The following is a 144,179-nucleotide window of genomic DNA, read 5'->3' on the forward strand; positions in this document are numbered from 1 at the left end:
CTCTACTTAAAGGCAGCCTGCACCTCTCAAAGAGGAGGTGCGCTGTGGCTGCGGGAATTCCTTTGGGAAGTGCTGGAAGATACTGAAGAATGGCTGTGCCTGGGAGAGAGCGTGCACCAAGGTTTTCGGACGATGCACTAGAGGCCTTGGTGGAAGAGGTGGACAGATGGAGGGCCATCCAATATCCACAAGGGGGCAGGAGGTCCTCCAGACAAATGCTGAAGCGACAGTGGGAGGCTGTGGTGGACGAGGAAATGCCAGGAGCATCGCACCACGCACATGGATGCAGTGCAGGAAGAAGTTCAATGATTTGGCACAAGTGGTCAAGGTGAGTGAGTTCAACTGTCACATGGCATATCCTACCAACTGCACCACGAGCCACATCCACTGCTCCACGCAGTACACCCCCCATCACCTACCCACCAACAAACTCTTTCAATCAGTACGCAACCCCTGCGAATCAGATGCTGCATCTCATCCTCACACATTACCACTCTTGCAAGCTATACGTCCACAACTCACAGGTCACACACACTGGCAGCTATTCAACCATGACAGCCACATTACCCAAACACCTTGCAGGACATTCATTGACACACTTCCCTCTTTCTTGCAGGGGAAGGTGGCGTACAACAGCAGGCAGCAGGAAAGAACGGATGGAGGATAAGCCTACACGTCCTCACCCCCATGGAGGAGACAGTGCTGTCCATCATTGGAAGGGTTGTCGCTGAGGCAGTGGCCACTGGCGGTGCTGGAGTTAACAACCATGAGGGTCTCTGCATTCCTAATCCTCCTTCTCACTTCCTGCTTCTCCCTCAGCCCACAATCTTTTCTGACTCATGTGCTGCAGATGGTGTAAGCACCCACGTCTTACTTTCTCCTCTCTCCGCACCACAACCCAACCCTTATCCCTTCGTTATTTCAGATACCCAAGAACTGGAACCGGCACAGTCAGAGGAGGCAGAAGAAGATAACAGTGATGATGCAGACACACTGTCACTCGGTCTTATACTCGCAGCTGCCAGCTCAGATACTTACACTGTGCATAGTTTAGAGGCTAGGAGAGAGGAGGGATCTGCATGTCGTGAAACACCAGTCACAAGTGCGCAGGAGTCGCGGTGGGGGGATTGGATACCACAGGTGTCAGCTCGCCGGAGGGCGAGGTCGGACACTAGTTCTGCTGCACAGGAGTCAGATGATGACTTCGATGGGCCAGGCTACAGAAGAAGGCTGATGGACGTACACAACCAAATGCTTGGTGCACTGGAAAGCCTGCCAAAAAGCCTGCACACAATGTCAAGGGACATGGAGGAGTCCAGATTCAACTTGGCACAGGGCTTTGCACAGAGCTTGGAGCCCATCCTTTCCCACATGGAACGGGTGGTCACCTCCATCAGCATACCTGTGAAACTCACCATGATACAGCATCTGATATGTCACAGCTTCCATTGCAGCACAAACGTCTGCCACACAAGGTCTGACTGCTGCATTTGGAGCTCAGATTGCTGCTATCATGGCTCTGGGTTCCACTGTGGAAAGGGGCTTCCAGGGCATCACAACAGTCCAGCAATCTGTTCTCCAGCAGATCACCAGGATTGCTGAGGCGCCACCCTGGGAGAGTGGCAGTGGTGCCATGGAAGATGAACCTGCTGTCCTCTCTCAGGAGGACAGCATTCCTGCTCCCACCCCTGCCACTCCGCCAGTGTTGCCTGTCAGCCAGCCAGGCCAGACTGCTGCAGCTCAGGCCGAAATGGTACAGTCTGAATTCGGGCCCTCCTGTCCCAAAGCTGCTGGAGGTCGTTCTCCAAGGCCTTCTGCACTCTGCTCAATTGAAGATCAGCAGACTTTCACCACCCATGCTCCAGCCACTGGTGAAGCACCTTGTAGGAACACTAGGAAAGGTAAACGAACGACAGGCACTAAGGGAATGCACAAGGGTGAATAGTATCAGTTTGTTTGAATCATTTCAAGTGTAAATCTATAAATGTGATTATGAATTTGTATTTGGCGTTGGTTTTTATTTCAGCGATGAGCTGATGGAGGAAGCAATGTGTAATCATAAGGAGGACGATTTGATGGTCATGTGAGAGAGAAAAGGTAAGCAGTGTGGGACTGCTGGTGAATGGGGAGGTGTTGAGGTTACTGGTATCGCTCATTAATCATCTGATCATGTAGAGCCCTGGCAGACAGCCTGTCTACCTTGTTGCCTCCCTACCTCTTCCTCCACTTCCTCCTCCTCCTCCTCGTCCCTCTTCTAGCAGCTTGTCCTGCTCTGCGTGGCCTCTCTGCTTGCTCCCAGTCATGTTCAATTCCAAGAGGAAGCCTTAGCAGACCACCCATGTCTGGAAGCAGTTTTGGTCAACACACTATTTTAAATGCCACTAATAATACTGCTAGACCAGCCAGACCACTCTATAGAATATTGCAACTTTCTCAAAGTATAGGAAACTTCCAAAAACACATACAATTGCACCAGCAGCCAAAATAACTAATCCAGCAACCAACCTGTAACTCCTGCGTACTCCCTTTAAATAGCATTGGTGGGGTATCCTTCATGCCATTTAAGTACTGTTCAGCTATGCATGGTTAAGACAGTGCATTGGCTGGAGCGGGTATTTCAAAAATGCCGGTGGCTGCTTCAAATCAGCGTTGCACACTGATTTACGTCATAATCTCCCTACTCTACATACTGCTGGCATTTGTTAGGTGCGCGTGCGCAGATCACCTTTACCAAGATGGCATCCCGCACACTTTACGCCGGAAGTGTGCGAACGCATCTTGGACGCCATTTTTGGGGCTTAGGAGTCCGCGTAGCGCCTACACAACGGGCGCTACATGGCCCAATTTCACCTCCATTCAGTTCAATCCTAGCCTAAATGGCCAGAAAATAATGCTAGGCTTCATTTAAAGGCATAATAATATTTAAATGAAGTTATGGTTCCTTTTTAGTGAGACCACTACAGGCTGCTTTAAAATGCTTGCTGGAAAATTCCGCTAAGTGCTACAGTGTTGCAGATCCAGCTATATGGATGTCAGCTGAATTTTCCAGTGCCAAGTTGCCTGTTCCACTCCTCACCACTGACCTCAGTCACCAAAAAAGTGTACCCTATTATCCTCCAGCCAATTTGCTTTTCAATACTCTGGAACGTGCAGATTACATGCAGAAAAATTCCAAACCATTTCATTAATTCCTTCAAAAAGAATTTAATAAATATCTTCCAAAAGCAAACAAAAAACCTGTAAATGCTGGAAATCTGAAACAAAAACAACACTCAGCAGGTCAGGCAGCATCTGTGGAAAGAACACACCAGTTAACAATTCTGGTGCAAACCCTTCATCAGAACTTTTGAGATACATATCGACTGAGATGATCAAATACCCCATGGAACGTGATGGTTTTTTTGCTGACGAGTCCGCCCGCACAAAACAACCAGGCAGGGATGGAGATGTGGAATAAATATTCTGGAGTTTCACTTCTTTATCCTTGGGGATCATTTGTATAGATAGGTAAAACTTTCCTTCAGATAATGGGATAGAATCAATGATAAGGTAGGAAAATAGGAACAGGATAGGCCATTTAGCCACTTGAGCCTGTTCCGCCATTCAGTGAGATCATGGCTGATCTGTGACCTAACTCCATATACCTGCCTTAGCCCCATATCCCTTAATACCTTTGGTTAACAAAATTCTATCAATCTCAGATTTAAAATTAACAATTGAGCTTGCATCAACTGCTGTTTGCAGAAGAGAGTTTCAAACTTCTACCACCCTTTGCGTGTAGAAGTGTTTCCTAACTTAATTCCTGAAAGTCTTGCCTCTAATTTTTAGGTTATGTCCGCTAGTCCTAGATTCCCAAACCAGTGGAAATAGTTTCTCTCTATTTACCCTACCAGTTCTGCTTAATATCTTGAAAACTTCGATCAAATCACCCCTTAATCTTCTAAATTTCAGAGAGAAATAACCTCTCAAAATGAACAGTTAAGAAGAAACTTAATATGATTTTTTTTGTACTGACCATTTCCAACAGAGCAGGATTATTACATAAACTATCAATTTACAATTACATTTACTGACTCCTTCAGTAAGTGTGAACTCACACCTGCTTTAAAACAAGTTTCCACCTAAAATTTCCCTCCTTCTTAAATTACTCCTCTTTAACAGATAATACTGCCCCTAATTTAGAAACATATGACGAGCCCGGAACACATTCACACCTGACTGCTGCTTGCAAGGTCTCCGTATTCTCTTTATTTCCTTGCTGTAATTTTATGGCAACTTACAGTTGATAACGTGTCCTTTGTTTTAGATGGTGACATTTAAAAGACAGAATTAATTATCTTTCTTTAGCAATAGGACCATAGTTCAAAAAAAATCCAACGAGGGAAATGTGGGGTTGATGGTGGATTTCAATAATTTTATCAACTGTAAAATTACTTAATCATTGTGTCTTGCATGATGGATTAAATATGGAGAGCTTTTATGTATTATCTTATCACTTTGCTGCAGAAGAGTATTGTGTGTCATCGTAATGACATCCTCAAGCCGCCAAGCAGAATAAAATATGAGATGTCGGTTGCTTTTTGTTTTTTTTTAGATTGAGGAAGCTGTGAGCTATCTTTGCTTTGAGGAAAATGAGGCAAAAGCAATGTTTTACATAATTGTTTTGAGATAAAACTTTTTTTCCATGATTGTTACATGTTATTTTATTTTTAAAAGGATGGACTTGAATCAATGTGGGTTTTGTGCTGTAACTGTGATTTCAACTGCTGGCAGAACTTAAGTAGGAGCTGCTATAACGGACTGTTGAGAATTATTAATCTGAGTTGAGAGGGTAGATCACACACAATTTTGTTAATTCAGGGAACATTGTTTTTAAATGGACTTGTGGAGAAAGCAGCTGCGACTTATTCTGTGTATTTATTTACTTTGCTTCAGTTGTAGTGTCCTTAATACCTCTTTCCAATTGATAAATCAAATTTCTGCATTATAAATTGACTCCTGCCAAGATCTAACTTGGTTCCCACTTATTTTATGAAGGTTATTCCAGCTTCTTCCCCTCCCTCCCCCCAAATAATTCTTGGATACTTCCCTGAAGATGTCCAGAGTCAGGTCCAGAGTACAGTAGGAGCTGGGAGGTGAAGTGGATCCTCTGGAAGACCGATGCAGAGTTTTAGCTCAAATTCGGAATGATCAGAATGGGCCTTTTCCCAATCTGTAATGTTCCGCAGTAAATTTGGGATTTGTAACCCTTCTTTGCCCCATAGGAACACGCTGAAAGCTGAAGCAAACAGCGGATAAGATCATCGGTGCAAATGCGTGTACTATCACTCTGTAGCGTGACCTATTGGCACATCAGCATATTATACCACCGCGTTGCCTAATCCAGTTTCTTTTAGTTTTGAAAAATGAAAGAAAGATGCTTTAAAATGCACTGTTGGTGACTATTAGACTAATTTTATTAACAGACTGACAGATCTCACAGTAAGTCAGATAATATGCCATTTTATAATATTTATATCATCTAATGCAGGAGGTATAACTTTATAATATAATTGAACTTCTGGGGCATTGTGCATGGACAAAAATTAGAAAAAATTATTGTACGTCTCTCTCTTCCTATGTTGATCTCTCCACCTTTCTCATTTTTGCTGTTTTTCAGTTGGCCTCTCATTCTTTCCCCCTGCCTCCCTCTCTCTCTCTCTCCCCTTCACTGCCTTTTCTACACTCCACCTCCATCTATTTCTTACTCTTGTTCTCTTTGTGTAAGTCTTTCTTTGTCTTTGTCTCCTCTTTTCTGTATGTCTTCTATGTTTTCTGTCTACCTCATTGTCTGTTTCCTTCCTTTCCTATGTGAGGTGGAGATTCATCGGTACCCGGTTTTGAGTGTGAAGGCGGTGATGCGGCCGCAATGCAGGCCCAAGCCGGGAGTCCTCGGGCCTTCTCGAAACAATGTGGGCGACCTTTACTTTGAGTATGGCGAACAGCTCTGGTCTCCACAATATGAAAAGAATATAGAGGCATTGGAGAAGGTGCAAAAAAGATTTACTAGGATGATACCAGAAATGAGAGATTATACCTATCAGGAAAGATTGAACAGGCTCTTTTCTCCAGAAAAAGAGAAGACTGAAGGGTGACCTGATAGAGGTCTTTAAGATTATGAAAGGGTTTGATAGGGTCGACTCAGAGAAGATGTTTCCACTTCTAGGGGAGACCTGAACTAGGGGCCATGAATATAAGATAGACACTAATAAATCCAATAAGGAATTCAGGAGAAACTTCTTTACCCAGAGAGTGGTTGGAATGTGGAACTCACCACTACAAGGAGTAATTGAGGTGACTAGCATACATGCATTTAAGGGGAAGCTAGATAAGAACATGAGGGAGAAGGGAATAGAAGGATATGTTGACAGGGTTAGATGAAGAAGGGTGGGAGGAGGCTCACGTGGAGCACAGACACCAGTACGGAACCTTTTGTGCCGAATGGCCTGTTTTTGTGCGATACATTCTTTGTAATTCTTTGATCTATCGGCACATGTCAGCTCCCCCTTTTGTAGCAAATAATTTCAGGCCACCTGCCTCGCCGGCAGCAACCTATGTTAAGTGCTGAGAAGGGGGAGGCAGGACAGTGGGAGAGGGGGGCCCATCACGGCCAGCAGTGGCTGTCAGGAATGCCGTTGAGCCTAGAACCGCATTCCAGCCCCTCCCGGCTTCACAGGAAAAATTTTTTAAAAACATTTTTTAAAAAGACATGCCTTTAGTTAGCGGCCACTGCCTAGGCCAGAGGAGGCCCAACAGAAAAGTTTAACAAATTTAATTCCAAGCGTCCTTGTGGGTCAAGAGGAGCACGCCTTCTCCTCTCGGCCTCACAAGGAAGCCTTGAGCCTCCCCTGCCCCGAGCTCCTCCCTCCCCCCGATCGTGCCTGGAACCCCCTCCCCTCCAAATTGCCTCCAGAGCCCCCTCCTCAACTGATGGCCGGGATCCGTCCCTGAGGGCTTGTGCTCACCGTACCCACACCACCTTTAAAATCAGGGCCAAAGATTTTAATAACATAGATGTTTAATTGAATACATGTTTACTATGTGCATTTAGGGGGACATCTCAACATGGTCTGCCCTGAAGTTATTTTATTCTCTCTTCAAAGTACAGAACATGCTTCAGATCTAAACATCTGAAAATTAAGAAACCCATGTGAATATTTGTAAGAAAAAAATCAGTATATGACTGCAGTATTTAGAAAGAGGAAGCTCTTGTGTCTCAGGGCCAAGTCAGTTCAATATGCAAAAAAGCCTCTGTTCTGTCCTTAATCCTTGTATTTTTTCCCCTTTTTGAATATATCACAGCTGCTGTCTAACAAATGTGTACAGTTAGCTCAGCCACACTAATGCACTCACTTTAATAGGTTAAAAATCAAGGAAAACAAAATCTAAATCACAGCAGTTGTGTTGGTATTTAGAAAGGTCACCTCAGGCTGGCTTGTCTGTTCTATACATTTAAAACAGCTTGAGCAGAACCACTTTGATTACATCTCCCATTCATCTTAATTCTTCATGGTCTTGACATGTTTTAAAATGGTTGATTTCTCAGCAGTAAACCAATTCACTGCTGTCTTGGAAAGTGCAGCCGTTTGAAAGTTATTGTAAAAGGGTGAACAAAAATCTTTCACACCAGAGGACAGCAAGCTATCTCAAAACTCGGCTAATTCTGAGCCGTAATTGATCAATTGGGCTCAGCTGTTCACAGCTCACCTCTGGATCAAAAGGTTGTAATTTTGAGCCATGCCAGGGTCTGAGCTTGTAATCTGATGATGAAAGTCTCATCCGTGCCTTTGTTACCTCCTGGGCTGGCCTCCCATCCTCTGCACTCTGTAAACTTCAGCTATCCAAAACTCTGCTCCCCATATACTATCCTGCACCAAGTTCTGCTCACCCATCGCTTCTATCTTTGCTGACCTACATCGGCTCCCAGTCCCCCAAAGTCTCCAATTTAAAATTCTCATCCACGTGTTTAAATCCCTTCATGGTCTTGCTTCTTCCTATCTCTCCTCCAGCTCTACAACTCCTCCTTCCCAGAACTCCCCATTCCTCCAACTCTGGCCTCTTGTGCATGCTCCCCTCCCTTTGCCCCACCATTGGCAATTGTGCCTTCAGCAGTCTAGGCGCAATGCTCTAGATATCCCACCCTAAACCCTGCTGCCTCTCCAGCTCCTTCCCCATCTTTAGGACCCTCTTTAAAACCCACATCTTTGATCAAAGTTTTAGTCACCCCTCCTAACTTCTCCTTCTTTGGCTCAGTGTCTGATTTCACCTCTGTGAAGTCTTTAGGATGTTTTCCTACATTAAAGACACTATATAAATGCCAGTTATCATTTTTGGCTGCTCCTGGCATAGACTGGCTGCCACGTTTTCCAACATAACAATAGTCACTGCATTTAAAAAGTAATTCATTGCATGAATTGCTTTGAGATGTTTTGATTTGATAAGGTACCATATATATATGCAAATATATATTTAAATTTGATTGAGCAAACCTTGCATCGGATTAGTAATTTCTGGAAACGCAAGAGGGATTTTTATTTGAGTTGTCTCCACCTAAAATAATTCTGACATAACATTTTACTGAAAAGCTTTGGTAAATTAAAATGCATGGCAGTTGATTGAAATGGCTGGTTGGTTCTGTGAATGAGTGAATTCCCTGTACAGTTATTGAGAAAGTATTCAATAAATTTAAATTATAAGAGAAGGAAAATCTAGGGGGAGTCCTCTTTTCTTCAAACGACTTCTGCCATTGTTTATTTGAAAAAGAGATTGAGATAAAATATGCTTTGCCTTTTGTTTTTCTATCTAATTTTTTGCCTCAGTAGAGACCCACTATGTCAGATCTTCTTGCTTCCAGGTGATTTGGGAGATGGGGTGAGGGGGAGCTCCACTGATTGTGAAGGGGCCGACACTGTCTCCCAACCAGGACCTACTTGTCCCAGGAAGTACATTTCCAACCTGTTTAAGTACAATTAGATTTCCATGTTTTGGGTTTTTATTGCAGAAAAAAATTCTGAAGAATTTTTCAAAGTTTCCGATGGGTTTTTTCAAAAGAGGGTAAAAATAAGAAAGAAAAATATAAAAAGTTCAATGGGAACCACAGAAAAAAAAATATTGAAACCAGTTGAACAAATATAGTGTGCTTGTCATCAGTATTCTCAGTGTTTGCTCTGTGATAGTGTGAAGCATACCGAAGGGATCAGGAGCAGGTCCTGCAATGGTAATCTATGTAGGGGTCAGCAAAATAGGGATAAATAATCTAGGGGTTTTAAAATGCGCATTAGATGAGGATTACCTCAAACTCAAAGATAGGGGATGTAAATTAATGCTATCTGGTAGACTTCCAGTGTTTGGGAAAGGAGATTCACCAATAAAATTAATGGTGTATATGAATGGTTGACAATCTGGGGTTCGATTTTAAAAGGGCGGCAGGATGGCAGCGAGGTGGTCAATGGGCACGCGGCAAACCCGAATAATAAAAACTTACCATTCCTCACGCGATCACGACTTAATTGGTGGTCATTAATCTTGTTTCTGGGTTTGCCGTCCAAAAGCTGCACAGTGGGCGGACTGCGCACCCGCATGACAGGTTGTCAGCTGCAGCATCTAGATTTAAAGGGCCATTGCTCCAATGGATTTTGCTGGAGCAAAGAGCAAGAAGACCCAATGGAGCAGCACAGGGGCAGTGACTGCCACTACCACCAAGAAGGCCTGGCTCGAGGTGGCAAAGGAGGTCACAAGCAGGAGCAACATCACCCGCACTTGGGTCCGGTGCAGGAACCATTTCAATGACCTAACTAGGTCAGCAAAAGTGAGTACACTTACTGCACTTACTGATTCTCCTGCATTCCACAGTGCATATCACCCCCACCCCCCCACCCCCCGAAAACAATTCTGCACTGCCAAGACTACTCCATCACATCACTCCTCACACCCAATTAAGGCTCACCCTCAATTTACCTACACTTCCTGAGCACTTCCTCACCTCCCCATTTGTGACCCCACCACTACCACTCACCCCAATCCTCATCCAGTGCGATGTCTCTGTCTGATCCTCACCCACTGATGAACCTCTTTCATGGTCAGCCTCACCCAAAGCAGTGCATTCATCGGTTGGCCACTTCACCACCACTCACTCACAAGTCTGTACTTTCTCCCCTTCTAGTAGAAGAGAGCGCAAAATGCATGTGAGAGGGCGAGGATGGGAGGGGGGCCTCCACAAATAGTGGTCCTCACAGATGTGGAGGAAGACCCCCTGCAGGTCAGCCTCGAGTGCCTGTTCATCAGGGATGCCGAGACTGGCATCCCACAAAAGTCTGGTGACACAATTTTAACATTCATTACACACAACATGAATTGATATTAACAATGCTTGGCATATTGAACACCTCAGTATGCTCATCGCAACATGACACATCTGTGATGATGCTTAATATTGCCTTCTGTTCTCTTACAGGCCCTTCAACAACCTCAGTGATGGGAAAGGGCGATTCCTCAGAGGAGCTCCCGGCCTCTGAGGGCGCACCGTCACATCTTAGCGAGCCATCCACCTGCGCAGATACTCACACCTCGGTGGGTCCTAGTAGTCAGTTAGTTGGATTGGCACCTGGTGAGTCACCACACACAAGTGAGCACGAGCAGACACTGGTGGCAGGGGCAGCTGTGAAGAGTCCCTGTTCAGCTGGACGCAGATGCTGAACCCTGGCGGCCATTCTTTAAAAGGAGAATATAGGAACATATGAACAGGAGTAGGCCATTCAGCCCCTCGTGCCTGCTCCGCCATTTGATAAGATCATGGCTGATCTGTGATCTAACTCCATATACCTGCCTTTGGCCCATATCCCTTAATACCTTTTTTAATTGCCAAAAAGCTATCTATCTCAGATTTAAATTTAGCAATTGAGCTAGTATCAATTGCCGTTTGCGGAAGAGAGTTCCAAACTTCTACCACCCTTTGTGTGTAGAAATGTTTTCTAATCTCGCTCCTGAAAGGTCTGGCTCCAATTTTCAGACTGTGCCCCCTACTCCTAAAATCCCCAACCAGCGGAAATAGTTTCTCTCTATCCACCCTATCGTTCCCCTTAATATCTTATAAAATTCGATCAGATCACCCCTTAACCTTCGAAACTCCAGAGAATACAACCCCAATTTGTGTAATCTCTCCTCGTAACTTAATCCTTGAAGTCCGGGTATCATTCTAGTAAACCTACGCTGCACTCCCTCCAAAGCCAATATGTCCTTCTGAAGGTGCGGTGCCCAAAACTGCTCACAGTACTCCAGGTGCGGTCTAACCAGGGTTTTGTATAGCTGCAGCATAACTTCTGCCCCCTTGTACTCTAGTCCTCTAGATATAAAGGCCAGCATTCCATTTGCCTTCTTGATTATTTTCTGCACCTGTTCATGACACTTCAATGATCTATGTACCTGAACCCCTAGGTCCCCTTGGACATCCACTGTTTTTAACTTTTACCATTTAGAAAGTACCCTGTTCTATCCTTTTTTGATCCAAAGTGGATGACCTCACATTTGTCTACATTGAATTCCATTTGCCACAGTTTTGCCCATTCACCTAATCTATCAATATCGCTTTGTAATATTATGTTTTCATCTACACTGCTTACAATGCCACCAATCTTTGTGTCATCGGCAAACTTAGATATGAGACTTTCTATGCCTACATCTAAGTCGTTAATAAATATTGTGAATAATTGAGGCCCCAAGACAGATCCCTGCGGGACTCCACTAGTCACATCCTGCCAAGGTGAGTACCTACCCATTATCCCCACTCTCTGTTGCCTTTCGCTCAGCCAACTTCCTAACCAAGTCCGTACTTTTCCCTCGATTCCATGGGCTTCTGTCTTAGCTAAAAGTCTCTTATGTGGGACCTTATCAAATGCCTTCTGGAAGTCCATATAAATAACATCCATTGACATTCCCCTGTCCACTGCTTTAGTCACCTCTTCTAAAAATTCAATCAGGTTTGTCAGGCACGACCTACCTTTCACAAATCCACACTGGCTCTCTCTGATTAACTGAAAATTCTCAAGGTGTTCAGTCACCCTATCCTTAATTATAGACTCCAGCATTTTCCCCACAACAGAAGCTAGGCTAACTGGTCTATAATTCCTTGGTTTCCCTCTCTCTCCTTTCTTAAAAAGCAGAGTGACATGTGCAATTTTCCAATCCAGAGGGACAGTTCCTGAATCTAGAGAACTTTGAAAGATTATAGTTAGGGCATCTGCAATGTGCTCACCTACTTCCTTTAAAACCCGAGGATGGAAACCATCTGGTCCTGGGGATTTGTCACTCTTTAGTGCTATTATTTTCTTCATTACTGTTGCTTTGCTTATATTAATTTTATCGAGTCCCTGTCCCCGATTCAATATTAGTTTTCTTGGGATTTCCAGCATGCTATCCTCTTTTTCTACTGTAAATACTGATGCAAAGTAATTGTTCAACATGTCTGCCATTTCCCCATTGTCAATGACAATATCCCCACTTTCAATTTTTAAGGGGCCAACACTGCTCCTGACCACCCTCTTTTTCCGAATGTAACTATAAAAGTTCTTCGTATTGGTTTTGATATCCCTTGCAAGTTTCTTTTCATACTCTCTTTTTGTAGCTCTTACTATCTGTTTTGTGAGCCTTTGTTGATCTTTGTATCTTTCCCATTCGTCAGGATCTGTGCCATTCTTTGTCTTTTTGTATGCCCTTTCCTTATGTCTTATACTGTCCCTTACCTCTTTAGTTGTCCATGGCTGTTTTTTTTTTGGCAAGTAGAGCTCTTGCTCCTCGGGGGTATAAACCGATTCTGTATCTCGTTAAATGTTTCTTTAAACATTTCCCACTGATCATCAGTCGTTTTACCCATTAACAGATTTGCCCAGTTTACTGTGGACAGTCTCTGTCTCATCCCATTGAAGTCGGCCTTACCCAAGTCTAGAATCTTAGCAGCTGATTCACTTTTTTCGCTTTCAAACACTACATTGAACTCGATCATGTTATGATCGCTATTGGATAGATGTTCGCGTACAGTGAAGCCGTTAACTAAATCTAGTTCATTACTCATTACTAAATCTAGTATGGCTTGCCCCTTTGTTGCCTCCAGGACATACTGCTGTAGAAAACTATCCCGAACACACTCAAGAAATTCACTACCTTTCTGACAGTTGCTAGTCTGCTTTTCCCAATCTCTGTGAAGGTTAAAGTCCCCCATTAAGACCACTATGCCTTTCTTACACGCTTGTCTAATCTCTGCATTTATACAATCTAGCACTTCAGAGCTGCTGCCAGGAGTCCTATACACAATTCCCACTATAGTCTTAGATCCTTTCCTATTTCTCAATTCAACCCATAAGGTCTCTGTTGGCTGCTTACCTCTTGTTATATCCTCCTTTATCATTGAAGTGATTTCATCTCTAATCATTAAGGCTACTCCTCCCCCTCTTCCATTTTCCCTGTCTCTCCCGTAGACCTTATAACCCGGTATATTTAGTTCCCGATCCTGACCATCTTGCAGCCATGTCTCAGTGATAGCTATCATGTCATACCCTCCAATTTGAATTTCAACCTGTAGTTCATTTAATTTATTCCTTATACTCCGTGCATTTGTATATCGAACTCTTAGTTGGGCCACACACCCTAGCCTGACCTTCAGCTTTGATGCTGGGTTAATCGCCTTACGCCTTCTAGTTTTCACTTTATCTGCAGTGTCTAAAGTACACTTTCTTTCCGCTGCTCTACGCTTTTTCCTTTCACTTGTTCTTGAACAACTGTTTGTACTATTTGTATTGTAAATTTCCCCTGGGTCTTCCCCTCTCTTGCTGCTCTCAACTTTACTCCCTTCTGACTCCCCGCTCAGGTTCCCATCCCCCTGCCACTCTAGTTTCAACCTTCCCCAACAGCACTAGCAAAAACCCCCGCGAGGACATTGGTCCCGGTCCTGCTCGGGTGTTACCCGTCCCGCTTGTACAGGTCCCACCTTCCCCAGATCCGGTCCCAATGTCCCGGGAATCTAAATCCCTCCCTCCTACAACATCCCTGCAGCCACGCATTCATCCGGTCTATTTTCCTGTTCCTATACTCACTAGCACGTGGCACTGGTCGTAATCCTGAGATCACTACCTTTGTAGTCCTGCTTTTTAATTTATCTCCTAACTCCTTAAATTCACCTTGCAGGAACTCATCCCTTTTTTTAACCTATGTCGTTGGTACCGATATGGGCCACGACTACTGGCTGTTCGCCCCCTCCCTCCAGAATGTCCTGCAGCCGCTCTGCAACATCCTTGACCCTAGCACTAGGGAGGCAACATACCATCTTGGAGTCATGTTTGTGGCCACAGAAACGCCTATCTGTTCCCCTTACAATTGAATCCCCTATCACTATAGCCCTGCCACTCTTCTTCCTCCCCTCCTGTGCAGCTGAGCCACCCGTGGTACCACAAACTTGGCTCTTGCTGATCGAGGGACAGCAGCACATTTGCAAAGGCACTGGAACAAATGCCACGCACACTCTCCACAATAGCGCGGAGGCTGGAGGAGTCCAACACCTGCATGAGTGGCATGGTGGCGCAGGTACGGGAGGGAATCTCTTAGATAGTGTCACAGGGACGTGAAGGAATCTCTGAGATCGTGTCACAGGGACGTGAGCAACTGTCTGAGATAATGTTACAGGTAAGTGCAGGAATGTCTGCGATGGAGGGAAGGCTAGCCTCTGTTGATCTTCAAGCACGACTCAAAAATGAGTCCATTCAGGCCCTGACAACGGCTGTTCAGACTTATGGTGAACAACATTCTGCTATCGTAAACAGGCATACAGGAACTTTACAACTGGGCTTTCAAAGCATCATACATGTCCTCCAAACTGTTCTTCATCAGGGTGGTCGGAGTGATGTGCGCCTGGTCCAGGAGAGGGATGATGGCGAAAAGGGACATGGAAGTGGCGACGCCACTCAAAGCGTTTCCACGTCTCACCCGTTAACCCCCTCTCAACCAGTACCTGCAATGCCGCCTCCTCTCCAGGTGGCCGAGTCTGCCCCTGCATGGGTGCAGGTGGAGCAGTCTTTGGAGGGGCCCTCACAGGCTCCAAAACCCAGAGGGCGTAGGCCGAAAACATCTTAGCAGTCGGCCATGGACATGAACAACCTGCCACTTCCTCTACTGCAGCCAGAGGGGATGCACCACGTAGAAGTAGTAGGAAGAGAAAGGCTAAGGTTTTGTGATCACGAAGGGGATGCACAAAGGTGTCTGCCAGACTGTCATGTTTTTCATTCATATTTGGCTTCTGTTGAAGTCACATTAAATGTTATCATTCACATTACTACTGCCATGTCTTGCCCATTCTTGACTGGCTTTAGTGATCGCGCCCTTTTATGTGCTTCTCCATGCACAGCGACACTTGATGCCACCTAGTGGGTCACTTTACAGTGGGTGTATGCGTAGTTGCAGGACTGTTTTGTATGGGGGGGTGAGGGGCTGGTGTTGGCGCTGGTCTTTCCAGGTGGCTTGAGGACTGGACTCTTCTCACTTTCTGGTCTTATGAGAACCGTTCACATATGAGTGACTCCCTGGCCTCACGAGCAGCCAGATGAGCCGCTTCTCTGCCCATGGGTTCCTCCTCCTCCTCCTCCTCCTCCTGCTCTTCCTCAATGTGGATGGCAGATGTGGATGGTGGATGAGGGCATGGGGCCTCCTCAACCGGCACCCCTCACTTTTGCACCATGTTGTACAGGACACAACTCACTATTATAATGTGACCCACTCTCTCTGGTGCGTATTGAAGTGCTGCCCCAGAACGATCGAGACCCCGAAATCGCATCTTCAGTAGCCCTATCACATGTTCAGTTATAGACCTGGTGGCGATGTGGCTGTCGTTGTATCAACATCGTTGCTCGGTGATGGGGTTCCTCAGAGGTGTCATGAGCCACATGTCCCCGAGGAGCCAGCCCTTAAGGGTGTTTGGTGCGTGGAAGAGGCCCAGGATGTTGGATCCCCTAAGAATGAAAGAATCGTGGCAGCTGCCAGGGAATTCGGTGCACGCTCGAAGGAATCTTTTGCTGTGGTCACAAATGAGCTGAGTGTTGATGGAGAGATACCCCTTTCTGTTGATGAACACTCCTGGCTCATGTGGAGGTGCTCGGATTGCTATATGGGTGCAAGCGATTGCACTCTGTACACGTGGGAAGCTAGCCACAGAGTGGAATCCCACTGCCCTCTCTGTCTGACTGAGGTCGTCCATGGGGAAGTTGACATACTGCGAGGCCCTGCGAAACAAACTGTCGGTGACCTGCCTTATGCACTTGTGTGCAGACAACTGAGAGATCCCGGCGATGTCACTGGTGGCACCCTGGAATGATCTGGAGACGAAGAAGTTGACGGCAGTGGTCACTTTAACAGCGACAGGTAATGAGATGCCGCCAGGCCCAGCTGGGAGCAGCTCAGCATGAAGGAGGCTGCAGATGTCTGCGACCACCTGATGACTCACTCTCAGCCTCGTATGCACTGCTTACACTGGGGGATATCAAAGAAAGCAAATCTACATTATCATGCTTATATATAGATGCAAGAAGCAGTAGAAAAAAGATGACAGAACTAGCGGCTGTTTTGGAAGTCGGGAACTATGGTGTGCTGGGAATATCAGAAACAAAGAGAATGGAAATAAAGTTAATATTCAGGGCTATAAAGTGTTCAGAAAGGACAGAAGAGATAGAAAAGGAGGTGGTATAGCCATATATGTCAGGGAGAACTGAGAGATAAATGAAGTTTTGCGGAGGTGGGGAGCAGTGGGTAAGCTACAGAGAGAGATACTCAGGATCGAAATTTCTAATGTGAAAAACATCCGAACTAACACCAGAGTTTTGCCATAGACTACCAAGTCATCGGCAGAAGGACAGTTTGTTTTACGGATCGGAAGGATGTGAGAAAAGGAAATTTATTTTAAAAGGAAACTTCAATCAACCCAATGTGAATTGAGAAAACCCAATTGGTTTTGGAATCCGATTTGGTGAATGTAATGCACGACCATTTCATGAATCAGCGTGAGTGGGAATCCACGAGAGGCAGTGCTCATCTTGGCCTGGTATTCGTAAATGACCAAGACAACGTACAGGAAATGGAAGTTCTAGCATCCCTGGGGCACATTGACCACAGAATGATCCTACAATGGCTGCTGACACTGGGCATTCCAGCCTCCAGCCCAAGGGACACTCCCCAGCATATCACGTGCTACAAATCAGGAGTGGCACTAAAATCCGTTTAAGAGATGACTTTGTAACATCATGCGAGATCACGGAATTTGAGGATATAGGCAGTGATCTGAATGGTTCTGCAGCCAAACTATACTATCTGCTCAGTATTTCTTACACTCTTTCCTCAGTTTATAATCATACCTAGTGCATTCTCTGGAAACAAAATGAGAGGAGATAAAAGACAGTTTAGCTTCATAATCCTGTCCCTTGAATTCACTATGAGAAGTGGAGAAAGGTTGAAAAGCAAATGGGCTCAACTTTTCTATTTTGTAAATGTGCTGCCTTTAATTTCTTTTTCCACCTCGTGGAGCAATCCAGCTGACGGTTGTCGTTAGAATATAGATTGAGCAGCTGTTGGAGAAGAAAGACTGCTGGCAGCCATTAAAGCTTTTACAGTTCCCATAGGTGCAAGAAATTACACTTCTGATTGGCAAGAGTGACCCAATCATTTAAAAGATTTTAATATATACTTATCCCAACTCATGTACAAATAATTTTTGAAGAACAAATGTCCTGAGCAGTGATTACACTTTAAATTTCCCTCAGTGGGACTGACCTTCATATTTATTCAGGCAGTAAAGTAGTTCTTCCCCTCCATCTTCCTTTGAAAGGGTCTGAGGGCTTCATGTGATCATAATTTAAGTGATATTGGTTGCAACAAGCAGTTGTGTTTTGGGCTCTGTCATTGAATCCCTCGATAATAGAAGTGATAATGGAACTACCACCTCTGCTTTGAGACATGACTTGATCTGGATTCAGGAGACCTTTGTATAAAATCAACTGCTTGTTCAAACATACAGTATTTTTATTCAATTTAAAATTGGACTGTAAATATTAATTAGAATGGACATTTACAATATATGACTTGTGTAATGTGCAACTGCTCCCTGCATTGGATGTTTGAGTATAAAAGTCTAGGAGAATCAGTTCACTGATTGCAGTCTGTTGGGAAATGCGAGACAGTCAAGCTTGTCTCTGTGCCAGGATTGGGAATTCCAGCTGCAGAGCCTTTTGCTTATCTGAACATATGAATAATGACGGACAGGAAAAGACCCTCTGGTCCATCCAGCCTGTCCCACACAATTGGGATACCTTGGGTATCACAATAAATACACTCCCCACCCCACCCTCCCCATACCACCCAAAACCATGTGATCTCCTGGGAGAGGCGAAAAACCAGATAAAAACCCAGGCCAATTTGGGCAAATAATTCTGGGAAATTCCTCTCTGACATCCCCCCCTCCCCCCCCCCCCCCCCCGGCAATCAAAACTAGTCCAGGAGACCACTCTGGCCTGATAGTTTCTTGCAATACCTACCTGTTGTAAGAGGTGATCTCTGCCCCAGCCAGAAACAGGTCCAGCTCTCGCTTGAAGGAATTCAGCGAATCGGCGTCCACCGCACGAGCTGGCAGCCAGAGGTCCACAATTCTCTGGGAAAAGAACCACCTCCTGACGTTAACCTAGATCTGACCTTATATAACTTTAAATTGTGACCCTTGGTCCTCCCTATCCTGTTTAATTGGAGCAAACTGTCAACTATTATGTTCATCATCCTATAAAGCTCGATCAGATCACCCCAAAGTCTACGCATCGCTAAAGTGTAGAGTCCCAGCTCTTTTAGCCTATCTTGATAACTAAGATGATAGATTTATTAGACGAAATGATATTCATAGATAACACACGCGATGATGCGATGGCTGTAGAAAATCTCACGTTATAGTTGCTGAGCTTAGTAGGAGGGTGACAAACCCTCAATCTTCCCTAACTTTGCATTACAATGGTTCAATTATTATGCCTTCAGCTCCAAGCCATTATGCCACACCTCTCCTTTCTTTACATTAACTTTCATTAGCTCAGAATCCCAGAGACTCGCTGTCTCGCTGGTACCAATGGGTGAAAGCTCCATGGCCATCTCTCATAAGCTGCCTGTTACATGCAGGGGAAAGGGGAAAAGCACTCCTTATATGGTTGAATGAGAGATAGATTTATCTTCCAAAAGGTCAGAACTACACAAAGAATAAACAACTATCTTTTATGATTCCAGCTTGCCACGAAAGGGTCTTGAAGGCCTTAGTTGATTTTGGATATGTTCCACATACTGTCTGTTTCAGCAGTTTTCTGCAGAAACTATCTTTTAACCACAAAATGGAGTCCTCAATACAAGATGGAACCAGAACATACTCTCATGTAACATAGCTTCTCTAACAGATATCCTTTCATCTTATTATATGCATTCCTTTCTTTACCTCTTTTTTTCCTTTCCCTCCAAAAGGCATTGACCCATGCTGGTGTATAGTTCTATGGGCACCTGGCTATCTTTGAGTAACTCTCCCAAGTGACCATTCTTCTTGTCTATATCTGAATAGTGGGTATTAGCAGGCGATCAAGAGCAATCAAGAGTGGAAATATTGACTGATTTTCTCTTTCCCTTTCTAGAAAGCTGCACTTCAAGGGTTAGTCACCTTTAGTGCAGAATTAAATTTGGGAAAGCAGCTCCCAGGAAACATTTACAAATGCAGCACCACGCTTCAGATTAAAATTTATTTTCGCTTTGATCCATCGAGGAAAGGTTTTCTGCACCACATTGATTCATTCATAATGGTAGCCAGTCTGGGATGCCTTATTCCCTTCAGTCGATCCAGAATAAAAATCCCAGCCTTTACGTTCTGAATCTTGATTGGACTCCATCTCGGCTGTGGTTTTCATTCAGGGAACTGCTTCATACCAAATAAGATAAACCAGATCCAATTTTAACCCTGAGCCACCAAAGTATAAAATTATAGATCACTGGGAGTGAGTTGCATAGTGTCATCAAGGTTTTAGATGATGTCATAAACTCTTAAGGACAAATCTCCAGTAGTTTGGATCTGGTCTGTATTTCTCAATCAGGTTACAGCTTGCAGCTCTCCCTCAGATACATTGTTACGTATGTAAACTGTCCGACATTATATCGTACCCTTTAACCTCTTGGTATCTCTTGTGTATTTATTTTTAATTGGAAGTACTGTGGCAAGGAGTTTATGTGATTAAAGGTTAGAATCTTGATTCTGTTTTTGGTTGGTGGCATGTTTGTTGCATGTGGAAATCTATCATCATGTTTAAGATTCTCCAAACCAAAATCCAAAGAAATCCATATGGGTAGAACTTCTATTTGTCCAGTACAGAGTGCAAACTTTTTCCATGTAGGGATATGCCTTAGTCCAGGGATTTTAGGTGCAGGTTGGTGTTGACCTCCTTCCTTCTATGGTTTACAATGACACGCTTCGAGTAAGCACGAGACACTTGATAGTGGAACACACGGAACAGGCTTTATTCGTATACAGTATAGGTGATCAATCTGTACCATACACAGGAGTAGCTTTGGCTTTCTCTCTTTTTCAAGCTCTTCAACCAGCTCTGGAAAAACCCACTCTTCTACACCTCAGTTTGTCTGCTTCAAAGGTACATTTCACAGATAAGACTTCATGATTTATTTGTTCTCGGAACTTTTCAGGAACAGTTTATTGACAGCTTATTTACCTAAACATCCACTCTATACCCTGGTTAATTGATCCGTCTGCCTATGTTTATTACACTAGTCACTAAAGTTATACATTAATCACTCATGGTCAATGTTGCTCCAGTCAGTATCTCTTTGCACAGGCACCCCTTGTAGATCATAATCAGACATTTGAAGTAGACCATAATCCATCTTTCCTACTCCTAGGAACACTGTTGGTTTCCTGTTTATCTTAGAAAGCCTGTTGCTAGTTATAGTTACAGTTATACAGGTCAGTTTGATTATTAACCCTTAACTCTCCAACATGCCCAACAGTTGGCAAAAACAAAGGCTTCGGAACCCCCAAGTTTTTTTTTATTCGTTCATGGGATGTGGGCGTCGCTGGTGAGGCCGGCATTTATTGCCCATCCCTAATTGCCCTTGAGAAGGTGGTGGTGAGCCGCCTTCTTGAACCGTTGCAGTCCGTGTGGTGACGGTTCTCCCACAGTGCTGTTAGGAAGGGAGTTCCAGGATTTTGACCCAGTGACGATGAAGGAACGGCGATATATTTCCAAGTCGGGATGGTGTGTGACTTGGAGGGGAACGTGCAGGTAGTGTTGTTCCCATGTGCCTGCTGCCCTTGTCCTTCTAGGTGGTAGAGGTCGCGGGTTTGGGAGGTGCTGTCGAAGAAGCCTTGGCGAGTTGCTGCAGTACATCCTGTGGATGGTACACACTGCAGCCACAGTGCGCCGGTGGTGAAGGGAGTGAATGTTTAGGGTGGTGGATAGGGTGCCAATCCAGCGGGCTGCTTTATCTTGGATGGTGTCGAGCTTCTTGAGTGTTGTTGGAGCTGCACTCACCCAAGCAAGAGAAGAGTATTCCATCATACTCCTGACTTGTGCCTTATAGATGGTGGAAAGGCTTTGGGGAGTGTTTGCAGGGGTCCTGCTGGAGTTTATCCTGCTGAAACTGCACTGCTTACCAGCAAGAGGCCATGATAAGTCACCACTGCTTGTTCAATCATGATCCGCTGACTTTGAGGGGTCCAGTATGCAGTAACCACTCCACATCTCCGGTATCCATTAGTGAGCCAGGCTAGCCGGTCAATTAATAACCGTGCTTTGGAGTACATAGAAACATAGACATAGCAACATAGAAAATAGGAGCAAGAGTAGGCCATTCGGCCCTTCGGGCTTGCTCTGCCATTCAAAATGATCATGGCTGATCGTCTAACTCAGTACCCTGTTCCCGCTTTTTCCCCATATCCCTTGATCCCTTTAGCATTAAGAAACATATCTATCTCCTTCTTGAATACATTTAATGACTTGGCCTCCACTGCCTTCTGTGGTAGAGAATTCCACAGGTCCACCACCCTCTGAGTGAATAAATTTCTCCTCATCTCGGTTCTAAATGGCATACCCCGTATCCTGACACCATGACCCCTGGTTCTGGACTCCCCGGCCATCGGGAACATCCTCCCTGCATCTAGTCTGTCTAGTCCTGTTAGAATTTTATATGTTTCGATGAGTACTGCGGACCAGCCAGGTTCAGGTACCGGCTTACCAAGTCTGCCACAGAGGATTGATTTGGTCCCGAACTTCCATCATCAGGCATGTAATTTTGAAGCCATCTTGACTCTAAAGAGATCCTGCTCAACTCTCATCCACCCCAAAAAAGAATAGTCCCTAGTTGGTCACTAAACAATTGAGAGTGCAGGTTTGTGCTCTCGCTGGATAGACTAGCTCCTTATGAGCAACATATTGAGCAGCAAAACTTACCCTAAATCTGCGAGTACATTGTCACCACCTTCCTGACTACAGCATGGACACACACTATACTCCATGGAACAGTGGTTCTATCTGTTGAGAGCTGTGGAGCTCCTTTGTCCTTGCAGTGTGGAACTTCTTAGCTTTTGATGCATGTTTATATTCATAATAGGGTGCTGATGCTTTGTGTTATTCATATTTGTGTATACATTATCTGCACTCCAGTTGATGTCCTGCGGCATTGCACATTTGGAGTCAACACTCAGTGTTGTCTTCAAATCAAATAGGTTTCGATGGTGGTGGATAATTGGACCAAGGCTATGGCAGACATATGATGATGGGGGTGAGAATAGACCAGTGGGGAAGGTAAAGCAGGGTGAGATGAGAAGGAGGAGTGGGATTGAGGGAGTAGAGGTTAGCAGGGTGGGCGAGGAGGAATGTAAGGCAGGGTTAGAACATGAGCGGAGGCAGAAAATAGAAGAAGCCAGAGGAGAAGTAGAAGTCAGCAAGGGGAGGAGGGAGGAGGAGAGATCAGAGGTCACAGGCAGATTTCAAAGTGGGGCATAGAGAGAGTGTGGGGCACCGTTGGAATCAGGGACACTCGTACATTAGAGAGGAGATGTACTACAGAGGAACTGGGGAGGGGAGAGAGGGGAAAGAGAATGGAGGAGGGGGAAGGAGGCAGAGTTACAAATAAAGATGGAACTCAGGAACAACAATTAAATAAAAATGCAGGATTCATGAACTTAAAGGAGCATTACACATAGTGGGGAGAAACTGCACTAAATTAATTAAAGAAAGTTGGTAATGGCGGAGAAAAATGAATTAAATAAATTGGGGAGCAATATGACAAAATTAATTCAATAAATTCATGGGGTATGAGCTTAACATGGCAGCCAGCATGCTACTCTATTGCATGGAGAGCAGAAGAATTTTTTTTAAGAGGCAAAGGTGTTTGCAAACAAAGAAAGAGTTTGCCATAAAAGGGGATGATGGGCATTGGGTTGAAATAACATGACTAGTGTGTGACACTGCAGCAAAAATGACGCACAATTCTAGCTTGTTTTTCTTTCCCCAACAAAATAAAAAGAGTTTGACAAACACATTTTAATAAAGGCACTGCTACTTTAAAAAGGCCACCAGATCACCTTTTTATTTTTTTTAAATATGGGAAGACCAAGATGTATAAACAAATAAAGAAATGCACTTCGGAAAAGTTAGCAGTAAACAGGGTGTGGGGACAAGCCCCCTAATGGCTGTGTCATCCGTGGGTTCTGCATCCCTGCACCATTTGATGGCTGGGTTTTTTTCCTTTAATCTCCCACTGCCTGTCACATATCCTCTTTTATAAATATCTACAGGCAGACTGTATGTGACCCATTGCCCCATCAACAGCGTAGCTCTACTCTCGATTTGAACTTGTGATCATTTTGATAAAGCGCTCAGTACATAGGTCACCATCTAGTTTAGAACGTCTAGACTCTAGAGAGCTCTGTTATTTTATATAAATACAGATTTATGGATGGATGTGAACGACTAAAAAGGCTGTAATTTAATCGGACTGAGATGATGTAGTAAACCATAAGAGTGAAAGTCGAGTGGTTTATGGACATCATCTGATCCCCTCGATTAAATTTATAGCCTTTTACTTACTCTCTTATCATTCATCATCTTTTATAATCAAAATATCATACTGGTAATAAAATAAAAGCCCTGCTAATTGCATCGGGTGAAGATTAGGAGGCTATTGTGATGTCGTCAGTGCTACATAATACACTTGTGTGAATCACAGAAGGGTAGAAAAAACGAATCTCAAGTGGCAACAGAAAATTATAGGATTTGTGGCGCTCTAGTATATATTTTGTATTGACTGTACATGGTATTGTACCCTTCTTAATTTCACCATTTGTAAAGAACTACTGGCTGTATTTTCCTCTATTCATTAATTCTTGTGAAAGGGTAGACATGAGTATATATAAATTAGTGAATGAAAGTAAATATATCGTCACGTCACCATCAGGCCACCTTTTAAAAATCCATTGCAAAAATGTATAAGAACATAAGAAATAGGAGCAGGAGTAGGCCATACAGCCCCTCGAGCCTGCTCCACCATTCAATAAGATCATGGCTGATCTTCAACCTCAATTCCACTTTCCCGTCCAATCCCCATATCCCTTGATTCCCCTGGAGTCCAAAAATCTATCTGTCTCAGCCTTGAACATACTCAACGACTCAGCATCCACAGCCTTCTGGGGTAGAGAATTCCAAAGATTCACAAACCTCTGAAATTCCTCCTCATCTCAGTCCTAAATGGCCGACCCCATATTCTGTGACTATGCCCCTTAGTTCTAGACTCTCCAGCCAGGGAAAACAACCTCTCAGCATCTATCTTGTCAATCCCCCTTAGAATGTTACATGTTTCAATGAGATCACCTCTCATTCTTCTAAACTCCAGAGATTATAAGCCCATTCTACTCAATCTCTCCTCATAGGACAACCCTTTCATTCCAGGAATCAATCTAGTGAACCTTCGTTGCACCGGCTCCAAGGCAAGTATATTCTTCCTTAGATAAATGTAAAGAATCTTACAACACCAGGTTATAGTCCAACAATTTTATTTGAAAATCACAAGCTTTCGGAGATTATCTCCTTCGTCAGGTGACGAAGGAGATAATCACTTGACGAAGGAGATAATCTCCGAAAGCTTGTGATTTTCAAATAAAATTGTTGGACTATAACCTGGTGTTGTAAGATTCTTTACATTTGTCAACCCCAGTCCATCACCGGCATCTCCACATCTTGGCTTCCTTAGATAAGTAAGATAAGGATTCCTTTTCATTAACTTCAACACCCTTGTGTTTTATTTTGTTATGATGTGGAGATGCACCGCGGTGATGGACTGGGGTTGACAATTGTAAACAATTTTACAACACCAAGTTATAGTCCAACAATTTTATTTGAAATTCACAAGCTTTTGGAGGCTTCCTCCTTCCTCAGGTGAATGTTGTGGAAATGAAATCTTCGAATCCTTCGCATTTATAAATCACAGAACAATGCCTTGTGATTACAGAAAGTCTTTCCAACTGCCTGTTGCCACGGCAATCACAGTGTGCAGACAGAGAGGTGTTACCTAAAAGACCACCGAATATACAAACAACCAAAAAAAAAGAGAGAGAGGCGGAAACAAACATAGAAAAGACAGCAAATGACCCGTTATATTAAAAACAGATAACATTTGTTCGCTGGTGAGGTTACGTGTAGCGTGACATGAACCCAAGATCCCGGTTGAAGCCGTCCTCATGGGTGCGGAACTTGGCGATCAATTTCTGCTCGACGATTTTGCGTTGTCGTGTGTCTCGAAGGCCGCCTTGGAGTATGCTTACCCGAAGGTCGGTGGCTGAATGTCCTTGACTGCTGAAGTGTTCCCCGACTGGGAGGGAACCCTCCTGTCTGGCGATTGTTGCGCGGTGTCCGTTCATCCGTTGTCGCAGCGTCTGCATGGTCTCGCCGATGTACCATGCTCTGGGGTATCCTTTCCTGCAACGTATGAGGTAGACAACGTTGGCCGAGTCACAGGAGTATGAACCATGCACCTGGTGGGTGGTGTCCTCTCGTGTGATGGTGGTATCTGTGTCGATGATCTGGCATGTCTTGCAGAGGTTACCGTGGCAGGGTTGTGTGGTGTCGTGGACGCTGTTCTCCTGAAAGCTGGGTAATTTGCTGTGAACGATGGTCTGTTTGAGGTTGGGTGGCTGTTTAAAGGCGAGTAGTGGAGGTGTGGGGATGGCCATAGCGAGGTGTTCGTCGTCATTGATGACATGTTGAAGGCTGCGGAGAACATGGCGTAGTTTCTCCGCTCCGGGGAAGTACTGGACGACGAAGGGTACTCTGTTGGTTGCGTCCCGTGTTAGTCTTCTGAGGAGGTCCGTCGGAACTGTCGATCGATGAGTCGAGCGTCATATCCCATTCTTACTAGGGCATCTTTCAGCGTCTGTAGGTGTCCATCGCGTTGATTTTGTTGATCTGGGTGAATGATTTTTGTTTAAAGCAGCACTGTCTCCATGACATGATGTTTGGCAAACCTTCTTACAGCTGTTTACAAATGTATATCTCATTGAAACAGATTGTCATGATGCAGACGATGCACAGTCCTCTTCCCCCCAACAAACAATAAAAGACCTGCCAAACACTTTTCAGACAATGCCCCTCTAGAGGAGAACATTTCAGTGAGGCAGTGGGTGAGGGGAAGCGAAGAGGATAATATTGATCACAAGACTGGTTTCTGGGCATGGCTATATACTTGGTTTCAAACTGACAGTTTTGGATCGACATTAAGGAAACAAATAAACCACTGAACCCTGCTTACTTAATGTAGCCATGCACTGACTCCAACTATGACCAGCTTCAGCTGAACAACCCTTCCATAATATCCTGACTTCAAATGTTGTATCTCTAACAAGGCCAGGAAAAACATTTAAAGTAACAATTTTGTTCAACAAGTTGGAATTTTCTGTAACTTTTTCAACAGGTATTATGCAATGAACATGCCCCTCTTCCCACTCCCACCGGTAATGTTTCCTTTTAAGTGAGTGCTAATGACATAATTGAGGAAACTGGCTGGGAAGTGCTTCTAAAGATCTGAACAGATTAAATTAATCCCGATGGTGATAACCAGAATGCTTCAGGTCCAACTATGTACGTTAAAGGATTACTCCAGGATAAGATCCTGCCAGGCTTTACTCCACATTTGCCTTGACAATTATGTAGTCCCAGATATGAAGATTACTTTGTTTTTTTAAATATTTTCTTTTTACGTTTGTTGAGGTGACAGATGAGACACATCAGTATCCAATAATGTTAGGATAGGTACAGTACCGATTAGATGCAGGGTAATCTCCAACTATTCTGCCTAGCAATGTATAGTATACACTACCAAATAGTTTAATTTTGTCTGATTCAAGTATCAGCATCCATGGGAATGTGCTTTTCCAACAAGTTGGCTTGTTCTCATCCAGTATTGTAAATTACTCTAGCCTCTCTGTACTTGCATTTCATAGATTCAATTATCCTGCTGGTATTAGACAAGTTATTTTCTCTGTAATTTTTTTAACTAATCAGGTTAACTCTGGTCTCTTTCAAAAATTCTCTTAATAAATACAAGTTTGCACTGATAATGAATCGTGGTCATGATTAGCTTCTGCCCTGTTTCAACCCCTGGTCCGCTGAAGTAAACCTTCTTCATTCAGCATTATGCTCAACATTCAGTCTTCTCCTCCTCCTTTGTATGCAACCCTTTGGTTAGATACCTGAATCATACTGAACTGTTCTCTCTTGCTTTGTGCCAGGTCCTATCAGCTGCGTCTTATGCTTCTCACTATATTTGATGACTCTTTTAACAACTGCATTTTAAAAAAACAGCTAGAGCATAGCTTTCCATGTCAGCCTGTAGGTATGCTGCTTTCAATTTTTGCCAGCAGTCCCTCCATGTCTTCCTTCTGCTGCATTGCCGGACACAGGGCCGATGGCTGAATAACAGGATTCCAAAAATGTTTTGCATCCATCTATACATTGATTGCGGGCAACAAGCAGAACAGGGGTTGGGAGGGGGAACTGTGATTAGGGCGTGTTTGGAATATTGAACAAGGTGCTGAAACATCACACTGGAGGGCATAAATAGAGAGAAATGCAAATGAGATGTTAGTCACATGGTAGGAAAATATTAAGATGCAGATTATAATGAGAAATTTCTTTTGAAGCAAACTAGTGATGTGTGTTGCATAAATATGTTAACGGTAAGATAAGGATATTTAAGAGCATATCCTAGAGTACTGCTTTAATATGTACGGTTGAAGTGGACAGAAGCATCCTAGGTTATTTCTACTGAGGTCAATTCTGCTTGCATACTGCTGAACATGAGCTGCTTCACCCAATGATTGTTTTTTGATTTTTATATAGCGAATGCTGCTAACAATCAGGAAGAGAAAGAAATAAAGTAAAAGATGAACTTTATTAATGAGCATTCTTAAACATCTCAGTGACAAGTCTTCAAAATGAATTCAAGATCAGTGCACCTGAGTTTTGTTTGTTCCTTGTGGGACACCATACAATTCAGTGGGAGGATGTTTTTTTAAATAGAGAAAATGTTGTTTGTTTGTGTGCTGCTGCCTGCTGAAGGATCTCAAAAAATGAAGCTGAGAGGGTCACTTTCTTTATTAAAGGGTGCTTGGCAAACCTTTTTCTGATGACCTAAATTGTGTGTCACAAAAAGGTCCTTAAATATCCTTGTATGGTTCATGCATGGTGCCACTCTGATGACGATGACACATGGCTATTCTGTCGTCGTCCTCCTTCAAGCATCAAGACTGATGTGAAGGATGCTATAAAATCACAGCTGAATCTCTGTGACTATGAATTTGGCAGAACTTATTACAAAATTGGTGGCAGTGTGGTCAACATCAGTTTAATCAAATCTGTTAATAAAGATATCATTTGAGGAAACCAAAGCATAACTTTAATGGGATCTGTGTCACTCAACGTGTGTATGCTAAATGTCTGCATAGCTAAATCCCCTTTTTATTAAGGCCCTTACGCAGTCATCACGATTACAGTGACCTTGTACTCCTGCATGTTTGTTCTATAATTGCACTAGATATCGCCTGTCATTTCACACCCACATGGATTAATTTATAGGAAATATTAAGTCAGCACCAGCAAGTCGCAAGTTGTTTTGAATTTTGCAAAAAGACTGGAGTTGGTAAGTAATCAAAGTAAAACTGGAAACGGTGAGTCTTAGATTTACAATGGTTATTTACACTCACAGTATGATGGCAACAACTGTACATCCCATAGTCAACATAATACATTGAGGCGATGGGCTTGGGCTGTACAGTAACTAAGTCAGGCCTTTCCTCATACAGATCAAAGACAGCGGGGTAAATCAGTCACAGCTTAGCCTATACAAATCGGAAATACATTGGTGTTGTAACTTCTATATAATTTTGTGCTATCCTGCTCCTGTTGCCTCACCACAGCTCCCATTTTTATGTATCAGATTGCACATAGGACATTGAAAAACATCCTCTGCATCTGCCACCCCAGACAATATGGAGTGAGGTGGGGCCAGTAGATTAAGAAACGAACAGAAGAAATTCCAACAATCAATTTTACAAGTTTAAAAAATAATCTTTGTATTTATCTAGAATGATGAGGGAGCAGAAGTTGTTTTTCTCAAAGGTGAAATTTGCTTTTTTTTTTACTTTTGTTTTGTTCCCATCCACTGCCTCTGGCTCTAAGGATGGGTGTGTGACCTGCTTCCATGTCTCCATCACTGCTGCATTGAACCACTCACAGTAGTTTACATGAGACTGGCCCGGGAATGAGTCTGATCCTATTTTTTTTCCCAGCCCCCTCCCTGTGGAGAAACTCTTGTTCTTCACTCAGCATCTCTTCAGAGTGATACAGCTGAGATTGGCAACTCAGCTTGTAGGGGATTGAGGACACTTGTCAATGACCCATCACTCTGTGATCTGACATCCTGTGCCCACGCCGTCAATGAATTTGAAATAAATGCGAAATGCCTGCCTGTGCAATTTGAAACTAGGGTTAAAGCAATTATGATACAACATGAATTTGATAGTCTCGTCTGTAGCACACTGTAGCTCTACAGTGGAGCTCAAAGTCTTTTAGGGGACAATCATATTAATAAATTCATCAACAGCTGTGAAAACATATGGTTTAGTGATTCTGTGCCCATGTTAATTATATGTAAATAGGAATTTAATAACAAGCAATTAGCATGTGAATTCTCCAGTTTGGGGATTTTATCTGTTATTTCTTGCTGTAAGGTTAAATTAGTTCCAGCAGGTTTTACTTAGTACATTAAAAGCAGATAGAGTAAAGCTGCTAATGTTCTGAGCAAAGAGTATAACCAGATCTTCTTTCCAAAAGGCCCACTGTGAAATTGCTATGATCTTAACTTTATTATTATAAATATTTTACCATATTGTTCAGCCCGATACTCTGTATTATGTGCGAGTGACTGTTGCTTTCCAAAGAGGATTAGCTTTGTTGCAGCTGTGCCAAGTGGCACCATCTTTCCCGCTTTCATTTCTCTTAGCCTACAAAAGTAAGAAAAGTTATTTTCTGAATTTCATGACAAACTTCCGATCTATTTCACATCTTGTTGTTTTGCTTTACTGGCGTGGACACAGTCGAGGAATAATGGCACAGCATGTTCTGTTGCGTCATTGGTCGACAGAATAAAGGTTTGTGCCCATGATTACTGGCACAGTGGATTACCCTGCCTTGGCTGAGCTATCATTGGGAGCCAGAGAGTAGGAGGCCAGGCGTTCCTGCCTCCACCGTAATGATACTGGTGTAATTAGCAGACTGGCACCTGGGGACCATTATGTACTGATGTAGCTGCTGAAGATAAGTAGCTGGAATGTCAGAATATCATCCTTATGCTGTGTTAATTATGGAACTGTTTTGATGCAGGCCTGAGTCGCAATGTTTTATGAAGTATTGTTCAGAAGTAGAGACATTGAGAAATAATGAACTTTTACTGAGTGTGCCGTGAATTAGAGACGTCACACGATGGTGTTAGAAGTGCTCAGAATTGCAGATAGAAATGGCTGTAAAGGAATGTCACCACAAGAATGACTACAACTTCTGACTGTAAACTAATGCAGAACTGAAAGAAATTTAAGCAATAGAGGGTAGATTCTAAACTAGCTATAGCGTTGCAGAGAAAGAAGAGAGAAATACCTTTTTAGCACCTTATCATATCCTTAGGATTTCCCAAAGCACTTCAAAATGAAAGACTTGGATTTATATAACGCCTTTCATGATCTCAGGACGTCCCAAAGCATTTTACAACCAATGAATTATTTTTGAAATGCAGTCATTGTTAAGTAGGTAGACATGGTAAGTAATTTGTGTACAGCAAGGTCCCACAAACAGCAAATGAATGAATGACCAGATAATCTGTTTTTGGTGGTTTTGGTTGATAGATGAATGTTGACCAGGACTCTGGGAGGGTCCCCTGCTCTTCTTCGAATAGTCCCTGACCCACTAAGTAGACAGATAAAGTCTTGGTTTAACATCTCACCCGAAAGTTGGCATGTCTATCAGTGTGGTACTCTCACACTGACGTGCCAGCTTACATTATTTACTTAAAGGTTAAGAAGGCTTGAGGGTTACAATCCTCCTTACCAGAATCACTGATGAAGCTGTTGATGTGATCTGATAAGAGCAGCAGAAGATACATGGCTCAAATCAAGCTGACCAGTCATTATGGAACTGTCCATACGGTGAGGCAAAAAGGCAGTGCGAAAACTGAACTACCAGTTAGGAAACAGAAGCCCACGCTGATTTATAGATGGAATTATTGAGTGCCAGCTTTGTGAGAAGAAATATCCTGAGGACAAGAATTGGTTTCCAGCATGCAATACACACGTAGCAAATGGTGGTTTAAAGATTCATTTTGCTGCCAAGTGAAGGCACAGAAACAAGAAAAGAAACAACTGCACCTCAGAGACAGATGAACTCAATTATAAGTGTTACATTTTTGGGTGTTTTACTCCAGATATTCTTCTCTGGTTCAGCATCCCAGGCAACGCTCAGAAAGAAGTCCTCACTCCCAATAAACAGGAATGTGCCTTTTTCTGTCTATTATCTAAGTCATTTGTAGCAAGCTCAGCAATTTTTTTTAAGAAAACCTTCATTGCTGTATTTCAGCTCCAAGATATCACATGCGCCGTATGATCTTCCTTGACTTTGGAAGGTTGTATAATAAGTAATCCGCTAGACCATGGCTCAGACTATAAACTGCCAAATATATTTATTGAATACATTGTCGACTGTACATGAGCCACTGAGATGCTGGAAGGCAACGTGATGACACTTTTTAAGACCCATGACCAAGGAATAACAAGTTAAAAACCCAAGTACATGGACTTATGAAGATAATTTTGTGATCCTACACTGCCAGTGGAGAAGATATGCTCAAAGTGAGTCCGGATTGGAGATAGGGCTACAACATTCTCTGACCTGCACTCCCTGCAAACACGGCATCTCACTGGGAGTATGCAATCGGAATTAACCCTCCAGCCTTTAGATATAATAACGTGAAGGAGGAGGTCATATTACAATACATTGGAGTCATGTCTTGGTGCAGCTTGGTGCAAAAATACATACCAGTGAAATATTTCTCAAGATCATTCATTGCAACAGATACACAAATCACTAAAAATAGCGACACAGCTTAATAAGGCCATTACAAAAGCAAACCATTCACTGGGGTTCATTTCTAGAGGGATAGAAATGAAAAGCAAAGAAGTTATGTTAAACTTGTATAGAACCTTGGTTAGACAACAATTGGAGTACTGTGAACAGTCCTGGTCTCCGTATTATAAAAAGGATATAGAAGCACTGAAGAAGGTGTAAAAAAGATTCACAAAGATGATACCAGAACTGAGAGGATATACTTATCAGGAAAGGCTGAACAGGCTGGGGCTCTTTTCTCTGGAAAAGAGAAGGCGGAAGGGTGCCTGATCAAGGTCTTCAAGATTATGAAAGGGTTTAATAGGGTAGACGTAGAGAAAATGTTTCCACTTGTGGAGAAGTCTAAAACTAGAGGTCATAAATATAAGATAGTCACTGATAGATCTAATAGGGAATTCAGGAGAAACTTCTTTACCCAAAAAGTTGTAAAAATGTAGAACATGGTGGAGCTGAGGCGAATAGCGTAGAATTTAAGGGGAAGTTAGATAAGCACATCTGGGAGAAAGAAATAGAAGGATATAATGATAGGATTAGATGAAGAGGGGTGGGAGGAGGCTCGTGTGGAGCCTAAACGTTGGGCAATCATTATGGACTGAAATATAAGATCCTGAGCCACATGCTTTTTTTAGATAAAGTGCAGAGTCACAGTGTTTTAGGTCAGATGTTTTGTGAAGCATTGATGGGAAATAAAATGATAGTTAGCAGTAAAGACATTGAGTATTGTAAGGAAATCAGATTTTCCAGTGATCCGTGGAACCGGATGGTAGACAGTCAAAGAAACTCACACTACTCTGTATCTCACTTTGAAGTCACGTTTAATGATTCAGTCGTTCACACAAGCATCAAGCAATTTGTACAACCTTAAACCAAGGCTTCAGCATCAAAGCGGTGGAGTGATCAGTCATCTTCTCTTCTCGGACGTCCTCCTTCCAGAGAAGTTTCTTCTGGCATCATCAACTGCAGTGTTTGTCCTTCTGCAATGTCTTTTTATGTTCTTGGGGATTGGGGTGTGAGTAAAAGTTAGGGGAAGTCCCTTTTGGCCACCTGCCCACTGTTGTTATGCCTCACTAGTTCTTTTGATTGTGGATTCAATCCTGAGCTCCTTCACATAGCGAGATCCTGATCTAAACCATGCTTTTATGGTAAAGCATTTCCCCTGTGGAATACACATTCTGACAACAGACAATGGTGCCTGGTGAAGGGAGACTGAAGATGAAGGGGATTTCTTTCAGCCAAGTCAGTAAAAAACATTGCTTTTTAGTCATTTATTTGTCCAAATAAATGCACCTTATGAAAATAATAATAAATTTATATATATATATATATATATATATATATATATAACTGGCACTGAATGGAGATTGTTGATATTTATTGATTTCAAACCCAGCACAGCCCATTGAGAGAACTAATTATAAACAACCATATTTCTCATAGTTTGATAGTTCTCAAATATCAAAAGTATTTTTCTTTTTTCCAGACACTTAACACAATCTACAATATCTACAATACTTATTTCTACAATATACAAGGTCTTGCATATAATGCACACTTCCTGTCATGTTATTATGCCACTCTTACTTCCCTCATGTCTGTCACCTTGAATGTTACAACCCTTTCTACCACTATAAATCACTTTTTTACAATCTTTTTCAAATTCTAACTTCTGCCTGTCAGACCGTCCTCCTACCATTGTTTCCCAACTCTGTTAAAACCTGATAAAATTTTCATCTGTCATCTTTTTCTCAGTAACTGAAAATTCTCATGTCCAAAATAAGGTTTTAAACAAAATAAAAACATCATGAAATAACATAGCTCACCATAACATGATTAAATTTACCAAATGAATTATCTTTTAATTCCTTCTTTAAAGTTTTTACTTCAGCTCATTGGCCACTCCCAAAAGCCTGGTCTTGGATTTAAATTTTTGCCCAGAGCTTTGACACTGTAAGCTGAAGCCAGATCACGCATTCTAAGCATGTGCAGTGTGCACAATTTTTCAGGATGCATTTAGTCAGATCAACTTGAATCAGCATCCACCAATATCTGCTTGGTGTGTTATTCAAATTATTTGAGGAAAAGATAGAGGACAAATTTGAAAAAATTTATTCAGTTAAAATTTAAATCAAATTTTTTTTTTTAAACAGTGAGGCTATGTGTGTTTGTGCATGTTGGAGACAGAAAACAGAGATCCATTTTCAAAAATGATTACATACCTGTTGCAGTTTTTGATTAAGCTCAAATTATAAACCATCGATTTTTCTCAATGGAAGAATCAAGTTGTGTCTCTGCCCATGATAGTATTTCAGTTCATGTGAAAATAATTTGAATACAGACTGGATGATTAACTTGAGTAGATTTTCAACTAAACGTTTAAATAAAAGCTATTCATTTTTTTTTACTTCAGAAGGCAAGTCAAGCTGAAAGAGGCAGAAACAAAGAGACAGAAACAGACTGACACAGATTCAAGAACTAATCACAAAATATGAATTCAATGTTTGAAAAGAAACCTGTAAAATGCACAAACTAGTGTGGCCAGAATCAGGACAAATGTATGACTGTACGACAGATTCGGTCTTGACACCAATATGGTTACCAGTGATTTTTATTGGTTACTAATCCAAACATTCAACACAGTTAATGTCTAAGCAAGAGCATACACAGAAATCTGAACCATATTTTTATTTTCATTCGTTCATGGGATGTGGGCGTAGCTGGCAAGGCCAGCATTTATTGCCCATCCCTAATTGCCTTTGAGAAGGTGGTGGTGAGCCGCCTTCTTGAACCGCTGCAGTCCGTGTGGTGAAGGTTCTCCCACAGTGCTGTTAGGAAGGGAGTTCCAGGATTTTGACCCAGCGACGATGAAGGAACGGCGACATATTTCCAAATCGGGATGGTGTGTGACTTGGAGGGGAACGTGCAGGTGGTGTTGTTGCCATGTGCCTGCTGCCCTTGTCCTTCTAGGTGGTAGAGGTCGCGGGTTTGGGAGGTGCTGTCGAAGAAGCCTTGGCGAGTTGCTGCATTGCATCCTGTGGATGGTACACACTGCAGCCACAGTGCACCAGTGGTGAAGGGAATGAATGTTTAGGGTGGTGGATGGGGTGCCAATCAAGCAGGTTGCTTTATCTTGGATGTTGTCGAGCTTCTTGAGGGTTGTTGGAGCTGCACTCTTCCAGGCAAGTGGAGAGTATTCCATGATACTCCTGACTTGTGCCTTGTAGATGGTGGAAAGGCTTTGGGGAGTCAGGAGGTGAGTCACTCGCTGCAGAATACCCAGCCTCTGACCTGCTGTTGTAGCCACAGTATTTATATGGCTGGTCCAGTTAAGTTTCTGGTCAATGGTGACCCCAGGATGTTGATGGTGGGGGATTTGGCGATGGTAATGCCATTGAATGTCAAGGGGAGGTGGTTAGACTCTCTCTTGTTGGAGATGGTCATTGCCTGGCATATGTCTGGCGCGAATTTTACTTGCCACTTATCAGCCCAAGCCTTGATGTTGTCCAGATCTTGCTGCATGCGGGCTCGGACTGCTTCATTATTTGAGGGGTTGTGAATGGAACTGAACACTGTGCAATCATCAGCAAACATCCCCATTTCTGATCTTATGATGGAGGGAAGGTCATTGATGAAGCAGCTGAAGATGGTTGGGCCCAGGACACTGCCCTGAGGAACTCCTGCAGCAATGTCCTGGGGCTGAGATGATTGGCCTCCAACAACCACTACCATCTTCCTTTGTGCTAGGTATGACTCCAGCCACTGGAGAGTTTTCCCCCTGATTCCCATTGACTTCAACTTTACTAGGGCTCCTTGGTGCCACATTCGGTCAAATGCTGCCTTGATGTCAAGGGCAGTCACCCTCACCTCACCTCTGGAATTCAGCTCTTTTGTCCATGTTTGGACCAAGGCTGTAATGAGATCTGGAGCCGAGTGGTCCTGGTGGAACCCAAACTGAGCATCGGTGAGCAGGTTATTGGTGAGTAAGTGCCGCTTGATAGCACTGTCGACGACACCTTCCATCACTTTGCTGATGATGGGACGGTAATTGGCCGGATTGGATTTGTCCTGCTTTTTGTGGACAGGCCATACCTGGGCAATTTTCCACATTGTCGGGTAGATGCCAGTGTTGTAGCTGTACTGGAACAGCTTGGCTAGAGGCGAGCTAGTTCTGGAGCACAAGTCTTCAGCACTACAGCTGGGATGTTGTCAGGGCCCATAGCCTTTGCTGTATCCAGTGCACTCAGCCGTTTCTTGATATCACGTGGAGTGAATGTAATTGGCTGAAGACTGGCTTCTTTGATGGTGGGGATCTTGGGAGGACGCCGAGAAGGATCATCCACTTGGCACTTCTGGCTGAAGATGGTTGCAAACGCTTCAGCCTTGTCTTTTGCACTCACGTGCTGGACTCTGCCATCATTGAGGATGGGGATGTTTACAGAGCCTCCTTCTCCCATTAGTTGTTTAATTGTCCACCACCATTCACGACTGGATGTGGCAGGACTGCAGAGCTTTGATCTGATCCGTTGGTTGTGGAATCTCTTAGCTCTGTCTATAGCATGTTGCTTCCGCTGTTTAGCATGCATGTAGTCCTGAGTTGTAGCTTCACCAGGTTGGCACCTAATATTTAGGTACGCCTGGTGCTGCTCCTGGCATGCTCTTCTACACTCCTCATTGAACCAGAGTTGATCCCCTGGCTTGTTGGTAATGGTAGAGTGAGGAATATGCCGGGCCATGAGGTTACAGATTGTGCTGGAATACAATTCTGCTGCTGCTGATGGCCCACAGGGCCCCGTGGATGCCCAGTTTTGAGCTGCTAGATCTGTTCTGAATCTATCCGATTTAGCACGGTGGTAGTGCCACATAACACGTTGGATGGTGTTCTCAGTGTGAAGACGGGACTTCGTCTCCACGAGGACTGTGCGGTGGTCACTCCTACCTATACTGTCATGGACAGATGCATCTGTGACAGGTAGATTGGTGAGGATGAGGTCAAGTAGGTTTTTCCCTCATGTTGGTTCGCACACCCAGTCTGGCAGCTATGTCCTTCAGGACTTGGCCAGCTCGGTCAGTAGTGGTGCTGCTGAGCCACTCTTGGTGATGGACATTGGAGTCCCCCACCCAGAGTACATTCTGTGCCCTTGCTACCCTCGGTGCTTCCTCCAAGTGGTGCTCAACATGGAGGAGGACTGATTCATCAGCTAATGGAGGGTGGTAGGTGGTAATCGACAGGAGGTTTCCTTGCCCATGTTTGACCTGATGCCATGAGATTTCATGGGGTCTGGAGTCAATGTTGACGACTCCCAGGGCCACTCCCTCCTGACTGTATATCACTGTACCGCCATCTCTGGTCGGTCTGTCCTGCCAGTGGGACAAGACATACCCAGGGATGGTGATGGAAGAGTCTAGGATGTTGGCTGAAAGGTATGATTCTTTAAATATGGCTATGTCAGGCTGTTGCTTGACTAGTCTGTGGGACAGCTCTCCCAATTTTGGCACAAGTCCCCAGATATTAATGAGGAGGACTTTGCAGGGCCGACTGGGCTTGGTTTGCCTTTGTCGTGTCCGGTGCCTAGTGGTCTGATGCCGGGTGGTCCGTCCAGTTTTATTCATATTACAACTTTTTTTTAGCGCAATTGTACAACTGAGTGGCTTGCTGGGCCATTTCAGAGGGCAATTAAGAATCAACCACATTGCTGTGGGTCTGGAGTCACATATAGGCCAGACCGTAAGGACGGCAGGTTTCCTTCCCTAAAATAGTCAGAGTATATATCTGACTATATATGCTGTGCCTTTATGGAACCCTGCACTCACCTGACGAAGGAGGAAAGCTCCGAAAGCTTGTGATTTCAAATAAAGCTGTTGGACTATAACCTGGTGTTGTAAGACTCCTTACATTCATCTTAGAAGAACATGTGAATGTCCCCAGGGGCCATCTTTTTACCAGTTCTGCTTTTCCCATTGTTTCAGGTAATTACAGATACTCGCACTTCCTTACCTGATGATGACCTCTGATATGATTAACTTCTGACTAGTATGCAAATTCCAGTAGCCTTTGTTCTCTCTTGATGCAGCAGCAGTTGTTTTTCGGTTTAATCTCGGTCTATTCGACTACGTAAGGCATGATGGTAAAATAAGCAGCAAAAGATGTCAATTTCTGAATCCTTACATTTCCCCCATCTCCCCTCCCCTGCTGACAGATCTCAGGGATCCACCATTTGCCCAAACTCCACATTCCCCCTCCACAGTTCTGTTGTCAGGCTCCCCCTCCAAAGTGCACCCAGTGTAACCAAATCCCAAGATTTCTCTCAGTGCAGTTGAACCCCACCCAACCTCTTCTTCGTACCTACCTCCAATTGATACATTTAACACAAATTTATGGTTTGCACAGAAAAATGTGCAGAGTTGCAGAATTCAATCTCCAAAGCAATGGTAGAAATCCAAACATGCAGTATGCAGAGCTGCAATGAGTTTACAGAGAACAATAGGACAGCAAAAGAGAAAAGCAATGAATCTTGGTGGAGGGAAGGAAAGGGGAGACCTTGGTCGATCTTGACTTTGTGTGATAGTGTAAAACAGGTAATAGCAAGTTGGCAGCCCATTTTACATCTCTTCTGAGTTTTATTTCCATTGACTTAATTAGAAATAAAAATCGGAAGAGATGTAAAACGGGCTGCTGATTTGCTATCACCCGTTTTATACTAATGCACAAAGTCAAGATCGACCCCATTGAGTTACTGCAAACTGGCACATGGCTTCAGTTTTCAGCCTTGCGAGGCTGGCCAGCTATTTGCCCCAGCTAGTTTGCAAATAGAGTTTTCCAATTCCTTCAAAGGTCTTCAGGCCTTAGCATTTGTCCTTTTTTTTAAAAAAAAAGAGCCCAGGTGCTAACCTCAATTGGCCATGTATCAACCATATTTTACATGTTTGAAACCATTTTGTTTTCATCCACTTAAACAAATTTTCTCTTGGGTATCAAAAACTATTGCTTTTAGAAGGTCCTGGAACTTCATAGAATTCTGAAATATAACTGTAAAAGTTTGATCAACAAGTAAAAACAGAAGAGCTCATAAAGTGATTGAATGTTGAGGTTTTGCAGCAGCGATGTTTCAATCAAGTCTCTTTGCAGTGAAACTCCCTCTACTTTCTCTGAATCGTGGCAGATTATTCCCTTGCACAAACAGTCTTTAAACAGAATGACTTAGTGTTTCTCCCATTATTTTTTCCTTCACGTATAGGGTTATCCTTACTTCTCTCAGCCTCTCTCTATATGTTTCTCTCTGTGCAACTTTTATTCCCTGTTTCTCTCCTCTTTGACCTTGGACTGCAGTATCTGCTCCTGCAGAGGAAATATTTTGTTGCACGCTCCACATTTTGAAGGTGTGTGCTGTAAAAAGACGGATAGTCAGGTGGTGAAGGATAGAATACTGGAGCCTGGTCTTCAGTTGCTTCCAAGCCTTTATTCACAGAGATCACCCTTACACATTGTGCACCCCCGAGATAAGCTCCCTCCTATAAATGGATACAAGAGAGTCCCCAATTGATACCCACCACCTCAACACTAATTGATATAAACCACATGGATACAATTAACAGGTGCTACTATGCAATAGCCCACCCTGTCTCTTCTTTGTTCTCAGTAAAAACACTGGTGGACAGATGGATGTGTTAACAATGGAGGATTTATTAATTCAGAGAAGATAACTCCAGCATGGGAACTGGCTGAATGCCAACTCATTGTTAACTGTATAAAAAGTAGAGCAGACTGCTGGCAAACTACTGACCCATTTACCTTTGCTGTATAGACAGCTGGTGCATACTTCCTCATTTTAAATCTTGAGGCTCATATCCAAAAATAGGAGCAGGTTTGACTCTGCCACTGCTCACTCTCTAGGCTCACACATGAATCATGATCACTTGAGCAAGGTACCGAAGGGTTACTGACAGCTGGAGGGTAATTTTAAACCCCAAGAACGGGTGGGTTGGGGACGGGTGGGTTGGGGACGGGTGGGTAGTTAAAATGTTTGAATTTTAGAGCGCGACTGCAAACGGCTCCAACGCGGCCACTTCCAGGTCACCCCCTGATGCCCGAGAACCCCCCCCAATGGGAGATCCCCCACTCCAATGTCTGATTCCCCTCTGATGGCCGTGCCCCCTCCATACCTCCGACTCCTCCTGACCTCCGATTTTCTGCTGACCCGCGATCTTCTCTACGGTACAGAAGATGAATCCGATGCTTAATTTTCTGATAATAAATTTCAGCAGTCTGCCTGGCACATAAAACAGGTTTGAACTCTGCATGATGTTATTAGCTGTGCAGCATTTCCTCGGTGATTCGATCTTCTGCCCTAATGTGCATGGAAGAGCTTGTAATCTTTGAAGCCGGAGAAATTCTGGTACCTTCCTGCTGTAGTTTATGATTGACAACCTGATTGTTGAGAAGGAACACAGATCCTTTTGGCATTACTCACTCATGTTACTGCACTGCTGATTTTCTAGGAAGTCCTCCAAACAAAAGATGTAGCTGACAACTTTGAAAAGTTTGTACTCTGGAGTCTGGATTAGAATGTAGACTACACGGTCTTTAAAGTAGTGAAATTCCTATGTTGTGTATAGGTCCTGCAAGTGCTAGTATTGCAGGACCTATGATAGGGTTAGATGAAGAGGGGTGGGAGGAGGTTCGTGTGGAGCATAAACGCCAGCATAGACCACTTGGGCTGAAAGGCCTGTTTCTGTGCTGAATACACTATTTAACCTCCACACCCCGCCCCCGCCCCCCCGGGATGTCCTCCACGGCCCCCCGCCCAATCTCCACCTCCGGCATCAGAACCCCCCCCCCATGTCCTTCACGGCCCACGGTCCCTCTCTCCCTCCTCTCCGATTCCCGGCTGTTTTCACTGCTGACAGGCAGTTAGCCTGTCAACCTGACTGGCTGTCGTATGGGAAACCCGGAAGCAGAAATAATTATCTTCAATTGAGTTGCAATCGCAGATTCCGATGCATTCAGCTCACTTCCGGATTTCCCGTGCGATTATTTACCCACCCTCTCTCTTCCCGGCTCCAGGTCAAAATCATGCCCCAGGAGTCAATGCCTTCAGGAGAGAAAGGGGTACAGTAAAAATAATGCTTTAATGTTCGACTACCTTAACCTGAGTGTCAAGTGTCTAAATGTTTTATTTCTTAAAACTTATAAAATTTAAAGACATTTTTAGCTGTAGGAGGAGAATGCACCATCCCAGCACTCCCCTGGAAGTTTGGCATGTGTGCTGGAAGTTCATTTAAAGTATAATATTAATTTCTATACCTTGATGCACTATGAAAGGTCAATACCCCTGTTAGAATAGAATTCAGCCCTTGATATTTCATTGGTAACCTTCCCTGTAGAAGCTTGTTTTTACAATACATGCTGACTGTTTTCTGATATTTGAGAATATCGAACCCTTATTGGCACCCCGAATCCTGGACAACAATGATAATACAATGGTGCGTGAGGTCAGACCCAAGAATTAGACACAACCAGTTAAAGGAACTGTTCAGCAATTTTATCATAGTATTATTAACCAGGTTGCATCACTCCCGGAAGTAGTTCTAAAAGGAGAAGAATATATACTATTGGCATGGGGAAGAAGTCCTAATATTCTTAGCAGTTAACATGAATGAGCTGATCTACTTTAAATATCTATGAACATGTGGGAAGGCAAGGCAATCGAAGTGAGGAAGATATTGCATTTTTTTCAACTTTAATCTTACATTGATGTTAACAAGATATGTAAATAAATTTAGCAATATGATTTTTGGTTGGTTTCCTAGATTGTTTCCAAATGGGACAACCTCAGGAAAATAGGCAACATTTTTTTAACTACCACTGGCACCACAGACAAGTTATTTCCTCTGGGATTGAGGTGACCTATTAAATGGTGACATGCTTCTATTTCATGCTAGAAAATTGCATTAAGGATTGGCTTAGTCATATCTGCTGACACAGTCATGTCAACTTTCAGAGATCTAGGCTTTCCACAGTTGAAAAATAGGGCTTTCGTGTTCGATTTCATTCAAATGGCGCCCACTTTCGAAATGGAAAATGGGACCTGGGAAACACAAATTAAAAGGTGGGTAAACTGCTTAAAACTGATTATTTTGCACAAAAAGTTATAGATCTGGGGGTAGAGTTTCCGCTTGTTTTGGGCCCAGATTCCAGCGCAATTGGCCGAACCAGCGTATAAGATTGTGGAATTTTAAACATAAGTGAATTACGCCCAAAACCACTTGCATTCATATTTTCCGCGATCTTTTACACTGCGCTCATTTTCTTCAATGCACAAATCACTAGTAGGGAAGTTTTTACATTACAAAAACTATTTAATTTACCAAGAAACTAACTAGTGTGCGCCAATGAAACTAGTAAATAAACTAATATAGTTTATTGTGAGGTGATACATTTCAGTAGGAAGAATGAGGAGAGGCAATATTATCGAAAGGGCACAATTCCAAAAGGGGTACGGGAACAGAGTATATCGTTAAAGGTGGCAGGGCAGGTTGAGAAAGTGGTTAAAAAAGCGTACAAAATCCGGACTTTATAAATAGAGACATAGAGAACAAAAGCAAGGAAATCATGATGAACCTTTATAAAACACTGGTTCGGCCACAACTGGAGTATTGTGTCCAGTTTGGGCACCGCACTTTAGGAAAGATATGACGGCCTTAGAGAGGGCGCAGAGGAGATTTATTAGAATGATTCCAGGGATGAGGGACTTCAGTTACATGGATAGACTGGAGAAGGGCAGCAGGCGCATGGGAACAACACCACCTGCACGTTCCCCTCCAAGTCACACACCATCCCGACTTGGAAATATATCGCCGTTCCTTCATTGTCGCTGGGTCAAAATCCTGGAACTCCCTTCCTAACAGCATTGTGGGAGAACCGTCACCACACGGACTGCAGCGGTTCAAGAAGGCGGCTCACCACCACCTTCTCGAGGGCAATTAGGGATGGGCAATAAATGCCGGCCTTGCCAGCGACGCCCACATCCCGTGAACGAATAAAAAAAAAGCTGGGGTTGTTCTCCTTGGAACAGAGACGGTTGCAAGGAGATTTGATAGGGGTATTCAAAATCATGAAGGGTCCAGATAGAGTAGATAGAGAGAAACTGTTCCCATTGGCTGAAGGGTCAAGAACCAAAGGACATAGATTTAAGATAATTGGCAAAAGAACCAAAGGTGACAGGAGGAAAATCTTTTTTACACAGCGAGTGGTTAGGATTTGGAATGCACTGCCCGAGGGGGTAATGGAGGTAAATTCAATCGTGGCCTTCAAAAAGGAACTGGATAAGTACTTGAAAGGAAAAGAATTGCAGGGCTGCGGGGATAGGGCGGGGGAGTGTGACTAGCTGGATTGCTCTTGCACAGAGCCGGCTGAATGGCCTCCTGCCATGCTGTAACCTTTCTATGATTCTATTCTATGATTTTCAGTGATTTTAAACTAGGTTACTCACAGTTGGAGGACTGGACACTCTTATTAAAAATGCTTGTTTTTTGTGATAAACCCATTTTCAGCTGTATTAATAAAACTGCACCAGGTCACCACTTAAATACATAAATGAATATTTTTTAATAGAAAGAAGAAAAAGAAACAATTACGTTGCATTACTCTGTTCGTTTGGGCTGGTTCATGGAAGATTTTACGTTTGTAATTATGCAAATGAATTTTTTCGGGAACTTGAACTTGAATTGTAAACTAACCAGCGCAATTTTGGGCACAATTTCCTGATTGCGTCCAAAGGGGAAACCCGACCTCAAGGAGTAGGTAGATTAGGTTATAATGGAAATAAAGTTAAAGTAATAAAAATACAATGTAAAGAGAATTGGGGGGAAAAAGGAAAACAGAGTAAGCAGAAGTTATGTTTTAATGTGTCATATTAATTTTTGCAGTTTAGAGTTAATATTACAATAATATATTCACATTAGAGCTACTCCTGACATCTGAGTAACTTTATTATAGAATCATAGAATCATAGAAGTTTATAACATGGAAACAGGCCCTTCGGCCCAACATGTCCATGTCGCCCAGTTTATACCACTAAGCTAGTCCCAATTGCCTGCACTTGGCCCATATCCCTCTACACCCATCTTACCCATGTAACTGTCCAAATGCTTTTTAAAAGACAAAATTGTACCCGCCTCTACTACTGCCTCTGGCAGCTCGTTCCAGACACTCACCACCCTTTGAGTGAAAAAATTGCCCCTCTGGACCCTTTTGTATCTCTCCCCTCTCACCTTAAATCTATGCCCCCTCGTTATAGACTCCCCTACCTTTGGGAAAAGATTTTGACGATCTACCTTATCTATGCCCCTCATTATTTTATAGACTTCTATAAGATCACCCCTTAACCTCCTACTCTCCAGGGAAAAAAGTCTCAGTCTATCCAACCTCTCCCTATAAGTCAAACCATCAAGTCCCGGTAGCATCCTAGTAAATCTTTTCTGCACTCTTTCTAGTTTAATAATATCCTTTCTATAATAGGGTGACCAGAACTGTACACAGTATTCCAAGTGTGGCCTTACTAATGTCTTGTACAACTTCAACAAGACATCCCAACTCCTGTATTCAATGTTCTGACCAATGAAACCAAGCATGCTGAATGCCTTCTTCACCACCCTATCCACCTGTGACTCCACTTTCAAGGAGCTATGAACCTGTACTCCTAGATCTCTTTGTTCTATAGCTCTCCCCAACGCCCTACCATTAACGGAGTAGGTCCTGGCCCGATTCGATCTACCAAAATGCATCACCTCACATTTATCTAAATTAAACTCCATCTGCCATTCATCGGCCCACTGGCCCAATTTATCAAGATCCCGTTGCAAACCTAGATAACCTTCTTCACTGTCCACAATGCACCAATCTTGGTGTCATCTGCAAACTTACTAACCATGCCTCCTAAATTCTCATCCAAATCATTAATATAAATAACAAATAATAGCGGACCCAGCACCGATCCCTGAGGCACACCGCTGGTCACCGGCCTCCAGTTTGAAAAACAACCCTCTGCAACCACCCTCTGTCTTCTGTCGTCAATCCAATTTTGTATCCAATTGGCTACCTCACCTTGGATCCTGTGAGATTTAACCTTATGTAACAACCTACCATGCGGTACCTTGTCAAAGGCTTTGCTAAAGTCCATGTAGACCACGTCTACTGCACAGCCCTCATCTATCTTCTTGGTTACCCCTTCAAAAAACTCAATCAAATTCGTGAGACATGATTTTCCTCTCACAAAACCATGCTGACTGTTCCTAATCAGTCCCTGCCTCTCCAAATGCCTGTAGATCCTGTCTCTCAGAATACCTTCTAACAACTTACCCACTACAGATGTCAGGCTCACCGGTCTGTAGTTCCCAGGCTTTTCCCTGCCGCACTTCTTAAACAAAGGCACAACATTTACTACCCTCCAATCTTCAGGTACCTCACCTTTGGCTGTCGATGATTCAAATATCTCTGATAGGGGACCCGCAATTTCCTCCCTAACCTCCCATAATGTCCTGGGATACATTTCATCAGGTCCCGGAGATTTATCTACCTTGATGCGCATTAAGACTTCCAGCACCTCCCTCTCTGTAATATGTACATTCCTCAAGACATCACTATTTATTTCCCCAAGTTCCCTAACATCCATGCCTTTCTCAACCATAAATACCGATGTGAAATACTCATTTAGGATCTCACCCATCTCTTGTGGTTCTGCACATAGATGACCTTGTTGATCCTTAAGAGGCCCTACTCTCTCCCTAGTTACTCTTTTGCCCTTTATGTATTTGTAGAAGCTCTTTGGATTCTCCTTTGCCTGATCTGCCAAAGCAATCTCATATCCCCTTTTTGCCCTCCTGATTTCTCTCTTAACTCTACTCCGGCAATCTCTATACTCTTCAAGGGATCCACTTGATCCCAGCTGCCTATGCATGTCATATGCCTCCTTCTTCTTTTTGACTAGGGCCACAATCTCCCGAGTCATCCAAGGTTCCCTACTTCTACCAGCCTTGCCCTTCACTTTATAAGGAATGTGCTTACCCTGAACCCTGGTTAACACACTTTTGAAAGCCTCCCACTTACCAGACGTCCCTTTGCCTGCCAACAGACTCTCCCAATCAACTTCTGAAAGTTCCTGTCTAATACCATCAAAATTGGCCTTTCCCCAATTTAGAATTTTAACTTTTGGGCCAGACCTATCATTCTCCATAGCTATCTTAAAACTAATGGAATTATGATCACTGGTCCCAAAGTGATCCCTCACTAACACTTCTGTCACCTGCCCTTCCTTATTTCCCAAGAGGAGGTCAAGTTTTGCCCCCTCTCTAGTCACAAAGCCCCTCTTCATAGAATGCTTGATAGTACAGTAGTATGGTATTGAACTAGTAAGCACACTAAGTTGCAAATTCATATCTTAGTTCAAGTTATGAAACTGAATCCAATAAATCTGGTAATTTGTGGGTTAACACCAGGAAAAAATGGCCATGTGAAGTGCTAGATTGCAGTAAAAACCCAACTAATTTGCTATTCAATCCCACACGCTTCGTGGCCTAGCAATAAATGCTTCCTGATGGACAATCAATACGTACTTGTTGGCATTGCGCATGTCCTGAAAAAAATGTTTTTTTAAAAAGCTTAACCAGCATAGCACCCACTTAAGAGTGTGCTACAGCATCTGTATCAGGCTTGAGTCTAAGACAAGGAGAAGACCACACTGCAGCAGGCAGAGTTAAAGGACAGAACCTTCAGATAATCATGTTGAGGCATATGGCATTCACCACGTGTAAGACTTGCATTGTCTCAAATATAACTCTTTATCTTGTCTCAAGCCAGTGAACTAGTGGCAAATCTTCCATCTTTAAACTTTCAGCCAATCGTCTGATGGAAGAGACATTCATAATCCATTTAGAATGAAATGACAGCACTTGTCACTTGTAAGAGAGAGATCAGATCATGTATCTCAACTTGTCAGACTGCAGTGATTTAACTTGACAAGCTGCCTGCCAACTAAGACAGCTTTCGAGGTCTAGCTGCTGCACCAGATATTGGATGTGTTGTCTTAAATTCTCAGTTCGAGTTTGACAATGAGGAATTGAAAATCTGATAATACAGTTTGGAATTGCCGGGCGAATGTTATCGGTAATCAGAGACTGTCAAATCACATCGCCAGAGCAGCTCCTTCTTCTGCAGCTGTTGTGACCTTCTTCAGGTGCACTCAAAGAGCGGGTTATGGTTTACATTCTCTACAGCCTGACTCAGTCTTCAAAAATCTCCTGTTTACTGATTGAGTTTGCTTTAGATTTACTGCTTAGCCTGACTGTAGCTTCTTTGTAGGGCTGAGATATGTAAAGGCATTCATACTTGTTTTTTCAAAAAATAATTTAAGACAATGGTTGCTTTGGTGCAATGTGCAAAAGGCATTTGGTTTTCTGAATTTGCTGTCTTTACATTTCAGGGTGGATACAGAGCATTGACAGCAACTGTGCATCCTCAAGATCGCACATATGGAGTTGCTTAGAGTTCGTGTTCAGCATTTTTAGGTTATGACTGTAGACCTCCCCCAATGTCAATTTACAGTCTGCACAGACCAGCATTTAACAAAAACACTTAGTTGTATCCTTCCCAGGGCCAGAACAAAATATCTAGCACTGAACCTTGGATGCATAAACATGTATGTCGCAATCCAGCCTCCACGTTACTCCTTCCAACAGCTGTCCTCCCAGAGTTCCATGCCAGCTGTATAAATGTCTGCTATGAGCATGGTGAAAGGACATACATAGAGCAGCTTGTAATGTGTCAGTCACCTTAATGTTGTAGACATACCACATACTGGACTTGTCACCTACCACTTAATCCAGATCCCCATGTCAGGGGCCTTGGCAAAGAGAATTTTCCCATAATGAGGCTGATATGCCCTCGAGCATGCAGAGTCACCGTTCAATGTAAGCTGAAGCTCCCCATTCCTGCAACACAGCGCTATGTGATAGATTGACAATTATTCACCATATCAGTGTGTCAACAGCAATGGAGAGTTTTTGTGTATTGTTTGAGCCCAATGCAACCGCATTTAAAAGCTGCAAAAACCGGAAAACAAGGCATTGGATTACTCAAGCAAAATACTGCGGATGCTGGAAATCTGAAATAAAAACAGAAAATGCTGGAAATACTCAGCATTGGATTACTCAATGGAAAACGCGATGGCCTAGAAATTCGATCGCACCACGCCCATTTTTCAGGCACTAAACAGGTGTATAAGCCTCCAATATGGCAGGCAGGAACTGTGCTAATTTTGAGTCCAAAGTGCACCGCCCGCCATATTGGATCGGGCTTGTCTGTAGGCACCCAGAGCACACGCCAGAACTATGGAAAACACTGAATAATTTATTCAAATAAGGATCCTGCGCTTGTTGGAGGACATTTTTCCAATTTTGGTATACCCCAGCGTCTGATGTGCTAAATTCGCCCAGCAACACATGGCGCTAACAGGCAGGAAGGACCCTTCACCAGTGTTATTTAAACGGATCAAGCAGTATTTACAGGTTAGTTGCTGGTTTGTCATTTCAAACCATTGGTTGTCTTCTGGGCGTCTTTTGGTCTCATTGAACTGTTTGCGGCATTGTAACCATGTCCGTAGAGCTAAACTGCTGGCATTGATCTCCTTAGCGCTTTTCTCACTTGCGGTGGATTTGTTGTCTGGAGGCCTTTCTGCCCCTATGGGGAAGAGGATCTCCCTCCTCCTGTCCACTGCTTGCTCCAGCGCTTCCAAGGCAGCATCAGAGAACCTTAGTGCCCTCTTAATGCTTACTGCTGCTATTTCTGTGCTTGCTTCATTCTGCAGCCAGAATACACTTCCCCCTTAAGAGATGCTGGCTGTCTTTAAATGACGTCAAAAGCCCTATATTTGACTCCCCAAACAGGTGTACAGATAATGGTGGAGCTGGATGCAGGACTGAGCCATGATAATGAGCAGGTGGCACGAATATTATGTGCTGCCTGGGACAACACCAATAGGTGCATGCAGTGCTCGCCCCCCATATACGGGCATGATCGAATTTCGAGGCCAATATCTGAGGTGGAAATAGAGTGCATGTTAACTGCAGAAATGAGCATGAAGTTGCTTTTGAAGGATTCAGCCAGCCAGCATTCAGGAGCAACATACAGACAGATCATGCAATCTGAATTCAAACAAAAATAATTCACGTCAATTTGTTTTTCTTTCAAAAATTATATGGTTAGAGCTTTGAAGTCAAGAGTTATAGAAAGAGTTGAGAGGGGACATCATTCATGTCTCTGAAATGACACACAACATGGATAAAGTAAAGGAAAGTAGATTATTTTATTCCAACTGCATTACAGAGTACAAAATGAATCCGGCTCAAACAGGCTAAAGATACATTTTCTTTCATATATTGCTGGATAGACTCCCACAAAAGCAGCGCTGGTATCTCCTTCAAAAAAAAATTGCATGCATATTTGCATAAGAACAGGATTTAAGGATTGGATAAACGATGAAAAACTCTGTGGAACACATTTTTGTGACCTCCTGCCTGGCAACAGGGGGGGAGGGGGGGAAACGGTAGTGACCTTAAAATGGCGTGGAAGAACTTATCGGCCCGTTCTCGTCGTCTCTGCGGTCATCTCCATCTTGCTGGAGCCCTCTAAATCGAAGGCCTGGGTGGTCACCTAAAGAAGGCTCACAGCTGATTTATATATGTCGTTGATAGGACCCAGATGCAATTTCAGGCCTGAACTGTGCAGAGCATGTGAGGTGCACACTCCGCCCAGTATCAGCTAGTTGCGCAGCTTGCCTCCCCCCACTCCCGAGATTAGAGCCCCTCCCGTCCCTACAGAACTACCTTCTTGCAGCCTGGAGTCTGGGCCATCGATATTGCAGCCGCCCAGAGCCCTCGGGCTGCCCCGGGGGACTCGATTTGCCCTTGCAGCCCATTGGCCCATCGCCAATGTGGCCTGGCCTTCAAAATGGACCAGGCCTCCTGCTCGGAATACCTGGTGGCCACCTGTCCTAAGTCCGCTCGGGGAGGGAATCTACCCCAATGATTCCAGTGTATCCGGAATAGGGATGTATCATCCTTGGAATGCAACTGGTGAGTGTTGAATCAGGTGAGTTCCAAGTTAGAATTGATATCATGGAGTCTCACTCGATTATCTCAGGAGCCAAGGAGAAATTTCACAAAGGCTTATCTTGGAGATAATATCTATAGCTGATTTATTTCCGTAGAAAATTAAATTAGAATCCAAGATAAGGCAAATCGTATGCAGCTACTATATAGTTTGTAGAAAGAACAGGCATCCTAGACTGCTCGCTCACACCTTGTAGTTTATGATTCTTGTTCAAGTGTAGTACGCACTGAGTAAAAGGAACAATTAACAGCACTATGACTTGTGTATGTCTTGATGTCAAACAATTAACTCGCACCTCCCACTTGTGTGCAGATCCCGCATGCCTGTAGTACACGTTGACTGAACTAAATAATTGCGATTACTGCTGAAGCAGAAAAATTCATATTTAAGCACAAGATGCTACTATCTGGGCATGAAAGAAAACCATGCATGGAAGGAGGAAGGAAATTCAAGCCCTGGATAGCATGAACAAAAATGTTTGAAAATAGAAAAGGATGGCAGGTCATACTTTATAATACTCTGCCGCATGGGCGCAGACACAAATTAATTTCATCCTATGTTGCACTCTGCCTATGCTTTTAATGATATGTGTGGCCGATTCTAAACTAGTTGATTACATTCTGCACATTATGGCAGTGGAACACTCAATTTGAGAAGAGGAAGAAAAACTGGCTGGTTTCTTCTGAATGCACCTGCTAACTGCAGAAGCACCGTATGATGTGTTTAATTTGCCTTGACATTGATTTTAACAGGACCATAATTTTTATCGCAATTAAAATCACGTATAAAATAACGAAATGCATCTGCAATAAGTGTAATTATTTTATTTATGGTTTTATCTTCCAACACCTATTCCAGACCCCTGGGCAGAATTTAAGCTTGATATCTATTAGACTATCAGACTATTTCTATTAGACGAGAATCTGTAGCTTCCAGTCTGGGTCTCTCTTTTTCTCTGTCTTTTTCTCTCTCCTCTTTCCTTCATTTTTTCTTATTATTATCTCGGATGCCTTTCTCTCCTAAAGATGTACAGTTCCAGAGGCACCGATTATCAAGAGGCCTTCGATAAGGTACCGCATTATAGACTTGTAGCTAAGGTCAGAACGTGTGGAGCCAGGGGAAAGGTAGCAGAATGGATAGCAAGTTGGCTACAAAGTAGGTGTTAAGGGTAGCTACTCAGACTGGCAAAAGGTGGGATATGGCGTTCCACACGGATTGGTGCTGGGACCACTGTTGTTCACAATTTACATTAACGATCTGTATTCGGGAATCAGAAGTACAATTTCAAAATTTGCAGACCACACCAAATTGGGGGGTGCAGTTAATACAAAGGAAGAATGCATCAAAATGCAAAAGGACATTGATAAACTTGCAGAAAGGGCATGTAATTGGCAAATAAATTTCAATATAGATAAGTGTGAGGTGGTGCATTTTGGTAGGAAGAATAAGAAGGCCACAAACTGCTGAGATAATAAAAGTCTAAATGGGTTAGAGGAGCAGAGGGATCTAGGGGTACAGACACACAGATCACTAAAAGTAGTGATGCACGTTAATAAGGCCATAAAAAAAGGCAAATCAAGAACTGGGGTTCATTTCTAGAGAGATAGAATTGAAAAGAAGAGAAGTTATGTTAAACTTGTATAAAACCTTGGTTAGACCACACTTGGAGTATTGTGCACAATTCTGGTCTCCATATTATAGAAAGGATATAAAGGCATTGGAGAGGATGCAAAAAGGATTCACAAGGATGATACCAGAACTGAGAGGATATCTTTATCAGGAAAGGCTGAACAGGCTGGGGCTGTTTTCTCTAGAAAAGAGAAGGCTGAGGGGTGACCTGAGAGAGGTCTTTACGTCTACCCTATCATTATCTTAGAGAAAATGTTTCCACTTGTGGATGAGTCCAAAACGAGAGGTCATAAATATAAAATAGTCACTAATAAATCCAATAAGGAATTCAGGAGAAACTTCTTTACCCAAAGAGTGGTAAAAATGTGGAATGCGTTACCACAAGGAGTAGTTGAGGCAAACAGCATTGATGCATTTAAGGGGAAGCTAGATAAACACATGAGGGAAGAAAGGAATAAAAGGGAATGCTGATAGGATTAGATGAAGTAGGAAGGGAGGAGGCTTGTGTGAAGCATAAGAACATAAGAAATAGGAGCAGGAGTAGGCCAATCGGCCCCTCGAGCCTGCTCCGCCATTCAATAAGATCATGGCTGATCTGATCCTAACCTCAAATCTAAATTCATGTCCAATTTCCTGCCCGCTCCCCGTAACCCCTAATTCCCTTTACTTCTAGGAAACTGTCTATTTCTGTTTTAAATTTATTTAATGATGTAGCTTCCACAGCTTCCTGGGGCAGCAAATTCCACAGACCCACCACCCTCTGAGTGAAGAAGTTTCTCCTCATCTCAGTTTTGAAAGAGCAGCCCCTTATTCTAAGATTATGCCCCCTAGTTCTAGTTTCACCCATCCTTGGGAACATCCTTACCGCATCCACCCGATCAAGCCCCTTCACAATCTTATATGTTTCAATAAGATCGCCTTTCATTCTTCTGAACTCCAATGAGTAGAGTCCCAATCTACTCAACCTCTCCTCATATGTCCACCCCCTCATCTCCGGGATTAACCAAGTGAACCTTCTTTGTACTGCCTCGAGAGCAAGTATGTCTTTTCTTAAGTATGGGCACCAAAACTTTATGCAGTATTCCAGGTGCGGTCTCACCAATACCTTATATAACTGCAGCAATACCTCCCTGTTTTTATATTCTATCCCCCTAGCAATAAAAGCCAACATTCCGTTGGCCTTCTTGATCACCTGCTGCACCTGCATACTAACTTTTTGATTTTCTTGCACTAGGACCCTCAGATCCCTTTGTACTGCAGTACTTTCCAGTTTCTCGCCATTAAGATAATAACTTGCTCTCTGATTTTTCCTGCCAAAGTGCATAACCTCACATTTTCCAATATTGTATTGCATCTGCCAAATCTCCGCCCACTCACCCAGCCTGTCTATATCCCCTTGTAAGTTTTTTATGTCCTCCTCACTCTCTACTTTCCATCCCATCTTTGTATCATCTGCAAACTTTGATATGTTACACTCGGTCCCCTCCTCCAAATCGTTAATATAGATTGTAAAGAGTTGGGGACCCAGCACCGACCCCTGGGGAACACCACTGGCTACTGGTTGCCAGTCCGAGAATGAACCATTTATCCCAACTCTCTGCTTCCTGTTAGATAACCAATCCTCCACCCATGCCAGAATATTACCCCCAATCCAGTGATTCTTTATCTTGAGCAATAATCTTTTATGTGGCACCTTGTCGAATGCCTTCTGGAAATCTAAATACACTACGTCCACTGGTTCCCCTTTATCCACCCTGTACCTTATGTCCTCAAAGAACTCAAGCAAATTTGTCAGACATGACTTCCCCTTCGTAAAGCTATGCTGACTTTGTCCTATTAAATTATGTTTATCCAAATGTTCCGCTACTGTCTCCTTAATAATAGACTCCAAAATTTTACCCACCACAGATGTTAGGCGAACTGGTCTATAATTTCCAGCCTTCTGCCTACTACCCTTTTTAAATAAGGGTGTTACATTAGCAGTTTTCCAATCTGCTGGAACCTTTGCCGAGTCCAGAGAATTTTGGAAAATTATTACCAAAGCATCCACAATCCCTACTGCCACTTCCCTCAAGACCCTAGGTTGTAAGCCATCAGGTCCAGGGGATTTATCCGCCTTGAGTCCCATTAATTTACTGAGTACCAATTCCTTAGTGATTTTAATCGTATTAAGCTCCTCCCTCCCTAGAGTCCCCTGTTTGTCCAGTGTTGGGATATTCTTAGTGTCCTCTACCGTAAAGACTGAAACAAAATATTTGTTCAGCATTTTTGCCATCTCCATGTTTCCCACCATTAATTTCCTGGTCTCATCCTCTAAGGGACCTACGTTTGCCTTAGCCACCCTTTTGCTAATTTATTTTCATAATCTATCTTCCCTTTCTTAATCAATCCTTTAGTTACTTTTTGCTGTCTTTTGAAGACTTCCCAATCTTCTATCCTCCCACTAAGTTTGGCTACCTTATATGTCCTTGTTTTTAGTCGGATACTATCCTTAATTTCTTTATTTAGCCACGGATGGCTGTCATTTCTTTTACACCCTTTTTTCCTCAGTGGAATATATATTTTTTGAAAGTTGTAAAATAACTCCTTAAATGAACACCACTGCTCATGTACCGTCTTACCCTTTAATCTATTTTTCCCAGTCCACTTTAATGCTGGCATAGACCATTTGGGCCGAATGGCCTGTTTCTGTGCTGTATATTCGATGTAATATCACCAATACCTTGCTCAAGTGGCCATTATTCATGAGTGAGTCTGGGCATTCAATACAAGCAGGCTATTTGAACTCAAGGAACTTCACTGCCAAGCCCCGTCTTGCCCCCGCCTGATGTCCATATATCCACTTCCAGCAGTTATTACATAAGGAGTGGGAATCCTGGCCAATTTTCCCCTTCCCTAAATTTAGGTTATTGAGGTTATATGAAACCCTCTCTCCCCTCTTTCTTTCCTTTCCCTGACAAGGATTTTTATGAACTAATACCCCAATGTCAGTGTCAGCCTTGGCTCAGCGATAGGATTCTCACCTCTGGTCGTTTATTTCTTTGTGATTTATGGGATCTTGCTGTGTGCAAATTGGCCACTACATTTCCCTAAATTACAACAGAGACTACACTTAGTCATTGGCTGTGAAGCACTTTGGAATGTCATGAAAGGTGGATTATAAATGAAAGTTCTTTCTTTTTTTCTTTCTATGTCAACAAGGTGCCCTTGGAGGGAATTCAGGGCCCAAATGCCTTCTTTCCCTGCCCCTCTAAAAAGGAAAAAAAAAGCAGACAAACCTGTTTTTAAAAATAATCCAATTAAGACTGTGCAGTTCTGACAACATATTTATGAAGGTCACAATTTGTGTTATGAATTATGTTGTGGCTGGAAAAAAGCAGAAAAATATCCCCAGACTCAAATTAAAATAAATGTTAAAGGATTTTCCACATGTCAGAACAATTGGTTTACTAATGGGCACTCGAAACTAAAGCAGAGATTCTGCAAATACCAACAGCTTTGACGGTCACCCACTGTTTTGTTCATTGACTCTCTAAATAGGGTCACAGCATGGAATCAAGGTGATCTTTTTAATATAAATTACAGTGATAAATCATTATTTATCTGTATGCGTGTGTTTGCATGTGCAGTATCTTCTATAATTCTCTGATAAGCAGATTCATGGAAGCATGGCTAATAAAATGGTCTTAATTTGAGTTTGAAGAGCTGCCTGTGACAGCAGTTTATGGCTGCTTTACATAAACATTACTCTTTGTTTAGTCAATATATTTCTGCAATTCCCATTGTGATTTTCAAAACCTACTTTTTGCATTCAATTTTCATGCTATCATCTTGATAAATAGTGGAATTGTGACTTGTGTAAGTGACACATAATTTATCTCTGCATACAAGTGGAACCCAGGGTGGAGTGACACAGGAAATAAATATAGTTTCTAGAAAGGAATGCTCCAGGGAGCGCTGACAGACATTGTATTTGTGAGCCTTTCCTCACATAATTGGCAGCTGCTAATATGCAAAACTTAATTTCAAGTTATCTTTCCTAAAGAATTTTATTTAAAGATGTATTCATTACCTCAAGGCCGCGATAGTCATTTCAGAGACCTGCAGTACTGTGAAATCATCCCCAATGGCATCCTGCTATCAATGTCACAGAGAGCACCTCCAACAACGCAGCACTCCCTCAGTACTTCACTTAAATCCTGGAGTGGAGCTCAAACCCACAATCTTCTGACTCCAAGGCAAGGATACTAATTACTAAGCCTAAGCTGATACCAATTTCAATTCAGTCCCAGAAATAATTCTATTACAAATATAAAAGCTTCTCACACTACAATTGACCTTAATATCTCTGGACCTGTAGGGGAAAATCAAACATGGATCCCACTCCTGATTGCAAAACAATGATTCCTGCTGCAAACTGTGGATGTCTGGACATTAGATGCGGACAAGCTTGGACTCAACTCTCTCAATGGACAGCTAAGCCAGTTTTGCACCAAATACACTCAAGTTTGTGCCCCTTTGACTTGAGGGAGTAAAAGTGGGGCTGTCCTGGGGGAACAACTGCGATAGCATACAGTGAAGGTTTTGCTCGGGAAAAAGGCATCAAAGGTGAAGATGAGGGAATGGTTGAGCAAATCAATAACTGCAGATTTATTGTAGCAAGTGAAGACCAATAGCTTGGCAGTTGGCAGTTGTGTAAGCGACTTATAGGAGAATATTTTACAGGGATAGATGCAGAAGGATGGGTTTGGAAGAAGAAATGTGGATGAGAGGGTGATTAGGACTATAGGTAGGAGAGTTTAAATGGAGGCGGGAGAATGGAAGGCCTGCCAGGAGAGCACTGGAATAGTTACGTTTAGAGGTGACAAAGGCATGGATGAGGGCTTCAGCGACAGATGGGCTGAGACAGGAGTGGAGGCGCTTTTTGATATGGAGGTGGAAATAGGCAGTCTTTGTGACAGAGAGTATATGGGGTCAGAAGCTCAGCTGAAGCTTGAATAGGATGCTGAGATTGCAAACTGTCTGGTCCAGCCTGAGATAATGGCTGGGGAGGAAGTTGGAATTGGCGGCAAGGGCAAGGAGCTTGTGGCGAAGGCCAAAGATGATGGCTGGGCTTCTCAATGTTTAACTGGAGGAAATTGCGGCTCATCCAAGACTAGACATCGGACAAGCAGTCTGACAACATAGAGGCAGCGGTGGGGTGAGAGAGGTGATGGAGAGGGAAAGCTGGGTGTCGTCAATCGCACTTGTGGAAGCTGACCCCATATCTGTTAATGATGTTGCCAGGGACAGCATGTAGATGAAGAAGAGGAGAAGGCCAAGGACAGATCCTTAGGGGACACCAGAGGTAACCAAATGAGGGAAATCCCACTAAGGTGGCCACTGGAGGAAATGCATTGGAAGAGGATTGTGTGGTTGACTGTGTCAAAGGCTGCAGAGAGATCAACGAGGACAAAAAGGTAGAGTGCACTGTGGTCACAGTCACAGAGGATGTCATTTATGACTTTGGTTAGGACACGCTCGTACGTTATGTATATTCCGATATTCTGCACTTATATATTGCTTGGCATTTACAGCACAGAAACAGGCCATTCGGCCCAACAGTTCTTTGTCAGCGTTTATGTTCCACACAAGCCTCCTCACCCTATCACCATATCCTCCTATTCCTTTCTCCCTCATGTACTTATCTGGCTTCCCCTTAAATGCATCAGTGATACAACAATCACTAGAGAATATGTGGGATGCCCCCCACATTCCCTCTCTCTTCTGAAAGATGAAAACATCACTTTGTTAGACCAATGGCACAAGATAGGCTATTCAGATCACTTACAAGTTGAACATGTTGAAACAATGTTGCAAGTACTGCAAGATACTTAAACAGCACACCACTCAAAATAAATAAAAGTAAAATTGGTTACATGGGATTAATATACCCTTTATCAGACCACATTTAGTCCGATAAACAACAAGGCTTTTGAAGGTTTATCTTCAAGGTGCGATATTGCCTGTGGACGATGCAAATTTCAAGTTCACCCACAGCGTGCAGACCCCTTGCCAGAATCAAAACTGAACAACCTGGGCTGGGATGGAATATCTTTAATGTTAGAACCACTTCATCTGGATAAACAAACAAATTGAGAATCTAACAGATCCTACACATTATGTGGTGAGTTGTTAAATGTTTAGATATTGGTGATGTCCATAAATATTTCCTTTTATGGCTCAGTATTATAGAGAACTTAGGTGGAAACGAGGGCTGATTTTACAAATGTGGACAAGGTAACTCACGTTTGTTTATCTGGCATCCTCATCATTTTGGGTGATTAGTGTGTATTATAAAATATTTATGAGAATTAATTGCTGTTGTTAAGAACAGTCACACTCATCCCTGCTTTTTACAGTATTTTTCCGCAACTAAACGCCCTTGTTCTACTATCATTCCAGTGAGATACTTATAAATTAGTATTATTAGAATTATTAAGAAACCAAGGTGAAGGTCCAAGGCCCATAGTGCAGAACTTCATCAAAATAAAAAGAATAAAGGAGAACACAAGATAAATTAGGAAGTAACACAGTGATTCAGTGACACTCAGCTTGGATATTAAAAACCTGAAGATTGTTGGAGGAAGGGAAGACTGAGGAAGGTAAGGAGTTCCACAGTTTTAAGATCTGAGAAAGAATAAGCTAGAGTACACAATGGGGTTGTAAGGGAAGCGGAAGATTATGTGGGACGTCATTTTTGAAGCTTAGAATAAAATTGAAATATAATTCTGAGGGAAATGTTGGGAAATAGATACACTGCACCACTGGATCACTTATCGGATGACAAACCTTTCCTTCTGTTCTCTCCCTGAGTATATGAGAAGCGCAAGTAGAGGCTCTTCTGTCCCTCTAGATATGGAAGCAGTATTCAACTTTTGGTCAACATTATGGAGAGTTGAGAGTTGTTGAGAGGAAAATAAATGTTTACAACAATATAGGGAGTTTTAAGAATGTTGGAGATGTGGAAGTTCTGTTTGAGATGACAATGAGGCCAACAGTGAGTAATTGACTATCGTCTGGTACGACTTTATGTATGTATCTTTGTCAGTTCCTGTACAACATGCTTGCTGTAAACTGGTTAAACTGTTTGCCTACCTATCGCAGCAAAGGAGCTGATATTTGAGAGCAGGACAAGCTGTGATACTGTTGGAGCAGCCAGCATCTATCTACTCAAGTGAATGGATTTAATAGCTCTATAAATGATGCCCATCTCCCATATAGAAAAAACTACCAAGCTCTAATGCCATTGTAAGCCCTTATGCCCATGTGCTATTATTAACCCTTTCAATGCTGGGACAGATTTACATATTTTGCACCAATGGTAAACATATTGAGCAGTTTGTTTGAATGTTTTAATGATGTAAAGATTCTCAAAGCTTGGCATGTCAGTCTTCAACATCTTGGATTTTGATGAGTTGAAAAGAAAACATTGTTTGAAGCTATACTTCAACTAATGAAAATCCATTGTTTTAAACTTGCTCCCATCTCTAAAGTAGGCTGCAGGAGCTAGGATGGAGAAGGAAAAAGGTAAGTAAAAGAGTTTGAAGTGTTTTGAAATGGAAATAAAAAGAGAAATTGGGAAAGAGGGGTAACTGGAAGAAAATAGGAATGACATAGTGAGCAGAATTAAAGAGCTGGACTTTCTTCTGTGCGGGTTACCTCTGCAGTAGAGTTGGGATAGGCCAACCAGCCACCATGAACACAGCCCTGGGTCGAAGCAGTTTAAGCCGGCAGGCTATGCTCTATGCACCACACAAAGGGAGCCCACAACTGCCAGTGGTGGTGCAGTGGGACATGCGCTGCCCTGTGGGCGGGGGGCAATGGTAGCAGCGGCAGAAGGCAGGGAAGTTAAGCAGGTTCTCAGGCCCTGCACCCCTGCCATTATTTCCAATCGATGGGGCAGCCTGAGCTTGAGCAGTCTACTTCCCTGAGGCGATGGAGGGAGGATATTCGAGGTTAGCAATTTTCCGGCATGATTTTGGATGGTATAATGGAGGAGAATCCAGCCCACAGTGATTTTCTTTATTTAAAATTGTGTTAGAAAGATCTTAATATTGCTCGAATAAAACTATTCCTGATTAAACAGCTAATAGTATTTATTGCAGTGTCCCAGTGTGTGAGCTGAAAACTATCCAGTCCAGGAAAATCCTCATTTCCTTGAACCTGTCACCAATCTAATAGTTAATGTGAAATGTTGCAAGTTTTTTTTCTACTTAAACAGGAAAAAGCAAGTTAACTGGCAGGATCTCATAGCTTTAAGTGTTTTATGTTCGCATATACCAGGATTGGCATACTCAGATGATACATGCTTTATAACCAACCAGTTTACAGATTCAGAACTGCCACCAACAGGCCCCAGGCAAACATTTATCCATTTCACTACAACACCAACAAGATTTTCATTCCATCCTGGATGTAGTTTAAATTAAATAATACAAGTAACATTGTCTATTAATTTTTTTTTCTGGGTTGGAGGCATGTTACTGTTTTTGACCAATAAATCTTTCTTGAACAGAAAAAAAATCAGCTGGCATCTGTTTTGTTTGAATTTATTTGGGCGTTATTGATATTAGTGTATTAATACAGCCCAGCAGAGCAGAGTTACAGTCCATTGTGTGTGAAATAGAGAGTAAAGGCAGTTACAGTGTATTAATCAGTATGATAGGATGACCTTGTAGAGCAGAGTTACAGTTCGATGTGTGTGTTGCAGAGATTAAGAGCAGATACAGTATAAATTATTTAATTGGAATCATGTCGCTCCAACACTTGGGCCAGCTTATTGTGGGTCAAGAAGGTCATTTTACTCCTGTTTCCAGAAGCAGCAGATTTGGGTGTACATGATCTTTTCTAACTGGAGTGTAGACCACAAAATGAGATGGAAGTACCATAGCATTAAAGAGAAAGAAGATTCTTGGAAAGCCATGACAACTGTACTACATATTTGTCCAAGGAATACTATAGTATTGATCTATCTCTTCTCCCACATGTGTGATAGAGGCAGTCAACATGCTTAATAATACTTAGAATCAATAATGAATGAGTAAATTAATCTTAAAACTTAAAAATGGTTATTTTATATGGAATATAATTCTGTTTTGAGTTCAATCATAGAATTATAGAATCATGGAAAGGATACAGCACGGAAGGAGGCCATTTGGCCCATCGAGTTCACGCCGGCTCCATGCAAGAGCAATCCAGCTGGTCCCACTCCACCGCCCTTTCTCTGTAGCCCTGCAATTCTTTTCCTTTCAAGAACTTATCCAGTTCTCTTTTGAAGGCCATGATTGAATCTGCCTCCACTATCCTCTCAGGCAGTGCATTCCAGATCCTAACCACTCACTGTGTAAAAAAGTTTATCCTCATGTCACCTTTGGTTCTTTTGCCATTCATCTTAAATCTATGTCCTCTTGACCTTGATCCTTCCGTCAATGGGAACAGTTTCTCTCTATCTACTCTGTCTAGACCCTTCATGATTTTGAATACCTCTATCAAATCTCCTCTCAACCGTCTCTGTTCCAAGGAGAACAACCCCAGCTTCTCCAGTCTATCCACGTAACTAAAGGTCCTCATCCCCGGAATCATTCTGGTAAATCTCTTCTGCACCCTTTCTAAGGCCTTCACATCTTTCCTAAAGTGCGGTGCCCAGAACTGGAAACAATACTCCAGTTGTGGCCAAACCAATGTTTTATAAAGGTTCATCATGACTTCCATACTTTTGTACTCTATGCCTCTATTTATAAAGCCCAGGATCCCGTATGCTTTTTTAACCACTTTCTCAACCTGCCCTGCCACCTTCAACGATTTGTGCACATATGTCCCCAGATCTCTCTGTTCCTGTACCCCTTTTAGAGTTGTGCCCTCCAGTTTATATTGCCTCCCCTCGTTCTTCCTACCGAAATGTATCACTTTGCATTTTTCTGCGTTAAATTTCATCTGCCATGTGTCCTCCCATGCCACCAGCCTGTCTATTACCAATGACACTTAAATTTTAAAAAGAAGCCCAATTTAGAAAATACATCTTCATTAATCATCAGCATTTCAAACAGTTACTGAGCTGATGGGAAAATGGAGCCCGATTATTGTATTATTTAGATATATGTAAATAGTAACTATAAATCTAAGAACTAGGAACTTAATTCTTCAAATGCTGCTATGAAGTGGCCTCAGACCGCCGATCAAGAGCGGGGGAGGAACTCTTGAATATTTTGCACTTGGCTTTGTTATACTTGTTTCGTACTCCACACACTGATACTGGACAGAGATAGATGAACAGGGAGAGGGGGAACCATGGCAGGCACAACCTGACCAAGACAGATGATAAGTTCAAGTTCACGCACTCATCTAATTTTCCCCTTCCTAAACATGCCTCACTGTAGGAGAATATTTATTCACATGCTTTCATTATCAGTCAATGCTCCACTTCCTACTCTGATAATGAACTGACATAGAAGATGGGTACTTGGCACCAATGGGGAACAGATTTTTCATTGTGTCTTCTTCCCTTCTTCCTCCCTTCTCGCTTTACTCATTCACTTTTGTCATTTTTAGTTTTCCTCCCATTGGATTGTTAAAGGGCACAATCATATTTCCCTGAAGATAGCAGAGGTATTGGTAGTACGGATGGAATTTTCCTCAAGTCATACTAAATGGAGGAAAATTGTTGATAATTTAAATGTTTTTAGTTCTACGCTACGCTGTTTGCTACTGTACAGCCTTGAGATCTGGGGCAGGATTAAAATACTGCTCTGAGGTCCTGCGCTAACAGACTCTTGGATCCAGGCCAATAGAAAGTATTCCTCTGGAACCTGATGGACAACCTGTTGAACCGTATTACTCTGTTTTATTGGATAATTCTAATAGGCTATCGGTTTGAATGACATAAAAATAATAACACTGAAACATGTTCAGTCCAACCAGTCCATGTGGCATTTACTCTCCACACGACCAGTAATCCTAATCCGATGTGCCTACCCTGTTCCCCTGTCTCTTTATCCCCCTTTCCTTCAACTACTTGTCGAACCTATTCTTAAATGTTGACATGATCTCTGTTTCAATCACTAATTCCAGTAGTGCATCCAAACCCTCACAACCCTTTGTGTAAAAAAAAGTTTCTCCTGCTCTCTGTTCTAAGTCTCTCACATTCAATCTTATATCCATGTCCTCTCATTCTGATACGGTGATGCCCAATGACAGAAACTCAAAATTGCAATCCAGAAGGCTGAACAGTTTAATTGCACAAAATGGGAGGCCTAATCTTAATCTGGAGCAGGAATTGGGTGGATGGCAAGGGACAGGGGTGAGATGACTGCCAAACCCCACCTTGGCAGTCTGACGCCTGGGTAATTTTAACCTCCGGGCCTCATATGCAAGACCGGTCAGTTGCCTGTCTGCAATGGATGTGATGCAGCAGCTGGCAAGCGAGGGGGAGCAGAACGCTGGCAAGAGGCTGCTGGCTGGGACCGAAGGAACGGTTGCCGGCATTCAGGTAAGTTGGTGGGAAGGGGGCTTCGGGGGGAAGAAGTTCGGGAAGTAGGAGGAGTGGGCAGCTGGGGCAGGGTAGGCTCCACAAGGAACATTTTTAAAATAGTAAAACCAAAATCCTGTTTGGTTGGGCCTCTTCAGGCCCTGGCTCCTTTTCCTGTTATCTTCACCTGGCGGGAGAGCCACAACAGCTTCCCCCTCAGGCCACCAGTTAGAATTGCAGTCGGGGCTCAATGACATCATTGGACCCTCATCTGTATATTTAAAAAAGGACTCCATCGTCTTCAGGCGGGCGTCCTTGCCGCTTGCTCAGAAGAGCAAGTTAAAATAGAAGACAGCGGGAATGATGCGGGACGTCGCTGGCAAAGTTACTCAGCAGATTTTAACTACCTGTCTGCCCGGTTTCCGTCAGGTGGGTAGGGTTAAATACCCCCCTGAGAAATAGCACGTGTGGGGAGGAGGGAGGATTGAAGGGACATAAGCCGGTGATTGGAAAGAAGATAGAATGAGAATGCTAATCGATGGGAGATCAAGTATAATCAAAATGTGCATGGTGGTGAAATTGGTCAAAGGTAGTAGCACAAAACAGAATGGAACTTAATGGATAAGAAAATTGGTTGCAGTGTAAAACGAGCTGATGATTCACCATCAGTCCATTTTACGCTATTGGCATTGGCCAATTTTGCCACCAGTGCATTTAAAGTGTATGATCCAGATGGAGACAGAAAAGGGAATTCTTTCTTCTCCTCTCAGTGGCCTAGAGATAGGCTCAAAACCCAGAAAAGTATAATTTTATTTTCTGCTTCAGCTTTTGTTTCTCCAGAAGGATAGTTATTACAGCTGAGGTGCTCCTGGTCACTTTCCACAGGCCTGCGTTCTTAATCAGCTATATACCCTCAATTCTGATTGAGTCGAATACACCAAATCAGCAAAGGCAATTCCCAGTATTGAAAGTTCCATTTATCTTTGGTGCTAAGTACCCTGCCCCGTTTCATTCAGTTCTATCTACTAAATACATTTCAGGGCTCCCAGATTGACACAGATTCTTGTTTTGGATGGGAACTGTCCAACTTTATGTCATAATGGAATGTATAAAATATGAGAAAAATGGAATTGAAATTGATTTGCTTAGCTCCCTACTTCCCTTCTTAAGTCAGTTCACGACATGGTCTTCCCAAAGCCTAACATTTGGGCTGGAGACTCCCTCCTAGGCTCTCATCAATGGTGCTTTATAGCTAGTGTGTTAAGAGCTGCATGAAAACAGCTCGTAGCGATGCCAGTCCTCATTTCCTCCTTATGGGATCGTGTCTGGCCTCCACTGTGCACAGTTGAAATTTGGATCTCAGCAGCTGGCGAAATCACATGCACGATGCAGAGTCCTAGTACACAATAATATAGAGCTCCACTTTAATTGTGTGGGGTACACACACTGCACGTGTCACAAGCATCACTGCGAGAGAGATGTCTCCGACTGTGTACTGCTGAGCCCCCTTGAGGTGCATTCTGCGAGTGCTGATGCACTTTGTGTTGAAGTGCAATTTTGTGCTGATGATATTTGCTGCCACTTTGAAGTCTGCTGCAGTACTATTTCAGAGCAATGTTCCTTCTCACAATGTGTAACGATTTTTTGATTCATAAAAAATAATGGGCAGAAAATGACCGTGTATCGGACACACTGACTTGTGTGCCTGAATTTCCAATATGCATTATGTTCTGCACTAGACGTTGTGAATCATAAAGGTTACTCCGAGAGAAAGAAGATGTGATCAGTCAAGAAGTAAAGTATAGATGGTGGCAAGCTTGTACTTTAAAGTCCGTAGATTTCAGGAAAAAAGAATTGAAAGGTTCTGAGGAAAACATTAACTTGCCTTTTCTCTTTACATCTGTTGACTGAACTGTGTATTTTCAACATTTTCTGTTTTTGTTTCAGATTTCCAGCATTTGGAATTTTCTTTTTATTTGAGTTTCACTTTTCTAGTCCTGGCAATTAGTCAGAGTGGAAGCTGATAAGAGTTTTCATTTCAAAACAGGGAGGAGGAAGACATATTTGGAGTTTAGAAGAACACGAGGGAAACATTCAGAGGATCAATGTCTAATAGCACTGTTAAAATAGTGAGGAACATGGAAGGATGGGTAGAAATCGGACCTCGTTGCGCCCATTTCATAGTTATAAAATGGGTGCCTCGAGGCCAGTTTCGGGGACCAACGTCCCATGGCCAAAGAAGAACTGAAAGACGTCCAACCCGATATTGTGTTGGGTGATTTTTCAGGTGTCCCTGCCGAATGCTTGAAAAATGTTAGGCTTCTTACATATGCTAAATTCGATATCCTAGAACGAAGCAGGAGCTGGTAGCCCCACTTGAAATTTTTAAGTGGTTGCTGGGTGACCGCCACCAAAAGATACGTTTTTTTAAAAAAAAGAATCATCACAGTGATGCCGGGAGGAGCAGGAATGCTCCCCTAACACCACAGTATCTTGATATACTCCCCCCACCACCCCCCGCCGCCCCATTGCCACCCCCCCCAACCCGGGACTTACCTTTGGTCTGCTTCTGCTGAGGCAAACGGCCCAATATTAATTTCTTCAAATGGGCGAGCTGCCTGTGAAGGCGCAATAGACACTGGCAGCTTGGCTAACTAATATTAGTGAGGTCCGAGGCCCAATTTCAGGTCAGCTTCGGGACCCCCAGTTCGGGTGTGTGTTGCGGTCACGTCACCGCCTTCGTGCCCAAAACCAGGCACCAGCAAATTTGAACTCCATTAAGTCAGCTTTTTTGTTAATACAAGTGGAATTCTTAACATGCTAGCTCATGCCTAATGTGTCTGCGGCTTTAGTTCATTGTTTGTTGGTTCAATCGGTTTCAAACTGATGGTGGCTGTATTTTTGGAGTTTAATTTTATCCAGTTGATATTTGTACAAGGGCGGACAGCTCACATGCCACACACGATGAAAGTACTCACATGAATATAATTTCAGTTTGGAATATTAGCAGACTTACATTTATTATTTGAATTATTTATGCTTTTACTACCTGACCACATAGTACACTTGTTCTATGTGTGAGCTGGAAGTAATTGAGACTCCTACTCAGTAATTGGCACTAGGCTTGAGTTTCAATTACTTTTCAACCACAATACGTCCCCGTTATTGCCTTGACTTTACCTGATCGGTCATGCCTGCAGCCATTAAAAACTAGGCCAGTCCTCTTCAGCCTGAGAAGAATGTCACTTTCTGTACAGTGATTGACTGTTGGCCTTGATATGTATTGTACTCGCATATTGTAAATTGAACACTAGAGGGCTCACTGAAGGGAGCAAGCATCCAGTAATTACACTCCAAGGTCTCCTCTTATACTGATTGTTATATTCCAGAGAGTCTCAAACAAAATACATGAGAGTAAACCTCTCAACTGTGCTAATAAATTTGTGATTAACACATAAAATCAGTTACAAAATAATATAATGATTTTATTGTTTAATGAAAGCCTTGCAGCCCAATCTTTGCTTATTAATTTTTTAATTAACATTTTGGCTAGTAATTTTCACAATTGTTTGAGGAGGCAAATTTATTTAGTGTTGAGTATAGATGTTTCTACTGGTCCTTGGAGGCAAACTCCCACTTCACTAAATCAATCCTACAGCTATTTAGTTTACACTTAGGGAAATCTATCATGATTGTTATTCTCCAAAGTGTTGCAGCTTTTCACAGCCTTTGAAATAAAGCATTATTCACTATAATCCCATTGATAAGGCTTCCCATTATTACGGGGAAGCTAGGTAAGAACATGAGGGAGAAAGGAATAGAAGATTATACTGACAGAGTTAGATGAAGTAGGGCGGGCGGAGGCTCGTGTGGAGCATAAACACCGGTATAGACCATGAATTCTATGTAATCTGTTAATATACCCTTCTACTCCAAATATGACATTGTCTATACACTACATGTGAATTAGATGCAACCCTGACTGCTGCTCATATGGTAGGTCCTAAGCTATTGGCGCAATAGCAATCTTCTCGAGAACCACAGCTCCCTTCCAGCCAATCTGCATAACCTGTGGGTTCTTTTACCAATACCACTACAACTCCCCGGAATCATCAGTCACACACTATCCTGTATTGACCACTGCCAACTCATAATTCTTTTTTGAAGTTCTGAGGTTCAAATCCAACCCAGACTGAAATCCAACCCAGACCAAGCGTCCTCGTTGGCTGCAGGAGTGTTTACTTGAAATGTGTTAGATCAGTTCAAACTTAATTCTTAATGGACATGGGTCCACGAAAGAAAATGGTGCATAATTCAGTACAGATTCCAGTTAGATTGGCAGACTTATTCAGGCAGCTTACGTGAGAAACGGCAATGCCAGCGTGCAGGATCCATGCAGGATGCTCTTCTGAGGCTGGGGTTAAGGCACATTATTGTCAAAATGTCATGGGGGCTTTACTCTTAGGCTGACCATGCTCTACTTGACTTGGGACTGTTTGATGCTGACATTGGATGCAAAATGTAGGAAAGTAATTTTGTTTCCAGAATTCACCTTGATAAGCTCAAGAATGTGTGTATTTTTTTTTTATTCGTTCACGGGATGTGGGCGTCGCTGGCAAGGCCGGCATTTATTGCCCATCCCTAATTGCCCCTTGAGAAGGTGGTGGTGAGTCGCCTTCTTGAACCGCTGCAGTCCGTGTGGTGACGGTTCTCCCACAGTGCTGTTAGGAAGGGAGTTCCAGGATTTTGACCCAGCGACAATGAAGGAACGGCGATATATTTCCAAGTCGGGATGGTGTGTGACTTGGAGGGGAACGTGCAGGTGGTGTTGTTCCCATGTGCCTGCTGCCCTTGTCCTTCTAGGTGGTAGAGGTCGCGGGTTTGGGAGGTGCTGTCGAAGAAGCCTTGGCGAGTTGCTGCAGTGCATCCTGTGGATGGTGCACACTGCAGCCACAGTGCGCCGGTGGTGAAGGGAGTGAATGTTTAGGGTGGTGGATGGGGTGCCAATCAAGCGGGCTGCTTTATCTTGGATGGTGTCGAGATTCTTGAGTGTTGTTGGAGCTGCACTCATCCAGGCAAGTGGAGAGTATTCCATCACACCCCTGACTTGTGCCTTGTAGATGGTGGAAAGGCTTTGGGGAGTCAGGAGGTGAGTCACTCGCCGCAGAATACCCAGCCTCTGACCTGCTCTCATAGCCACAGTATTTATATGGCTGTTCCAGTTAAGTTTCTGGTCAATGGTGACCCCCAGGATGTTGATGGTGGGGAATTCGGCGATGGTAATGCCGTTGAATGTCAAGGGGAGGTGGTTAGACTCTCTCTTGTTGGAGATGGTCATTGCCTGGCACTTATCTGGCGCGAATGTTACTTGCCACTTATGAGCCCAAGCCTGGATGTTGTCCAGGTCTTGCTGCATGCGGGCTCGGACTGCTTCATTATCTGAGGGGTTGCGAATGTAACTGAACACTATGCAGTCATCAGCGAACATCCCCATTTCTGACCTTATGATGGAGGGAAGGTCATTGATGAAGCAGCTGAAGATGGTTGGGCCTCGGACACTGCCCTGAGGAACTCCTGCAGCAATGCCCTGGGGCTGAGATGCTTGACCTCCAACAACCACTACCATCTTCCTTTGTGCTAGGTATGACTCCAGCCACTGGAGAGTTTTCCCCCTGATTCCCATTGACTTCAATTTTACTAGGGCTCCTTGGTGCCACACTCGGTCAAATGCTGCCTTGATGTCAAGGGCAGTCACTCTCACCTCACCTCTGGAATTCAGCTCTTTTGTCCATGTTTGGACCAAGGCTGTAATGAGGTCTGGAGCCGAGTGGTCCTGGCGGAACCCAAACTGAGCATCGGTGAGCAGGTTATTGGTGAGTAAGTGCCGCTTGATAGCACTGTCGATGACACCTTCCATCCCTTTGCTGATGATTGAGAGTAGACTGATGGGGCGGTAATTGGCCGGATTGGATTTGTCCTGCTTTTTGTGGACAGGACATACCTGGGCAATTTTCCACATTGTCGGGTGGATGCCAGTGTTGTAGCAGTACTGGAACAGCTTGGCTCGAGGCGCAGCTAGTTCTGGAGCACAAGTCTTCAGCACTACAGCTGGGATGTTGTCGGGGCCCATAGCCTTTGCTGTATCCAGTGCACTCAGCCGTTTCTTGATATCACGTGGAGTGAATCGAATTGGCCGAAGACTGGCTTCCGTGATGGTGGGGATATCGGGAGGAGGCTGAAATGGATTATCCACTCGGCACTTCTGGCTGAAGATGGTATACACACACACACACACACACACACACACAAATATAAATATAAGACTTCAGTGAACAGCATCTCTTTCTGGCACTGCACCTCGTGACCTCAATGTTGAAAAGACTGCCAATTGCAACAAATGTTTGTTTCCATTTCTCAACACCTAAAATGAAAAATCCAAGTTTCTTGTAAATGAGTTTTTAACTGCTAAAAAACAGACTGGAAGTTAAAAAAAACAAGTCACAGAGGGAAACCCATTCTTGGAGATTTGCATGTATCAAAAAGTGAGCTTTAAAAGCTATTCTACACTGTGGTTCTCTCAGTGGGCATGGAGGCAAACTGCTCCATGGCCTCTGCCAATTTTGCTTTGAAGTCAATCACTGGAAAAATCTAGAATAACTCTCTCTCCGGTCATCTATGAAGAAGTGCCTAGTTATTTATGATTGCCACCCTACAGTAGCTTAGACAAGATCAGAAAGTCTTTGTGGTACATTGCAGGTGTGAATCCATGTCCCATCAATCTGTGGTTGTGCCATGGTGCTTCCAACATGCTGTACCCTTGGTCCAAAATACATTATTTGTTGAAATCCTCATAAAGCTGGAATCTTTTCCTTTCTTCTTTGTTTCAAAAAACAGGGCTGTCCTTATTCTCTCCTCCCCTTCATGAACATATCAAAGGAATTATAGTATGAATCAGAAATAAAATACCAGTCAGAATGGTTTTATTAACTAATAATGGATTTTACTGGTATTAATGATTTGGGAGTGGGTGTAATATTGGAACAGTCACGATAGTCTGTTCATTATGCCTGAATTGGGCTCAAGATTATCATTGTGTTCTGGTTCCTAAGGTCAAGCTTAATCACATCATCTCTAAGCATTGTGATAATTCAGGAGGCTGTAGGGAATGCGCTACATGGTTCATTACATTATAATGATACCACTACAGTATTACAGCTGAGGTCAGCTGCTTATTCCAAGATCTTGCATGAGCTCTTTTAGCGGCTTGTTTAAAATGTACACACCTTAGCTCGAAATGTTCTAGTAGCGGGTTCTTCTCAGAGAATGAAAGAAGTTAAAAGGGTGTTGTCTGGATTTTGCAGATATAATTGCTTTAAAAAGAAAAAAAGCAGTGGAATGAAAACAGTTCCTGTGAGTGGAAAGTTTCAATTAAAAAGAGTATATCATGAATGGTCCAATGATATTGTGCATTGGTGTAGTGCTGCACCATGGAATGATGTCAGAAACCCGTGACCTCTACCACCTAGAAGGACAAGAGCAGCAGGCACATGGGAACAACACCACCTGCACGTTCCCCTCCAAGTCACACACCATCCCGACTTGGAAATATATCGCCGTTCCTTCATCGTTGCTGGGTGAAAATCCTGGAACTCCCTTCCTAACAGCACTGTGGGAGAACCTTCACCACACGGACTGCAGCGGTTCAAGAAGGCGGCTCACCACCACCTTCTCAAGGGCAATTAGGAATGGGCAATAAATGCCGGCCTCGCCAGCGACGCCCACATCCCATGAACGAATTTTTTAAAAATGTAGGCATCTGTGATTCCTCACCCTTGATTTCCCAATCTCTGTCAGGGATGGGAATTGTCAAAAAAAAATTGGCATGTTCTTCCCACAGAAAGGGAGAGAAAAATGAGATGGCAGAACTGATTGTCCTCTCTTGGTGGTGTCCAGAATTAATTAGTGCAGAGTGCCCTGGGCCCTGAGCTCAGTGCCCCAATCTATTCTCTGGCCTAATTAGAATGAATGAGATGCAACATGGGTGCATTATTGGCCACAGCCATAAAGAAGGAAGGAGGTCTAGGCACATTCTGGGCTTTAAAGTTCACTTTTATCTTAAAGGGATGTGTGCAGTGGAAAGCCTATAAAAGAGCTTTCCGTACTTCCTTCCTTCCTTTCTTCCCTTCTTTCTCTTTCCTCCTTTCCTTCTTTTCTTTCCATTCCTTTTTTTCTTGCATTTATAAATGATGCTCTATGCAAGTGGGTTCCTCTGAGAGATGGTTTTCTTGCTAGTTGTTCAAGTGCCACCTTTTGCCAAGTCAAAAAAACGATAGGAGTCAGCAAAGAGGCAAAGTGTGTGATCAAAGCTTGAATTCTGATGTTCTTTTCGATACTGATGGAATGAATTGAAACCCTTAATAACGAAACCTCCATATTATGATGACAAGTTGAGAAAGATTGACTTGCAATTTAAAAAGCAGACTTTTAGTATTTGAATACATTTTATAGATTTTCAGACATCCCACTAAAAAAACTGAACTATCTATTCCAAAATAAGGGCAAGGGCATTCTTAGTGCACACAGCTTTTAAAGAAGGGAAGGGAGTTTATTGTTTTTGAACAGGAAGTTCCACAGTGCTTTGCATTTAAACTAACCTCTGTCCCTCCTGCTATGTAATAATGCTGTCATTCTTACAAACTTTTTGTTGTTGTCTGTTAACAGCAACAGTGGAAGGACTCATTATCATGCACAGCTTGTCAGCAAGATGTACTGTACAAGCAACATTCTACTTTCCTCTTGTTGATGGTCAGGCACAAGTGTTCTTTGCATTAATTTTTAAATGACTACACTGAATGCACCTGGAGTAGAATTCAAACAGCATATTTTATTTGAACTAACAGTTGGGGAGAACCTTGGTCACACAGACTTCAGACTGTTCCTCTGCAGTATGATGTGGAGATGCCGGTGATGGACTGGGGTGGACAAATGTAAGGAATCTTACAACACCAGGTTATAGTCCAACAGTTTTATTTGAAAATCACAAGCTTTCGGAGCTTACCTCCTTCATCACCTGACGAAGGAGGTAAGCTCCGAAAGCTTGTGATTTTCAAATAAAACTGTTGGACTATAACCTGGTGTTGTAAGATTCCTTACCTCTGCAGTATGATAGTGGTTTTGAAAGTAGTCAAAGTCTTGTGCACAGAGAACATTAGATGCTTGAAAGTCCTGCTTTCATCTCTCCACTGATCTTGCAGTTTCTTTGTTGTTTTAATTAAAATCCTGGCAGTTTCTTCATAGATTCTCCTGACCTGGCACATCTAACTCCCTGACGCCACCAACATACTCCTTTCTGACAACAGCGACACAGATTCAGCTGTTGGGAAGGTTATACAAGGAAAGCTAATAACGAAAAAAGGCCACTTGACCTATCGACACTAGTTCATCCAGCACCCCAACGCTCCAGCTGCATTTTAAATGTCCATATAGCGACTTCTGATTACTGACCTCCAGTATATCACTAAAGTTATTTTCTTTACTGTATTCAGGGAGTATCATTGATACTGAATAAGGCAACATCAAAGTCTGGAGGTTTTGGTTATTATCCTCAGCTGTAGCTCACCTGAAACAAATACACCTCAGTTTAGAGGTAAAACTGTCTAGTATACTATAGATTTTTACATACTTGATAGTCCAACAGAGGGGATTTTGAATTAGAATTTTCAAAGATTACTCTTCTGTTTTCTTCAGATGTACCAAATGACAACTGTACAGTTTTTCTTACACAGATCTGTGCTTCCTCCTTCCTTTCTCAATTACTTGGTACTTATAAACTGTCACAATTCTGGAATGTTCAGTAATTGGAAGAAATACCCCAGTAAAGCTTGGAGGTTCCTTTGGACTTTCATTTTATTGACAAGTAGCCATCGAGACCATTATTAGACAGGTACTGATCGAATTCCATGGACAATATCCTGAAGGGTGTCTAAGAGCTCCTATTAAGAGCCTGAACATGGACTAAGTGTAAACTTGCATGGGAGGATGGTTACTGTGTGGACACTTCCCTACATTACAACAGTGACTCTACTTCAAAAGTATTGCATAGACTGTAAAGCGCTGTGGGACATCCTGAAGTCGTGAAAGGCTCTATACAAATGCAAGTCTTTCTTTCCCACATTTTTCAGATGCTTTTATAATTCAGAAACTGAGCTGAGAGCCTAAACTTATTGTGGATTTGCAGAGTCGATTTACACTGGCTCTTCTAATATGATATAACTTCTGGGTTTTGGAATTGGTGTGAGGATGTTTGATGCTCTGACATTCTGGGGATGAGCTACTACTCTGCATTTCTGAACCTGAGCTATAAGAGACAGCGCTGACACTTCAATCTGGGATCTGCAGGTCAGTTGTGAATTCCCCCACTACCAGGGGTTTCACTTCTACTGCTGTAGTGTGATCCGCTCTCAAATTGCTTGGGCGAATCCCTGTTCACACACCAATTCTAGTGTTGCAGCAAAAATAAAAAATAAAAACCATCACGAAGCTGAACTTGGTGTGTAAGTGCACCCATACATCCCTGGTATCATTTAGAACAGTGGGTCCTGTTGACAAAATACAGCATACCTGATTTGGTGGGATTTCTGCAGATTTGCATACAATCTAATTACACATCTTGGCTTTATTCTGTGGATAAATAAGGAGAGTGCAGATTTCATCTGAGTCAAGTGAAATCAAATTTGGGAACTGAACACAATAAACATTTTAAAAAATATATATTAAAGGAGTCTTGCAGCCTGCGATTATGTTAACTGGTGTTAGATTTGCAAGTAACCTGCACAATTATGTTTTGAAATGAATTGATTCAGTGCCCATGCCGGGAACTCTGTGAAAACATACATCCATTTCTGGTTGGTTAGTGATGAGATTGTCCTTGTGGGTTTTTCTATGTTAGGGCTGAAAAAGCTCTGGATTTGACTGGATTATCCTGGGGACCTGTAGCTGTAAAACATCAAATGTAGAATGAGAAAAACATTCAACTCATCAAGACAGCTCTTGCACAATTGCTGCTGAGTCGAATTCTCACCAACTTATTTCATCTTTGAGGGAGACAAGTATACACAGGTGAACATCTATGAAATCAAAACTCAAATATTTCTCTCTGACTGATCACATTTGAGAGGAACACTCCACAGCAACAGCCTAGCATTACTGAATCTTAACCTGGCAGATACCATTGCTGATATTCCCATGTTCAAGACAGGTTGGTAGCAATTCAGTGATGAGTAGTAAAAGTCTGATACAAAAGGGAATGATCGTTTCAAAATGTAATATTTCAGTAAGTACTTTAAAAAATAGCAATGAAGCCAGAGAAAATGAAATTGAGTTTCTGTGTATCTCCTATAATGTTTAGCTGAAACCTAAAATATGGGTTTGTGTCGGGGAATTGAGTGGCTGATTTTCCGGATTGAATTGTCTGTTTAAGGTTCCTGTGTGATTTTCTTTGAAACATCATGAAGAAAACAAGATGAAGAGCCAAAGCTCAGAGTATAGTAAACGCCAAGGTTGAAAAGAGTAAAGGGGAGAATGAGATAAATCAAGAAATAATAATTAAAAGCCTGAAGGATTTAGTAGGAAGAAAAGATTAAGAGAAGTAAGGACATCCACAGTATCAAGGTCCTGGGAAAGAATGAGTTCGAGCCTGTGGAATGTCTTGATTTCAATACATTGAGGATGCAGGGAGGATGAAGAGCACGTAGGATGATGTATTTGCAGTTTTTTGCCTCGTTATATCAACACAGGATCAAATATTGTGTCTGAAGAAAAATGAATGATGAGAGGTTAAAGTAAATCTTGACTTCACAGCATTTAAAGGTAACTTGGAAAAATTCAGTGTTGAAAATACCCAAATCTTGAATCTGTTGAGAATTAATGTTTTCTTCTTGTGTGAACTGTTCCATTAATTGTAAACAATTTTACAACACCAAGTTATAGTCTAACAATTTTATTTGAAATTCACAAGCTTTCGGAGGCTTCCTCCTTCCTCAGGTGAATGTGGAAATGAAATCCTCGAACCCTTCGCATTTATAAATCACAGAACAATACCTGATGATTACAGATAGTCTTTCCAACTGCCCGTTGCCAAGGCAATCACAGTGTGCAGACAGAGAGGTGTTACCTACATGGCCACCGAATATACAAACAACCAAAAAAAAGAGAGAGAGGCAGAAACATAGAAACATCCGGAAGGATGCCCTGCGACAACGGATGAACGGACAACGGATGAACAGACAACGGATGAACGGACACCGCGCAACAATTGCCAGACAGGAGGGTTCCCTCCCAGTTAGGGAACACTTCAGCAGTCAAGGACATTCAGCCACTGACCTTCGGGGAAGCGTACTCCAAGGCAGCCTTCGAGACACACGACAACACAAAATCGTCGAGCAGAAATTGATAGCCAAGTTCCGCACCCACGAGGACGGCCTCAACCGGGATCTTGGGTTCATGTCAAGCTACACGTAACCCCACCAGCGAACAAAAGTTATCTGTTTTTAATATAACGGGTCATTTGCTGTCTTTCTCTTCCTTCCGGATGTTTCTATGTTTCTGCCTCTCTCTCTCTGTTTTTTTTTGGTTGTTTGTATATTCGGTGGCCATGTAGGTAACACCTCTCTGTCTGCACACTGTGATTGCCTTGGCAACGGGCAGTTGGAAAGACTATCTGTAATCACCAGGTATTGTTCTGTGATTTATAAATGCGAAGGGTTCGAGGATTTCATTTCCACATTCACCTGAGGAAGGAGGAAGCCTCCGAAAGCTTGTGAATTTCAAATAAAATTGTTGGACTATAACTTGGTGTTGTAAAATTGTTTACAATTGTCAACCCCAGTCCATCACCGGCATCTCCACATCATGTTCCATTAATGGCATGTATAAGCAGAGAATGTGAGTAGCGTTGTCCAAGAGATCACCTTTGAGAAGAAAGAGCAACATAAATTTGGATGATAAATGCAACATTTAAATAATATGTTGACCAAGTCTGTAAATGTTATAACAAAGGCAAAAAAAAAAGCTTTTCAAAATTTGTTCTCATCTTTAGATTGACCTACGTGCCCCATTCATTTCCTTCAAGATGACTGACAGGCATCCTCTTCCCGGGCATCTTCTAATGCTGCTTTGTTACAGGACTCAAGCTGACTTTCTGCTCTGATCTTCCATCCTTCTTTGTCATGGAAGTTTTGGATTTTTTACTGTGGAGTTTATATTAAACAACTGAGCCTTGAGCAGCAAATCATCATCGTATGTTAAATCGATGGGGGGTGGTAAGGGGCTTAAGTCTGCTTCCCCGTGCACTCCAATCAAACATCACACCCCAGGTTGCCTCAATAGGTGTTACAATTTGAAAAGTTGTTCCTTATTAATTTAGACTTTAACTTAAAAAGAAACTGAGAAAGAAATTTAAATGCTCTTTTGTACTCTTCACAAATTGTTAACAGTCGAGCCAGTTCTAATTCATCTGAAGACTCTGGCTGTGAGTGAAAATAAAATATTTTCTACTGCAGAGATGAATTACACATGGAAGCTTTTGAGACTGTTGAAGCTTTTTTATTGGTGTTATCAAGTAAATACAACATGTCTGAGGTCATTGAAGCTCACGTTTAATGTAATATAATTTGTTAGTTCATTGAAAGGCACCACCATTGTTCCTAATGCTACCTCTATTGCAAAAGTTGTAACAATTAATATAAGATTTTATCATCTAGATTCCAAGCCATTGTTTATAGTGATGTATGCTCTTTTTCGAATGTGAAATCCATTTTCTCTAGATTAACCATCTCCAGTCTGGCAGCTTTTCAATATGGCTACTTCGTATTTGCTAATTGTCATGATTTTTTGTGGATATTGACAATTTTACCCTCCTTGTCTCAAGTCCGAATTATGCAAGTGTGAGGTGTTGCATTTTAGTAGGAAGAATAAGGAGGCCACATACTGATCGGATAATAGGAGTCTAAACGGGATAGAGGAGCAAAGGGATCTTGCGTTACAGATACTCAAATCACTAAAAATAGCGACGCAAGTTAATAAGGCCATAAAAAAAGCAAATCAAGCACTGAGGTTCATTTCCAGAGGGATAGAATTGAAAAGCAAAAGAAGTTAGATAAACTTGTACAGAACCTTGGTTAGACCACATTTGGAGTATTGTGCACAGTTCTGGTCTCCATATTATAGAGGTATTGCAGAGGGTGCAAAACAAAATCACAAGGATGACACCAGAAGTGAGAGGATATCCTTATCAGGAAAAGCTGAACAGGCTGGGACTCTTTTCACTAAAAAAGAGAAGGTTGAGGGATGACTTGAGACAGGTCTTTAAGATAATAGGGTTTGATAGGGTAGACGTAGAGAAAATGTTTCCACTTGTGGGGGAGTCCAAAACGAGAGGTCATAAACAATGTTCCCTCTAATTTTTTTTAGCCATGTGCGGAATTAATTTGGGTTTGTGCACCAATATAAAGGGTGTGTGCACTACCATAAAAAAAATCACAACTTTGAATAGAAGATCAATTTAGAAATCATTATTCAGGGTACATAACAAACAGAACAAATGTACAAAATAAGGGATAATTGTAACAAGGTGACCTGTCAAGAACTTTTAATTAAACAAAACTGGTTACAGAAATCTCAGAAGTAAACACTGTCACCAAAGGAATGGGGACATCCTGATTGAGATCCAGAGTCTGTCGACGACGGGCCAGATGATGGAGAAGAGGGTGGCTGTCTGTATCATTGATGTATCATTGATATAGTGCCCCCAACAAAACTCAGCCCAGCCAGGCAGCCACCAGTGCCCCCAATGATTAGGCTTACACATGTAAAACCATACCGCAGCAAGAATCACCATCTTAAATACACTAAAGGGCAAAACTCAGCCCAGCCACAAAGAGGCCCAATCCCCGGCCCCGACCCCCCAGTATAAACGAAATGGCAACATTTTAAAGGGGTTGCAGGAACAGAAGGACCTGGGGGCTCACGTACACAAATCTTTGAAGATAGCAGGACAAGTTGAAAACCTGTTTAAAAAGCCTATGGGATCCTTGGCTTTCTAAATAGAGGTTTGGAGTACAAAAGCAAGGAAGTTATGGTAAACCTTTATAAAACACTGTTTAGACCTCAGTTAGAGTGTTGTGTCCAAATCTCGGCGCCACGCTTTAGAAAGGATTTCAAGGCTTTGGACAGGATTCAGAGGAGATTTACCAGAATGGTTCCAGGGATGAAAGAATTAAGTTATGTGGAGGGGCTAGAGAAGCTGGTATTGTTCTCCTTAGAACAAAGAAGTTCAAGGGCATACTTCATAGAGGTGATCAAAATTATTGGTTTTGATAGAGTACATAGAGAGAAACTGTTTCCACTGGCAGGAGGGTTAGCGACCAGAGGGCACAGATTTAAGATAATTGGCAAAAAAGCCAGGGGGAAGATGAGGAGAATTTTTTTACTCAGTGACTTTTTATGACCTGGAATGCGTTGCCTGAAAGTGTGGTGGAAGCAGATTCAATAGTAACTTTCAAAAGGGAATTAGATATTTGCTTAAAGATGGAAAATTTGCAGGTCTATGCAGAAAGAGCAAGCTAGTGGGACTAATTGGCAGGACTTTCCGAGAGCCGGCACGGGCACAATGGGCCGAATGGACTCATTCTATGCTGTATTATTCTTTGATTTACACTTAAAATGCAAAACTGATGTTCCCTGGCGCGCACAGAGCTGGATCCAATTCCCAACACGGGCAGCACCACAAGGATGACCAGGGCCGACGAAACTCCAGCGCATGCTCCCGCCGGATAGGACAATCCAGCTCCTGGGAGGCCTAGCTCAGGTCTTTTTTTCTAGATTGTCTCCGACCTGGAGTAATTCCATTGGATCATGAGATTTTTTTAAATTTAGGAATTGATGTCACAGGGTTTTTTGGTTCTGGCCATGCAGGAAGGAGTGCCAAAGTGCACGGCACTCCACGGACTGCTGCGTGGTCGCGCACGCGCACAGCTTACAGGGAGCGGCGGTCATAATTATAAAATGGACGCTAATGACTCCAGTAGGGAACTCAGGAGAAACTTCTTTACCCAAAGAGTGGTAAGAATGTGGAACGCGCTACCACAAGGAATAGTTGAGGCAAATAGCACAGATTCATTTAAGGGCAAGCTAGATAAGCAGATGAGGGAGAAAGGAATAGAAGGGTATCCTGATAGGGTTAGATGAAATAGGGAGGGAGGAGGCTCATAAGGAGCATAAACGGCAACATAGACCAGTTGGACCAAATGGCCTACTTCTGTGCTGTAGTTTCGATGTAACTCGATTCAATTAAACCATTATATATTTTTAAATATCAAATGGGGAATGGTTGGTGTAATAGCTAAAAACAATGCTGTTTTACCTGCGTGAGAACGTATCTTAATAAGGTGCTTGTTTTCAACTTGTTTTAAGGTTCATTATAATTCAAGATTGAAGAAAAAGGTCACAACTTTATTCATGTTTTAAAACAACATAATATATAGGAGCATTTCACAGTTCTCAGCCTTTGCAAACAAAGTTTTATCTTGAATCCCTTTTCCTGGAGCAGTGTGCTTCACACCAATTGGCCAATTGTATCATTGTCAAGCCCTGATTGTTAAGGGAACATCTCCAAGTTGCATCCTGGTATTTACTGAAAAAAGAACACCCGAAGCTTCTATTTCAGTATTATCATTGCTGATTTCCCCACACAGTTTCACGAGTTCAAGCTGGATTCCAAACCAGATCCCAAAGGAAAGACATTGGGCTCGATGTTAGCAGGGCTGCGGGTTCGCGGCGGGGGGGCTATTGGGCGCGTGGGTAACGCGCCCGGTGAAATTAGTCAGCCACCCGCGCGATCGCAGCCCAATTGGATCCACTTACCTGCTCCTCCGGGTTCCCCACTGCTGATCTGCGCGTCGGGCGGGCTGCGCATGCGCAGTAAGATCTGTCAGCTGGAGGAGCTCTATTTAAAGGGGCAGTCCTCCACTGACAGATGCTGCAACAAATAGAAAAAAATTACAGCATGGAGCAGCCCAGGGGGAAGGCTGCTCCCAGTTTAATGATGCCTCACTCCAGGTATCATTAGATGGGGTGAGGAGGAGGGGGAGGACAGAGATCTTCCCCCCGGCGGGCGGGAGGAAGCGGCCTGCCTCTGCCACCAGGAAGGCCTGGCTCGAGGTGGCAGAGGAGGTCACCTGCACCACCAACATATCGCCCACCTGCATACAATGCAGGAGGCGCTCCAATGACCTCAGTAGGTCAGCCAAAGTGAGTACACCTACTCTTTCCCCTACACTCCATCTGCCACATCACCGCCCCCACCCCACACCTCCTTCTGCACTGCCAACACTACTCTGTCACATCACCCCTCATACCCACTCAAACCTCATCCTCATCTTACCTGCACCTACTCACCTCGCCAGAACTCATCCCGCCACTGCCACTCAACCCAATCCTCATACAATCTCATGGCTCTATCTCATACTCACCCTCTCGTGCATCTCTTTCATGGCCAGCCTCACTCAACCTGCCACTACCTGTGCTGCAGCCACAGGGCATGCATCACATATGTGCAGTAGGCAGCGTAAGGCAAACGTGTCGTGAGCATGAAGGGGATGCACAAGGGTGTTTGAGGGTTTGTCACGGTTGTTACTTATATTGAATTTCTGACCAACTCACATTACATATTATATTGTCACCACTACTGCCATGTCTTTGCGAATCTTGTCTGGTTTGTGCAATAATGCCCTTTCCTGAGGATCACTATGAAGACCCACAACTGATGCCACCCATTGTGTCACTGCAGAGTGGGTGTAGGTGTATTTGCAGGGCTCTTTTGTTCAAACGACTGAGAGACGTCGGCGATGTCCCCGGTGGCACCCTGGAAGGATGCGGAGGAGAAGTTGTTGAGGGCAGTGGTGACTTTGACAGCGACAGGTAAGAAGATGGTGCTCGGGCCAGCCGGGAGCAGCTTGGCATGAAGGAGGCTGCAGATATCCACGACGACATGTCGAGTGACTCTGAGCCTCCGTGTGCACTGCTGCTCAGAGAGGTCCAGGAAGCTGAGCCTCGGTCTGTGGACCCTGTGGCGAGGGTGGTGCCCTCTGCGACGCATCTCTCTCTGCGGTAGCCCTCCCTCCTGCTGTGCAGGTGGATGTGTCACAGCACTCTGTTGTGGAGCTCCACATGTCAGAGGTGGACGGCGTGGATGGCGAGGCTGGTGATGCTGTTCGCCCTCCGAGGAGGTCATGACTGCAGCTACGGCGGCCCCCATCCGGAAGATGGACATCTGAGGAGCCCTCAACTTCTTCGCCTCCGGATCCTTCCAGGGTGCCACCGGGGACATCACTGGGGTCTCCCAGTCGTCTGCACACAAGTGCATAAGGCAGGTCACCGACGGCTTGTTTCACAGGGCCTCACACTATATCAACTTCCCCGTGGATGACCTCAGCCAGACGGAGAGGGCAGTTGGATTCCATGCTGTGGCTGGCTTCCCACGGGTGCAGGCTGTAATCGATTGCACCCATATAGCAATACGAGCACCTCCACACGAGCTAGGACTGTTCGTCAACAGGAAGGGCTATCACTCCATGAACACTCAGCTTATCTGCGACCACCGCAAGAGATTCCTTTACGTGTGCACCAGATACCCTGGCAGCTGCCTCGATTTCTTCATCCTCAGGGAGTCCACCGTGCCGCCTCTCTTCCACTCACCCAACACCCGCATGGGCTGGCTCCTCAGGGACGAGGGATATCTCCTGCACACGTGGCTTATGACACCTCTGAGGAACCCCACCACCGAGCAACAGCGTCGCTATAACGACAACTACGTCGCTACCAGGTCCACAATTGAGCAGGCTATAGGGCTGCTCAAGATGCGCTTCAGGTGCCTTGATCATTCTGGGGGAGCGCTTCAATACGCGCCACGCAGATTGGGATGCATTATAGTCGTCTGTTGTGCACTGCACAACAAGGCACAACAGAGAGGGGTGCCGCTGGAGGAGGCCCCATCCACATCTGCTACCCAAATTGAGGACGAGGGGGAGGAGGCTGAAGAGGAGCAACAACCCATGGGCAGAACAGCGGCTCAAGGAGTCACTGATATGTGAACGGTTCTCCTAACATCAGACTGTGTGAAGAGTCCAGTCCTCATCACCTGGACAGAGGAGCGGCCACACCAGCCCCCTCCCCTGCCCACTGCACAAAACAGTAGTGCAACTACACCTACACCCACTGTAGAATGACCCAGTGGGTGGCATCAAGTGTGCGTGTTCATGGTGAACCCCATGAAAGGGACCTGTTCCACAAGCCAGTCAAGAATGGGCAAGACGTGGCAGTAGTGGTGATAATAATAGGATTTATTGTGCATGTGGCAGAAAACAAATATAAATGAAAAACATGACAAATCGTCAGACACCCTTATGCATTCCCTTTGTGCTCACAAAACCTTCGCCTTGCATTTAAGGGAACCCCTACGTGGTGCTACCCCTGTGGCTTCAGCAGAGGTAGTGGCAGGTTGCTCTTGTCCATGCCCTGACCGATTAGATGCTCTGCGCGGACGCCCTCTGGGTTTCGGTGCCCGTGAGGGCCCCTCCAAAGACTGCTCCACCTGCACCTCTGCAGGGGCAGACATTGTGGGTACTGGTTGAGACAGGGGCAACGGGTGAGATGTGGGAGCGCTTCGAGTGGCATCCCCACTTCCATGTCCCCTTTCACCATCATCCTTCTCCTGGCCCAGGCCCACATCACTCCTTCCACCCTGCTGGACGACAGTTTGGAGGGCTTGTGTGAGGCCTTAGAACGCCACCTGTAAAGTATCTGTCAGCCTGTTTAAGGTGGCAGAATGTTGCTCACCCTGAATCCGAACGGCCGTTGTCAGGGCCTGAATGGACTCATTGTTGAGCCGTGCTTGACGCTCGATGGAGGCTAGCCTTTCCTCCATCGCAGACACTATCTCAGAAATGCCTTCACATACCTGCGACACTATCTCGGAGATACCCTCCTGTACCTGTGCTACCATTCCCCTCATGCAGGAGTTGGACTCCTCCATCCTCTGCGCGATTGTGGAGAGTGCGCGTGGCACCTGTTCCAGCAACTCGGCAATGTGCTACTGCCCCTCGATGACTCTTTTCACGGCTGGCCCCCAGGGTTCAGCATCTGGGTCCAGCTGAGCAGAGCCTGGAGAAGAGTGCTCCCACCGACGCGGACTCTCCATTGCTGCCCCTGCCACTAGGATCTGCTCGTGCTCACATGTGCGTGGTGACTCAACATGTGCAAGCCCAACTAAGTGAGGACGGGGACCCACCGAGGTGTGTGTATCTGCGTTGGTGGATGCATGGCTCAGATGTGACGATGGAACCTCAGAGGCCGGCAGGTCCTCTGAGGAATCGCCCTCGCAGATGGGCCTGCAAGAGAACAGAGAGCCATATTAGGCATGTGGACAGATGTACAGATGTCGAGGTGCTGCAGATGCCAAGTGATGCTAAGATCATTCGCTATCAAGAGTGCTGAGTGTTAGCTTTCTGTCACCAGCCGCTTGTGCAATCCCAGCCTCGGCATCCGCCACGGACAGGCACTCCAGCGTGCAGCTGATCTCCAATGCCTGCTGCTCTGCATCTGTTAGTGCCACCTGGTGTGGCGGGCCCCCTCCGGTCCTTGTCCTCTCCTGGGCATTCTGGCACCTCTTCTCCTATCAAGGCAAAACACAGAGGCGTGATTGAGTGATGGTTGCATGGTGACCCGCTGCATGCATTGGTGTGGGTGGGGTTGAGTGTGAGGGAGATGCATGGGAGGGTGCGTGTGCAACATAGCCATGAGATTGTATGAGGATTGGGTTGCGTGGTAGTGTTCGACTGGGGACGAGGGTGGTGAGTAAGTGCAGGCAAGGTGAGGATGTTAGTTGAGTGGATGTGAGGAGTGATGTGAGAGCGTTGTGTTGGCAGTGCAGAAGGGGTCATGTGGTGTTGGAGGTGGTGTGGAAGACGGAGTGTGGGAGAATGCGTAAGTATACTCACTTTGGCTGACCTGGTTAGGTCATTAAATCTCTTCCTGCACTGCACCCAGGTTCGTGGCACATTGCCGCTGCTGGTGACCTCCTCGGCCTCCTCCAGCCAGGCCTTCTTCGTGGTGGTGGGAGGGCACTTCCTCCCATCGGATGGGAAAAGGATTTCCCTCCTCCTCCTCACCCCATCGAGCAGAACCTGGAGGAGTCCGAAAACCTTGGGGCAGCCTTTCCTCTGGCCTGCTCCATGGTTCAAAATTGGTTGTTTGCTGCAGGAAGAGCATTGGTGGACTGCCCCTTTAAATAGGGCTCCTCGAGCTGCCAGACTCTGCTGCGCATGCGCAGTCCGCCCGCTGCTTTCCAGCGCGAAACCCGGAAGCAAAGGTAAGTGGCCCCAATTAGCCTGCGATTGCGTGCGGAGCACACTGATTTCACCGGGTGCGTTACCCACGTGCCCATTCGACCCCCTGCTGCAAACTCGCTGCCCTCCTAATATTGGGCCCATTATTTGTATTAAACTAAGGCGTGTGCAGTATTCAAAACTTGTTTGTCATATTATATGAACGGCGAACTGCACCTATTCCCCAAAGCCATTAGGAGAGCTTGTATGTTTTTAGGTTATATAAGAAGTTATATTTGTGACTGAATGCACTTGTGGTAAATAGGTTTAATTATAATATAATAGCATGTAACACTTAAAAGCGTATTGAGTACTTCTTCCAAGTTTTGTAGGGATGATGGTTATGGATTTTCGAGTTTGACATGAACATGTGGATAATGTACTGAAAATGGTACAATTTCCATGAAGTCGATTATAGGTTTCTTTCTTGACTTGTCTGAATTTGTTAAATTAGATTGTTCAGATGAAGGCAGATGTTTTGCCATAAAGTTTTGGCTTCATGGGATATTTAACCGTTTTTGAATTTCCAACATCTGGTGTATTTATGATGCCAGTAAAAACCTATTGACTAATGTCTGCCACAAGTACCCCATCTGTCAATTGGTTTAAAAGATAGAGCTTGCATTTATACAGTGCCTTTTACATTGTTTGGATGTCCCAAACCGTTTCACAACCAATAAATTACTTTTGAAGTGCGATAAATGACCAGTTAATCTGTTTTAGTGGTGTCGGTTGAGGGATAAATGTTGGCCAGGATACTGGGAAAACTCCCTTGCTCCATTGTTAATAGTGTCGTGGGATCTTTTACATACATCTGAACAGGCAGACGTTTATGTCTTATCTGAAAGACAGCATTCACTGCATTGAAGTGTCGGCCTAGATTATGTGCTCAGGCCCTGCAGTGGGACTTGAACCCCTGACCTTCTGACTCAGAAGCAAGAGTGCTACTACTGAACCAAGGCTACTTTAGTGACTTGTTTTTAATGCCATGTAAATGGAATCAGCCATTTTTTCAGCTGGTCAGTTCACAGTACCTCCATGTTAATAACATTAATCAAATATTGTCTCCCCTTCCAGATCTACATTTCAGTACATAAAAAGTACTGAAGCTTCCCAGCTCAGCTGTCACCCAGTCAAAATCCAGGATTGGAAAGAATCCCAATGTGTGTGAATTTATTTTTTTCATTATTGAGAAACTTAAGTGAAAGACCAAGCCTGCTGGGCAGACCACCAGTAGGATAGAAAAGAATAGAGAAGATTATATAAATTAAAATCTGCTTTCCAAATCTACATTGCTTCTAATATTATATGTTTTCATTCATTTATAGTGATCAATGTAGTATGGTTGTAAAAATTACTTTAGTGACAGTTCTCCATTGTTGTAAGATGCAATTGTATCATTGCCAATCAGCATGATCTAGTATGCGAATCGGTAATGATGTTACTAATGGGCTGTTAATTGTTGGCTCTAACTAGTTCACGGTAAAGGATCCTGAGGCTGACAGTGATTGCAATGCTGAATCGTACTGCCTTGCGCTCACTGGCACTTCAAACAGCTGAGTTTAGGACACCAGTTCTGGGTCAAGAGCAAGAATAAAATAAAAGCAACATTCTTTTTATAATGCGAACATTCTGAGCAGCAGATTATGATGGAGAGGCTGAGCAACTGTTTGAGTAACTGCTGAGCAATTACTGCTGATGCAGAGCAGTACACATCAAGGATTGCTATCTTTTGATAGAATGATCAAATAATATGGTTATCATGATCTTTTGGATTATTGACCAAATTGATCACTATAGACTGGATTTCGCTTTGATAGTTAGGCAATGTTAAGCTAATAGAGAGCAAATGGGGAGGAAAAGTAACCACCTCAGAAAGCTGTAACATTCTTGTAAGACTTACCAGTATCTATGAGGCTGGTACTACCCTAGGCAATCCAAGAAGGTGTACCATCAGCTGTAATGTTCTACATATATTTATTGGTGTTCTTTCTTTAAAGTTCAGCAATCTCTAATATAGCAAGGCCGTATTGTTCCATGAGTTTTTGGGCTTCTGCTTTTTAATAGGTTCATGCAGACAATGGGAAACTACTCATTGATCATATAGACTTATACGATATTTGGTAGTTGTAAACAATTTTACAACACCAAGTTATAGTCCAGCAATTTTATTTTAAATTCACAAGCTTTCGGAGACTTCCTCCTTCCTCAGGTAAATGTTCAGGAGCTCCTCGAAGCCTACGCATTTATACATATAGAACAATACATGGTGTTTACAGAATGCCCCTGCAACTGCCCGTTGCCAAGGCAATCACCGTGTTCAGACAGAGAGGTGTCACCTGCAGAACCCCCGAATACACAAATCCACATTTGTGTATTCGGGGGTTCTGCAGGTGAAAATATAAGAGTCTCGCAAACTTTTGAGCAGTCAAGTTGTTGCTCATTAAAAATTCCAGAGTTCCCATCATCACCAAGCTTCACTATATTGCAGCACAGATTCACTTCACCACTGACTCCCACCACTTCCTGCAGCCACAGTGCACCTTCCCTTTAAGAGGCGCAGGCTGCTTTTAAGTGGTGCTGGCCACTCGCAATATCTGTGCCCCCTGCTGGTGAGCAGCCCTCAACAGCGCAGGTTGGCCTGGCTGCTTGCAGCAATCATAGAAATCACCAGGCAGTATGAATGTTAAATGCTGCCTGCATCTCAACGACATTAAATACACAAAACCCCCGAATCCACATCATGATATTTGGTAGGATATTGGGTTAGGTTGGGTTCTGCTTTACATTTATTGATTGGAGATGTTTTACTCTGATTTGAGTTGCCTGAAAGCTAGAGTTGAAGCAGATCCCAGTTACAATTTGGACTTCAAAATGGTTTGGATTTTGATTTGTTTGGAAATTCTTCTCTGGATCCATTGACGGAGAAGGCACAGCAAGCCTAGAACTCTGAAGATTAACTAATTCGATCAACAATTCATTAATTCCAGCTACAAAGCCTTTCTGGTGCCCAAAGCAAAGGGAACTCCTAGTCTCCAATTATGGGATTTTCTTTTCCTCACAATAACCTTCACAGCCCCTGCTATCCCAACCAACATAACAAATCCTTCCTCTAACAATTCAAGACACTTCCTTCATTTAGGTGGTCTTAAGTGGAGTTAAGGAATGGTTGCACACATTGGGCACTGTCCTAAATCCCTTCTTCCAAACGTGCACACTTTACCAAGATCAATCCTCTTGGTTCAATTTAAATATTTTCCCTCTGTTCTCAGCTGATCTCCTGCAGAGAATATTTGGACATCACTACATTGAGATATAGGAGCTAAAACTAAATGCTATGGGGGTTAAATTGAAAGCAGGCACTGGGATCGTGATGAGCGATTAATCCGCACCCAGTCGTTGAGATGCAGGCAGCATTTAACATTCATACTGCCTGGTGATTTCTATGATTGCTGCAAGCAGCCAGGCCAACCTGCGCTGTTGAGGGCTGCTCACCAGCAGGGGGCACAGATATTGCGAGTGGCCAGCACCACTTAAAAGCAGCCTGCACCTCTTAAAGGGAAGGTGCACTGTGGCTGCAGGAAGTGGTGGGAGTCAGTGGTGAAGTGAATCTGTGCTGCAATATAGTGAAGCTTGGTGATGATGGGAACTCTGGAATTTTTAATGAGCAACAACTTGACTGCTCAAAAGTTTGCGAGACTCTTATATTTTCAAAATATAAGATAGGGATCTGAACGGAGATCAGAAATCGCACACGTAAAACACAGATGCAGGTCGTCCTTATGTTTACAAACTGTTGAATTCGTTCAAAACATTGAATAAAGGTTGCCCACAACGACATCCCACATCACCCACCTACCAACAAACTCTTTCAATCAGATGCTTCATCTCACTCTCACACATTACCACTGTTGCAAGCCGCACACCCACAACTCACAGGTCACACACACTGGCATCTATTCAACCATGACAGCCACATCAACCAACCATCTTGCAGGACACTCAGTGACACCTTTCTCACTTTCTTGCAGGAAAAGGTGGTGCATAACAGGAGGCATCAAGTGGCAGTGGCTCCATGGAACATGAACCTGCTGTCTTCTCTCAGAATGACTGCATTCCTGTCCCACCCCTGCCACTCCGCCAGTGCCCATGCTGTTGCCTGTCAGCTAGCCAGCCCACTCCCTGTAGAGTATTGAAAGTTTATTATAAGGACACAGAAACCAGGTGTAGCCCATTTAGACCCTCAAGCCTGTTCTGCCATTCAGTGAAATCATGGCTGATCTGTGGCCTTAGCCCCATATCCCTTAATATCTTTGGTTAACAAAAATCTATCAATCTCAGATTTAAAATCAACAATTGAGCTTGCATCAGCTGCTGTTTGCAGAAGAGAGTTCCAAACTTCTACCACCCTTTGCATGTAGAAATGTTTCCTGACTTCATTCTTGAAAGTCCTGGCTCTAATTTTTAGGCTATGTCCCCTCGTCCTTGTATTCAAGTATAGGAGATCTCCAAAAACAGGTACAAATGCATCAGCAGCCAGAAGCAATAATCCAGTAACTAACCTGTAACTCTTGCATGATCCCTTTAAATAATGCTGGTGGACGGAACAACATGATGCTTAAGACCTGTTCAGCCGTGCGAGGTTAAGGAAGTGCATTGGCTGGAGCGTGGAGTTCCAAAATCGCATCTGTCCCTTTAAATCAGCGTTGCACACTGATCTAGCGCATAATTTCCCTACTTTACATGCTGCTGGCGTTCATTAAGTGCGCTTGTACAAACGCCTTTACCAATATGGCATCCTGCGCACATCACGCCGGAAGTGTGCGCGTGCATTGCAGACGCCATTTTGGGTCTTTAGGAGTCCACGTAGCGCCTACAGACCCCTATGTACCTCCACTTTTTTCTTGTTATGCTTTTCATTCCCTTTTGATTTATATTATTCCACCTCTATCACACTCAGTGCGCATACCCAGTAAGTTTTTTTTTTAATCCTCTAAATTATGCACCTGAAGTAAAGCCCCTCAGTGGAATTTTAAGGCTGTAATTCAATCTGGTGGTTTATAACATCAGAATGGGAAAAATTGAATCACTACCTTTTAACTTATGTCAATCATCTACTACGTCCACAGAGCGATATTATAATGTGTCCATGTTTGTCTCATAACCTAGCTCTCTCCAAAAGTGTGTATGAAGGAAAGATACTTTGGGATGAAATGTTAAACCAAGGCCATATCTGCCTGTTCAGGTGGACATGAAAGATCCCACTGCACTATTTGAAGAACAGCAGGGAGTTCTTCAGTGTACATGGTAAAAAGTTAAAAACAGTGGATGTCCAAAGGGACCGAGGGGTTCAGGTACATAGATCATTGAAGTGTCATGAACAGGTGCAGAAAATAATCAAGAAGGCAAATGGAATGCTGGCCTTTATATCCAGAGGACTAGAGAACAAGGGGGCAGAAGTTATGCTACAGCTATACAAAACCCTGGTTAGACCGCACCTGGAGTACTGTGAGCAGTTCTGGGCACCGCACCTTCGGAAGGACATATTGGCTTTGGAGGGAGTGCAGCGTAGATTTACTAGAATGATACCCGGACTTCAAGGGTTAAGTTACGAGGAGAGATTACACAAATTGGGGTTGTATTCTCTGGAGTTTCGAATGTTAAGGAGTGATCTGATCGAAGTTTATAAGATATTAAAGGGGAACGGATAGGGTGGATAGAGAGAAACTATTTCCACTGGTTGGGGATTCTAGGAGTAGGGGGCACAGTCTAAAAATTAGAGCCAGACCTTTCAAGAGTAAGATTAGAAAACATTTCTACACACAAAGGGTGGTAGAAGTTTGGAACTCTCTTCCGTAAACGGCAATTGATACTAGCTCAATTGCTAAATTTAAATCTGAGATAGATAGCTTTTTGGCAATCAAAGGTATTAAGGGATATGGGCCAAAGGCAGGTATATGGAGTTAGATCACAGATCAGCCATGATCTTATCAAATGGCGGAGCAGGCACGAGGGGCCGAATGGCCTACTCCTGTTCCTATGTACTGAGCAACAATTCTCTAACTGGTTACTCTTCACATTTGCTGTTTGTCACACCTTGCAGTGTGCAGATTGGCTTCCACATTTGCTAACATAACAGTAACTGCACTTTGAAAGTAATCCATTGGATGAGAAGCACTTTGAAATGACCTGAGGTCATGATAAGGTGCTATACAAATGCAACTTTTTTTCTTAACCTTGTTAATATTAGAGACATTGTTACATATCTGTGAAATGTTCAGATGTGACAAGAGTCCACGAAATATATTACATTATGTAAACTGCCTCGTTTCCAAGACTGAGCATCTTAAAAGTTGCAGAAAGAAAATCATTGAATCCCGCCATGGAGAATCTCCTTATTTTCGAAGCTGCAGGGGGTACTCGACACTGAAAAAGTACAATTCATTCCTTGCTGTCAGGACTAATGTGTAAGTTTTATATTAGGCAGTCAGTCACGCAGAGATCAAGGCTCAGCAATTGCTAAGAATGAAATTTACAAAATCCAGCAGATTGCGATGCTGGCGGCTTTATATCACTGCAGGTAAATTGGTGAGGGATGTGAGCAAATGTGACCCTGTAGAGTGGATAATGTTTCCTCCTGGAGCCTATTTTCTGTGACACCTGCTGAGTGCTAAAAATGCTACAGTACTAAAAATGGGCTCCGAAAGAAACTATTATCCATTATCAAAATAAAAAAACAGCACTGCTCTATCATAACTGTTATGACTAAGATAATGGAGAAGGAACCTGAAAATTCCAACTGTTCAACCATGGAAAGAAGCTGACAAAAAAGCAAAGCTGCATTTTGTCTCCAAGAGCCTTAACTATCTTAAGTGCCAAATAGATAATGTCTTCAGGGCAGTAAGAAAACTGGGCTGGCAAGAGACACTGAATTTTCTGACACCAGGTGGAGGCATATTTGTGTTGGCTTAAGGATGCTTTCATGCAACGATCTCCTCCAGCTTACCCAGTTTAAGATTTTAAGCACATTTTACATTAGTCTCAGCAGAATTAAGAGGTTGGGCCTCTGACCTACTTTGGAGTGTTGGAGATGTGGAAACTGGACCCTTAAACACTTCTTTGAGATTGCTCCAGTTCCAATTTTTGGAAATCTGCTAAAGCTTCTATTAAAATTACACATTGCCATCTGATCCTGATGGGAAAACTAAAAATGCTGCAAGGAAATAAGCTTGTTATTTTGGTATAATTTCACAGATCTCTCATAGGCTCACCGCTAGTTTATTTATATTGCAGTAGTGCTTCATGAAGTAGTTCTGCATTACCTCAGGGTTTATGTTATGGGCAGTTTGGACAGCGGCAAATAACAGAAAGAGAACATGTGCGCCTTTAAAATTCTGCTGTGTGGCTTTATTTTGACTGGGGAGGTAAGGGCAGGACCTTGAATGTAAAGCTGCACTGTTAACCTAACACAGATGGGATGTGGAGCTTAGCTACTGGCAGCTAGAAAATATAGCTGCCCCCACCCTGGCAACATTGTTAACATTGCAATTGGAAATGGCACTGCCACCACATTTACTTTCTGAGCTGCTGCTTTTGGCAGCTTCACTTTTCAGTAAACATAGCGTAAATAGGATTTGTATTTGTGTTTGGCATCCTTGGTTATTGCAAGTTATCGTTCATCTTGAAAAGCTTCTCAAGTGCCTCGTTTTAATTGTCATTGGTGCAACCCCCATCACAGTCATTGCTTTCCCTTAATGTAGTGCAATCTGTTCACATAACTCCCAATAAAGTTTTTAATTAAAAAAAAATCACTGACTTGCTTCATATTCAATAATTCTTTTTAATCCGTGCTCCAGAGTTTTTTTGAGGGTGGTCTTGTGCCGGGGGATTGGAACGTGGCCAATGAAATACCCATTTTCAAAAAGGGAGACAAAGCTAATCCAGGTAATTACAGGCCAGTTAGTTTAACTTCTGTGGTGGGGAATATTTTAAAGTCTTTCATTAAAAATGAAATTAATAAATACGTAAATGAAGAGAAAATTATTGGAGCAACCAACCTGGATTTCAGAAAGGAAGATCGTGCTTGATAAACCTGGTAGAGCTCTTTGAGAAGGTGATAGATGTGATGGATGAAGGAAGTGCAGTGGATGTGGTGTACATGGACATTCAGAAAGCTTTTGACAAGATGGCACACAGAAGACTGTTGGAGAAGATTAAGGGGTGTGGAATGAGGGAAAGGGGAGCAAACTGGATAAAAAAACTAGTTAAAAGGGAAGTAACGCAGAATAGGAGTTAAACGCAGTTTCTCAGAAAGGATGGAAGTGGGTAGTGGTGTCCCACGGAGTTCTGTTCTGGGACAGCTTCTGTTCACTATGTATATCAATGACTTAGATATAGGGCTGGAGGAAGTGGTCAGATTTGCAGATAATACGAAAATAGATGGCATACTAAATAATTCTGAGCTTCAAAGGAAGCTGCAAGGGGATAACTGTGGCTGATGGATTTCAGTCAGTAAGTGTGATGTGGTGCATTTTGGTGAATAAAAGTAAAAATTATACTTTGAATGGGGGAAGGTTGGGTGATGTGAAAGAACAAAGGGATTTGGGGGTTTGGGTTTCTAAGACATTGATAGCAGCACTGCAAATGGATAAGGCCATAATAAGGCAAATTCAATATAGGGTTTTTAAGGCAAGAATCATAGAATTTTAAAGTCAAAATGTAATGGAGAATCTATAAAAAAACCATGTTCAGACCACAATTAGAGTATTGTGTGCAGTTTTGGGCTCACACAATAAGAAGGATGTTAAGGTATTAGAGAGGGTACAGTGCAGATTCACTAGGATGCTGCCTGGTATAAGAGAATTTTTTTTGATTCGTTCATGGGATGTGGGCGTCGCTGGTGAGGCCAGCATTTATTGCCCATCCCTAATTGCCCTTCAGAATGTGGTGGTGAGCCGCCTTCTTGAACCGCTGCAGTCCGTGTGGTGAAGGTTCTCCCACAGTGCTGTTAGGGAGGGAGTTCCAGGATTTTGACCCAGCGACGATGAAGGAACACCGATATATTTTCAAGCCGGGATGGTGTGTGACTTGGAGGGGAACATGCAGGTGGTATTGTTCCCATGCACCTGCTGCCCTTGTCCTTCTAGGTGGTAGAGGTCGCAGGGTTGGGAGGTGCTGTCGAAGAAGCCTTGGCGAGTTGCTGCATTGCATCCTGTGGATGGTACACACTGCAGCCACAGTGCGCCAGTGGTGAAGGGAGTGAATGTTTAGGGTGGTGGATGGGGTGCCAATCAAGCGGGCTGCTTTGTCCTGGATGGTGTTGAGCTTCTTGAGTGTTGTTGGAGCTGCACTCATCCAGGCAAGTGGAGAGTATTCCTTCACACTCCTGACTTGTGCCATGTAGATGGTGGAAAGGCTTTGGGGAGTCAGGAGGGGAGTCACTCGCCACAGAATACCCAGCCACAGTATTTATGTGACTGGTCCAGTTATGTTTCTGGTCAATGGTGACCCCCAGGATGTTGATGGTGGGGGATTCGGCGATGGTAATGCCGTTGAATGTCAAGAGGAGGTGGTTAGACTCTCTCTTGTTGGAGATGGTCATTTGCCTGGCACTTGTCTGGCGCGAATGTTACTTGCCACTTATCAGCCCAAGCCTGGATGTTTTCCAGGTCTTGCTGCATGCAGGCACGGACTGCTTCATTATCTGAGGGGTTGTGAATGGAACTGAACACTGTGCAATCATCAGCGAACATCCTCATTTCTGACCTTATGATGGAGGGAAGGTCATTGATGAAGTAGCTGAAGATATTTGGGCCTAGGACACTGCCCTGAGGAACTCCTGCAGCAATGTCCTGGGGTTGAGATGATTGGCCTCCAACAACCACTACTATCTTCCTTTGTGCTTGATATGACTCCAGCCACTGGAGAGTTTTCCCCCTGATTCACTTTTACTTGGGCTCCTTGGTGCCACACTCGGTCAAATGCTGCCTTGATGTCAAGGGCAGTCACTCTCAACTCGCCTCTGTAATTCAGCTCTTTTGTCCATGTTTGGACCAAGGCTGTAATGAGGTCTGGAGCCGAGTGGTCCTGGCGGAACCCAAACTGAGCATTGGTGAGCAGGTTATTGGTGAGTAAGTGTCACTTGAGAGCACTGTCGACGACACCTTCCATCACTTTGCTGATGATTGAGAGTAGGCTGATGGGGCGGTAATTGACCGGATTGGATTTGTCCTGCTTTTTGTGGACAGGACATACCTGGGCAATTTTCCAAATTGTCGGGTAGATGCCAGTTTTGTAGCTGTACTCGAACAATTTGGCTAGAGCCACGGCTAGTTCTGGAGCACAAGTCTTCAGCACTACAGCTGGGGTGCTGTCGGGGCCCATAGCCTTTGCTGTATCCAGTGCACTCAGCCGTTTCTTGATATCACGTGGAGTGAATCGAATTGGCTGAAGACTGGTTTCTGTGATGGTGGAGATATCGGGAGGAGGCCGAGATAGATCATCCATTTGGCACTTCTGGTTGAAGATGGTTGCAAACACTTCAGCCTTGACTTTTGCACTCACGTGCTGGACTCTGCCATCATTGAGGATCGGGATGTTTACAGAGCCTCCTCCTCCCGTTAGTTGTTTAATTGTCCACCAGCATTCACGACTGGATGTGGCAGGACTGCAGAGCTTTGATCTGATCCATTGGTTGTGGAATCACTTAGCTCTGTCTGTAGCATGTTGCTGCCGCTGTTTAGCATGCACGTAGTCCTGAGTTGAAGCTTCACCAGGTTGGCACCTCATTTTTAAGTACGCCTGGTGTTGCTCCTGGTATGCTCTTCTACACTCCTCATTGAACCAGGGTTGATCCCCTGGCTTGTTGGTAATGGGAGAGTGAGGAATATGCCAGGCCATGAAGTTACACATTATGCTGGAATACAATTCTGCTGCTGCTGATGGCCCACAGCGCCTCATGGATGCCCAGTTTTGAGCTGATAGATCTGTTCTGAATCTATCCCATTTAGCACGGTAAGTGGTAATCAGCAGGAGGTTTCCTTGCCCATGTTTGACCTGATGCCATGAGATTTCATGGGGTCCGGAGTCAATGTTGAGGACTCCCAGGGCCACTCCCTCCTGACTGTATATCACTGTACCGCCACCTCTGGTCGGTCTGTCCTGCCAGTGGGACAGGACATACCCAGGGATGGTGATGGAAGAGTCTGGGATGTTGGCTGAAAGGTATGATTCTGTGAATATGGCTATGTCAGGCTGTTGCTTGACTAGTCTGTGGGACAGCTCTCCCAATTTTGGCACAAGTCCCCAGATGTTTGTGAGGACTTTGCAGGGTCGACTGGGCTTGGTTTGCCTTTGTCGTGTCCGGTGCCTAATGGTCTGATGCCGGGTTGTCCGTCCGGTTTTATTCTTATTTTTACTTTCTTTAGCGAGATTGTACAACTGAGTGGCTTGCTAGGCCATTTTAGAGGGCAATTAAGAATCAACCACATACAAATACAATACAAATACAAAGAAAGACTTGAAAAATTGGGACTGTTTTCACTAGAACAGAGCAGATTATGGGGTGATTTCATAGAGATGATTAAAATTATGAAGGGATGGCACAGGGTGGATGGAAACAGACTTTTTTTGAATGAGGGGGCATAGAGATAAGATTAAATGTAAGAGATTTAGGACAGAGTGCAGGAAAAGCTTTTTTCACACAGTGCGTTGTAAGGCTGTGAAATGCACTCCCAGAGTTGGTGATTGAAGCAGAAGCCATGTCAACATTTAAGAATAAATTAGATGGGTGGTTGAAGGAAAGAGGGATAAAGGGTTTTGGGAACAAGGCAGGCACATCGGATTGGGATGGCTGCTCATGAGGAGGATAGACACCAACACAGAATGGTTTGACTGAACGACCTGTTCCTATGTCGTTCCATGTAGTTCAGTCCATCTGTGAAGTTTTATTATCTTTGAATCTCAGCTCGGAGCTCAGTCGATCTCAGTAAGATTATTTGCACGATCATCTTTTTAACCTCTGAATAAGATTGTTAACTTAGTGCCAGCTTTGTCCTGTGGACTTGCCTTGATTCGCAGCTGGGTTGAGATTACCTCTACTCATTCCCGGCAGGGTCCTTAGAGAGAGGAGACTTTCATCCCATTCATCTGGGCTGTATCCAAATCCAAGTGCCAGCAGTAAAAGGATACAATTCCGACAGACTACCAGCCAGTGTCACCTTTTAAGTAATTAAAACACAAATATGAAATAGTTCTCAAGTGAATTTAGCTTTTTATCATTTGTCTGCTTTTTATATACATTTAAGTATTCCATGCTATTGATATCATTGGAGGACAACTGCCTATGTAGGCTCTGAGCCTTACAGTGAGTCATAGCTGAAATTGTGTAAGTTTGAAGCCTCCGTACATTAATGATTGCCTCCCCTCATGTAGTTTGGCTCAGTAACTCCTCCAAACATTCAAACCCAAATCAACAGAACTGAACAGGAAAAAAATATTAATTCTTTCTATCGGTTTGTTTTTTTCTTTAAAAAATGAGTGTGCTTTCTTTCCCTGATCATTTTAAACAGGCCTGTGAGTGTGATTTAAAGAAACGCACCCCACTGTTTTAATATCTGAACGGCAGCAGTAAAGATGCTTTAAGAATGGAATGTTCCAGGTTAATCTTCCAATTGTGAAGCATGGTGTGAATTTGTTTTCTGGCACAAAGTGAGTTTCAAAACAAGCCTGTGACTGAAGATTGACTCTCTCGCTCCTCCTTGTGGTAGTCGCTATAGCTACTGCCAACTTATTAACACTGGGGCATCCACAGGACACTTCTCTGCATCAATATCTACTGCAGCACAGCAGTATTAAATATTTATCTACATATTTTTCTGGGATATGCATCATTGCAGATTATATCCGATAGTGTTGAAATCTCATTCAAAGTTGCTGACATAAGTAGTCCTTTGATTAAAATAAGTCATGCTTGAATGATGCTGTTCCTTGTTACGCAGAATTTGAATGCTATGGTCATGAATCATTGCTCTCTTTGTCTTTTAAGTTGCTTTGCTGTATTTTAAACATTTAGGGTGCATAATGGCTTGATCACTAACATGACAATGCATCAGTGCTTAAGCCAGAGGCTGAAAATTTAAGAACTACATAGATTTTAATTTTATAAAGCTGATTTGAAATATATCGGATAAGATTGCACTACAGCAGAGATGATAACTGCTACAGCATCAATTCAATGTGACCATCAACATGGTTACACAACAATGAAGTTTCCCACTGAACTCCAAATGCACACTAAGGAAATAGTCAATTTTATTTATATGTATGTAGGTGTACAGTGTGGTCTACTTATTTTCATCTCTCATGCCACTTCTCATTTTTAGTTTGATGCTGTCAACAAGCCTTCCTCTTGCCTTTTTAATGGACTGCTTTCATCCAGTAAGGGATTGATTATGGGCTGGGTAGCATGAATGAAGACAACCACCTTAATCATGAATGATGAAGTTGCACTGTACTCAATGGCTGCCTCTGCAGTATTCTATTTGTGCGACACCTTCAAACATAACACTCCTGTACTCGATTCTTTTCCTAAAATCTTCACCCTTGCTACCTGTGTCCCACTTTCAAAAGGCTCCTCAAAAATCTATCCCTCTGATTGAACCATTGATCACCTCCCCAAATTCTTCTCCCAACTTCTGCTCAGTGTCTGATCCCATTAGTTACGTTTTTGTTGAGGTGCTGGTTATATCTGTGTTATTATTCACTTTGAATGTTTAAACTTTGTGTATTGTAAGTAGTGTTTTGATTTTTCTCCCCCCTCTTTTTAGCAGGAGAATCACAGAATTCTCAGGGTTGGTGTTTGCAGGAAATGTGCCATCAGTCACTGGGTGTTGAAGTGGATGCAGTGATGGAGTCAGCATTTGTAATGGTTATTGAGACACAGTTTATGTTAAGTATGACTCCAGCCATGGAGAGTTTCCCCCTTGACTCTCAATGACCTCAATTTTGTTGGTGCATGGTTGATGTCAAGGGCATTTACTTTCACCTCTCCTCTGGCGCTTGGCTCTTGTGTCCATACTGTGACGAGGTCTGCAGCTGAATGGTTCTGGTAGAACTCGAACTGAGCATCGTTGAGCAAATTATGTGACATTTGATGGCGTTATTGATGACTCCTTCGCTGATGCTTGGAAGAAGGCAGATGGGTGATAATTAGCTGGATTTGATTTGCCCTGCTTGTGTTGGATAGCATATACATAATGTTTGGTAGATGTTCGTGTCACAGCTGTACCAGCATTGCATATCCAGGGACCAGCTAGTTCTGGGATGCAGATCTTCAGCTTTTAAAACTGGGATGTTGTCAGGACCCATAGCTTTCGCTGTGTCTCGTGCATTCAGTTGCTTCCTAATATCAAATGAACTGAACTAGTTTGGCTGGACACTAACATTTATGATGGTGAGTTGCAGAAGATGACCCAAAAGAAACAATGATTGTGCCATTATTAAAAAAAAAGTAGCTTTTTTGACAAATCAATCTCCATACTTGCCTTGTCCATCGAAGTATCTTTGCAATTGTCCCTAAATTCAACTTTTAAAAGTAACCTCCTAGTTTTACAAATTGTGGTCATCTTAATGAAGGGCTTATTCTATTTTTATGCTAGTTTTTCATTCATGAATTTAGCAATGAAATACTTGAAGCTAGTGTTGCAGAGAAAAAGCATAACAACAGGATTCGCTGTGAATTGCATTTAAATTAATGTATGACGAGGTGCTCTTTTCTGGCTGAGCTTTAAAAAAAATCAATACTCCATATTGGTTCCTACTTGCCAGGTTCAGTGAAAGATTCTGAGTGAAGATCTGAACTTAAAGCACAATGAGGACTATAGACAGTGGATCCTCTATGACAAACTGTAGTTGCAATCCTCTCATTATAGAAAACACCCCTGGACCCCATGTGCTGATTGAAGCACCATTATTGTCAGAACAACCCAAATGTCAGTAAGACTGGGCAGTTCCCCCCTTCATACCAATCTAGAAAACGTGGAAAAGCAGATGCAGCACCAAAGACAGTGCTGAATATAAACCTTATGACAGTTTGTTTGTTATATGTAACTTCTTTGGGAACAGATACCAAATAAACACACCTGTACCTGCAACTCTCAGAAACCATCAACTGATTTTAATTGATTTACTGTTTCAATTTGAGTTCAACCAACAATCAGAGGAAATAACATCTGGTTCTGACACTTTCCATTCCCACTCTTCAACTGATCTGTTTGGTTGGAGGGTACATACACGTCTCTCTCACAACTCACTGTTGTGTGATATAATTTCAGGATATTTTAATTACATAGAATGACTTACAAATTACAGCACAGAAAACAAGCCATTTGGCCCAACCAGTCTATGCCAATGTTTGTGCTCCACACGAGCCTCCTCCCACTCGACTTCATCTAGTCCTATCAGCATAACTTTCCATTCCTTTCTCCCTCATGTACTGATCTAGCTCCCCTTAAATGTATCTATGCTATTCGCCTCAACTACTCCTTGTGGTGGCAAGTTGCACATTCCAACCACTCTGAGTAAAGAAGTTTCTCCCGAATTCCTTATTGGATTTATTAGTGACTATCTTATATTTATGGCCCTAGATTTGGACACCCCAACAAGTGAAAATATCTTTGCTGTGGGTACCCTATCAAACCCCTTCTTAATTTTAAAGACCTCTATTGGGTCACCCCTTAGCTTTCTAAGTCACTCCCTCTTGCAACAACCTTGCTACACTTCCCATTAACTGACCTTGCATCTCCTATGAACCAAAAGCCGCAGCCATTTGTTTTTCTGCCCCTATAGAGACCTCATATTTCTTAGGATTCACACAATCCTAAATCTTCATTGCCTGATGCAATATTATCAACACAGCATTCTTGATTCTGAATTAACTGCTTTGGTCTATTTACAGAAATTAGACAAGTAGGACACATACAGAACAGCACAAACTTATGTACAATGACAGCAGTAAATGGCCTCATACATAATACTACACTCTGCTCCTGACAGCAGTGAATACACTGGGGTTCTTTACCAGCAGTCTATAATGCACTCGCTTTTGGTTTGGTTTCACCCAGGGGGATGCTGGTCACCGAGCTTTTGTAGTTCTGTTTTCTTTTTCTTTCTCTGTCTCAGGAGTCCCCCATACCAGAGGCTTAAAGGTACCATTTGTCTTTGAAATTCAATCAGTCCATTGCAAATTCCAGGCAGACACTTCCTGAAGATGTGATTTCCATGTTGAATGATTCACAGGAGGGAATTGTCCACACCTCCCAAACAAAATCTCCCCAGTTTAATTAATACAACAATGTTATTTTGAAATCAAAGACAAAAGTCATCCCACAGAAGCCAGATATGCTGCAGTTGAGTGGGCTTCCACCAGGTTTAGCATTATATAGAACAGAGTGTACTTGTTTATATTTATAATATTGGCAAATCTGCCTCTATTTATCTTTGTACAGTTACTGTAACGTGGCATTTGTCAAAGCAAAACTAACAGCCGTCAATCCTGCCCTCCAACTGATCTGATTGGTTGTGACAAGTTTCATCCTCAACATCCAACCGATTGGCTGATTATGACAGACTCCCTGATTGGTCGATTATGACAACCTCCAATCCCAGTGAAAAAGTTGATTTTTCTTATAAATTGCTAACAAGCTGACACACCAGTTGAAATGCTGACCATCAGCTCACAATTTTGACGGTCATTTTGTATGAGTCCTCTCCCTTGTAATTGCTTGTTAGAGGACATTTACAAATAAGAATGTGAGATACTGGTCCCCACAGATTGGTAAGTAACTCTACTGCATATTTATTCCTTCCCATGTGAGAATAAATCCTGTCGCCACCAAACTGTTAATATTTGGCCAAACAACCACAAAGGGATGTGTGAGTGAAAAGCAATTGCTTGGTGACTTAATGTCAAAAACCTATTCAAGATAATGTACTTCATGTTGCTGAACTCAACATGGCATGTCTGGTGATATTCGATAAGGGAACACTGTGATTTTGTCTGGCATTTTGTTACAACTATAGTGTCTCTCATATTAAGAGTGAGATGGCTGAATTATAATTGATTCAAAATAGGTACCGGGAGTATTTTCACTAGTTGGAGTGTGTTTGTGAACATATAAGATGATGTTTGCACACTTGCTACTTGTAAATCCAGTCTGTAAAAAGCTTGGTTAGTTTGCAGATAGTTTGCCCAGTGTCCTGACCAACATTCTTCCCTTAACCTACATCATGAAAAGCAGATTAACTGGTCATTCGCCTCACTTTCTGTTTGTGGGATCTTGCTGCATGCAAATTGGCTGCAGTATTTGCTTACATAACATGCACTTCAAATATAAATTATTGGTTCTCAAGTACTGTGGGATGTCTTTCCTTTTTGATTTTACTTTAGGAAAGGAATTTGGTACAAATTAGTGGTGAATTATAGATATTTCATTGGCAGAATTATCTGCACTAGGACCTGAGTGGAGACTGCCACAAAATCATTTTAGTTAGGATTCCTACAGCAAGTAGAAAAAAGGCTTTCCTCCCATCATTTGGGTTGTTTCAAACGCAGATCGTAGAGATGAAGGGTCAGTATTCTAATTAACCATGCTGCCCAATCAACTTTTAAAAGTATCTTTTAAAGTTTACATACCAGATTTATTTGAATTGTTTCCTCCTGTTTTGGACCTCACACAACTTAGACCATTCCCTTATCAATAAGAAGCTGAGAGGATGTAGAGGAACAACTTTGCAGGGAAATTACAGAGAGGTACAAGAGCCATAGGGTAGTGATAATAGGGGACTTCAATTATCCTAACATAGACTGGGATAGTCATAATGTAAAGGGTAGAGAGGGGGAAGAATTTCTGAAGCGTGTTCAGGAGAACTTCCTTGATCACTACGTTGCCAGCCCAACGAGGCTTTGCTGGATCTGGTTCTGGGGAGTGAGGTGGGTCAAGTGGAGCAAGTGTCAGTGGGGGAACATTTAGGGAACAGTGATCATAGTATCATAAAGTTTAGATTAGCTATGGAAAAGGACAAGGAGCAATCTAGAGTAAAAATACTTAATCGGAGGAGGGCCAATTTCAGTGTGTTGAGAATGGATCTGGCCTGGGTAAATTGGAATCAAAGATTGGCAGATAAAACTGTAATCGAACAATGGGCGGCCTTTAAAGAGGAGATGGTTCGGGTACAGTCTAGGTACATTCCCACGAGGGGAAAAGGTAGGGCAACCAAAGCCAGAGCTCCCTGAATGACGAAAGAGATAGAAAGTAAGATGAAGCAGAAAAAGGGGGTGTATGCCAGATGTCAGGTTGATAATACAAGTGAGAACCAGGCTGAAAATAGAAAGTTGAGAGGGGAAGTGAAAAAGGAAACAAGAGGGACAAAGAGAGTATGAGAATAGACTGGCAACTAACATAAAAGGGAATCCAAAAGTCTTCTATAGGCATATAAATAGTAAATGGGTAGTAAGGGGTTGGGGGGTGGGGGGTGATGGGGCCGATTAAGGACCAAAAAGGAGATCTACGCATGGAGGCAGAGGGCATGGCCGAGATACTAAATTAATACTTTGCATCTGTCTTTACCTAGGAAGAAGATGCTGCTAAAGTCACAGTAAAAGAGGAGGTAATTGAGATACTGGATGGGCTAAAAATTGATAAAGAGGTGGTACTTGAAAGGTTGGCTGTACTTAAAGTAGATAAGTCAACAGATCTGGATGGGATACAGTCTAGGTTGCTGAGGGATGTAAGGGTGGAAATTGCAGTGGTACTGGCCATAATCTTCCAATCATCCTTAGATACGGGAGCGGTGCCAGAGGACTGGGGAATGCAAATATTACACCCTTGTTCAAAAAAGGGTGTAAGGATAAACCTGGCAACTACAGGCCAGTCAGTTTAACCCCGGTGGTGGGGAAACTTTTAGAAATGATAATCCGGGACAAAATTAACAGTCACTTGGACAAGTGTGGATTAATTAAGGAAAGCCAGCATGAATTTGTTCAAGGAAAATCGTGTTTAACTAACTTGATTGAGTTTTTTGATGAGGTAACAGAGAGGGTAGATGAGGGCAATGTGTTTGATGTGGTGTACATGGACTTCCAAAAGGCGTTTGATAAAGTGCCACATAACAGGCTTGTCAGCAAAGTTGAAGCCTATGGATTAAAAGGGGCAGTGGCATCATGGATACAAAATTGGCTAAGAGACAGGAAACAGAGAGTAGTGGTGAACGGTTGTTTTTTGGACTGGAGGAAGGTGTCCAGTGGTGTTCCCCAGGGGTACTAGGACCACTGCTTTTCTTGATATCTATTAATGACTTAGACTTGGGTGTACAGGGCAAATTTCTAAATTTGCCGACGACACAAAACTTGGAAGGATAGTGAACAGTGAAGAGGATAGTGATAGACTTCAAGAGGACAGAGACAGGCTGGTGGAATGGGCGGACATGTGGCAGATTAAATTTAACAGAGAAGTGCGAATTGATATATTTTGGTAGGAAGAACGAGGAAAGGCAATAGGGTACAATTCTAAAGGGAGTGCAGGAATAGAGGGATCTAGGGGTATATGTGCACAGGTCGTTGGAGGTGGCAGGGCAGGTTGAGAAAGCGGTTAAAAAAGTATACAGGATCCTGGGCTTTATAAATAGAGGCATAGAGTACAAAAGCAAGGAGGTTATGATGAACCTTTATAAAACATTGTTTCGGCCACAACTGGAGTATTGTGTCCAATTCCAGGCACCGCACTTTCGGAAGGATGTGAAGGCCCGAGAGAGGGTGCAGAAAAGATTTACTAGAATGGTTCCAGGGATGAGGGACTCCAGTTACGTGGATAGACTGGGGAAGCTGGGGTTGTTCTCTTTACAGCAGAGAAGGTTGAGAGGAGATTTGATAGAGGTATACAAAATCATGAGGGGTCTAGACAGAGTGGATGGAGAGAAACTCCTCCCATTGGTGGAAGAGTCAAGAATTAGAAGACACAGATTTAAGGTGATTGGCAAAAGAACCAAAGGCGGCATGAAAAAAACTTTTTTACGAAGCGAGTGGCTATGATCTGGAATGCACTTGCCTGAGAGGGTGGTGGAGGCAGATTCAATCGTGGCTTTCAAAAGGGAATTGGGTAAGTACTTGAAGGGAAAACATTTGCAGGGCTACGGGGAAAGGGTGGGGGAGTAGGATTAACTGAATTGCTCTTGCAGAGAGCCGGCATGGGCTCGACGGGCCAAATGGCTTCCTTCCACGCTATAACCGTACTATCATTCTATGATTCTAGCTGCTCCTAAACTCCCAATGATAATCTATCATTATCCAAGAAGAGAACTGATCATTTCCCTCTACCCACTTCAGTGGATTCTGAATGTGAGACAACTTCTGCAAATGATTCAGGGAAGATTTATTTCTTAAAACTCCTCCATCTGGGAAGATTGGGTTTGTTTTCCTTGGAGCAGAGGAGGCTGAGGGGGGACATGATTGAGGTGTACAAAATTATGAGGGGCACAGATAGGATGGATACTAAGGAGCTTTTTCCCTTCGTTGAGGGTTCTATAACAAGGGGACATAGATTCAAGGTAAAAGGCGGGAGGTTTAGAGGGGATTTGAGAAAGAACTTTTTCATCCGGAGGGTGGTTGGAGTCTGGAACTCACTGCCTGAAAGGGTTGTGGAGGCAGGAACCCTCACAACATTCAAGAAGCATTTGGATGAGCACTTGAAATGCCATAGCATACAAGGCTACGGACCAAATGCTGGAATATGGGATTAGAGTAGACAGGGCTGATGGCCGGCGCGGACACGATGGGCCGAAGGGCCTCTATCCGTGCTGTATAACTCTATGACTCTATGACTCTCCCAATTCAATTCCCATTGATGCGATTGCAAGATGAGTTCAGCCTGTTAACGGGGATAGAATGACATTTTTCTGTCGTCTTTGGTGCGAGGAATTATGGAAAATTAATATATTTCACCAGATGATTCCATTCTGTTCATTCTTGTATTACAGGTAAAATAAACCCGTTTGTTAATTCACAATTGGCCTCATCTCAGGAGAGTGCTGTTCCGTCCTCCTCTCGCGTGGCAGTATGTTTGAGTACATGCAAGCCTCCCTGATCATGATATTATTTAACTAAATATTAGGCAATCATGGCACTGTCCTAATTATAGGGGGTCTGGGTCTGCTTAAGTGAGTGAGGGAACATCTAAAGCAGGTACAAAATTTATAAAGTAGTTTAAGGTTTAAGCAGCCCTGAGGATGAGATAAGAATGGATGTGGGCAATGTTAGATAAAATCTGGGGTTTGATATTTAGCTTACACCTGATGATGCAATGAATTTGTTTATTCATTCTTGTATGTGGGTGTCACTAGCAAGATCAGCATTTATTGCCCATCCCTAATTGCCCTGGAGAAGGTAGTGGTAGGACTTTTTCTTGAACCGCTGCAGTCCATGTGGTGAAGGTGCTCCCACAATGCTGTTAGCCAGGGAATTCCAGGATTTTGACCCAGTGATAATGAAGGATTGGTGATATACGTCAGTCACGTTTGAGGGGAACTTGGAGGTGATTGTGTTCCCATGCACATGCTGCCCATCTCTTTCTAGGCGGTGGAGGTCATGGGTTTAGGAGGTGCAACCAAAGAAGCCTTGGCGAGTTGCTGTAGTACATCCTGTGGATGTACACACTGCAGTCACGATATGCTGGTGGTGGAGGGGATGGGTGTTTAGGCTATGGGTGAAGTGCCGATCAAGACTGCTTTATCCTGGCTGGTTTTGAGCTTCTTGAGTGTTATTGCAACTACAACCATTCAGGCAAGTAGAGTATGTCATCACACTCCTGACCTGTGCTTTGTGGGTGGTGGAGAGGCTTTGGGGAGTCAGTAGGTGAGCCACTCGCTGTTGAATATCCAGCATCTGACCTGCTCTAATGGCCACAGCATTTATGTGGTTGTTCCAGTTGAGCTCCTGATCAACAGTGACCTCCCCAGATGTTGATGGTGGGGGACTCGACGATAGTAATGCTATTGAATGCAAAGGGGAGATGGTTAGGCTCTCTCTTGTTGGAGATGGTCATTGTGTGGTGCAAATATTACTTGCCACTTATCAGCCCAAGCCTGGATGTTGTCTACGTCTTGCTGCATGCAGGCATTGGCCTGTTTCATTATCTAAGGAGTTTCCAATGGAGCTGAACAATATGCAATCATCAGTGAACAGCCCAGTGTCTAACCTTATGATGGAGGGAAGGTCATTGACAAAGCAGCTGAAGAAAGTTGGGCCCCGGATGCTGCCGTGAAGAACTCCTGCAGTGATAGCATGGGGCTGGGATGATTGATCTGCAACAACCACAACCATCATCCTTTGTTCCAGGAATGACTCGAGCCACTGGAGAGTTTTTCTACTGATTCCCATTGACTTCAGTTTTACTAGGGCTCCTTGGTGCCATACTCCATCGAATAATGCCTCTCAGCTCACTTCTGAAATTCAGGTCTCGTGTCCATATTTGGACCAAGGCTCTAATGAGGTCTGGAGCTGAGTCGTCCTGACGAAATCCAGACTGAGCATCGGTGTTGCTTGATAGCCCTGTTGACGACTCCTTCTATCACTTTTTGGATGATTGGGAGAAGACTGATAGGGAGGTAATTGGCCAGGTTGAATTTGTCCTGCTTTTTGTGGACAGCATGTACCAGGGCAATTTTCCACATTGTCGGGAAGATGCCAGTATTGTAGCTGCACAGGGACATCTTGGTTAGAGGTGCGGCCAGTTATGCAGCACAGGTCTTCTTCAACACAGGCAGGATGTTGTTGGGGCCATAGTCTTTGCTGTGTCCAGTGCACTCAGTCGTTTCTTGAAGTCACGTGGATTGAATTGAATTGAATTAACTGAAAACTGACATCTGTGGTGGTGGGAACCTTAGGAGGAGGCCACTGAGCAATTGGAGGAATTAATGAGGATAGATTTATTGGCCCTTTTACTCTGCAGTGTTGTTGCTGATGGCAGTACCAAATTCAGCAGCAGTCATTAAAGTAGAAGAAACAGTGCAGCTTGTCTTTTTACATGCTGAGATCTGCCCACTAAAGTAGGTTACTGCTGGAGGATGCCATGCTGCCAGTGGGAAATATAAATTCTCCCATCTAGGATGTGAGCAAACCCAAATGCTCAGTCTGTCTGTATAGGCCAGCAATGTGAACTTCCAATTGTCAACCTGTGTGGGTCTCCCCCGGCCATTGGGCAAAATCTGGAGGCCATAAATGAGGGACTATCACTATCCATTATCTGTGTGTGCACCTCTTAAAACAGCTCTGCAATATCGAGTGTTTTGTGTTAGGTACCTCTAAAAAGCAGTTAAACAACCTAATAGGCTTCTATATTATGTTTTGAAATCTCTGAGCAATAAAAAAGGTGTTAGATTGCTGTTCAACATTAACAGCATATAAACAGTGAATCAGTCCTTGTTAGCAAAGTGTATGAGACTTTAATCGCCTTAATTGGAGCGGCTGAACTCACTTATCCAGATTATGTAGAGTATCTTCATATATTTTCCATTGTGATGTAAAATCAAGTCCATTCTGGTCAATAACAGAGGGTCTTCTGACAATAAATCTCAGAGTAATGAAGGAAAATTGAAGTAAATTGGTGTCGGGAGCATGTGGGAAAAAATGCCAATAACAGACAGTAACATGAAGAATGAGGCAAACATAGTGACTGTCGCAGCCCTTAACATATTGATGGTTTGCATTCAGGTAATGTTTCCCAGACAACCAGCACACATAAGTAAATTGGTTGATACTCTCCCTGTTGAAGATGAGAGCAGTGAAGGAAGAGATTACTTCGCAATAAACTAAAATAATGAACTAGAAACAAAAACAAAAAAATCGTCGCTCACAGTAGCTAGGTCAAAGTAATGGAAAAGAAAACCGGGCAGGATGTAAAACAAGCTGCCGATTCGCTATTGCCTGTTTTGCGCTACTGCCAAAGACCAATTTCCCCCCTCCCCCACCTCCCCATCTAAGTCGCAACACAGAGATCTGTCAGAATTCAAGGCTTGAGTTATATGCAAATTGACGAAATCGCTGATGTAAACTTCATATGTGGGTGAGATTCTACGGTATGTACCATGTGATCCACAAAGGCAAAAAAGCTGGGACATCCCTGCAGCGAAAGCACCTTGAATTTTTGGCTGCGTTGTTGTACCTGTTATCAAGGTAAGGAAACAAGAGCTGGGCAATGGGTTATTTTGCCACCTGCTTCCCCCACCCCCAGGTGTCAGCATCAAGAATTTGCAAGCCATCTGTATCATATTCACGTAATGATAGGTGTTCCTTGTAAAGTTCTTCCATAACATGCCTTAGAAAAACATTCCCTTCTGCACATGCACAAATATTTCCATTGCCCCTAGCTATTATTTATGTGGCTTTGAAGTGAGATTGCTATTCGCATGGCAAATTACAGGTAGTTTTGTGTGCTATTGATTACTGCAAACTATCTCTCCTATTGGCTATACGCACAACCGTATCTATGTAACCAGATTAGAAAATATTCTGGAGGGCTGCATTTTTTTTGTCCATTGGTAGCAATGCTGCAACCATGTCAAGAATCCTAATTAAGATGCTTTGGATTTTGAGCTCCTGAGGCCAGTGTATCTCTTCAGTGGTGTACCTTGGTCATCGGTTATGAGGTGGGGGGTGCTAGGATGCATCATTTATGTGCCGTGCAATTGAGTTTCAGGTCCAAATGTAATTACATGGCATTCCCAGGGGAATAGAATCCTGTCCAAAAAGCTCGAGTACAATTTCTGTAGAGTACATGATGAGAGAGTTTGAGTATTAAATGGGCCGAAATTAGCAGCTTCCTTTTGTTTAGTGGCCGGCTTACGCTGAATTGGAATTTCTCCATGTATGAACAGAATGGAACTCTCAAACTCTACACTGGTTTGGCAGTTGCACAAGTTACTAATGTAGTCAAGTTGAGGATCAGTAGAAGTTGCGGGTTTTGCTACATGAGACAGTACTACTAGAATGCTGCAACTATAATTATTGTGTTTTAGAGCAGAGACACGGGCAGTGTTGTAGGAATATGAATTTTTGATGGATGAATGGATGGATGAGAGATAATTTGTCTGTGGAGATTACTGTGAGTGATGAGGAGAGATGGGCTAAGAGACAATTGTCTGTGCATGCGTGCATATAAAAAAACCAGATCTCAACACCGATATTGTAGTGCACAACAGTGATTTTGTTAGTCATCCTCTTTCTTGGATGCTTTGTTTTTTTCACTCCTCTCTTGCTTCATCTAACCCTTGGTGGCCCTTCCAATTTCATTGATGAGTCTCATCGGTACCAAGGCTCCATTTTATTTTTTAGATCAACTTCTAATTTAAAGCAAATAAATCCTAACAATTTTAATCAAAAAATTCTACTTGGCATTGATCATATAGTAGGTAATTATGAAGCTGACATCTTGGAATGAGATTCAGGTAATTGGATGCCAATTTTACATTGGCACTGTGAAGTATGGGCTACTAATGCATGAGAATCGGCATTGGAAGTTGTTAAGAGAAAAACCTAATGGTGCAAGGACAAGTTGATGCATATATGTAGATTATGCTTTGGTTCTTGAGTACTTTGGGTTTAAAGGGCACAATATGACTTGAGATTGAAATCCATGCAAATACTACTTGTACTTGAAACTTGAGAACACAGTTTTCACAATGGTAGTTGGCTAGCCAAAGGATAAAACAAAAACAAATGCAAATAAACAGCAAAGGAGATCACACTTCTTCACAGAGTTATAGCCAGTGTCAGAAAAGAAAGCCAGACATTCCTCTGAGGGAAGGGGTGGAGGAGAATACTTCCACATTGAGTTCTAGTCAGTGTTAGAACTCAGAATAGGAGGAAACATAGAAACATAGAAAATAGGAGCAGGAGTAGGCCATTCAGCCCTTTGAGCCTGCTTCGACATTCAATATGATCATGGCTGATCCTCTATCTCAACACCATATTCCCGCTCTCTCCCCATACCCCTTGATGCCTTTTGTGTCTAGAAATCTATCTAGCTCCTTCTTAAATATGTTCAGTGACTTGGCCTCCGCAGCCTCCTGTGGTAGAGAATTCCACAGGTTCACCACCCTCTGAGTGAAGAAATTTCTCCTCATAGGAACATAGGAACAGGAGTAGGCCATTCAGCCCCTCGAGCCTGTTCCGCCATTTGATAAGATCATGGCTGATCTGTGATCTAACTCATCTCAGTCCTAAATGTCCTACCCCATATCCTGAGACTGTGACCCCTTGCTCAGGACCCCCCAGCCAGGGGAAACATCTTCCCAACATCGAGTCTGTCTAGCCCTGTCAGAATTTTATATGTTTCAATGAGATCCCCTCTCATTCTTCTAAACTCGAGTGAATACAGGCCGAGTCGACCCAATCTCTCCTCAAACAACAGTCCTGCCATCCCAGGAATCAGTCTGGTGAACCTTCGCTGCACTCCCTCTATGGCAAGTATATCCTTTCTTAGGTAAGGAGACCAATACTGCACACAATACTCCAGGTGTGGTCTCACCAAGTCCTATATAACAGAAAGCAAAACACTTGTAAAGGAGAGGACAGAATGAGGACAATATTCCTCAACTGAATCATACCAAGATTGGAAATGTCATTAATATCTGGATTTTATTGGAGTGATCTCTACAGTACCCGTTTCTGAATAGTGATTAACTCTCTGTTATAAAAGAGTGGCCTGTGGTTTTACTAGGTTCCAGAGCACAGTCACAGGTCTCTAAATAGAAGAGAATTCTTCGCTTCCATATAAATATTTGCTCTGCGTTATAGATTTTATTGTGCCAGTCAGATATCATGCAGCTTTATGACAGACAGTAAATACATATCTCTGCTTACTGGCTTGGAAAATACCTTGCAGTGAATCCTGCAGTAATTAGAAAGCAGCATGAGACCGTCACTTCATTGACTGTGCAATTTTACTTCACTAAGATTTATCTTGCTCTCTGCAGATCATTGAGATAATAATATTCACAAATTAAAATGAAAGTGTTTATCAAAAACTAAATTCATTTGCACCCATAGGGAGTTACTTAAAAAATATTGTTGGATTCACATGGAGTGTAAATTTATATTTAATATCGGAAATTAATTAAATGAAAGGGCCATAATTGCGCAGTAAAAATAAAACCTAGAACGGTGCTGATACTCCAACTGCTAAGAACAGCATGCGAGTACTTAATTATACACACAGTAGGATAGTATGTTGCTTTCTCTTCCTTGGCTTCCACACAGAGAGCAGATCAACTGAGTTTTAGTGGATATCTTTCAGCAAAACTGTCTCTACGTTGAACTGCCTCCTTCTACTCCCATCTTGCATCCTTTGTCTTGTTATGTGGATGTGGCTGTCAGTGATGAACAAAGCCTTAAGGGCTTTCAGCTGGTTCTGAAACAGCCACATCTTGAGATTACCAAAGGTTCCTATCATATTTTTTTGTCCTGTGTCTGTTAAAAACCTGTGTTCTGTTGCTGGCTCATGTATTTCAGAACTGGAATCGGATCCTGTACGGTCATTTTAAAGAGACGTATACACGAGAGGTGAGCTGCATTGCGTAGTGCGATGGAATTATAAATGTAATAGAAAGAAAGACTTGCATTTCTATAGCGCCTTTCAGAACGTCACGACACCCCAAAGCGCTTTACAGCCAATTAAGGTCTTTTGAAGTGCAGTCACTGTTGTAACGTGGGAAATGTGGAAACCAATTTTCACACAGCAAGCTCCCACAAACAGCAATGAAGTAATGACCAGATCATTTGTTTCAGTGATGCCGGTTGAGGGCTAAATTTTGGCCAGGACACTGGGGAGAACTCCCCTGCTCTTCTTCAAATATTGTAAACAATTTTACAACACCAAGTTATAGTCCAACGATTTTATTTTTAATCCCACAAGCTTTCGGGGGCTTTCCCCTTCCTCAGGCAGTGTGGAAAAGCCACATCATGGCTACCTTCTTCAAATAGTGCAATGGGATCTTTTATATCCATCTGAGAGAGCAGGCGGCACCTCGGTTTAATGTTTCATTCAAGAGACGTCACTCCAGCAGTGCAGCACTCTCAGCACTGAGGTGTCAGCCGAGATTATATGCTCAAATCTCTGGAGTGGGGCTTGAACCCATGACCTTCTAATTCAGAGGTGAGAATGCTACCCACTGAGCTGTGGCTGACACCTCCAAGAAGTGTCAGGTTGATGCCTAGGGTTCATCACATGTGAATTTCATCAATTTGAACCTAGCTCCAGGGAGAGTAGCAGTTACAGAGTGACACTAAGGAGGTCTAGGACTGATCGCACACCAATTATCCTGGTCAGGAAATCGTACAAGGCATGGGAAAGGCGGACCCAAAAAGAGGAAAAACTGATTAAATATAGAAATACTGGGTGATACACTTGGTTAGAACACTGTCCTTTCACTTTTATGACCTGCGTTTGAATCCAGTCCAGACTGCTGGCCATAGGGGTTCAATGACAGTCTCAACCCAGTTGCATAACAGTGCCTAGAATTTAGAACTGTACTGATATCTCACTTAGTGAGTTCACAAAGATAACCGCTTCTGGGAAATGAGAAAAAATTGCACTGAGGCACTAAGGCAAACTCATTTGAATTTTGGTATCAAGCACAGTATTTGGGCAGTGGAGACACGGTTAATCTTTGTATGTGTACCAGGTGGGTCAAAAGCACCATTTATACAGGTACTATAATCTTTTGGATGCTAGCCAACTGAATGCTAGTCCTTCCTTAGCTTTGATAACCCAAATATTGTTTCCTCTGCTATACAGAACATACCATTTATACAATGTATATCCTACACGTACAGGAGTTGACTGTAAGCCATACAATACCAGACAGGTGCGAATTGCCGCTGTTTATCATGAGTGTACTGTAATAGAGGATACTGAATGGATATTCATGTAATCTGATTCTTATTTGCACCAGGCAGGCTGACAGTATTGTGGTCAGAGGAATAAAGAGAGGATGCACATCAGCCAGCTGTTGGTTCTGATATTTTACTGGGGAACCTGACTGAATAATGCAGTGAGGACTATATAGTGACGTTAGGCTTTCCTGTTGGTTCAACACAACATATGTTTTCGAACTGGGGTTCATAAGGGATTTCCAAAGATATGTTTCTGTCCAACTATCTTCAGATTTTTGTATCCGTTTCTATATTGGTTGTATATCTTGCATCTATTACTGCTCCTGTTTTCTGCCATGATAGTCGTGTTTTCCTCGGTGTAGCTGACAAAAGTCTTTGAAAATGAGGAGAGGGAGTCTCGGGTTATGTTAGTGTTTGCAAGGGATCCCCAGTTGTGCATTATTGGTCCTGAATTTGCTGTCAAAATAACAACGAGGCTAATGGCTAATGCAATATCTAAACTATTTATGTGCAAATGCTACAGCAACTTCAGGCGAGGGCAGATGCACGGTTAAATTAAAATATCCAAAAATTGCTGTCCATAAGACCATAAGAGATAGGAGCAGGAATAGGCCATTCGGCCCCTTGAGCCTGCTCCGCCATTTAATGAGATCATGGCTGATCTGATTTTTACCTCAACTCCACTTTCCCGCCCTTTCCCCATATCCTTTGACTCCCTTGCTGATCAAAAATTTGTCTAACTCAGCCTTGAATGTATTCAATGACTCAGCCTCCACTGCTTTTTGGGGTAAAGAATTCCAAAGATTCACGACCCTCTTGGAGAAGAAATTCCTTCTCATTTCCATCTTAAACGGACGACCCCTTATTCTGAGACTATGCCCCCCCTAGTTTTAGATTCCCCCATGAGGGGTAACATCCTCTCAGCAACTACCCTATCGAGTCCCCTCAGAATCTTGTATGTTTCAATAAGACCTCCTGTCATTCTTCTAAACTCCAATGAGTGTAGACCCAACTTGTTCAATCTTTCCTCATAAGACAACCCTTCTATTACCTGGAATCAACCTAGTGAACCTTCTCTGAACTGCCTCCAATGCAAGTATGTCCTTCCTTAAATAAGGGCACCAGAACTGTATGCAGTACTCCAGGTGTGGTCTCACCAGCACCCTGTACAGTTGTAGCATGATTTCCCTGCTTTTATACTCCACCCCCCTAGAAGTATAGGCCAATATTCCGTTTGCCTTCCGGATTACCTGCTGCATCTGTATGTTGACTTTTTGTGTTTCATGTACGAGGACACCCAGATCCCTCTGTACCGCAGCATTTTGTAGTATTTCTCCATTCAAATATTATTTTGCTTTTTTATTTTTCCTCCCAAAGTGGATGACTTCACATTTTTCCACATTATATTCCATCTGCCAAATGTTTGCCCATTTGCTTAACCTGTCAATATCTCTTTGCAGACACTTTGTGTCCTCATCACAACTTGCTTTTTCACCTATCTTTGTATCATCAGCAAATATGGCCACAAAACACTCTGTTCCTTCATCTAAGTCATTGATATATATTGTAAATAGTTGAGGCCCCAGCACTGATCCCTGCGGCACCCCACTAGTTACAGATTGCCATTTTGAAAATGACCCTTTTATCCAGACTCTTTGTTTTCTGTTAGTTAGCCAATCCTCTATCCATGCCAGTGTATTACCCCCAACACCATGACCTCTTTTGCGGTAATCTTTTATGTGGCACCATATCGAATGCCTTTTGGAAATCCAAATATACTGCATCCATTGGTTCCCCTTTATCCACCCTGCCCGTTACTTCCTCAAAGAACTCTAATAAATTTGTCAGACACGATTTCCCCTTCATAAAACCATGTAGACTCTCCTTAATTGTATTATGAGTCTCCAAATGTCCTGCTACTACTTCCTTAATAATGGATTCTAGCATTTTCCCAATGACAGATGTTAGGCTAACTGGTCTATAGTTACCTGCTTTCTGTCTCACTCCCTTCTTGAATAGGGGTGTTATGTTTGTGGTTTTCCAATCCACTGGGACCTTTCCAGAGTTGCGCCGCTCCACAGTTAGCTTCGCGAAAACGGCATATTGGTGTCTGCCTCATCATTGAAATGCATTGAATGATGTGAAATTGAACTATTACAGGTTTTAATTGTTGGAGATTTTAAAAATGTCAAATTTTAATTTGTTAAAAAAAGTTTGTATTTTCTTTTTGTCTCTTTTTTCTCTCTCTTAATCCAATCTTTCTTTCCCTCTGTTTATTTCTCTTTCTGAACCTAATTTGACACTGAATTCACCCACTCTAATTTACACTCCCTTCTCAGTCCTTACAATCTTTTAATCTGATTGGTTAAGGAGATATACAGTTGCTTGCCCTGTTCACTCAGGTCCCAGATGCCCTGTTTCCCTCGCTGCGACGTTATCAGTCATGCAAAAAATTTAAAAGCCAATACGGGCAGGGTTAAGTCTAACTAACTGCTACAGTAAAGTATGGCCCATTACTTCTGGAGGTTCCCATGAAGAAGAGTTTTATTAAAAAATTGCTGAAATGCAATATCTAAATGGCGATCAACATGTTTTCTGTTTATACCCAGCATGGAATTTGAAATAATTACTGTTTGAAATGACATTCTTAGTGAATAATAAGAGTGTTGTGTCTTATACGGCTAGGATGGACACAACTAATTATGTTGGACCAAAATCCTGAGACTCGAGAGAAATTTAAAAAAAAATTCTTTCAAGGCCCCATTCGCTCGTGACTCGTTCACTTAACGTATCAACCTTGACAATAAATATAACTAAACTATCTAATCAACTGACATTTCCTACAAAATTTGATGTAGGTGTTAGTCTCAGAACAGCCTGATTTTCAGAGTAGAACCAAGTACTTCAAACTGCTGGTCCTTCTCTTCGGTGCAATACATCAGTACTTCAGCACTTCCAACTGTGAGCAGCTAAAGGGAGCTCATTTCAAAAGAATCAATCAGAAATTCCATGAATTGCTCACACAAAATAGGTTTTGTTCTTACCAGGCTGTTCCAAGGAAACAGGTAACCTAGTTTCTCTAATTTATTGCTGGTTGCTTGAAAATAAAATAAAATATATTTTGTGTTGCCGCCAGATCAGTGAATGGCTTGCCAGCCCTATTTTTCTCACTTACCGATGATGAGCCTCTGTTGGCACTGGTGGTCCACTGATATTCAAATTGTTGAAATCTGCTGGTTGGGCCTGGAATAGAGATCACCAGTGCCCACAGCACCACACTGGCATCAGTGTGGGGCCGAGGATTTTTGGGCCCTTCATGATTAAGGAAATGGTTGCCTAAATAACAACAGATGGTGCATTTTTGCATGAAACCCTTTGAGGCATCATAACATCATAAAAAATTTGTTAAAAAACACATATTATAGTTGCTCCCTAACAAATGTATGGGCAATAAAACAAGTTGGGGATGAATTTCCTTTGTATTTGCGCCCAGAGACACCTGTAATCAGGGTGTAAAGCAAATAGCTGGTGTAAATGATCGAGAAAACATGGGCACAAGTGTGTGGCATACGTAATTACTCTACACTCGAATTCCCTTGCTCTTTTTTGCCCATCCCTGCCCCAGAAGACCTGTATGGCAGACAATGCCATTGCCAGTCACATACTAAAAGTGACAAAAGCCTCCCGCAACAAAATCTTCAAACGGAAAGTACAAGATTATTGACGCCAGTTTCATCAAAAAGCCACAAACCAGGGTGAGTTTGTGAATTCCTGAGGGTTTGCTATTGGATGCTCGAGCGACTGGTTCTCCAGTGTGTACCTCCAGTAGTTGATGCTATGCTGAGCCCAAACCAAGATGGGTTTCTGCCTTGGCAGCAGCGCTTGCAACCAAGTACCTGCCCTAACCATCTTCATTGAAAATGGCTTTCAGAAAACCCATAAGACTTGTGTTGTCCTCCCGATCTAACATACTGATCTTCTGGTGAAAATATCGAGAGTGCTGCCTTATTGGTCCACTTGCTTAGTTAAATTACTGATACGAGCTTGATGTTTCAGAATACACATGGCCGACCGCTCTAGCCTGTCTAGTAGAGTTGCTAACTCTAGTTGGACGTATTCCTGGAAGTTTCATCGCGAAACCTCCCACCTCCAACCACCCCGTCCAGTCAAATAGCCTTTTTTTCCCCATCTCCAATATTTTTATAACTAATAAATGAAAGTGTTCAAAGAAAATGAAGAAACACAGAATTATTCTCATGGTTGTATGATTTTACTCTTGGGTTGCTTGCATCAATATTTTGGAGATTTAGGATTGGCACCCTTATTGTGGAGATACCAAATCAATGGCCTCCCTCAGGAATCAGTCCTAGCATCAGGCTTTTTTAATCTGCACATGGTCAACCTCAGATGTGTGAACATTAGATAAGGGCAGAATCAGAATTAAATGTGATGCCCACACACCTTGGGGAGATAGCAGAAGGTTGTTGGCACCCGTGGAAACAAACCCAAGCATGAGTCACCATCAGGAGAGAAGGGGAGGAAATTGTGTCTGTGCTGAGTTTCTCAGAAAGCTTGAGTGGGCACAAACAATTGCAAAGAACATTTACCTTCCATTGTTATGTTAGATAACTATGTTTTGCAAATGTATTTCAGCTTTGTAGTAAGTGTGTTATGAAATTCCTTTATTTATTGAGCAAGGAACAAGAAAAGTTGTCAGAGAAAGAAAAGGAATTTAAACCCCCACAATACTACAGTCCTTCCAGGAGCTCTGAAAATCAGTCACGTTTACTGTTATCTGGTGCTGCTAAATTTTGCAATCCTCTTGCAGCTCAGATGCTTTAGTGGAAAGTCTACTGCTATGCTGAGTTGTAATCCATATCGATGCTGAGCTTTTTAAATTGATAATTTTGCCTTCGTTCTTGCTACAAGCACATCATATCAGATATTCCACTGCAGTTCAGCTTTACTTAAAGGGCTGCATAAAGTGACACCACTATTCCTGGCCAGAATGGAGATGATTAGGTAATTCCCCTGTCAATCACGCCTGGAGACCGCACTGCTGTAATTGACCGGGATTGATTTTACACACATGATTTGTATGTAATTATCCTCCACTCAATGCATTTTGTTGGAGAAATCACCCTGCTTTTATCGGGAGACGTTGCTGCAGTTTCGGTTATGAGTTCTGTTTGCTGTAGTTCATAGAGACTCTTTTTAAATAGATTCTGTAGACTGTCTGCTGTAGTGGGCTGTTTAAACAGACTCTGTTTGTTGAGTAAATAGACATTTTTTGCTGTAAAATAGTCATGATGTGGAGATGCCGGTGATGGACTGGGGTGGACAAATGTAAGGAGTCTTACAACACCAGGTTATAGTCCAACAGCTTTATTTGAAATCACAAGCTTTCGGAGCTTTCCTCCTTCCTCACCTGACGAAGGAGGAAAGCTCCGAAAGCTTGTGATTTCAAATAAAGCTGTTGGACTATAACCTGGTGTTGTAAGACTCCTTTCATTTGCTTTAAAATAGACTGCTGTGAGTCCTGCCGTAAATCCCAGCCTGCCTCCTACTCATTGGCTGATCTGGGGGTGATTTTAAGCCCCAAGAACAGGTGGGTTGGGGGCGGGTGGTAGTTGAAAATAGTTGTTTTTTTGGGTCGCAACCACAATATTTTCGGACTTTGCATTCCCAGTGGGAAGCCTGTACTTTTACGCGCCGACGTTAAGCCCGGAAGTAAGGCTGGGTTGCAGTCACGACCCAAAAAACAACTATTATCAACTCCCACCAGCCCCAACCCACCTGTTCTTGGGGTTTAAAATTACCCCTCTGTGTGAAATGGTCACTGGCAGTCCCTGAAGATTTCCACATGGAGTCCCAGCAACTGGTATCAGGAGGACTAGAAAGCAGTTTCCAGCTGCAGCTTTACCCAGCATGAATCACTCTAGAGTTACAGCAATCTGTATTTTAATTTACTTAGAAAGCCAGGAGCTGATTCATGCCAGGATATGGTTTCATGCCAGCTGCCCATGGGCACCTCGGCCAAGTGGTAATTCTTTTTTGTGTGTGAGCCAAGGCGATGGGCATCAGCAGGTGATTCAATCGTTGGGTGCACTAAGGGAATCAAGGGATATGGGGATAGGGCAAGAAAGTGGAGGTGAGGTAGAAGATCAGTCATGATCATATTGAATGGCAGAGCAGGCTCGAGGGGCCGTATGGCCGACTCCTGCTCCTACTTCTTATGTTCTTAGTATCACAGACAGTCCGCACCAGATGTTCACAAGCACTCACTTTCCAATTCAAGATGGTAATCAGAAACGGGAATCCTTGTTGGATTGTTCCCCCTCCCCCATTTTCCCAGGAGCCAATTGCTTACTCCCATTCTATTACTCCAGCTGAGATCAGCTTCCTGAGCACAGTCCAGGAATTGAACCCCAAGGTTCTTCAATTTTGCACTGGGCAGTAAAACTTACTGACTGCGATATAAAAAGAATTTGTATTTTAGTTCAAATAAAGAGAGAACACAAAAATATTAAAGGAAAAGAAACAAGATGGTGGGTTTAATGATTTAAGAGAAACAGCCATTCCTTTTAACCACCTTGAAAAGGCTAACAGCCCAAATTAAAGAAGACTGCTCCTTTCAACATGGACTAACAGACTTACCGTCTGAATAATTTCAATGAGATACGTTGACCTCTTTTCTGACACTGCCTGGGAAAGAAGTCCAGACGCAGTGTATAAAGCTTCCCCACTGCTATTCCATGCAGACTTTTCTGGACAAATATGGAGATGTAAAAGTACAGCTGCAGCAACTCTTGTGTTCCTGGCATGAACATGAAGGTCTGGCTTAAGCACTGTTAACTCCATCATTGCTGTACTCATAAAGTTGTGAACTACTGATAGCCATCGCGATGTTATAGAGGAGATTGTTCAAAAACATTGGAATAAGATGCTTCAATTGATTCATTGTGATATCACTACATTACGGGGTGGGGGTGGGGGTGGTGGCGGGAGGAGATTTCTGCTCGGTACGCGACAGAGGGAACAATTCCTATGTTGACTATTTCTAGTGAAATTGTAAAAGCATTCTGAAAGAGTGAGTTTATGATTTCACTGGAAGTAGTCAACATAAATGTTGCTAACGTGACCAGAGGAAATCTTCCCTCATCATTTTAATTTCCATTATTGTAGGATCGCCTAAAAAAATACTTGGTTGATGGTCTCGTTAATACTGTATTGTCCAGTTACTTTGTAATGTTAGCTGTAAAAGATCACTGAGCTGCTAAAGGGGCAGAAGGCCTTGGTATCTTAAACACAGAATGGCAGACTTCCATCTTCAGTGATCATTCTGTGATTTTATAATTAACCTGCTGAGTTAAAATGCAGAACAGAGGAAAGGAAAGAGTTGCAGAAAGAAGAAGGAAAGAGTGAGAAAACAAGTTGCAGAGACCAAGAAGAACAAAAAGTAAATCAGAGTCTTACAGACACAAAACCAGAGAGCAAGTTATAGAATCTAACAGCACAGAAGGAGGCCATTTGGATCACCATGCCTGTGAAAGAGCTACCCAATTAGTCCCGTTCCTCCGCAATTCCCCTATAGTCCTCCAAGCTTTTCCTTTTCAAGTATATATCCAATTCCCTTTTGAAAGTTACTATTGAATCTGCTTCCTCCATCCTTTCAGGCAATGCATTCCAGATCACAACTTGCAGCTTAAATAAATTTCTCCTCATCTCTCCTCTGGTTCTTTTGCCAGTTATCTTCAATCTGTGTCCTCTGGTTGCCGACCCACCCGCCAGTGGAAACAGTTTCTCCTTATTTACTCTATCAAAACCTCTCATGATTTTGAATACTTCTATTAAATCTCCCCTTAACCTTCTCTGTTCTAAGGAGAACAATCCCAGCATCTCTAGTCTCTCCATCTGTATCACGACACTAAACAGCAACTTGCATTTAAATAGCACCTTTAACGTAATAAAACGTCCCTTTGTGCTTCGCAGGAGCGTAATCAGACAAAAATTGACACCGAGCCAAAGGAGGAGACATTAGGACAGGTGACCAAAAGCTTCGTCAAAGAGATGGGTTTTAAGGAGGGCCTTAAAGGAGGAGAGAGATGGAGAGGTTTAGGGAGGGAATTCGAGAGCTTATGGCCTAGATAGCTGAAAGCATAGGCACAATAGTGGGGTGAAGGAAGTGGGGGATGGACAAGAGGCTAGAATTGGAGGAAGGCAGAGTTCTCGGAGAGTTGTAGGCCTGGAGTAGGTTACAGAAATAGGGAGGGGCAAGGCCATGAAGGGATTTGAACATGAGGATGAGAATTTTAAAATGGAGGCATTCGGCGACCGGGAGCCAGTATAGATCAGCAAGCATCGGGGTGATGGGTGAATGGAATTTGGTACGAGTTAGAATACGGGCAGCAGAGTTTTAGATGAGATTAAGTTGATGGTGGGTGGAAGATCGGAGGCCAGCCAGGAGAGCATTGCAATAGTCGAGTCTGGAGGTAACAAAGGTTATTAGATGAGGGTTTCAGCAGCAGATAGGTTGTGGCAGATATTACAGAGGTGGAAGTAGGCAGAAAATAACAATATCAGAAGATAAAGATCTTTAGCTTGTATTATTCAATGTAGCAATATTATTACAATTTCCAGCTCACATTGATTCTTGTGTTAGTACAGTACAACATCCTGTGTTTTACAAAACAAATTAAAGAGTGGGAGACGAGCAGAGATAGTTACAGGAAGAGAGATTTATTGTTGTCCATGAGCAATAAAGGGAAACAGTTTGTATTTGCATTTCTCCAACTATGAATGCTTGCAGTGCAGCCTCCAGGATGAAGGTAAATTTGCAGAACGTGAATAATGGCATTGCAGACCGCATTTCCACCATTTAGTATTTAGTTTGTTTTAAAGGAACAGGTGTACCTAAGCCAAAGCAAATCAAATTGGTCTCAAATAGATCAGCTTGGATTTAGAATGTTGTACTGTACTAACACAGGAATCTATGTGAGCTGGGAATTGTAATTATATTGGTATATTGTACAATACAAGCTAAAGATCTTTATGTTCTGATATTGTTATATTCTGTCTAGTTGCTATGTAGATCATCCATATACTTTCTTAAGTACCAAAAAACTGGCTTGAACAGGTTCCACAGTCACTAAGTAATTAAGGCTGTACTTTTAAGAAGTGTGGAACAGAAATAAGAACGACACTAAGCAATGAACATCGTGATTGAACCATTAGGCAGGCTTCATAGCTCAACCTTCATTGTTGTTCTACGGGAATGTTGAAAGTGCCTTGCCTTTGCATGGGAGAAAAATTGGAAGTTAAGTTGATGGGATGTTGAAAATCAGTTGTCGATTTCTATCTCCAGACACATCTTGTTCACTTCCAGTCCTGGTTTGTTCCGGTGTTGGTGCCAAATCTCGAATGCCTTGTTGTGTTTCATTGTTCCATATCACAGAGGTCCAAAGGTCAGCATTGAGGGCTTTAAAGTGTATTCCTTTGAGTCCCTATGAAAAAGAAATCAATGTTCAATGTCATTAATCAGAAGAGGTTGTGGTAATGAATGCACAAAAATCAATGACTTCAATACACAGTACTCACAGCCTTGTGGGTTAATTTGGTCAATATGATCATTTTCAAAAGAAAAGTGTTTGTTTTCTTTTACACAATTGAGTGTGATCAGCTCTCCATACAAATTTTCTCAGTATCATTAGCCATCAGACAATTTGCATCAAATACAAGTACTTAATGTACATGAGAAATTAAAATCAATATCCATACTCTATAGCCCTTATTTTGCAAATCAGGCAAAAATGGGATTATGTAGGCCCAGGGTGCAGGCCCACTTATGCTGGTAGCTCGAGGTAGTGAATATCTGGAGCTCTCTCCCCAAAAAGCTGTTGAGGCTGGGGGTCAATTGAAAATTTAAAAACTGAGATTGATAGATTTTTTTTTTAGGTAAAGGTATGAAGGGATAAGGAACTAAGGCAGGTGCATGGAATTTAGGAGGCGGAACAGACTCGAGGGGCTGAATGGCCTACTCCTGTTCCTATGTTTCCTATGTTCCTAAAGATAATTAGAACTATTTGCTCATGTGGAAGGTAAATGGCAACACAGACTGGTTGGGCCAAGTGGCCTATTTCCATGTTGTAACTTCTATGTAATCCTAAGCTCATATCTCCTTGTTATTGATTCACCAATGAGTGAAAATCCTCTTATTATTTATCCTCTGAAACCATTTTACATTTTTGAAAACTTAAGATCTCACTTAACATTCTTTGAAATAGGTATCCAATTAGTTCCACTCCCCGCTCTTTCCCCATAGCCCTGAAAATTTTTCAAGTATTTATCCAATTCCCTTTTGAAAGTTACTATTGAATCAGCTTGTATTTAAGGATATTATTTTACTGTATTTAAGTAGGATATTATTTTACATTCAGTGAGCTGTTGCTCCTGTGGCTGATTTTTATGATCTTTAATATTCATAAGGGTTTGTATTGTGACCATAACCTATTCCAGTTATTTCCAATTCCTGGCATGCAATTCAGAGGAACTGAATTAACCATTAAGACAGAGTGATCTGTTGGTAACTTATCCAGTGCTGATCACAATTGGTGCTAAACAGTTAAATTCAACTTGCGCTCCACTGACTAGAACAGGAGCGTGTTTAAACAGGCAGATCCCAGATGCACTGAGTGTGTAACAGTCTCGAATGATTTTGAAGTTGGACAAGCAGCAGTGTCACTGAGAACAACACTGTGAAAGCTGCTGACAGGATCTCTCTACCTTATTGCTGAATGATGTTTCTCTAAGTTGCACACTGGGAATGAATCTAACTGTACTCGAATATCCTCAGCAACACGTTAAACAACAGGTTGAACTCCAAATCAAAATGAAAAGTCGCCAGATCCAATATCGGGTCGGACATTTCAGGCATCCCTTGGGTGCTGGACCTTAGTCTCCAAAATTGGCCATAAAATGGGCGCAACAAGGTCCAATTTCTACCCCACAGAGTTTCTGCTTGCCCTATACGGCATGTGCACTGTCTCCCCAATGGGACACACCCCACTTCGACTAGCCTGGAGAGCTTAGATATCGGTTGATAATAGCCAAGGCTTAGGGACCCCTAAGGGTGTGAACGGATACTGCTGGAGTTTAAACAGCTGAAGCAATGCATTCTACCAGCACAGAACACTAGTAAGTTTCTTGCAGCTTGGGCAGCCAAGATCATTCAACCTGCTAAGGCACTGGCTTACAGAGTTGTCTGGAGCTGAAAGGGAATAGCAATGGATGAAATAGTGTGGACCTACCTGGCTAAGGATTTGGATTACCAAGTCTGCCACAGATGGTTGACTTAGTTCTGAACTTTGTGTTATCTTGGAGGAACCTTCACCCAAAAGACACACCTGTCTAAAGAGGATGAAATAATCAGTACCGGGAACTCCTCACAAGTAGCATTTTGCACAGCATAATTCACCATGACATGTGTGAGCGCATTGCCACTGTGCTCTTGACCACATTGTGGACATATCATACCTCATTAAGCGGTGATCACACCAGGTCAAATATGAAGCTTCAATAGCATCCACTTGCCTTTCTGGTATGATTGGTACCATACCATGGATATGCAAACACATGTTCTCATACCTTGTCTCCAGGTAATGCCTCCCAGCAGCTGCTGTTGCAAGTCTGAGTTTTCTCATCAACTATACAACAGACATCTGCCTTCAAAACAGGTGGAGAGACATTTGAAGGACAAGTTGAAATGTGCCAACCAACAAATATGCTAGATGTCCAGGTTTATGTATCACCAACAGCTTAGGACCTCAAACAGAATCCTATTCAGGATCCTCAGAATGTCATCTCCAAGTTGTGTTAGTGGTTCCTAACACTATTCTGCAAGAAAATTGCCATCATACTGCCCCCTTGACTAGAGCAGCTTTTAGGAATTGAGATCTAAGTGAAGCTGATTGCACTTCAGATTTTTGTTTTTTGCATGATCACTGATGAAATAAACTGCAACTCCAGGATAAACTGCAGCCCATCAGTAAAATTAAATGCTCTTCATATCACCTTTTCATTGTGTGGCGCATCTAGTATATGACCTTAATTTATGTAAGAGTGCACAATTAAGGTGACTTTCCTTCACCTTGACCTCGGCTGATTGGCCTGTGTGATTTTGTGAATTTACTTATTGTGTATGTGCTAGACATATAAACAAGCTGCTCTCTGCAGGCAAGGGTAAAGAGTCCTGAGCTGGAAACAATCTTCTGGCTTAACACATTGCCAAGCAGCAGGCAGTGTTTTGCAAGAACTTACTGAATTTCAGACTTATCCACCTCTTGCTTTCTGAACCTTTGCAGAATTGACTGACTGTGATGAGTGTTGTGCAGTCAATTTAGATAAACATTGAAGAGAAAGACAGGAACAGGAATGTATCAGAAGGCTGATTTTCCTTTCGGGACCCCCACTGGACGTCTTACAGCTGCATTGTACTTGGGGTGGGCTCTATCTGCTGCTAGACCTGTGCTCCCAAATGTCCTGGCCCAGGTCATTTGCATGGTTCAAGCATCCTCCTGACACAGGACCTTGCATTGGAGGTGAGAGGCAGAAACTGAAGCATAGCTGCAGGCCCAAGAGGCTTGCAGCTGCACTTCTGACCCCCAGCGTTGGAGCTTTCTGGCTCTCCTGAAGCCAGACGGGCTTTAGGCCTGAAGGGTGAAAAATAAACATGCCTGAATTGTGCTGGGGGAGTAAAGGAATAAACATACCTGGTGCCTCATTCTATCTTCAGGATGCTCCAGTGACCCTGGTAGACTCTTTGGTCTGTGGAAGGTCCTAGTGCAAGCTCTGCTACCACCTTTTTTTGGGATATCACTTACTTTGGGTGCTCCTCGAGTGCACACGGAAGAAAGTGAGGGAGGAGGACCCTCTCTACGGCCCTACGCTGCATCTGTGCCACGGATTTGGGAGGCTGGCAAGGAAAACCTTGGGAAAAGGTTATTCCTGGAGCTGATGAAGGTGTGAAGGTTTAAGTGACTGTGTGAGTGAGGGAACGATGGAGACAGGTGATATTTCAGAGGTGGAAGTAGGCAATCGTGATGATACTGGAAGTGGGGTTTCAAACTTTACTCAGAAATAATGACATTTTGTACAGTACCTGATATGAATGAGATTGTAATTGTGTTATGACATCAGGTCATACAATTGTATAAACATTGCAAACATCGAAGCTCGTGTTATTTTTAAACAAAAATAGGCCGCCACCAGAAAGGTACGTTTAAAAAAAATACTTAACTGAATGTGCTGGGAGGTGCCAGCCTCAAATCAGCCTCCTCCCTCCCGACTGCTTTCCCTCTTTCTCGGTTGCCACCTCCCCCCAAATCGCTGCCAGCAATGCAGCAGCCTGAAATTGAAAGCCCCTTCACCAACGTGCTGCCTGGGAACTGCCCAGCAGGTGTCTGCACCTCGCCAGCCTCATGTAAATGAGGTCCGAGGCCTAAGGCCATTCTGGCCTGGCGATTATTTCTTGCACTCAGTTCTTGCCATTAAGCTGAGGCTGGCACGAACCAATTTCCACGTCAAGGACTGGGGTTCATTTCTTGAGGGATAAAATTGAAAAGCAGAGAAATTATGTTAAATTTGTATAGGACCTTGGTTAGACCACACTTGGAGTACTGTGCACAGTTCTGGTCTCCATATTATAGAAAGGATATAGAGGCATTGTAGAAGGTGCAAAAAAGATTTACAAGGATGATAGCAGAACTGAGAGGAAAAGCTGAACAGGCTGGAGCTCTTTTCTCTAGAAAAGAGAAGGCTGAGGGATGACCTAATAGAGGTCTTTAAGATAATGATAGGGTTTGATAGGGTAGACGTAGAGAAAATGTTTCCACTTGTGGGGGAATCCAAAAGTATAGGTCAAAAATATAAGATAGTGACTAATAGATCCAATAGGGAATTCAGGAGAAACTTCTTTACCCAAAGAGTGGTAAAAATGCGGAACTCGCTACCACAAGGAGTAGTTGAGGCGAATAGCATAGATACATTTAAGGGTTTTCGATGTTTTTTCGATGTTTCTGCCTCTCTTTTTTTTTTGGTGGTTTGTATATTCGGGGGATCTGTAGGTAACACCTGTCTGTCTGCACACTGATTGCCTTGGCAACGGGCAGTTGAAAACACTGTCTGTAATCACCAAGCATTGTTCTGTGATTTATAAATGCGATAGGTTCGAGGATTTCATTTCCACATTCACCTGAGGAAGGAGGAAGCCTCCGAAAGCTTGTGAATTTCAAATAAAATTGCTGGACTATAACTTGGTGTTGTAAAATTGTTTACAATTGTCAACCCTAGTCCATCACCAGCATCTCCACATCACATTTAAGGGTAAGCTAGATTTGCACATGAGGGAGAAAGTAATAGAAGGATATGCTGATAGGGTTAGATGAAAAGGGGTGGGCGGAGGCTTATGTGGAGCGTAAACGCCAGTATAGACCAGTTGGGCCGAATGGCCTGTTTCTGTGCTGTAGACTCAAAGTAACTCGATGTACCTCTGTCATTCCTTCTCTCTTTGTCTTGTCATTCTCACTCTTGCTCTCCATTATTTCTGCACTCCACATTTATTGAAATAATAGTTCAGTGGTATAATCTTAACATTATAGACTATAGTCTAACTGTGTATTTCTAGGTTTGTGTATGTTAGATAATTATATAGCAAATCAGCAAAGATGAGGTGAGCTGGAGACCATGGGCCAGATTTTGCTGTAAGCAGTGCCTTTCGTTAGACTTGCATTTGCCCATAGACTTTCTCTGGGGGTTTTGCATGGCAAGTTGCTGTCAGTGGGAGATCCAAATGGTACGGCGCCCACCACAGGGCATCTGGGACCTGTGTGAACAGGGCAAGCAACTGTGTGTCTCCTTAACCAATCAGATTGAAGAATCGTTCATCACAGCGCAGAGCCTGAACCAGGAAGTGTAAGTTGGAATAGTGAATTCAATGTTAAATCAGGTACACAAAGCAAAATAATGAGAGGGAAAGAAAGATTGGATTATGAGAGAGATAAAAGAAACAGAAGGAAATAGTTTTAAAAAAATTATTAAAGTTTTTTCAAAAATCTTTAACAATAATTAAAAGCTGAAGGAATGAGACTCCACACTTGTAAAAGTTAATTTTCAGTGCCAGAGAGGTTGTTTGGCAGTAATTATGACATACCACACCGTTAAAAGGGTACTTAGACTGGAATGGACAAGTCCTAGCTATTGCATATACATAAAACTTAATGAGAAAAGGCAATAATACCAGAGGACTGACAGACAGCTAATGTTATTCCTATATTTAAAAAGGGAGAAAGAACAAGTCCAGGGAACTATAGACCAGTTAGCATAATGTCAGTGGTGGGAAAGATAATGGAATCTTTACTTAAAGATATAATAGAAAGACATCTAGAAAAGGAAAATATAATAAAGAATAGTCTGCATGGATTTCAGAAGGGAAATTCATGCAGGACCATTTGAATTCTTTGAAGAAGTAACAGAAAGGATAGACAAGGGTAATGTAGTAGGTGTAATATATTTGGATTTTCAAAAGGCCTTCGATAAGGTACCGCATTATAGACTCATGACTAAGGTCAGAGCATGTGGAGGCAGGGGATAGATAGCAGAATGGATAGCAAGTTGGCTACAAAACAGAAAACAGAGAGTAGGGGTTAAGTGTAGCTACTCAGACTGGCAAAAGGTGGGAAGTAGTGTACCACAGGGATCGGTGCTGGGGCCACTGTTGTTCACAATTTACATTAACAATTTCGATTTGGGAATCGGAAGTACAATTTCAAAATTTACAGACAACACCAAATGTGTCAAAATGCAAGAGGACATTAATAAACTTGCAGAATGGACGTGTAATTGGCAAATGATTTTCAATATAAATAACCGGAGGTCGGATATGGTTGGTAACCAGAGGACACAGATTTAAGGTGATGAAACATTTTTTTACGCAGCGAGTTGTAAACATCTGGAATGCACTGCCTGAAAGGATGGTGGAAGCAGATTCAATACTAACTTTCAAAAGGGAATTAGATAAAATATACAGGGCTATGGGGAAAGAGCAGGGGAATGGGACCAATTGGATAGTCCTTCAAAGAGCCAGCATAGGCACAATGGGCTGAATATCTTCCTCCTGTGCTGTACCTACAATGATACATGTGAGGTGGTGTATTTTGGTAGGATGAATAAGGAGGCCACATACTGCTTGGATAATAAGAGTCTAAATGGGATAGAGGAGCAAAGGGATGTCGGGGTACAGATATATAAATCACTAATAGTAGCGGCGCTGGTTAATAAGGCCATAAAAAAGGCAAATCAAGCACTAGGGTTCATTTCTAGAGGGACAGGACTGAAAAGCAAAGAAGTCATGTTAAACTTGTATCGAACTATGGTTTGACCACACTTGGAGTATTGTGCACAGTTCTGGTCTCCATATTATAGAAAGGATAAAGAGGCATTGGATAGGGTGCAAAAAAGGTTTACAAGTAGGATACCAAAACTTAGAGAATATCTTTATCAGGAAAGGCTGAACAGACTGAGGCTTTGGGACTCTTTTCTCTCGAAAAGAGAAGGCTGAGGGATGACCTGATAGAGGCCTTTAAGATAATGATAGGGTTTGGTAGGGTAGACGTAGAGAAAATGTTTCCACATGAGGGGCAGCCCAAAACTAGAAATCATAAATATAAAATATGGGGGAATCCAAAACTATAGGTCATAAATATAAGATAGTCACTAATAAATCCAATAGGGAGTTCAGGAGAAACCTCTTTACCCAGAGAGTGGTAAGAATGTGGAACTCGCTACCACAAGGAGTAGTTGAGGCAAATAGCATAGATGCATTTCAGGGGAAGCTAGATAAGCACATGAGGGAGAAAGGAATAGAAAGTATCCTGATTGGGTTAGATGAAGCAGGGAGAGAGGAGGCTTGTGTGGAGCATAAATGTCGACATAGACCAGTTGGGTCGAATGGCCTGTTTCTGTGCTATAGTTTCGATGTAACTTGATGTAACAAACTTTCTGTGGCGGATTTAGTCCGTTTCTACGACGTCTGTACAGGAACTTCAGGCCGTTCAATGCATTTGAATGGGGAGCCAGATGACGAGATGCCGGTTTCGTGGAGGTTACGCAGGGGCAGTACCTCTCGGACAGCAACCTCCGGATTTTCGCCTTTAATTGCGCTTAATGCGGTCGCCGGCAGTTGCTGTCAGATTTGCGCATAGATAACATTGAGCGCTGTTAGTCTCTTCATTATTTTCACAGCAGAATCCGGCCCCATATTTCACAGGACAAACTGAATTGAATAATTAATTTCTCTTACAATTTTTAAACCAGATACTTCAATATGTGAAAAGGGTCCTTGACCTTATAAGATCCCTGCTGCCTCATCAGCCTTAATTCATGCAGCCAGCTATCCCTACAGTTTAAAGATCAGTTGAAAACAAAACCATGGCGTCTCATCGACCTGTGGAAGTTTGTAGCAGGAAGCACGGATTGCTCTTCCTACTGATTACATTACCACAGAAGCACAGAAGAAGCATCCACAAGAAGGTCACATTGGTGTCAGCAGTAGGAGGATTGGTTCCCCCTGCTGTAAGCAATGCTCCTGTTGTATTATAAATCTGACACTGGATTTGCACAGGTATTGTTGTCAGTTTGGCACCAAATTGTTAGTATAACGCTTCCAGATCTAAAATTGGAAGGTCGAGACTGCATCCAGTGGGATCCACCTAAATCGATGATTTGACACTGCAACATGACTTGCCAGCTTCAGTATACAGCTGGAACCAGGACAGTGCCCCAGAAATGATGCAATGCCCTAGAAGTATTGTGATGCATAGTAAAACTTGCCTTTCTACTTATTCATGCGACCTCCTGCTTCACTTTCCCCATGACCCCACACCCCCACACCCCCTCACCCCCACTCCCACAACCTTTATGCAACAGATTAGAAATCTGTGTCAACAACTGTTAAGGGATCACATTCAGGAAGTGATTCCAGATGATCTAGAAGTACAGCTGCTTGACCAATAACGCAAGAGTTGAGGTGTTCGGGTAAACGAGCAGCTCACTTTTTTGATGTACCATTTGGTGGAGTACAATTCAAATGTCAATTTGAGTGTATCTGATGGACTAGGTGTCTTGCCTGATATTTTGCAAAGGGCTTTTGGCCCATCATGACAAACCAAAATAAGTTATGGACAGGAATCATAAGGGTTTCTGACATACAGCAGTGTGTGTGTACCAAAAAGATTGACTAAAGCTAGCTCATGATATCCCTCCTGCAGAACATCAGGCGGTAAAATGGACAAAGAAGATATTGTTGAAGCATTTTGTTGGCCCAATATCTCCTAGGGAATGACTAAATTTAATGGATATATGATCAGAGTCAGCACATGGGTAAACTAGGGGATTACAACAAAGCACCACCACAATCCCTGCCCATTATTAGTAAACCTTTCAAGAGGGTGGACATAGAAAATGTAGGCCCCATGTCTGTCAGAAGTCAGCTGGGGAAATAATACGTATTAATCTTGGTACACTACAGATCCAGGTATGCATACTTGGTAGTTCTTGCCCCATGGACGTGGACATCATGGCCAAGGCATTGTTCGTAGTGTTTACTTGAATTAGGTTCCCAGAAGAGATGTCGTCTAACCAGGGCTAGTTTTACATCTCAGCTAGTCACTTGCTTATGGCAACAATGCCAAATGAAACAATTTTCCTTTATCCCATACCATTCTCAGACAAATGGGTTGAAAGAGAGGCTTATTGGCATACTGACTCGCATTGAACAGAGCCCCAAAGATTGGAATAAAATGTTGGTTTGTGTATTGTTTGCTTACTGAGAGGTACCTCAAGAGGCTACAGCGTTCTCACCATTTGAATTTCTATATGAAGCTGAATGCATGGTCTGATAATGTTACTCAGAGAGGCATGCTCAGGCTTATAAAGTATGTGCTCATCTTGAGAAATGATCTGAGTAGTTTGGGCCACAGAAAAACTGATATGACCATATTTCTAGGCAATGGGACTAGCAGGTTAGCCAGAGCAACTAGTTCTGTTGCCAGTGAAGCATAACAAATTAGAAGCCCTTTGGGCAAGTTCTTAGACATTGGTGGAAAGGCGAATGAGGCAGACTAAGTAGTCAAGATACCCAGTTGGCCACATAGTGTTTGCCTCTGTCATGTCACTGTACAAAATAACCTAGATTCCTGAGCAAGTAAAAGCAATCTCTAAAACATAAGGATGATGTGGAGATGCCGGTGATGGACTGGGGTTGACAATTGTAAACAATTTTACAACACCAAGTTATAGTCCAGCAATTTTATTTTAAATTCACAAGCTTTCGGAGGCCACCTGAGGAAGGAGGTAGCCTCCGAAAGCTTGTGAATTTAAAATAAAATTGCTGGACTATAACTTGGTGTTGTAAAATTGTTTACAAAACATAAGGATAATAACGCTATCTATAAGGACACTAACATAAGGAAGTATACAGTGTGTTCTTTTTGATATACATTCATGACCTGGACTTGGGTATAGAAGGTACAATTTCAAAGTTTGCAGATGACACGAAACTCGGAAATGTAGTAAACAATGTGGAGGATATTAACAGACTTCAGGAGGACATTGACATACTGGTGAAATGGGCAGGCACATGGCAGATGAAATTTAACGCAGAGAAGGATGAAGTGATGCAATTTGTAGGAAGAATGAAGAGAGGCAATATAAACTAAATGGTACAATTTTTAAATGGGGTGCATGAACAGAGAATTCTGGGGGTGCACATACACAAATCTTTGAAGGTGGCAGGACAAGTTGAGAAGGCTGTTAAAGCGTATGGGATCCTGGGCTTTATTAATAGAGGTATAGAGTACAAAAGCAAGGAAGTTATGCTAAACTTTTATAAAACACTGATTAGGCCTCAGCTGCAGTACTGTGTTCAATATTGGACACCACACTTTAGGAGGGATGTCAAGACCTTAGAGAGGGTGCAGAAGAGATTTACTAGAATGGTACCAGGAATGAGGGACTTCAGTTATATGGAGAGACTGGAGAAAGTGGGATTGTTCTCCTTGGAACAGAGAAGGTTAAGAGGAGATTTGATAGAGGTGTTCAAAATCATGAATGGTTTTGATAGAGCAAATAAGGAGAAACTGTTCCTAGTGGAAGAAGGTCAGTAAGCAACGGACACAGATTTAAGACGACATGAGGAAACATTTTTTTACGCAGCGAGTTGTAATGATCTGGAATGCACTGCCTGAAAGGGTGGTGGAAGCAGATTCAGTAGTAATTTTCAAAAGTGAATTGGATAAATACTTGAAGGGAAAAATTTACAGGGTTATGGGGAAAGAGCAGGGGAATGGGAGTAATTGGATAGCTCTTTCAAAGAGCCGACACAAGCACGATGGGCCAAATAGCCTCTTCCTGTGCAATACCGTCTATGATACTATGATATGAACTCACTTATAGGAGAGACTGAGGGGTTGATTTCCACTCCCGGGCGGGAACACGGCCTCGTAGGTTGCTGGCCTGTCTGGGGCCGGTAGCAGGGAAGCTCAGCCGATTTGAACGGCAGGCCATCATTTGCATGCCCCTTGCCGATTTTGCGACCAAAACGGCTGGGAAGTCAACAGGAAGCAGCTGCTCGGGTGTTAAAATAGGGTGGGTCGGAGGTCACCACCGGGGATCCAGAGGCGCAGTCCCTGGCAAAAGGTAAGTAGTTCAGAGCGAAATCGTGGATGGGGGAGGAGAATACCTGGAGCAGGAAAGGCCCAAGATTTCCTTATCAGTCAGGAGTAGCAGGGTCCCGGCAGCTTTGGCCTGGTGGCGAATCTGCCACTGCCTCGCGCTCAAGTTAATATAGACTGGGCCTCAAACCGATGGTATGGGAATGTTTAATGCTCACTCTGCCCCCCCCCCCCCACGCCCCCCCCTTCCTGCCGCCCGATTCCCACTCCTGGTTAAAATCCCACCCAAAGAAATATGACGCTCTTCACAAAATGAGGCCCTGGAGTTAAAATAGCCTGGGCCTCAAACTGACGACCTCGGCAGTTTTAACACATCCCCCTCCACCCACCAAAATTCTGCTCTTCACATTGTGCTTTTGCCCTATCGTACACCTTGTCATCAGAATGGCCTGAAGACGACATTCATTTTGCCTGTCCTTCAGACAAAGTTTTCAATATGAGAGAATCATCCTATGGCAGTTGAAAGGCCTTCTGAACTCTTACAATGACTGCAGGAAGAACGTGCAAAAACAGTTGTTGTCATGATTAGTCTGCTTGAATAAGAACTTGTGAAGTAACGGCACTATTTTATTGAAAAATAATAACTGCTTCACTAGGACACTCGCTACCCAATATATTATGCTGTTTTCCTGTGATATTCATTGTGCTGTATGTATTAAAGCATATGTTGCTTAGGGATTTTTGTTTTGCACTTGAAGTATTTCACGTAGGAGAATGAGGTACTAAGGTTACATTTCAGTACATGATGAAGACTTGTGTAAAACAGCCGATATCTGAGAATGAACTAGGAAATGCAGGCAATTAATAAAGCAATGGTAGAGATCTGGAGTTTGCGCTCATTGCTCAGTGGCCAACCTCGCATGAGGTCAATTTCCCTAATATCTGAGAGCGGAAGAGAGGCAACGTTTGATAATTGCTTAAATTCATGTTGAGCTCAAGAATAATTGGTGCCTGTTTCTGTCTGTTTTAAACCCAGCCAGCATCCTTTCTGAGGCAACAGATTTTTGTTTTGCTTCTTGGCACTTTTCCTTCAGGTGTCGCACTGTGAACATATCTGATTAGGATGTACCTCTCTGGAAATGGGATATAATCTGTGATAGTTATACATCTGCTGTTCATGGCCTTTCACCACTTCCCCCCACCCTTTTTCTTTTGCATTGGTTTAAAATTGTTAGAAACTGTATTGACAAAATATTTATCATTTTCTTGCAGGATAGGATCCAGTGAAAGCTGTGAAGTATACACGTAGATTATGTGGTGAGTAACGTTACTTTTTGGAAAGAGAATTACGTGTGTAAGTTAATTTACAGTTTTATGAGTCCAGACAGGCAGAGCACACAGTAGCTATTATATTCAGTCATGTCTGATACTATATGGTTTGTCTGTCTCGTGTTGACTCCATGTCAGCTGCTGTACGTGAACAGAATCGAGTGGATAAAGATAATAATTATTCTTCCCTCTCTCCCCTCCACACTGACTTGGTGGTGTACATTCACTTCATGATGTGACAGACGACAAAACACCCAGATTCAGGGATTTGTGCTGAATTTTGATTCCAAGAGTACCATCAGCCCTCCAGTATCTTGCCCAAGTAGCCATTCTTTGTGTATGAATCTGAGCCAGTTATTCCACTGTGAAGGACATCCCAGCCAAGTCCAATCCTTCACTCGCTCAAAACTCCACACACACTTGTCAGCAGTGGTCAATGAATAGTGATCAGAAGCGGGATTGTGAACTGAATTTCCCTGCACTTCCCTCCCTAGCTCAGGTCCATTAAGCCAATTTGAGCTCCACCACCATCTCAGCCGTTGTTGACTATCTCAACACAGGTCAGTTATTGAAGTTAGGTCCTTATGATGCAGTCCATCCACACCAGGTGGTGCATTTACCCAACGAGTCATCAGGGCACTGCGTTCCAGTGTTTTCAAAGCACTTTGAAGGAGCTCTAAGCTCATAACGGCTACTGGCACAAGAGTATTTGGAGAGTTACTAGGATACAAAAGAATGCTTAGTACCCACTGAGGCTGCATGTGTTAAGTGGACCTTCAGCTCACCTTCTAACAAGTCATATAGAATCCTGTTACACATGTCCACCTCAGGTAGTAAACACCACAAACACTTTCATCAACACAAAGTTAAATTGTCTGCAATGTTATCTTCTGTCTTGTGTAAAGGAGATACATGCTTTAATTTGGCATTGTTGATGTTAAACTTACTAGTATTGCACCAACATTGACCAAATTAACTTCAAGCGGAAATAGGATTTGTGTTTGTTGCGATCCCCATTCTATGGGTTGGGTTTAACATACGTATGTATGAGAAGACAGGCTGGTCCATCGAGCCTGTCCCAAACAGTCATGACAAAACTAAGCATCGTGACTCCCACATTTTCCCTCTCACCAGCAACCATTTAATTTCCTGGGAGAGGCAAAAAAATATATAGAAAAAACCCTAGGCCAATTCAGGGAAAAAAATTCTGCAAAATTCCTTTCCAATTCTCTAAGGCGACCATAACGAGTGCAGGAGATCACAGTGAACATGAGGTACGTACGCAACGTCCCATCTATTTTTTGTACGCATTGATATTAGCCACAGCAAGGAAATCGTTCAGCTCTTTTTTGAACTGTTGCAGTAAATCCACGTTCACTACACAAGCTGGTAACTTGTTCCAAGTGCCGATAACCCTTTGGTTAAAAAAAAACTTCCTGACATCTAACCTAGTTCTATGATTACATAGCTTATTAGCAGGACCTCTCATTTTACCTAATCTATCTAGTTCAAATAGTCAGTCCACGTAGATGCAGCCTAGTCCCTTTGCCATTTTAAATATACTTCAATTAATTCATCCGAAAGTTTACACTTTCCTTGTGTAAGAAGACCCAGCTCTCTGTTGAGAAAATTAAGGCTTTTTAAACCAGGGATCATTCTAGTGACCCTTCTTTGAACCTTTTTCAGAGACTCTATATCCCCCATCATGTAAAGGGACCAAAACTGGACACAGTATTTCAGATGAGGCCTAACCAGGGTCTTGTATAAGGACTTTTTGATTCTTTTTTGTTTAATATTCGATCGTCCAGGCCATACATCCTAGTAATCTATTTGCCTTCACAATAGCCTCTCGGCACTGGTTGTGTACCTTCTAGACTTGTACTATAACTTTTGGGTCCCTTTTTCTGCTCAACAGACTTTAATTGTGTACCGAGCATGGTATATACATGCTTGGCGTTAGCTCTACCCACGTGCATTACACTACATTTATTTACATTAAATATCATCTGCCAGACATGGGCCCAATCCCCCATCGCAACTCGATTAAATTGAACTCTTTTATTTCCAGAGGCCATGTTGTGAGTCTCTAAAAATGCCTACTTTGTCGAGGTGGTCATACAAAATATCTCATGATCTCTTCTAACAACTTTCCAATCACTGAAGTTAAGCTAATGGGCCTATAATTTCCTGGTTCGAACTTGGTGCCCTTTTTAAATATCGGTACTACATTAATCTCCCTGCAATCCATAGGAACAATCCCTGTCACCAGCGTGCTATTAAATATATAAAGCAGGGGCTCACTTACCACATCTCCCATTTCTTTGAGCACTCTGGGGTGAATGCCGTCAGGCCTGGGAGTCATATCTGATTCAAGGCCCCTTGTTCTTCGATGGATTTTATCTGCATCCACTTTGACATTCTCAACTGTAGTGTTAACTGTCCATTGTATTAATGGCAATTGAGCATTGTCTACTGCAGTGAATACTGATGCAAAGCAGCCCTTTAAAACCTCCAGCATATGCTGGCAGTTCACCAGAGTTTGCCCTGTCGTATCCTTCAATGGCCCTCTGAAGTCTTTTATTGCCTTCTGAGACTGAACATAGCTAAAAAGACTTTGCTATTGCTACCACAGTTATCCACAATCTTCTTTTCAACTAACCTTTTGTTGCCTTAGGAATCTATTCCTGTTCTTCTGGGATTTATTTGCTTTGAATTTGAAAAAGTGTATGTGTATAAGTCTGAACGGTCCTTGCATGTGACCAGTTAGCCACGGATTATAGCTGTATATCCCAGTGACGTCACTGCATCATGCATTAACAAAAGGCTCATAATTTGTTTTGTTGCTCATCAGAGATGGGATGAGGAAAGGAAGCTAGATTAGATGATCGATTCTCTAGGTATTTGTATATTATTCAGAAGCACTCTCTGAGTTAAGGCAATGTAGGGGTTTACAATACTGTATTCTCACTTTTAGGACCTGGGTTTGAAGCCAGCCCTGATTGATGGGATGATCACCTCTTCTTCCCTACTTCTGTTTTTAGTGAAAGGAGCTCTTAATGTGCCCAAAAGAATACTGCCTTGCACTTTGGAGTCACTCATTGCAGGAAATCTGTTGCAGTATCATTGGCTTTTCTGACGTATTGTGTTCAGCCCAAAAGGCTCCGCCTAGATCACTAGGGTTGTATCTATACTGGTGACCTCAACCCAAATGGTGGTCAGGAAGTCACACATGTCTCCTTATGACCTCCATGATGTCACTTCCAGCCTTGCAGAGAATTACCCGACCTCTGCTCCCCAGGACAGTTTGACCCTAATAATCTTTTTTGACCTTGGGTTGCTTTCTGACTCCCAAGAACTCTTCCCAGGCTTTCAGTCTAAATTTTAATGGAAAAGGAGGAAGATCCTATGGGAGTGGGGTGAGGGGTGGGGTTAAGAATAAGATTGCAGTCCTGTTGAGGGTCGGTGAGATGAATGTATTGTGTTCACAATTAAAAGGTGAATTATTGCAGGATGCCTTCCCATCACATAGTACTTTTATGAATAACTGGCTCCAGAGTGTAAAATCTATGATGTTATCACATGTGTTTCTTGCCTTTCATCCAAGACCTCCCAAACAAACCACATTGAAGAATAAGTGACTTGTCTTCACTTTCTTCCCCCTCCACTCCCCTTCTTGAAAAACACCTGGAATTCACTTGCCGCCTTTTGTCTACTACGGCTGTGACTGGGATCTCTCTGTGCAAGTGGGAGCAATGTGATCTGCATTTTCTGTTTATTATGAGTTGCAGCACTAATATAGTGAACTACCATCTCTTATTTTTAAATTCTACTGTCTACTAAAATAATCAAATAGCCATGTAAAATGATGATAAGATGTATGTGTTTTGAACCATGCAGTTTATTTTCCCTGAGGTAAAATGTCAAGCTTGTCTTGTGATTCTCAGGTTGTCTGTTATTTTAGTTAAAAGGAATTACAATTCATAAGGAAACCCTTTTTCATAAAGGAGATGAACTACTATTTTTATTTGTAATGACATAGATTCTAAAATTTAAAAGAAAGGATATTAGATTTGAAAGGGTGGTATTTGTAAAATAAATTTAAAATCTTTGAGCTAATCTGCTATTTTATATGAATGCACTGAAATTTTGAAACAGCAAAAAATCTAAAGCAGACTCAGATCTGACAACAAAAGCTAAACTGTGCCGATTTGTAAATATTGTTCTGCTCCCATAAACGCCACCATTGGCCTCAAAAAGGTATCTGCCCCTGGTATTATACCATATGATCATCTTCACATGGACGTGATGTCATTTGGGTGCTCAGAAATGAAACTGGTTGACTAGGAACATGGCTACCATGGATATAATGAAAATAGATGAGGCTCAAGGCATCAACAACAACAACTTGCATTTATATAGCACGTTTAATGTAGTAAAACGTCCCAAGGGGCTTCGCAGGAGCGTTATCAAACAAAATTTGACACTGAGCTACATAAGGAGATATAAGACCATAAGAGATAGGAGCAGGAGTAGGCCATTCGGCCCCTCAAGCCTGCTCCACCATTTAATGAGATCATGGCTGATCTGATTTTTACCTCAACTCCACTTTCCCGCCTTCTCCCCATATCCTTTGACTCCCTTGCTGATCAAAAATTTGTCCAACTTAGCCTTGAATGTATTCAATGACTCAGCCTCCACAGCTTTTTGGGGTAAAGAATTCCAAAGACTCACGATCCTCTGGGAGAAGAAATTCCTCCTCATTTCCGTCTTAAACGGGCGACCCCTTATTCTCAGACTATGCCCCCTAGTTTTAGATTCCCCCGAGAGGGGTAACATCCTCTTAGGATCTACCCTATCGAGTCCCCTCAGAATCTTGTATGTTTCAATAAAGTCTCCTCTCATTCTTCTAAACTCCAATGAGTATAGACCGAACCTGTTCAATCTTTCCTCATAAGACAACCCTTCTATACCCAGAATCAACCTAGTGAGCCTTCTCTGAACTGCCTCCAATGCAAGTATGTTCTTCCTTAAATAAGGGCACCAGAACTGTACGCAGTACTCCAGGTGTGGTCTCACCAGCCCCCTGTACACTTGTAGCATGACTTCCCTGCTTTTATACTCCATCCCCCTAGAAATAAAGGCCAATATTAGGACAGATGACCAAAAGCTTGGATAATGCGGTAGGTTTTAAGGAGCATCCTAAAGGAGGAGAGTGGTAGAGAGGCGGAGTGGTTTAGGGAGGGAATTCCAGAGCTTAGGGCCTAGGCAGTTGAAGGCACGGCCTCCAATGGTGGAGCGATTAAAATCAGGGATGCGCAAAAGGCCAGAATTAGAGGAGTGCAGAGATCTCGGAGGGTTGCAGGGCTGAAGGAGGTTACAGAGATAGGGAGGGGCAAGGCCAAGGCCATCTCTTTAACCTCCTCCAGCCCTACAACCCTCTGGGATCTCTGCGCTCTTCCAATTCTTGCCTCTTGTGCATCTCCGATTTTAATCGCTCCACCATTGGCGGCCGTGTTTTCAGCTGCCTAAGTGCTAAGCTCTGGAATTCCCTCCCTAAACCTCTCCGCCTCTCTACCTCTGTCTCCTCCTTTAAGACGCTGCTTAAAACCTACCTCTTTGACCAAGCTTTTGGTCATCCGTCCTAATACCTCCGTACGTGGCTCGGTGTAAAATTTAGTTTGCTAACACTCCTGTGAAACCCCTTGGGACGATTTGCTACGTTAAAGATGTTATATAATGCAAGTTGTTGTTGTTGTATTATGTATTAATAGTTTTGCATCGGTGCACACTTCCTGTTGTGTAACACTTCTTATGATGTCATACTTCTGCCATCAGACCTCTTTCTGTCACATTTTTCCCATCACACTTGTTAGGCTCAAATTAAAACAATAGCAGATCAGAACCAAAGAGTTAAGGAAGGTACAAATGAAAAATGAGGGAAGCAGGTAGGAAACTACAAAGGAGAAACTTGTGTGGATTTATGAAAATAATCAGAAGAACTTAACAGTAAAGAAAGTGAACCAATTACATCCAAAGGTTTTTTGTCTGCCATGATTTGTTTTGCTCTGCTAAATTTTCTAATTTGGTTTAACTTAAAAAATATATTCACAAGTATATATTTCACAATAACATAACTAAACTCGATTATAATGTTGTATATACCTCAAATTAGAAACCTCTAAACTACTTAGAGATAAATAATGTTGTCTGAAAGTATTTATGATTGACAGGAAGACTTTTGCAGAGGATGTTTGCTGCAAGCCCCACTCTTTTCAATCATTTGCCAAGAGTCAGAAATTGCTAAATTAATTTTGTTGCTTGAAAATAAAAATAAAAATTTTATTAAAATATTTATGGGTTTATTTACTGTTCGGAAGCAGAGCCATGGAGAGCGGAATCTGTCTGTTTATTTATGCAGCTGTGATATTTATCTAAAGAAAATAGAATTTTTCCAGGAACCAATAAAGCACAATTAATTCAATGTTTGCAAAGATCTACCAGAAATGTCCAAGGTAATGCTGAGAATCTTGCCCCCCTCCGCACCCCCACTACCGCACCCTCTTCAAATCCTTGTTCTTGACTGACCTGTCCATGCTGAGATACCCCAGGAATCCATCAATGAGCCAAACCCCACATTCCACTCTCCAAGTTCTGCTAAACCTGAGGTTCCTTCTTGGCAGCACCGCTGTACCCTATGAACCCCCCCACCCCAGCCTCAGTAATGCTAAACATCAGTGGGTAGAAATTGTACAATGTATTTTGTGCAAACTGGTGGAAATCCAGTGGAAGGGGAGGTTGGAAAACAGGGTCAAAAAACCTGGCCCATTGGGTTTCCACCCATTTTGTGCAGGATAAGAAATTCCTGTCCTTTGGGCACTTCTGCTCACCCCGTTCACTTTATGTCTCGGCAGCAGCTTGGGGACGTACCTGGGGGTGTTCCCAGGAATCGCACCAGGTACCCCTCTGGTTGACCAAGTGGTACCTATCGCTGCTGAAAATGGATGGAGCTCCCATTCCGGATCGAATATGGACCATAAGGTTAAAAGGAAACAGCATTTGATCCCAGAGACTCCCTCTCTTATGCCTGTTGTACCTCTACAGGCATAGATACCTCCTACTATTCAAATGACCCTGTCCCCAGGATTTGGATGGGATCACAGCCAAGTCAAAGTGGTGGATGGAATGGTGCTACCAGAATATCTAGGCTCACATGCATTTCTCTAATCTGGTACATCTTGCATAGTCACTTACTATGTCTGCTCATATTTAAATAAGACAAGAGATAAAAATCAAATACTTGGTTGAAGGAATATATATAAAATAAATGACACAGGGAAATAAGAATAATATACACCGCTGGTTTACAGTTTTCACAGAAAAATGAACAGTTGCAGAAGTCAATTCCCAAATGATAAAAATCCCAGAAAGACATGTAATAAAAGCAGAATTTGCCTTATTCGATCACTGTAAATTATTGTAAAAGAGTATATCCTACACCTCATCACGAGCTTCACCATAGGAGATCTGTGGGTTACTTTGGAACAACAAATAAATCTTGCCTTTATATAGTGCTTCAATGCAAGAAATATCCCAAGACACCACAAATAGGTGTAAGCAAAAAGGACTCCCCAAGCCAGGAA

This window comes from Heptranchias perlo, chromosome 14, assembly GCF_035084215.1.
Source record: "Heptranchias perlo isolate sHepPer1 chromosome 14, sHepPer1.hap1, whole genome shotgun sequence".
Classification (NCBI taxonomy): domain Eukaryota; kingdom Metazoa; phylum Chordata; class Chondrichthyes; order Hexanchiformes; family Hexanchidae; genus Heptranchias; species Heptranchias perlo.